The sequence below is a fragment of the Leptosomus discolor genome, chromosome 17 (assembly GCF_034619465.1).
Source record: "Leptosomus discolor isolate bLepDis1 chromosome 17, bLepDis1.hap2, whole genome shotgun sequence".
Classification (NCBI taxonomy): Eukaryota; Metazoa; Chordata; class Aves; order Leptosomiformes; family Leptosomidae; genus Leptosomus; species Leptosomus discolor.
The window spans coordinates 10,201,921-10,346,099 of record NC_141407.1 but is presented as its reverse complement, the minus strand read 5'-3'; the positions used below and the strand labels follow the sequence as shown (position 1 = coordinate 10,346,099).

At 42.1% G+C, this 144,179-nt stretch overlaps 2 protein-coding genes across 2 annotated transcripts; both read left to right on the top strand.

The window, feature by feature from the left end:
• Nucleotides 1-55,278: 55,278 nt before the first annotated feature.
• On the top strand, nucleotides 55,279-68,647 carry SALL4 (spalt like transcription factor 4). Its single transcript, XM_086474882.1, has 4 exons — nucleotides 55,279-55,348; nucleotides 63,633-66,167; nucleotides 66,811-67,118; nucleotides 68,225-68,647. Exons 1-4 carry the CDS (start codon nucleotides 55,279-55,281, stop codon nucleotides 68,645-68,647), a joined length of 3,336 nt encoding a protein of 1,111 aa, XP_086331008.1.
• A 13,722-nt stretch (nucleotides 68,648-82,369) lies between these two features.
• On the top strand, nucleotides 82,370-142,998 carry ATP9A (ATPase phospholipid transporting 9A). Its single transcript, XM_086474613.1, has 28 exons — nucleotides 82,370-82,437; nucleotides 93,470-93,614; nucleotides 93,940-94,053; nucleotides 97,541-97,649; nucleotides 104,470-104,528; nucleotides 105,413-105,464; nucleotides 106,033-106,127; nucleotides 107,363-107,443; nucleotides 108,799-108,874; nucleotides 111,952-112,028; nucleotides 112,619-112,779; nucleotides 113,557-113,699; nucleotides 114,471-114,583; nucleotides 117,408-117,620; nucleotides 123,017-123,178; nucleotides 129,562-129,654; nucleotides 130,492-130,575; nucleotides 131,450-131,620; nucleotides 133,521-133,619; nucleotides 133,904-133,993; nucleotides 134,132-134,276; nucleotides 134,795-134,859; nucleotides 135,645-135,800; nucleotides 137,219-137,283; nucleotides 138,106-138,214; nucleotides 139,529-139,586; nucleotides 141,516-141,719; nucleotides 142,862-142,998. Exons 1-28 carry the CDS (start codon nucleotides 82,370-82,372, stop codon nucleotides 142,996-142,998), a joined length of 3,144 nt encoding a protein of 1,047 aa, XP_086330739.1.
• The last annotated feature ends 1,181 nt before the right edge of the window (nucleotides 142,999-144,179 follow it).

Below are 144,179 nucleotides of genomic sequence, written 5' to 3'. Positions count from 1 at the left end.
TACTACAAAAGGCCGAGAGTTTTGGCAGAGAGTTTTCCCCTTTTCTCTACCCTATAATCGTTTTAAAGAAATGTGAAGATATTTGGGGCTTTTTTTTTTTTTTTTTTTTTTTGTTATTTGCAGTTGTTCTTTTATCATTATCTTCAGGAAGCAGCATTACCATGCTGCAGATAAGAGGCACATCCAGATGTGCATATCAAAGGATGAACAACTACTTATTAAGAAAAACCTCTTTTACGCAGAGGAAGGTTCAAAGGAATAGTAAAGTCTATGGCATAAGCGACAAAACTGTCTGGCAATTCTGTGCATTGTCAACCTAATGCACAGAACTGGGGGAGAAAACACTTTCATCAAAAAGAAATGGTAGTGAAATGCATGTAGAAAGACGAAAAAGCAGTTGGCTTAAAGGGCAAACACTCTTCTAAACAGTGACAATATCACCCATTCCTTTAATTCTTCTGCAATTAAAAAAAAATATTTTAAGTTGTTGAAATATGATATTTATTTTTTTTAGTAACCTATTTTTAGCAGAAAGTTCCCAAAGTATGTGAAGTGTTTCACGGCTATGTAAAAAGATTTGTGTTGCACCCACTTTGCCTATTCAGAATATGTATGTTGGGATGGAAAGCAGATTAAAACAGACTAATGTGTTCCCATTTGTATAACTCTGGGAAATGTATGAGCTTGCAATAAATGTATAGCAATATAGTCATGTATTACCTGTTGCCTTTACAACTAATTCTGCTCTCTCTTTAAAATTAAAGGAAAAGTGTGTTTAGCTGTCTGTATAACTGTGCAGCTCTGTAATCACAGCATAATTCAGGGTTTGGATCTGGACTTGGAGTAATCTTAAGCAGGGTGATTCCTTCTCATCTATGATGAATACGAGCAATGCCTCGGATGTCCCCAACTCTTGCTGAACAAGTACAGCAGAGAGATGAGCTGATGTCAAATAGTTTTACTGCTAAAATGGCTACAAACACAATTTTTCCCTATTTTGCCTTTTCATCTAAAGCCACAGACAGCGCAACCTCCTTTCTTTGTGGTTGCCTATCACAGAACATTAGGGGGCCAGAAGGAGATTTAACGCCATAAATGCTGTTTCTTCTGATTCAGTTCCAGGATTTTACCACTAACATGGTGCTTTATTTAGCACACTCCAAGCTAACCTGGAGCAAAAGTACTAACTTCATCTCTATTGCGTGTTCAGTGGTAGAGCTTTGGGTTTAGATCTGCTGAAGTGGGAGAAAAACATCTTTTTTTTTTTTTTTTCCTCTCTGTTTCACTGTACTCTCCCACCAGAGGTTGGGAAGATGTCTGCAAGGAGGTGTTGTATTCTCTTATGTGGGATCACTGCTTTTTGATAGTCCTTCTGTGCCTGTGCAACAGCTGGATTATGAATACCTGAAATTATATGCCACTTTTAGGACCTGATGCGTGTAAAAATGCTGCTGAGGTTCAGGACTCCAGGATTTGCTTTTGGGGTGGAAATGTGTGTTGGAGTGAGCAGGATGTAGTCAGGACTCATCTTGCAAAGTGTTGAGTGAAATTCAGTTGCAAGCAGCAATATTTTTCATAGTTATTTGAAATGCCTTTTGACTGATTGTTCATAATCAAACTTTCACTATGAGTAAATTGAAATAAAATCATATTCATGTTCACATCCAAACCACAACACAAAATATGATAGTTTAGCAGCTGGCACAATCATTCCAAGTTTCTGAGCTTTTTTCATTTTTAGCTCTGTAGAAAATATGAGATTGCATAATGCACTATGGTTTATATAACAGCCTCACATGGCTTTACGTTATAATTTCACATCAGTTTTACCTCAGAGTTTCTAACAGGTCAAGTAACCTTCTGATTTCATTTAAAGTTTCCATTATTCTCTCCTGAAAGGGAAAATCTAGCTCTTGTTTGGACAGCTTTGGTAACTCCAAAGGAAAAATTGGGCATTATAGTGAATACAAAAGATTCACTTTCCATGCATTAGGCTTTTCAATTGCTTTCTTAATGCAAAGTTGGACAGGAGAGTATAGGCAAGAAAAAAAGATCATTTTGTGTCCATGGTCAGATGTCAATATTGACAAAAATAAATGGAATGTAACAATAGATCCTTGCAAAGATGAAGGTCATATGACTAAAATGTCTAACTAGACCTTGCACTATAGCTGTACCTTATTGCTGTTCTGATAAATTGTTGGGTTTTTTCCTCCTAGTTTGGAAAATGCAAAAAAAAAAAAGAGTAAGTCTGGAATTTTAAAACTAGCCCATTTTCAGCAATAATATTGAAGGTGAATCAGAAGTGAAGCACTTAGAATTTTTTTTTTAAAAAAAATAAATAAATAAAACCCACTAAAAAAAAAAAAAAAGAAAGCAAGAAAAAAGCCCGAGGAGGTCAAGAGTATTGGTCTCACTGAGGTCTGTGCACATCACTCCCTACTGCATTTTTCAAAATTTCACTCTTCAAAACTTGGATGATGCAACCTACTCCCTCTGCCCAGGGCACTGGGCTGAATTCCAGTTTGTAAATTGGGTTAATTAGTGATAGTCAGTAAACTCATTGTGTCTTAAACTGAGAGTTTTCTTCACTTCGAATTTTCTTGCCCAAGTCAATCCTTTGATGAAATCAGCCCTTCAGATTCTTCCATTTTTTTCCCAGTTAACATCATTGTTTTAAATGTAAAAAGCAAAGAAATAACTTAGATGCTGTTCAGAATTGAAGCCTTTTCCCGTAGAGGTGTTTCCCAATATACGGCAGCAAAACGCAGCCCTAACGCAGCAAACACACCATCAAGCTGTCTCACATGTATGTCTATGCAGATAACTTCTGACCATACCAGTAGTGCTGCTGAGAGGAGAGATTGAAGACTAAACATCAAGCAAAACCTGTATTGGATCACAGAGGTAATAGAAAACTTCACCTGTATTTGAGACCTTTGGCTCAGAGACTCGAGAATTTTGAAGCGTCATCATTCATACAGCCTCCAAGCACAGTTTCTCTCCTTGCTGTAGCATCTTATGTCATTGGTATTCCTAACTCTTTCTCTCTTATTATATGAAGGTCTATAATACAGTCATTACTGATTATCTGAATGCCTGGAGATCTCTTTTGAGACTAAAATGTGGACTCTTAGATGCCTATTATTCCCTCTTCAGAAATACAGATAGCCACTGTAAGCCAATTTAAAAAAAAAAAAATAAATAAATTAATTTGTCACTGATTTGTAGACCTGATGAAAACTATTTTCTGGATATGAAATAACTTTTTTTTTAACAAATTACTCTCTTTTTTTTTCTTCTTCTTCTTCTTCTTCTTCTTTTTTTTAATTACTACTACAATCTGAAAAGTTCGTTGTGTCTTTTTTTTGGATGTGGAAAAACTGACCATTAACTCCAGAAGACAAAGGAGTAGACAAAGTTTTCCTAACCACAGCATTGTCCTCCCAGAGCACTAAACAGCCCTGCCAAGTTTGTTTCAATTACACTGCCATTTCCTAACTGAATCCAAAATATTTCTTCAAAAGGCTCATCTGGTTTAGGGTCATGATCATAGGTGGAAGGTCAGTTAGTCATTTGCTGAGACAATCACTTCTCACTCAAATAATCTTTCATAAATCTTAAAGGAATGCAATAGTTTATGCCAGAAAAAGCAGGGGAGGCGGATGGCAAGAGAGAGTAAAAGATATTTACAGAAAACGCATTTCTTCGAATTCAATATAAGTATTAGTTTTTCCTCTTTGTACCTGTGAAGAATGAGCCTGTTTCTCCACCTCTGAAGTAGAAGGAGCTACACTGCTCACAAGCACAAGAGGCTTCTGTCCGGCCTCGGTGCAGGATCTGCAGAAGACTTAGGTCAATGTGCCTGTATTCACTGGTGGTACATAGGCACATATGTGTGCATATAATAACACTGGGTTTGGCCACTCATGCCTCTATGTGACAGCCAGCTGTTGTGGGGACATGCAGAAAAAAGACTGGGAAAAATCCACCTGAAATTTCAACAAAAACACATCAAGGTTGTCTTATTTTCTGATTAGCTTAGTTCAGTATGTGGAGGCTGTGCATGGCCCAAGCCACGTGAAGGGACCTCTGGACAAAACCTGAGATCTCCAAATGGCCCTGGCAGACATGGTGTGGCCCTGGCAGATGTGGCACCATGTGCCTGCTTAACTGGTGTTCTTAGTGGCCATGTCCATCTGGCTACAAGGGGATGCTCTGAACTGCCATCTCGTCTCCACCAGCCACTGGACCTCAGATACTACTTTAGCAGCGCTGCCAATAACTCTACTGGGGAGAACAGGCTGCCCGGTCTCATCCCTGATGGGAAACTTTCAAGTACTGCCAATTTTAGTGCAATGCCAACAGGCTTTTGTAGAGATTAGACAGATTCATTTCTCTGACTCTGAATATGAATAGTAACACTATGGGAAATTCTTATTCTAAATGTGATCAGTCTGGCTCCTAGACTGCAGTGAGACTGGGGCTTATCTGATCCTGGTGTGAACACAATGGGCCTGTCCCAGAAAGCCAACAATGCTACCACTCAATGGCAAAAGAAAAGTAAAGTTAAATAAAAGTTAAATAGATAGTAAAATAAACTATTTATCACATGCAAAGAATAGAGGAACAATTCCCAGAGTACTGTTAGTTGTGCTGGAAAATGTACAGAAATTGTCTCAGTGTTTCAGTTTTCTCATGTAGCTAGGTTTAATTATACTTGTTCCACAAGAGTGTTTTTCCTCACTTGCAATAGTTTGTGAAGTTTGTTAGATGAAAGCTGTTAGAAAAGATGTCAAGTATTAGTGCCAATATATCAATATTGGTTTTGTTTCTTAAAAAAAAATACTGACTTCGTAAATCTATACTATAGATTTATCCAGTGCAAGCAGAATTTTTAGTGCCTCTAATAAAAAAATATATGGGCTGATTCTCCCCTCATGATTATTGGTAGAGCACAACAAAAGAGTTCTCCACAGCATTTCTGAACATGGGTTTGATGATGAGGTGTGAAATGTTTCAGTGATTTGTTTTGTGTTTGTTCCTTTCATTTCTAGATCACTCATGACAAACAGCAATGTATCAGCAGGACGAGACAATTTACCACTGCATGAGCTAAAAGGTGAAAAAAGTTCCATACATTTTATATCCCTTTTGTAGTCACTATGCTGCACTAGAGATGAGGGTGGGTCACAGTGATTGTACTCAGCATAGTTTATGTGTTAATAACTTCTTCGGATGATCTCACCCTATTTATTTTGGGGTCCTTAGATAAGGATGACTGTTGCCTGGGCTTGCTTTCATAACAACCCCTTTCCTCACATGATTCAAATAATTACTTTCTTATTAAAATTAAAAAAAAACCCCACCACCCAAAACTCTCAGCTGAAGCTTTTCCCCCTTCTCAACTGAATGGATTTTTCCTTTGTTTGTGCGTGACAATTTGGAGGGGGAGAATTTCGTGCTTAAACTACTCATGTGACTGAGTCACATGCATATCAGCTACAAAAGGAGCTTTGGCATGTTATGTATAAAACTCCATTAAGAGAGAAAACAGGAAAGTTTTACGTGACTGGTATCTCATTCACAATAATTAACTCATTAGCCATCTCAAACTGCTGTACATGTACGATCAAGGTCAAAACAACTAGGCAAAACAAACATTTTGGTCACATTGTGGTACCTACAGGAATAGTCAGTATTAGTATTCTTAGTCTCTAGTTCTCATGGTATGAAGTAAATCTTTATTAATTTAAAGCCTTTTGTCCTGATTCATGCAGGAAAGGAGACCCATGTGATAACATGGTGTCTGTCTCTTTCTGTAGACATTTCTCCTCAAGAAACTCTAGAATTTGTTGCCTGGTCTGACCTAAATTTGATGGAGAGACAGAAGCCTCAAAGATCGTGATGCATTTCAGGAAAATAGCTGGATATCAGAGAAGGACGATTGTATTTCCAAACTGCAAAAACAGCTGTAATGTGTTCAGTCTTTATTGGACTGTGTACTATCCAGGAATCGTATTCATCTACATCAATTTCATTGCTCATGCAACAGAAAAGACTAGAAAGATAAAAACTGGACTGAAATGTCCCTTTTCAGTTTTGGGCCTGCTAATAAGGCTGCAGCTTGTCTTGGAGGTCCTCTGACGAAACTCACTGCTAATCCATCCTATCCCAATGACATGGCTTGGTGTGAGCTGTAATAACCCCCAGTAACCTGTTTCGTCCTGTGCTCACCTAGCTGCGAGTGCTGATGCGGCATCGCTATTCTTCTTTCTAAAAGGAGAATTTTTCCTACAGAAGCTCATAGTGGGCCTGGGCAAATCATCCCCACGCACGATGAGTGTGTGACCGAGAGCAGCGTGATGCTTGGTGCCTGCAGACTGGGCAAGAACACACAGGCACGGCCCTGGCAGCAACGCCCTGGCCTTTTTTAACTCTCCGGAATATGCAGGGCTGGTTGGATGTTAGCCCTTAGCTGATGGGATCCAGCCCTTAGGGAACCTCTAGTTAGGTGTTATGTCACCTCCTCTAATCCCAGTGCAGAAAGGCCCTCGTGCTGGGTCTTCCTTGACAATATTTTAATTTCCGTGCAGTATAGTGGGTGGCAGGACCTGCGCTGCTGTAAAATCCCAGAGACAGCATTGCTTTACCACCTGGTGAGCAGGTGAGGTCAGCAGCGGTGGCGAGTGGTGATGACCTCACCTCCTTGCCGTAAACACCGAAGCGCCTTGTCTCCACTTACTTATCTCACTGTAAAATCCCCACCGCAGGCTCACTGGTTGGTTGTAAAAAGACACCTTTGTGTCGGTGAAGACAAAGCCTTAAAGGTCCTGGTTCAGAAAAGCTTTGAAACATGCACAGGTCCAGAGACGTGTGAGTGCCACTGTGTCAGAGATGAAGTCTTCTTTCCAAATTAGACCATAATCACATTTCAAATGTAAATTATTAATTTAAATGTTACTTTCCTTAAACATTCTCTTTTATATCAACAGCTGCTCTTTCTGTAAGATTTCCACCACCAAGCAAACCTCTTACAGGGGGCAAAAACACAAGGACATGGGGACAACCAAGTAAAATTACTATGTTGGGGTTTTTTTTCTTAATTTGAAATAAACATTGACGTTTGCTCCCAGCCTCCATCTGCCAAAGATACACAAGCATTTTCATCTCCCACCACATAAAACCAAAAAGAAGCGAGTTGCCAAAACAGCCTGGCAGTCTTCATTTCATCCATTAGCATTTTATGTTAATTTTGAGTTAAAACTCTCCTGAAGGCAAGTTTCACTCTCTGAGAGAGCGTCTCCACCTCCCTGGCAGTGTACAAGTAACTTCTTTTTTAGAAACCTGGTGTAACTGCTGTAGGACACTGACTACTGGAGCGAGATTCCTGCTTTAATATTATGGGAACCCTCTGAAATGTGCTGTGCTCAGTCAGGGCTGAAGAAGTGCTCTGGTGTTATAGACTTAACAGGTTTGTTCACTTTGTTTCGGCAAGCGTTTACATTGGGGCATGCTCATATCTCAGGGCTTTGGCGGGGGGCGAGAGAGATCTGATGTTACTCTTCCAGATGAAGAGAGAAGAAGGATGGTCTCAGCCAGGTACCCCGATTTGTTTTCCCTTCCCTTTGTGGCAGAGACGCTGGAGCTAAGTGGTTGTTGTCATTAAGCTGTAAAAGCAGCAGTCTGCATGAGAAGGAAATGGACACATAAAGCCATCCCCTACAAAAGGTGACATCCCCGAGATTATTCTGGTTTTAAGAGGCATTTTAATTTGTCAGTCGGTGAAAGGAAACACAGCTTTTGTGCAAAGGTTCTGATAAATCTTTTTATGACAAGTGGCACCGAACATGTGGTGGGGGCAGGTTCTCTGCAGGTGTGAAAATGGTCTGTGGCCAACCAGACCACACTGATTTGTGTCAGCTGAGGATACAATCTCCACTGGAGAGACGAGGAAAGCATAGCTTAGCCTCCAAATAGCTTTGACAAAACAGGGGTTTTTTTTCAATATCACAGCCTGTCTGAGAAATACACTTCTCTTTTCGTGACATGTTAATAATGTTGGAACAAAGTGGAATCAGGAGGTGAAGGTGAAAAATAACGGGTAGGTGTAATCCCAAGAAGCCTGTGTCAGTGTCTGCACAATTTCCACTTGCAATGAGTTTGCTCCAACACTTAACGGCTGTAATTCATTGCCAGTGGTATGACACAGGCTGGTTGTGCGTCATCCCCACTGGCAACTGTAGGAGACAGCACACCCTTTGGGAACTGTAATGTTCCCTAAAACTTTGGGGGACCATGTCCACCCTACTAGTCTTTGAAAGTGGAGTTAAAGCATGCTCCTTTGGGGAGCGGGGGGAAGAGAATCCAACGGGCAGTACAGGCTGTGCAAAACCACCCTGGCATTCCCACGCATTGCCAAGCACCAGCCAGCCTTGAATTTACAAGGTCAGTCTGAGTTGCAAATTGATCTAGACCTGCTTATGCATCTTTTGAATCTCCTGGCTTCACAGTTTTGGTCTTTAGGCTTCATTGCATGGAATCCTTTCTTTGGGGACAGTATGGAGCTCCTGCTTACATTTAATGCATCAGCAAGAATCAGCTTGACTTTGTGTTCTGGGCAGTTTATAAAGGAAATCTCACTGAAATTGTTGTTTACAGTCATAACCAAAAGGCACTTCCTTTCGTGCTCCATTTTAAATGCAGCTCTGATGCTTGCTAATCATAAAATACAAACTGGTCCCTGCACTTGAAAAAGCTAGTAAAGCACGTAAGCAACTCTGGGATTTTCTTGTTTCCATTAAAAATGTCCAATGCCCTCTGTTTGCACGGTTGCTAACACGATTTAGGTCTGACCTGCTAAGCTCTTTTCAGCATACTGTAGGTCTAATTGTATGATTTTTCCAAAGAGGAACACCAGCTTTTTCCCTTTCTATGACACAGAAACGCTCCTGCTGTGAACCTGCAGCCAGGCTCAGTGTCCCAGCAGGGCATAGGGGGGGCACTTCCAGCCCCACTTCCTTTGCCAAGCGGGGAGTTGGGGTCCCCAGGGCTTCCCCGGCTCACCTCGGGGCACTGCCTCTTTGCCGTTTGCCAGCTTGCAGCCACACCTGCTCAAGGCCACTAAACTCTTTTATGAGAAAAACGCCTTAATACCTTCCAGTAAAAAATCATTGCCAAGGTTCCCACCCCCTGCACCTCCCTTTCCATTCCCCTCTGCATCTCCGCTCTGAACCCCATTCCCCGCTAGCGTGAACGATCTCATCTCTGGCTTTTATACATTTGGTATAAACATTTCCTGAAGCTCATAAACACCTTTGTCATTTATCAGTGCAGTGAAAGATGTTTATTGCCTAAACACGAAAACTCTGATGGGATTAGTGCTTTGGGGGGCTGGCTGCCTGGTCCCGCGTAGTGACGTTCCCCGAAGGAGGGCCAAATTTGAGGCCAGGTTTTCATTTGGAATACACAGGCCTCTGCTTTTTAATTACCCCTAGTGATGATTGCAACTTCCAGCATTAAACAGTGAGCACTGTCTGACCAAAGCTCATTTTACAGCAGTTCTGGTATGTACCAAATTGAAGGAGGTAAAAGAAAAGGGCTGGGGTGGTGGGGGAGGAAGAGGAGATCTATAACTGGCATGTTAATAAAACTCCAGTTTGTCACTTCAGCAGCACACCCTGAGTGTAATAACTAAGCTTCCTTTCTATACCCCCTATGAGTTCCTTTGTATTGACAGATGCCATTTGTTCATTTACGACGTGATAATAAAAACCTTCAGTTTTACTGAATGTTGTTCTTTTCCTCCCCTGACACTGGGGCACCAAATGGTTTGTACTGCACTCAGCAGGCACTTTTCATTAAAGATCATGGCATGAAAATGAACTGTATTTGAAAACCATTTAGTAGCAAAAGTTCTGGTATTGAATAGGCTGTATACAAACCTTCCCTGGCTAGGAAGCGGCTTCCAGGGTGCCTCCACACACCCTAGCACACAATTGCACATGCGTGTTGAAACAAGGAGTGTCTATATGTTCAGGCAGCGCATTTGGGAGTCTTAAGTGCTCAGATTCCTGTAGCAATGATTGCATGTTGGTATCAGTTTCTTGTGATTTTTTTTTTTTTTTTTAATCTCTATCTGGTTTCAAATGGCTCAAAAATCTTTCTTTTGGCGTATCTATAATTCTTTAAACTTGTGATTTAAATTGTTTCCAGAAGTTTATACACACACACAAATTAAGCCAAAACTGTAAATTCAGATGGCTGAAAACTAGCATTTGAATTGATAATTAAGCCTTTATTCGGGAATGCTTGTAAACGTCATCTCAAACTATATTTTTCAGTACTAGTCAAAATTCAGGCTTACAGCACCTAAAAATGTGACTTGATTTGCAAAGATATTGAATGCTTAGAATTCCCAGTGACCTGATAAAAATGTAAATGCATAGTTTTGGGTTAAACTCGCTTTTGAAAATTATGCCTGTGAGTTTGCAATGCTTTGTCCAAAATGCTACACTATAAAATGAGTAAAAAATACAACAGATAAGCAAAGGAATGAACATCATTTGTTCAACACTGTTTGTTGTTTTTTTTTTTTTATCCTGAGGGATAAATAGTGTTTCTCTCCCTCACTCTGTAGAGGCACCAGTTATAAGCTCTATAGCTAGCTATATGTTTTGCTGCAAGCAGTAAAATGAAGTTTGTTATAACTAGTAATACATAGCAAAAATCTGTATTAATTATTCATAATTAAGACAAAATAGTGATTATTAAAGCAAAAATAATTTGGCCAAACTGGAACGCGGCCACATACCATACTCTTTAAGTACTAACAGAGTGCTCTCAGCGTTCTTACCAAGGTGCAGCTCTAGCAACACATCACAAGCTTCTTCAATGTTGCAGTATGACAATGTTAGTCTCTTTTTTTATTATTACTTATTTTAATCCTTTATATTTCATTGTATTTGGCAAAATATCTGTAAAAGAAGTGTTTACTAACCACAAAAAAAAAAAAAAAGAAAAAAAGAAAAAAAAAAGGTAATAATAACTGTTATCATCCTTCCCTGATCATCCAGGAGAGACTTTTATCACTAACATTATCACTTGTTGCCAAACAAGTACAGAGATGTTAGCCCGGAGGATGAAATAGTTTAATCATGGGGAAACAATTTGCAGTGCACAGATCTCAGCTGGTTCCCCTTTCATCTGCTCTCAGTTACTAAGCGACTTCTGAAAATCTGTTTTGTAGCTGTAATAAAATTCATTCTATGGTCTCGCACGCACACACCAAATGGTTTGCCTAATTCAGAAGTGTTACAATCATCTGGAACAAAGAGAGAATTCATAAGTTTGGAGGGGGGGGGTTATTTTGGTTTTTTAAATCACGTAAACATAATATTTGTCTTCTAAAAAGAAAAAAAAAAAAAAGGCTTCTTGCTTCTGATTCCTTCTGGGGAAAAAAAAAAAAAAAAAAGCCAAACCAAAACAAACAAAACCAAAAAAACCCGACATTGTGGTCAAGTTAGACAAATTGTTGCAAGCAGAAATCAACTTCAAATGTAAAGTGGCATTAAAATCTCAATAGTCAAATTAGTCTCTTCAACTGTCATAGTAACACAAAATTTTTAAGTGTGTATCCACACATGGCCCCCGAGTGTATTCTCCATATTAAATAAATACAATTTTTAATCTACAGAAATAAGAAATAGTCACATGCGTAGAACTCCAGGAAGAGAAGGAATTTCTAGCATTAGAGGTAAAAGCCCCTGTGAAATCTCCTCCCAATCTGAAGTTTGTGGGATTCTTTACAATTATTGTGAGTCTGTATTTTTGTCCTTGTGTTCTTGGAGCATATTTAGTGCCAAGACATCTTCTGACTCAAAGGGACAATATATTCTGTTATAACATTTGGACTTCAGGTTAAAGTTCTTTGAAGCATGTAAGTAACTTCCTTGCTTAAGCGCCTTGCTGAATCGGTAATAACTCAAGAACATCACACTGACTTCAGATGACCAGAAACTGTTTCTGCTACATTAGAAACAAAGCTTCCCTTGGACTTCATGTGTTTGCAGCCCTGAAGTTACATAGTTATACCCATTTAACACGTAGTGTTGAACTCTATTTCTCTGTCTTCTCACATGCTATTTAGATAAAAATGCCACAAAACTGTTTTTATTGACTTTTTCTTCCATGTTATGCATCATTCAGGTCTCATCTCGTAACTCAACAGTCTGTGCATGAACTTCAGGCTTGGTACACAGCTTGCAACCCATGGAGTTTTGCTAAGTACATTGGAAGCGTAGATAAAAGTGCAGATAACGTGAGGAAATGGAGGATGGGCTCACGGATTGTGTATCAGCAGGTAGATTTGGGTTCAGTTTCATTGTTTCTTAATAGTCTTTACTGAAAGCCACCAACCCTGGTTAGCTGCATCGAAACAGCTGCATGGTGGGTTCTGATTCCTTTACTCACATTGAATACAACTTCATGTTCAGAAGCAACCTTGTTGAACTAAAAGCCTTTTTTGTTTGTCTATTTACAGAGGGTGTAAATTTGGATTAGTTATCTTTTCATTTTTTATGACAGCTTATGAAACCTGTGTTTTACTGAATCAGCTTCCAAACTCAAATCAGAGGATTATAGGGGTCCAGATTTACCTCTAGATTTACAAAAGCCTTGTGATCATATAACCCGTATTACATGTGTTCTCACTTTCTGTGTAGTTATGGTTTTGACTGTTAGAAGATGATGGGTGTATTTATTCAATAGCCCCTTTTTCTTAGTATGTCCACAAACAATTACTTACTGGCATGTTTTTGCTAGAACATAAATAATTTAGGCTTAGTTGGAAGTGGCTATCAACTTCTAATTTGCTGCCTGATCATGCCTGTTTCTTAGACTTTGATTAGACTAGCAATATATAAACCCGTCTTTTGTAATACATCTTAAGAAGGTACTCTATAACGGTCTTTAAGCCCTTATACGTTCGAATATAAGAAACGGAAATAAATGTCTAATGTTTTTCATATTATCTTATCTCTTCCTCTTGCACGAAAATGACTTTTGCTGAGCGACAGATAGCATCTCTCTCTAAGCACAAAGCGCTGGTGTTAATTCAAAGTGTTCCTCACTCTTCTCAGGCTCAACTGCTTGTCAGTGTAAGGTAGGCCGTTATTGTGGTCATGCACTAACCAAAAAGAGAAAGTGCTTGGTTTACCCTGAAAAAGAAACTAGTAGAAACCTATCTACAACAAATCACAAACACAGCAGTACAGGTAGGGCTGATGTACAAAGGGAAGCAAAGGGAACCTTCCAATTCTTGTGAGCCAAAGCAAGGAAGTTCAGCTAGGTCAGGATGTCTCTCCATCGCCAGCATGTCAGATTGTGTCTGTCAGTTACAACAGTCCCTACGAGAGATTTATTGTTTACCTCTTTACAAAGGAGACACATAAAATTCAAATGCTCAACTTCCAGCCAGTGAGCAATGGCTAAAAGAAGTTAGCCCCAACGTATGGTGTGAGTTAAGAGAGGACAGAAGGTAAGAGTTTAGACTGGTGATGGTCAACCACTGGTTGGTTTCTAAGAACATTCTTTTCTATCACCTAAAGCTGTATGGCTGCTTTCACCCCCCACCCCATGCCTCTTGTGTCTTTACTCCCTCTACTCAAACTTTTGAAATCCCAAACTGTGAACCTCCCAGTGTCATGATTCGGACAGATTACAGCATGGCACAGGGCAGCTCCAGATCATGATTCGCTCTCACAGCTGTATTAACAAGAAACAGCCAAGTATTGACAGCTGAGCAAGAAGTTATAATCTAGCTACCAGTCTACATAAGCTGCCATTAAAATCCATGATTTGCTGTGAGTCAGCACAGGTTCTGTACGAGGCATGAAAGGGGTGTGTATGGCAAGATGGGGGCCTCTTGCAGACATCTGACAACAGTTCATCCATCAGATATAATATCTCCGTGTAGTTTACACAGCTCACTAGAAACCATTGTTAATGAAACTCTCACAAATACTAATTTAGGCAAGAAGAGATGTGCAGAGGGTAGTGTGTTGGCTGAGGACCCTGAGCCCATGTTCATGTCCTCCCTTGACTGCAAACTTCCTGGGCAACCCCGAGCAACTTAGCTGCTTTCTCTTTGCCACAGTTTCACCCTTTATACAGGGAAATGGGCAGATTAAAATGTTTCCCAATGTCAGTGTGATGTTGTGACATATCATATTCAGATATGCTGTAATGGGGACCATATAAATTCCATAGCTACTTTATCTGATCCAGCAGTCATGGGTCTGCCTGTCTGAAAATTGCCGCTCTTGATAAGAAAGCATTCCTGCTCTTGAAATTCTTTTTTGAGAAAAGAGTAAGGAAGGTCTCAGTCATGTTCTGGTGAGCAGGTGTCTGGGTCGTAGCGGAATAATGGTCACATGGTGTCCTGGCCCAGTGCTGGCACCTTGTTGGGTGAGAGTCTCTGTAAATGCACATCATGGATCTGGGAGAAGGGGGCAGTCATTTGGCAGGCACTTTCTGCCACCTTTCTGCGATGCTAAAGTAGCCCTGGTAGCCCAAACTGCTGTGTCGTCTCTTTTCAACTAACTATGCAGGAAGTTTAAGTTACTGTTCTCACGGGTTTGGTTTGTTGTATTTTTTTAAACAGCAAAATAATGGAAATTAATTATTATCATGCCATTTGAAAAGTAAACCTTTAAATTTTTTAATTTTAACAGTGATTTTTCCCCACTTATGAATGAAGCCAGTCTGAGTAAATTTTATTTATCTGTAGCAGTTTTGCACCAAGTTTTAGCCTGTTGCAATACCCTCTGGATATCTTTGTTTGTTACGGGGTGACAGCTGACTCTTAACTCTAATATGGTGTTGTATTATTTATCTTCTGCTGTCAAACTAGCCAAAAGAACTCCAGAACACACACATATATTACTCCATGTGCAAACAAAAAGAGGTTTCTAGGTTACAAATACCAATGGCAACACTGGAAGCGTCTCAGCTAGGCAGACATCATGACAGTGTCCATGCAAATCCTTGGAGAAACGACATTAGTGCTACTTCCACGAGCTCAAAGACTCAGCAGCTCTAATACTGTCTGTACATGTGAACTTCTGATCCCATGGCAGCAAAGTGAGAGACTTTGTGTGTTTGTTACCAAATTCTCACCTTTCCTCTCTGCCTTTTAATTTAATTTCGTTTCGTCTTCATACAGTCATTCCTACAGGGTTAATTTAAATAACACACTTATTACTTCAGCAGTTCACAAGAAACATGACTTGTCTAGTTTTGTTTATAGAGCATGTAATCATTAGAATAAAATAACAACAAAGATCAGAACAGTTAAATCGCCATCTGTATTTAAAACTGACCTCACGTCTTTCCTGTAACAGAAATACCACTGTGAACACTTCTAAAGTTTTTGGAACCTAAACTAAAGTATTTTCCATTTTTAACAAGATACATTATTATCTTTTGTTATGGTGGGTTTTGCTGTGTACATTTATTTATATTTTGTTGCTATGGTAGTTGCTTCTGGTTTTGAAAGGTAGGGATGTTTTATCAGTCAACTGAAATCAGATTAATTGACCTCCTTCTGATATAAAGATCTCAAATCAATAGTGTTCACCTTGTAAAACGCACATTTTGTGGGGTTTTTTCATGCCTTCTGAGATCAGATGCATTACAATCCACGTGGAACCAACTTTTCTTTCTTTCTCTTCTCACCCCCACACTTCCCCATATGTGGTTCTGATTTTCCCCTCAGGGTACCTATGGGAGGTCTGGAAAACTCTTGGGAGCTTTCAAAGAATGTTAATATGTATAACACTGCATTTTTAGTTTTAAATAAAACATGTAAAGATTTTTCTTTTTGAGGATAAACAGGTAAAGCTGCTAGTTAAAAACTATTTGTAAGAAAATGTTCCTTCTTACCATAAAAAAGCTTAATAACATTTAGTTATATTTCATAGCATTTGGCACCCATAGTATTAAGCACTTACAGTTCCTTGTAAAATGTCTGACTTTTAATTCTCCTGAGGTTTTTTTTTTCCCCTGCTTGATAAGAAATTTCTACCTAATGGTCTAGTACAGCATTTGCTGTTCAATCCTTAAGCATTTTTTTTTGCCTAAGAGCAGAATCTGGTCCCTGGTATCTATGCTGATCTTTACAAACCTGATCTCTCTGCTGTGGTACTTACTGCGAGTACTGTGATTGCAGTCACAACTGGGAGCAGAGCCTTCTGGTATAAGTAATTCTAGAGATAACAAGAATAAGCATTTATAAGATCAAACTCTCCAGATCAAGCACACATGCTGGCACATAGACACAAGCACCTTTGGATAGATGGCAATTCTGTGGTGACAATCAACATGCATTAAGTTATTGGTTATAGCTGCGCTCCCTCATTTTATCCTCACATGAAAAGTTAGCTAGTCAGTGCTTCAGATAAAGACTGTGAAATTTGATCACTGGAACTAAAATGGATGGCTTAGCTGCCTAATCTCCTCCATCCCGTTATCATCAGCTCCCAATCCCCTCCCCACACCATCTTCAAAACTGGGAAATAGCCCCAGACTTATGGGAATATGCTGCTGAGTTAAAGTAAACAGTTCTCCAAGACTGTGTGGCTTCATCCGCAGGCCACTGGTGGACTTGATGATGAGACCCAAACGGGGAAAATAAACTTTTGGAGAGATTATAGCGTGTTTGTATGTCAGATCAGCTTGTTAAAGTTGATAACTGATTGTCTTGATAGTAATAGTATCTGAAAATATCTGATAATATATTACTAACTTGTATAATCTCTCGTTATTCCAGAAAATTACCTCTGAAGACTAAATCCTCATAGACGAGGTTTGCCTTTTACAGCAAGAAGTTTAGCATGTGCTAGGAGAATTAGATCTCTCTCGGCAGCGCAGTGCACCCATCAGTGCAGCATACAGACAAGGTACAAAGATGCATTTAAAGCAGCCCTTTGAATGAACTTCTGCAATGGAGATCAGGGGATTTTTTTGTTTGGGTTTATTTTTCCCCAAAAGAGACTATTTCTCCATGAACAAATTAAGTTGATTTTTCTGCACTATGTTGCAGGATTGGTTATGACTCCCTTCCCTGTGGATACACAGGGAAGCCAGACTGGGGGTGAAGAAACAATCCCAGCCATGTGTCTTGTGCTGGGTTTCTGATCTTCACCGGGAGTGGTTGTGTGCTGGGTCCCATAACCTGGGACACTCATGCTTCTTCCAAAGCAAACTCTTCCCCGCTTTGTTAATGCACACAGGCTTGCTATCTTGCCAGTGCATATGTTTCATTAATGGAACTTCCCGAACGAGAAGAAAAAACAGTGAGATTACTACTGACATCACATGTCACTTTGACATCCATAGACCTTACTGAGCTTCACAAAGGGCAAAAACAGTTATCTACACTTTCTTGATAGCAATTGTAAAGTACAACTAAAATCCTAGTTCAGTGAGGTGTTTACTCCACGCTGCAGGAGCATATAGGCACTCTCATTATATCCCAGATTTCAACTGTATTAGTGCTGGAAATATTTCTAACAAAAAAAAAAAAGGTTCTTACTTTTCCAAATTGCTACAATCTCAATGTGAGAAAAGATAATAAAGTGGAATAGACTTGGAAAGTTTCATCAATATATGTTTGTTATTAGGTTTTAACTGGACACCTTATTGGGCATGTTGATAAAGTAACCCACTCTACATTCTGTACTAATGCACTTCCAAAAGATATGAGCTGCTGCTAATTAAGCCAGTTGTGTTTATTTGAAGTGTTATACAGGAAGGCCATTTTTGCCGGTTTGCCACTGGTCTGTCAGATCTGGGCTCCTGCTTCCGCCTGGGAGCAATGTCTGTGCTCTGAGCAATAGTGAAACTCTCCCAGGTAAAGGTGTAATGTTGTAAGTGGGACTGGGGACTTGGCTTTAAGCTTCACAATGTGGCATAAGGATTGCTGTCAGGGTAAGTAAATGGTGGTTTATTTTTATCTATTACTATTATTATACATTGTATGTTTCTTCTATTTAATTTCAACTCGAAAGTCCTCTGTCCAAAAAGAGAAGTATTTCCAACCCTGCACTCCCCATCCCCCTTACACAACCAAGGACATATGTAAAACTTAAGGGCAAATGTTCCATAAAACACTGCCCAACCCTTTGCAAATTCCCTGCATAGCTCTCACATGCATCCTCTCACTTTAGTCCATCCCTACTCCAAAGTTGTAATTTGCCCTCCAGTCTTTTTTTTTTTCTCTCTCCATTTTTACAATCTTTGAGATGGCAATTAGCTCAAGAGATGCACTTAGAGCTTTGCTTCAATTACAGATCCCTCCATCTCAAGCTATATGCTCTGCTGTTTTATGCTAATTTTCCTTTTGCATGAAACATCAGTCCGAATTCTCTGATTGTTCCCTCCTTATCTGAGATTTGTCTCATGCTTTCTAGCTGTGGGTGTGGTGATCTACATCCCACATAGTCCCAAAGGCTAACTCTTTTGCCTGGGCCCGAGGTTTTGTTAAAGAAAATCCCTCAAGGCAGAATCACTAAAGCTAAAAAAAAACCCCAAAAAACAGTATCAGGGCTGACCAGTAATACAGTCTTTTTCTCTCTGTAGATCCCATAAAGCTTCACAAAGAGGAATAAACGTTTCCATTGCATTTTACAGGTCCATCAACTGAGGCAAAGAGCAGAAAGTTATATCTGGTAGATGTGGACAAAGACAGATGTGATATGGAGCCATAGAGGTTTGGAGTGTTCGATGCATTATATCCTATTTTTCCTTAAAAGGTGATATAAAAGGGTGATATAGCTGAGCTACAAGGGTTATCATGATCTTCCTTTCTCCTGCATATCCTTCAGTTTTTGTGGATTTTGTCTCAAATACATGCAGATGATATCTCAAAGTAAATACTACTCCTGCTGTGGACCTCAACACTTCTGTGTTCAGTTTAACTTTACCAATGCTTCCCATCCCAGCCTCCTTCTTTCTTTCCATGACAACAGTTTGGTGCAGAACAGAGTTAAGTAGTGTGCTGGGGGAGAAATATCAGGTTGATGTGCCAGATATTGGGGTACCAAATGCTCTGAAGCAGCCACTGGAAGAAGCAGCATGAGATGCCCTTGAGAATTTCAAGGAAGCAAAGAGTGCCTGTCTTCGTGCCAGCAGTCCTGGCTGGAAAATTATGCTGGACTTAAGGGCTGCAACAACACAAAATTGTATATTACACTTTCTTTCTTGGTCTTACTGCTCACCCCTCAAACTTCTGCTGCTGTATATTAAGCATCCCCCTTGTGAAGTTAAAGTAGCTCATAAAAGTGTTAAGTAAAAAGTCAAAACTTACATGGGAACTGTTACATTTTCTCTGTGTGGCCATAATGAGGTTATTTATGGTACATGTAGGAAAGATTAAAGGTTTTCATAATAAAGGAAAGCAAGAGCTCAAGAATTGGGTGCCTCCTAACAGCACTGACTCTCTACAAGATGGGATAAATCACCCAAGCAACCATTAAAACTTCAAGAAGATTGCTTGTAAACCTCCAAGCAATGCCAATAAAGCATATTCCTTGCCATATAGCAGTCCATATGGTGGAGCTCAGCAGTTTTTCAAAACTGAGGGCTGTTCACAATTTAACCCTACTGTCTTTTTCCTTGGAGGGCAGGGCGCCAATGAACCACTATCAAATCAATGCAATCTTTAAATGCGGGAGGGTGGGGAACCCAAGAGAAGTGAACTTACCAGGCGGCGAGCTTCTCAAGAGTGTGGAGATGGGTTGGATGCCTGTGCTTAAGAACTCAATGCCATTTTTCATTATGCTGCTTCTTGGGGGTCTCCCATCATAATACAATGTCAGAGACACATTTTTATGGGCTCTCAGGAAGTTAGGAAAATATTTCAAGGCCCCTCAAGTTCTGGTTCATTTGCATTTTAAAAAGTCAAGTCTGCCCATCCCTTCCATTCTGAAAGGCCAAGGCAGTGAAAACTGCAATAAATCACAATGTAAGCTTGTGTGTGGCATAACATCAGCAACTGTATGGGACACAGCCAGAAATCCCTGCTTGAGTTTTACACCAGATAAAAGCCCAAAACCAAAGATATTGTTTCTTTTCTTCTTTTTCTTTTAGTATTTTTTCTGGTTTTTTTCTTCCCCATTTCTTTTTCAGGAAAATCAAACCGAGGTGTAGAGATGTGACCCTACTGGCTCAGGCTGTACAAAGGTAAACACTGAGGCAAGCGATGTAGGAGTTCATACGGGCCAGCACTGGCCCAAGAGTTATTTGCAGAGATGGACCCTGTCTGGGCCAATTTCTGCAGCCTTATCCAGTGGAATCTTCTTTTGTTTCATTTTCTTTTTCAAGCCTTACTCATGAGAAGTTACTAAGTCCGTTCTTCATTTCTATTCTTAAGCTTGATTTAAGAGACTGGCACAAACTCATGAAGATTCCTAATTCTGCAGACTGCGAGCTCCCCATGGTGATATTCCGTGAGCTTCTGGGGAATTCTAGTAATGGACTCATTTCCCACAATGACAGCTTGATTCTCACCGGGGAATTTCTAGTGTTATTACTTAATAAATAACAATTATTATAATAAAGATAAGGAAACCTACCAATATTCAAATAATTCAGATTTAAGCAAAAGTTCAGGTTTTGGAAAATATTTTTCTTTTCTCAGCCAATATTATAAGAAAATATTTCTGCGAGGGAAAGGACATAAATCTAGATCTCTTATAAATACATTAACATTACTCACTTGTGTGAATCAATTGGACTAGTACATCAGCTGATATAAATTGCCTTCTATTACTTTTCATAGAGTTACTCTAAAGTCGTGCTGGAGTAATTGTCTGAGTTGAAATCACTGGACATCTTTATCCAAAGACTTTGGTGCTCATATGGACTGGGATATAACAATAGAGGGAGATGGATCCAAAGTGTCTCTCTGTACAAGCTAGACTATCACAGTCTCCAATGCAATCTTCAGATATCTTAGTGATTGTTACCACAGGCTACCTGCAGACCTAACTTTAAAAAGTAATGAGCATTCAAGTCCTCTGGTAAAATCAAGGAAAGTTTGAAAATTAGGTGTTACCATCATAGGCTGATCAAGCCAGAATCCTGCATGTTCCTGGGGAGGAAAAGAGATACCAGTGCCAAAACATATTTCTCTCACAGGCAACTTGGGTACCAGCACCAGTACTCAGACGAGAGCGGAGATTGTGTCTGACCCAGCAATGCTGAAGGCCGTGGAGGGTTACCTGGGAATGAGCCCCCTAAGCAATAGGAGTGGAGCAGGAGCATGGAGATAGCGAGGCAGGAGGCTGGAGGGGGCAATAGCCGTGAAACTCCAGCAAATGCTCAGACGTGGTGCTCCTGCTATTGCTTGCTCTAATCTAGGAAATTCTAGTCCAACACTTAGCATATAAATGGGGAGAGAGTTTCCTGTCTGGGGACACCAAACTGTGTTTCATGCATAGCCAAATTGTATTTTCTTTGTCTGTGGGAAGGTCAAAAGCACTGAAGAGTCAGACCTACAGTCAGACCAAAGCAGGGGAAGTGAACTGGGAACTAATATTAAAAAGTTGTGACAAATGTGATGCGAGTCCACCAGAACCTCATTCCTATTTTTTTCTGCTTCCTTACTCCTCAGAAATGTGTATGTTGCCAGCACAATGTTTGCATCTGATTATTTTTTTGAAGTGCCCTTCTGAACCATCGAATTTGCAGAGCAGAATCATTCAGCAATCCACCCAGAAATGCCCATAAGATTTGAAGTTAGCCTGGAAATCTTTCAAAGGACACCAAAGATAACTACACTGGGTCCTCTATTGCATTTCCATTTTATGGCATCTTTTTATATTCTGTAGTAGGCTTTTCTGAATAAAAATGAGACAGCCTCTTAAGAGGCCTTTTTATTATTTGCATTTGGCAAAAACAGCCTTAATGAGCTGTTAAGAGTCATTCCCCAGTCCTATTGTTGGCGATGCATGGGAGCCTGTAAAGTGCTGAAAAGCCAAAAGACAATTTATGATCCCTGATGTTATCCCTTCCTGACACAATTCTTCAGAAAGGAAGATATCTGGGGAGTAGGAAGTCCCATTATTTAAATGCCTGAGTAACTTTTACTGGAGTCATAACTGTGGAATTTGCTATTTTCATTTCAGAACTGTTTACACACTCTGTGTTCCCCTTAAAAGCAGCAATGTCATGCCTGCACTGCATGGTCATTCCAGTCTGCAGCACCAGAGAATAGGAAGATGACTCAAGGAAAATTCCCCATTCATTCCCGGGATTAAATAAATAGCACCAAATTCCAAGCAGACTCTAATCAATTTACAAAACTCTTGATTTTTTTCCAAGCAGCACTCATGCTTAATATCTGGAGGCAGTGGTCCTTTTGTCAGCACTAGTCGCATTAGCCTGATCCACACAGATCTGGAAAGTGTAAAGGAACTCAAATTTACTGACATATGGGACAAGACGGTTATCAGCACAGTGGAAAAAAATGAAACAAAGAGTTTCACAAGTTTCTGCAGTAGAGGGATGTGTGGTTCTTGGCATTGTTTTCACTTTGAAAATGGGCAGCAGCCAGTAAATGTCGGAGGTGTTTGTCAGTGATGGAGGGTGCTGAAGAGACAATCAAATATTTGTGACAAAGGCAAAGACCTTGGATGTTATCGTTGACACCCAGACGTCTCAAGAAAAGAGCAAATATTGCATTCATTGTATTGTCTCTTACTGTAAATGACAAAATGACATCTTTTACCAGGCTCAAGTATTGATTGCCTTCAGCCCTTACTAACTTAAATACTGTAAATGGATGAGGGATAGGTTTGTCCGTTCGACAGTAATTAAGTGATACTCTCACTGTCTGAACAAAGAGGTGACCCAATGAGCCCTTACCAGCGCGATTGTTCCTATTTTGAGAGAGCTGTGATCACTTCTACTATTAATAAAAACAAGGAAAGCGTTAAAATAGTGAAGATCAAAAACCGTCTTTAAGAAGCCAGGTTTTAATAAAATATATTCTCTTTTAATGAAACTTTTAATGAAAAAGTATTTTCCACTGCGCTATTCCCATTGCATGCCTGGTCATATAGTCTCAGTGCAACTCAGGTGAACGATGAGCAACCTGTACAGTGACCCAGCACCCAGAATTGAAGCGTATTTAAGAGAGAAAAGTGATTCAAACAGTTAATTAAAGCACCTGGTGAAGCTTGATAGAGTGACTGCCCCAAAAATATTCCCCACAACCCAACCAACTAACGGCTCCAAACGTTGTTGTGCCTCTGATAAGAAACTCTCTGCTACAATCCATCCTTCCAGGATACCTATGTGTCACCCCAAACGTGTTGAGTGTGTGCAGTTAAAAAAAGAGCAGAAGAAACCCAAGGCTGGTACAAATTAGGATTTGTAGCCAGCTCCAGGCTCCCTAATCTGAACAGGAGGTGGCTCATCGCCTGATTTTGGTGTGTGGCTCTGCGCTTACTGGGACAATTATATAGGGCGCATGATGGGAACAGTCTCGGTGAGTGGGACCCCCACGGGAGGCACCACCGCACCCCAGCCTGGCGCGGGGGACTTGTGCCCTCCCTTCCTTTGGTCCTTTGAGAGTGGTGGAAATCTCCAATGGGGATGGAGGGAGCAACCTCTGATTTTGGGTACGACGCTGGCACAAATAGACCCGGGCAGTGAGAATTCAGGCCATTGTTGTATTGAGCTTTTCATCTGCTTTCTAAGGGCACACGGTGTGCTTTCTTTGGATTTAGATGTATAATGCAAAAGCAATTTTTTACTAAATAATCAAACATATGTAATTTGATTGCCTTCCTTTAACTGATGCATGTAATAGTCACTTACGTTCTACTGTAACAGAACAGTACCCAAAAATAAATCAACTTGGTCTTTCTAAAAATGCCAGCACAGGTACTCTTTTTAGCACTATTTCCTAGGAAGCACAACAAAGTATCAGATCCTGCAGTGATTTTTCCAGATTAAATTTCCATTGATTCTGGCCTGTACCTGATCTCTAACTTTTTTTGGCACAATCATGTTTTTCTATTTGAGTTTGATTTTTGAAATCCCCTGAAATGTCAGGGTCTGATTCTGACCTCACATCCTGAAACAAGTAGAGTGACTTTAAGACTTACTCCTTCCATTAATGGCAATATAACTGCTGTATAATTTCGTCTTCCATCGGGGAAATATTGCCTTGCTGCTTTGTTCAAGCCAGAGCCCTTTGTCTGAAATGTAATCATCAGCAATTACCCATGTGCAGAGCATTTTGTCACAGTTACTTACTGCTCACAAGCCAGCCATACATAGTAAACAGTCAGATGTGGGGCCAGCTTCTCGCTGGTGTAAGCAGCTGTGAGAAGTGTGACAATAAAGCGATGGAAATCCACAACAGCTGGATCCTTGGCTCTTCACCCGGCTTCTGATTATTTAAAAATGTTCTTTCCTTCTGTAATTTTATTTGCATAAAAACACAACACAATAATTTGACGACTGCTCACCCTCATACTGCGCATAGAAGCAAAACAGCTTAATACTGAACTCAGCAATCAATTATTTTTTTTCTGAAATCACATGTCTTTCACTTTCTTTCCTATGCTGTGACTTACAAAAGTGCCTTACAGTGCAGCTGGGTTATGCGGTAAAATGAGTAATTCACAGTTGCTAAAAGAAAAGGATTATTCTTCTGTTAACTCGTGGAACAAAGCTTCCCAATAAATGTCGTATTCTGCTATGCACTGAGTGCTTTTGTCCAGTTCATAGCACAAATCATACTGTTCCCCAGTGCTCATCCACAGCAGTATTCTTTAATGCTTAACTCAGTGACCTCACAAAAATAATTGGTGTGAAGCAAATTTACTTAGCCCTCCGCCTTTATTTGCAGTCTGAATGGCTCAGAGAATTGTGCATATTGTTTATGGAAATGAAGAAGGAGAAAAGAAAACAGAACGTTACTCTCTAGATAAAGATGGGCCCATGCACAGAAGAAACACAGGGGCTTAGCATGGTGTCCCTGCCTGCATTATAGACACCTAATGAGAGATGCTGATTGACTAATACAACTGCAAATCAGTTCAGTGACTGTGAAAATCCATTCCAGCTGCTGCTCTTTAAAAGAGTTAACATTTTTGACGTTATTCTTAAGTTAAAATTTCAGGTTTAACTGTGAACTTTGACTAATAATTATCCCCCAGATGCAAATAGTAATGATTTATGAGCAGATTTCTGTGATTTGCAAGTAAAAGAACGAGCCTGACTCTCATTTCCCTGTATAAGTCTGTATAAAAAGTCCTATTTGAGACTTTGGGGATTTTTGGCATAAACTGGGATCCAAACCCAGGCCCTTGTTTCCAAATCTGTCTTCATTCGGTGGTGTTGGCGCTGATACAGTCAGCGACCCCACGCCTGGCAGCTCCTTTCACACCAGGAGCCTTTAAAGGCAGGCAGAGGGGGGGGGGGGGGGGGAGGAGGGTGCTGAGGAACAGATTAAAAACCTGATTATTTGTCTGCGTATATATTTATATGTATATATATGTAAATCTTCCCCGTGGAAAAAAAAAATCCCTTAGTTTAAAACAGGGTGATAGACATAACAGAATAGTTTTGCTTGATGTGCATGTGATATAACCATACCACAAAAGCAGCTTACCAAACAGCTTGCAGAGATTAGCTAACAAGAACTAAGCTATTCTTTTCAGAAGGTGTTATTAGCATATTTTTCATCAATACTATACTTAACAGCTACTACATAGCAGGAAGTGGTATTTAACCTCTTGTTACAATGTAACGAGATTACTTTGTATGGTTATGTTACATTCCATTCATAAAGGCCCTCCTGTGTCCAGTTAATTAGATTCACTGTTTGGCAGCGTTAACTGGAAGAAAATAAGACAAAATGTATTTGGAATATTGAAATTTTAAGCTTGTTTTGGTTTGATTTGTCTTTCTTTAAGGCTATATTGAGAGCTAAATAAAACTTGGTGTTGAGACATAAATGGTGTTCTTTAGAATATTCTGCCAGGTTCTGATGAATATCGGTTTTAACCACTTAAATCCCCAAAGTTTAAAGGAAAGCTAATTCTCAAAGTTATAGTTCTCTGAAATAGATGAACATCACCTGCTTTTTTTGAGGCAAAGCCAGGTGAAACTATTTTTCCTTGATTCGGCTATAAAACTCTGAGCTAGATAGGACTCTCTTGCCAGAAGATTTTTGCTTTTCAGTGAGTTCAATCTTTAGTTAGGAAAGAGCAGGAGCATTTTGAAGAAATTTATCTGAATTTAGAGTTTGGAATAAAACTATAAAGCAGGTGAGTCTTGTGGGATGTTGTATTTGTTTTGAACAACTTCTGTGGTCCTAACAATTCTAACAATTTGCCTTTTTTTTTTTTTTTTTTTTTTTTCCTAAAGGTTTTTCTGGGTTGCAAGATGGGTGCCAGGAGTGCTATTTGTTAGTTGAAAGACCCAATGTCAATTAACAAAAAATCATATGAAAGAAAAGATAAACTTGCAACAGCTGCATCTAGTTTGGCAGAGAGTTACAGCAGCATCTCCCTCTTGTAGAAGATGTTCTGTGCTCCCACAAAAAAAAAAAAAAAAAAAAAAAAAGTCTTGAAAAAAAATCAGTGAAACAAGCCTGCTTTTCCATCTTCTGTAAAAACACAGGTTTACCTCTGTGTAAAAGAAAAGAAAAAAAAAAAAAAGCTAATGAAATTCAGCAATCTGTCTTAACAGTGCTCTTATTTTGCAGTTTGGCTGTACAATGAGCATGCTTGGCTGTAGTATTACAGGCAGCAGTTTCTGTGCAGCAGCACAAAAGACACATCAGATATCTTTTTTTTTTTTTTTTTTTTTGCCTTCCACCCACCTTTCTAAGACTCGTCAGCACAGACCTTATTCTTTTTTTAAGCCAAAGAAAAATCTACAAGTGAACAGGCAAAATATGTTTTCATGCCCAACATTGAAATTAAAAAAAAACAAATTAGGAAAAACTTGTACTGGGACTCTTTTTCCTGCATGAAAACATGAAAGATGGATTTAAGTTATACCGAACTGCCCTTTAACTATATTCTGAAAGTGCTAACATGCCTTCACGAATTTTACAGGGTGCCTAGCTAGGTTGGGGAGTTAGATGAGCTAAAACCCTGAGGACAGCCAGAGAACAAAGTGGGATTTACGTTTCAGGAGCATGTCGATGTGGATTAAATTCACAAGCGAAATCATACCCTCAAAAAGGAGGGGGATGAGTGGCGAGCTGGCTGCACCTCTGAGTCGTTCCCTGCTTTTGCAGGGCGTGGGCTGGTGCTTGCTGCGGGGGTGGCGGAGGCATCATCCATCTCCCTGCTGACAGCTCCTCCCCGGCAGCCCCCACCCGAGGGGACAGGCCCCTCCTGTACACGCTCCTCATCCTTTCCAGTGCGAAGGCAACTTCCCTGACATCGGTAGCAATTTTCTGGGCTGCCGGACAGATAAATTAGAGCCGTGAGAGGCAACGCGTGGCCGGCTGAGCTGCAGCATCCCACCAGTCTGCCCAGCCGGTGGGCCGGAGGGGACCCACCTCAGCCAGCACAGTGAAATGAGCCTCCTGTTCGTGCTTCACACGCTGCTACTGCTGGCAAATGTCTTCAAGTAAACCGGCTTTCACCCCAGCTTGCCAGCCAGGCCTCTTCTGCCCTCCTCATCCCTAGCCAGGGGATGTGGGTGGGTGCAGAGGGAGCACCAGGGAAGGCCACGTGCCCCTGCAGTGGGTGCACTGAGCCCGCCAGGATTTCACTCTCCAGATCTTGCACCGGAGGAACGATGAAGTAGATCTCAGATTTGCCGCTGCTGCTGCTCCAGATAAATTCTTTAAAACATTTTGTTTGTGTGTTTCCAGGCTGCAAAGTTAATTTAAAGGGACACTGTCAAGGTTAGCAAGCTCAGAATTTGATTTGGCTGGCTGTGCGTATTTCCTAATAACTGTTTGAAAAGTCTGCATAGTTCTACATTATTTTTTTTTCCCTCAAGACAGAGATATTTCTCCAGGGAAAACATATCAAAGCTGCAGGTCTGACTTCACGGGTAACCCTGCTAAATCTGCCTAGTGTTCATACATAACAGAGAAAAAGCAAATTAGAATGAAAGCAAGCTTCCTTTTCAAGTTTTCCAAAGGAATGGGTTTACTTAAAAAAAAAAAAAAAAAAAAAAAAAAAAAAAAAAAAAGCTGAAGCAAGAGGAGGATTTTATAAATGGTGTACAATTCTCCAAGCAAAACTCTTTGAAATTTAAAAACCAAACAAACATAGCAAGTATTTGCCAGTGGATTATGGGGCATTTATTGACTCCTACAGTGGTTCCCACACTTCCCAGGGTCACAATTAAATAGTCTCCCCTCACATCTGCTCCAGCCCCTCCAGATATAACTGACAAATCCTGACATCCAGACTTCTCCACTCTAATTACTGTGTGCTGGACTTACCAATCATTCAATCAATAACCTGTAAGATGCATATCCTCCTATAGCTATTTGCAGAATCTTCCTTTTCCCCCCATTACTATGATGTTGCTCAATGAACAGAAAAAGAACATAGTGAAGCTTTTGGGTTCTTTGCTTCTATTTCTTTTTTTTTTTCAGGAATGAAATGAGGACACCTGCCTGTGTTTCAAGGGCAGCTAAGCCTCCTACTTGTCTACATTTTGAAATTGTAGAGACAAACTATGTAAATACAAACCCTGAAACTTGCTCCTAATTTTAACACAGGACTGTGTTTATTTTTTGCAATTATTCCTAGGAAAGCAAAGGAAGGTGTAATAAAAGCCCTCAAAGAAGTCTTTGCAACACTGGGGTCGCTATCAACAGATGAATGCATAACCGAGGTGGCTGGAGTCCTTAGCATCTGAACACCAAACTTCTATATAGTCTCTCTGCAAGTGCACTAGAACTGGTCACCTTATCACCACTGGCTGAGAGATCAGTAATTTATTTTAAGATGCTGTGGAGTATGGATGTCGCTAACAAATTAAATGCCTTGCAGTACTTCATATAAACTGCGTAGGGCTCAAAAAATAACTTCACAAGTTTCATTGGTTTTTTTATGTCTTTGTATACAACCTGTGACTCTTAAAAATACCACTTGCATGGCTCCTGCTGGTCAGCATGGCACGTGTTTTACATGCTATTTATCAGGATCAGACTGATAGTATTTTCTCTCATATTGAGACAAAATATTTTACCTCCATGTATGCAAAACAGTACTCCAGAATTGTTAGAAAGACTGTGAATGAAAACTGTCAAACACTAAATTCAGTTGAAAAGTTCCATTTCAACTAATTGTTATTTTTCCACTTTCAAGGATAATCAAATTTTACTGCAATTTTGACTTCTCTTTTCTGTATACTTCTGAGGTTTTTCCCCTTCCATTGCCAAAATAGGGAATGAGAGAAGATACTAAAAAAAACTCAACACTTGTTTTTTCTTTGAAGAAGCATTATTATTCAAATAACTTCTGCAAAGCAGCTTCAAATTGAATTTCTTCCTTTTGCTTTTGAGGTCTCACGTACTTAGTCATTGACTTAGAACTGCAGCCAAATCCCGTGGAACGATTTCTGCAAATCAAAGACAGCGCAGCGCCCTCGCTGAATTTTGTCTCTGTCTCTTACAGCCGCCGCTGGACGCCTGTCGGCAGCTCCAAGGTCTGAGCTCACTCCCGCGGGACTTCCCACGTTCTTTCTCCTCGTGTACGTTCGCAGGTGACACGGGTGCCCGGCCCCGCCGCAGCCCCGCTCCCAGCCCCCCAGCCCGCTCCCAGCCCCGCAGCCCCGGTCCCAGCCCCGCAGCCCGGTCCCGGCCCCCCAGCCCGCTCCCAGCCCCGCAGCCCCGGTCCCGGCCCCGCAGCCCGGTCCCGGCCCCGCAGCCCGGTCGCAGCCCCGGTCTCGGCCCCGCAGCCCCGGTCCCGGCCCCGGAGCCCCGGTCCCGGCCCCGCAGCCCCGGTCCCGGCCCCGCAGCCCGGCGGCGGGAGCTGTCCAGCAAGGGCCGAGCAGCGGCCGCGGGGCTGCGCGGCGCCTCCCGGCACGGAGCGGCTTCTGCACCAGCAGGAACAGCCCGGGATGCCCCGACAGCCAACAAAACGCTGCTTTGCTGGTTTATGCCGTCGGGGACCGCTTGTTTTCAGCTCCTGTCAGTTTGACAGAGTTGCCTCAAGCTCCCCAAGCCAGAAGCTGCACCAGGGAAACGACGTGTGATGAGTCAGTCTCTGCTTTATGAGCGTAAACACGCACGCAGGCACGTACATTCGCAGCCCACGACAGCCTCGGTTCAGCCGCGGAGTAGATGCCTCCCGCTCCTCCTGAAAAGGAAGGATTCACCTGTACAGGCCACCACGGGAAATACTGTCCTGTTCACCTTTCTGTAAAACTCTGTGTAGTTATAGTCCAGGTTTTTAAAGGCTTCACGGTATCACCTATGTGAAATGAGTGTCTGAAGAAGCGATCTTAAGCTCTTTCTGCAGGCTTTTCTCAAGCATCTTTTTTCCCCCAGAAGCTGTCCTAGGTTTCAGGACCCCTTCCATCTCACTCACCTCCCACTGGTAAGCCATTGAGCTTAAGACCAAAATACAACACATCCGCTCGACTTATCGTGTAAAAAGATAAGGGATAACTATATCTAAGGGATCAATTATTTGTAATTCAGCAAAGTACAGAGTCATGCATGAAAAATTTAAATGCACACATTTTCCTGGGATCACTTACATGCTTAAAGTTGGGCACACTCGTAAGGAGTTTGTTGAGTCAGGGCCTAAAATGGCATGCTATTGCTCGGTATAAATTATACTTTAAAGCTCATTCTAGAGCACCATGGTAAAATAAATCTTTATCTTAGCTACTTAGTACTAATGAAAAACAATATTATCAGTACTTTTCCTATAGCAGTTCACTTAAAGACAAATGTTGTGCAATTACAGTGAATGGCTAACCATGCTTCTTGATCAACCTGATAATTAATAGGAATAGAGAAAAAGCCCTGTATTTCTGAGTGCTGATCAGGCAGCAAAGGCACTCCAAACATCTGAAGAAAAAACAGTTTGTTAATTGCTGTCTAGACAGTTTATTGCTGCAATAAGATCAAAACACGGAATACTGAGGTTTGTGGTATGAATCATGCAGACTAAACAATTGTTTTATTGCATTTACAGAGTACTTGATTTATAACTCAGTCAGCTTGGTAATAAAATTCCTCCATTGTATATCCTGAATAATTTCACCTCTTTTCGCATCTCTCTGTTTTAATTCTACATCAAGATGTTTTAAAAACGTCTGGATGGAGAGGGGATTACTGTCATGTATATATAAAGTTACTTATCTTGGGTCTCTGTTACATTGTCCCTGAGCATACAGCGTTCAGCCGAGCCTTGATCAGCTGGTAGTATTGTGGATACACTGAAGAACAGATTTATTGGGCTGCAGTCTGCAGTGAGTGCACTAGAGGGAAAGTAAGACTGTCCCACTGCAAGAGGCTTCATTCCACTTCGCATTCAGCCAAAAGGTATCAATCAGGCAAGTGACTTTTTTTAAAAAAAACTTTATTACTCTACAAAACTTTTTCTACTGAGAAGAGAGATTCATCTGTCCACTTCTGTGGGTATCTCTGAGGTTGAAGGGGAGTTCTTCTGGGAACCAAGAAACTTTTGGGATGATGGAAACTCCTCTTGTCTTTACTGAGCGCTGAGCTGAGCTAAGGGAATAGTTGCATGACATCTGAGTCTGTGCAAAGTGCCAGCTTTCCCTGGGAGCATGAAGTGGTGTTGCCTGTGTCTTTGTATAAGACAACTTTGTATTTTTTTATTTTTGTATTTTTAGTTTTGACAAAATATGATCATCCCAATATTCATGAAGAGCAAAGAAGTAATAGATCAGATTGTAGTTCTGGAGCAAAATCAAACCAGAGACCTAAATCTTAAAAACCCTTATTTCATAAATTACAGACTGCAATCCTGGTCCCGTCAAGCACAGTGGAAATGTTGCCACTGACCTCACCAAGTCACCATTGAACCTACAAATTTAGTGAACTGTTTCTTGATAAATCTAACAGTGCTGGGGTAAAGCAGGGTGATATTTCTCACTTTATAAACACCTGTTTATGTAAGATTTTGAAGTAAAATCTGTTTGGGTAAATTTAGATAAGTATCTTTGACTTGATATTGGGAGAAAGAAATCCTTCTGCAGAGTAATCCCCTGATTAAGAAGATCTGTGTTGTCTCATTGCAGTATCTTAACTTGACTACCATCACTGTAGTTGTATTTCAAGCTAAGCTCTTTGAAAGGGCAGGCCTGCCAAGACTGACTGGTAAAATATGCCTGAAGTGGAGGTAACTTTGCATATATCCACACTTGGTTTTACCAGTAAAAGTTGATATTGCTGATGGTCAAATGAAATTACTTCTAAAATAACACTAGGTCTGTATCAAGACTGTTCCACCCACAAAGCTGTTGTATGGACTCTTCATTATCTCCTGGTACAAACTGCACTCTAGAGAAATGACAGAAAATACTCTGGTACAAATTTTAACTCCTGCTGCCCACCTTCATGGTGTGTGGAAATCAGTCCTGGCTCTCTCAAATCTCCCAGTATCACGTTGCCTGTCTGCCTTGCAGTTCCTCTTGCAGATCTGCAGGAAGACCAGAGTGGCTCCATTTCAAGCTGCATTTGGACCTCCAGCTTCCAGCTAGGGCAGAACTAACCTTCCTGAATGTCCTTAGCACAGGAAGAGCTGAATTGTAGGGGACAGATCATCCCCGAGAAGTGCAGAGACAGGATTGCATCGCAGAGGAAGAACACTGAAGGAAGGAGCCAACGTGAGTAAAGGTAGGACTCTGGGTACCAACCCAGACAGTGTCTCGTGACTGATCCTACAGGTTTTGTGTTTCTGGAAAGCAGGAGTCTCCGGAGTACACTCAGATGAGGAGCCTGTTAAAGGCTGGGGCTTTAGCTGGTGCACTTTCAAGAGACCCACAGGTTCTTGGACACACAGACAAAATCAGGCACAACCCAGTGAAGAAGGGAAAGACATTCAGGTAGAGACTGTTCCTCAGAATACCACCTCCACAGATCTCTATACTTTCTTCTTTAAATAGCAGAGGAACAAATACAAGCAGAGAATGAGGAAGAGCCTTTTTAAATAGCTGGTTTATTAAATAAATAAATAAATAAATAAAGTAGTTATAGTCTTAGACAAAAGCAAAAACTAAAAGCCACCATGATAGGGCAGGGCAAGACAGGCAAGCGGGCTTCTAACAGCATAAATCAATGCCTTGTGAACAGAGAGATGCCTGACATGTAAACAGAATTCAGTAATCTTACAAGCAATCCAGGAACTGATCATTTAGACCTAGAGATTTTCATTAATAAAATTGTAAAGTAAATCTATAACATTGATGTCAATAATGCAGAACTGTATTTTTCGAGTTTTGAAAGTCCAGATAAATTATTTGGTTACTTTCTCACAAAAGAGAGAATCTGCTGCTGCCTGAGAGGATTTGGCACTAAATTAGCTCATGGAAATAGCAGCAAAAGCTCTTTTCAGAGTCCAACCTCTACGCAGATGTTTCTTAAAGCTGAATAAATATTTCTAGAAAGGACTCCTCGGTTTTGTGTGTTAGGACACTGGCCCACACCGCTCTAGCTAACAGAGCTTTTTGATACCAATTCAGGCGGTATTCTCCTCTGGATCTCCAACGCTTCCTGTGTAACATGTCAGTCACCAGCACATTAATCAAAATCTGTGGTACCATTCCCACATGTGTTGCCCAAGATGCTTTGGAGTCCATCCTCTACCGCAGGGGACCTATCACGCAGCTCTCACCCACCCCACCACAAATGGCCAAAATGCACTGACAGGAGTCAACTACAGGAGTCATGAAGAATTTCAAGAGAAAACTACGGGAATTTTTTTTGTCTACTTTTCAGCCTAATTTTTGCTTACTGATCCTCTACGGCCTTGACTGTGTTGTTCTAGAGAATGACTTCCCCCACTTGCTTGGAGTGTGAACCCAGACAGGAGAGCAGCACAGATGATGTGTCATCTGGTCCAAAATTGTCCTCGGGACAAAAGAGCAGAGGAATTTATGGTGGGGCAAGGCAGAGTGAGAGAAGGATTATGTCTAGGGAGAGGCACCAAAATGTAGGTACTGTGAGCAACAAATCTAAGAGCTGAAAGGCATTATGGACCAAAGACCCAGGCAGTTACAGCATGACAGCCACTGTGTGACAGCCGGTGCTCCTCTGGTAAAGCACCTTCTCTCCCATCAGTGCAACACAAGCTGTTACAAGCACACGTACTAGGGGGCAATCAGCCCTTCATGCTTTCTTTTACATGGCTTTAAATGCTGTTAGAAGTATTTCTGTCATTTATTGCTACTCAATAAAGTTTTATCTTGTGAAAGTCATGATTTATTTACTCCATCTTGCAGAACAGACATGTGCACTTTCCCACATCAGCAACCCTTTACCAGATTCATAAAATGTGTTAACAATTCATTTAAAATTCATATACAAGCCAAGTACAGTTCCTTCACAAAGCTGCACCGAGTAATATAAAGCAGCACGCGCCCTGACATATGGCACACTGTCAACGTATGCTTTTAAGGTCTCCCTCAGCTGTAAGTACTCCAGTGTGCTTTTATAATTGGTCTTGTGATCAGCCAGTCAAACAGCATCTTTCCATTTTCCAGTTATCACAGAGCTTTTCCTAGTTTTCTTTCTCAGCTACCAGGAAACACAGGTTGTGAGAACAGTTGGTTTAGAGAGGGACTGGTCAAGATTTATCTTCAGTCATTCAGTTTATCAACTGCCTGTTTAACGGGGGCTTTCACCTGCCCGGACAAGATGCAGCTTTTTCCTGATCTATGTGTGAGTTAAGCAAACAAAAAGGTAAGATGAGAATCAAAATGAAGGTTTCTAACCCAGTGTGCCCCTCTGTGAAAATCATTGTTGCCTATAGCTCTTCCAACAGTCAGTCCTTCTTCTGAAAGGTGCAATCATCACGTGGCTTCAGTGACCTTTTACTAATGGCTGTGAAATATCTGTGTTTATTCCCTTTCCCCAGTATATTTGAGTTTACCGCAGCACATGTGCTCCCATCATACCTGCTTGCAGCATATCTGTTCACAGCATTCCTGCCCACAGCACTGATATTTTCATTGTCCAGCAACAAAGGACCTTGCCTCTGAACCTGGCCCAGGAACATCTCACGTTCAGGCTCCTTGTAGCAAGATGCCTCGCTTTCAACCTCAACCAGGCAAAGAAGACTTACGGGAACACAACCTCAGACTTCATTATCCTCCAGTGTCTCACAATATTTGCATAATTCCCAACCCAACAAGACACGAGAGTTCTGTGACACCTCTGCAGCGTTGGTTTTCCCCTTCTATTCCTATTTTAACAGGGCCGTGCACTGGGAAAGACAGCATGATCTTTGTGAATTCCAGAGGGAAAACTATTGGCAATTTTGTGCTGACCTAAACAGCAACAATAAAATTTTGGGGTGTGGACAGGACCCAAAAGTGTGCTTCAGGCCCTAACTGTCCTTCAGAAGAGCACCCAGCTCAGTGGCTCTGTTGTGCGTGAAGTTAGGAAGAGTCTTTGCTGCATTCCTCATGACATTGCTACACGCATTTGTGCAATATTTGGCTTATTTGTGCAACATAATTAATGAAACATGTCTCATTGGCACCAGCATCCCTAGGGACCCTAAAGCAAATGGGAGACTTTGAAGCCTTGAAGTGTCTTAAAAGCAGAAAATATTTACCACAAGTTTATTAAACCAAGCTTTACTGGTAATAAATTATCAGCCTGTAGACATGCCCTTTTCTTGAGGAGCTGACATTAATCTTTTAGAAAAATACAGTAATGATGTTCATAGCACCTTTCAATCTTTCCATTCACAAGCTGCTGGTGCACTTTGCTATGAAAACCTCTAAGTTTGGCAAGGTGTCCCTTCCCAAGGCTGGTCCTCTGCAGAAAATGGTGATGAGTCAAGGGACTCCTGTCCATATGCAATTCCCAGAAAGTCCATGAAAGATATCAAGCCTTATATAGCACTTGCAGGCACATATGAGCAAAACCCTATATATAACACCATCATGTTATTCCTTTTCCCATAGCCATCGATCTGTGACACTGGTATTTTAAAGACATTGACCCAGAGTCTCAGTAATGGAGCTGGGGGTGGCTGATAGGTCCGTTCTGTCCCTACATCTGCAGTTTAGGTTATGTGATCTTACCGTGCTGTTTCAAAACCACAAAACACGGAGGCGGGGTGTTTACGGATTTGCACATCCCTTACAGTGCACCATTGTATGGTAAATTATATTGGAGCCTCTCCTGAGCTCATTAACAAAAGCCCATTGTTTGAGGGTGTTATATGTCCCACGTGCTCTGCCCAGGAGTTATACTTGTATCATGAAAGTGTTGGCGAGTTCACGAGAGCTGTTTTCTAGTATTTCTGTTTGGATTTTTAGTGACATTTGTGCAGGTGCATGCTTTAAAAAGAGCTCCTTTCTCCGTCTGCAGAGGCGTTCCAAAATTCAGCTGAAGCAACAGCCATTCCCAGCAATGCTTGATTTTTAACAATGATCTCAAAATCTTGTGTCGCATCACCCAATACTACTCAGTTTTATTTATTAAGGGTGTGTCTGATTATCTTTCCATTAAATAGGATGTATGAGTGAGGGCCAGCTCATACAGTTCAGTGAGACCTAAATCAAGCCCAGGGCAATATTACTTGAGGATGTGTGCAGAAATTAGTAAGTTCACCTTCTCACTGTACATGTTATCTTAAATTAATAAACAATTAAGTTTTATTGCAGGATCAAGCTTTATGTGCCTCATTGTGTTTGACATAACCTGACAACTACTCAAAAGGTCCAAAACCTGTACACTGAACTGTGGCATTTGTGACTGTGGCTTCATGGTGGAAACAGCTTGGTGACAGAAAGAGCTTAGAGGGTCCTTGTCCCTTTGCACCCTTCCCAGTTCCCACCCCGAGCTGGCTCTCCATCCTTTAGTTTGTGTGTGTGTGTGTTCCTAAGCTGGATCAGTTCCCTGAACTGGATGACAGACTGATTTCACAACGAGATGGGCCAGCACAGGAAGGACTGTGGTGTGTGGAAGAAGCAACATGGAGGGAGTCCTGGATTGCTGGAAACCATAATTGCCTCAAAACTCGCCGTAACATGAATCCACAGATAAGGTTAGTCATAGCCTGTGACGTGCAGCTGATGACTGACCCCATGGGAGAATCGCTTCCCAGCAGCATTGTGCAAGGGGCTGATACTCTGTCTTCCTAAATCCTGGAGGGCTGAAGCTTATTTGTACAACAAACAAGGCCCGGTTGGAGTTTACCATGCAGAATTGTGCCTCCCTAATATAATTCAGCTGTGTACGTATTTCATTGCAAAGAAAATACAGCTATGACTTCTACTTGGTTCTTTCATCAGTGGCCGTTACACTAGTGCTAAATGTTTGTTTGACTTATACACGTAAAAGAAGGGCACTGGGCAGGATTTTGAATAAATGCAAATCAGAAGTAAATCATCTAAAATATTTGGAGTTACAGGCGCAAACGGGATCCAAGTCAAGCCACTTGTCCTAGTTTCTGCCACACAAACACTAACCCTTTATAAATCATTAATTTCCAGACTGTTTATTATCCAGGGGAAGTAACAAAACAGTAGTATCACATAACACATCCTAAGAATGCCTTGTTCATTTTAAGAGCAAATAAAACTAAATAGCACCAAGTTGTTAGTGATGCAGCCTATGAGACCAAGCAGGAACACAAAAAGGGGACCTTAATCAGGCTGAGGCCACAAAATAAACATGGGAACGGGTAAAAAAAAAAGGAAAGAAAAAGTTGGACAAGAGTGGCTTCACATAGACTATCTTCACATAGATATTCTTTGTTTACTGTCACATGGAAATTGCCTCTGCTCGTTACTCTGCTCAAAGTGGTGGGGCTTTCACTGGGGACGCAGCAGTGCCATTAGAGCACCAATGGTTTCCACAGCTGCTGCTGTTACCCTTAGCCACCTTTCTCACAGAAATAATTTAACACCTAGCCACAGGCAGAGAACAGAGCAGGGCCACTGTTTCAAAAAATAATCATCAAAATTAATTACTCCGTCAAGAAAGCAAATTTTTTGTTGTTTTGTTAGCAAGACCCCTCCTCTAATGTGTTCTTCATATGTCGCCTAGGAGCCACTTGCGATGAGGTAACAACATTAATTCCCATCTGAAGACAGATAGAGAAAGTAAGAGTGATGTTTATCTTTGCTATAACTTCACTGAAGTTCACCTTTCCACGCAGCACCAGCTCCAGGGACACAGAACGGATCCTGCCGTCGGGTGAGGATGCTACAACCCACAGACGCTGCCAAGGCACAGAGATGCATTCACGCACCTTGTTCCAAAAGATCACGACAGACTTTCAAGCAGGAAGATGAGAGTTAGATAAAATACATGGAATTTCTAATTTATTTTCTAGCCTTTCAATGGGTAGTGCTGACAGCTGAGAAATGCACGGTTATTTATTCCTCGCAGGTTTGCTAATACAGCAATGCCAGAAAGCGGACTGCTTTGGTACTGTCAAACCTCACCAGCACAAAAAGTATTGGTTTTTTGTCAGTTTAGCACTTTCACTAGTAAGAAGACCTTTTCTGGCCAATATTAGAGAGTTTATATTTAGCTGGCTTTTTTGCTGGCCTTGTTTGTCAGTAAAGTATTGTACTTCTAAAAGTGATGTTAGTAAAACTGTAATCCAGGCCTCACACATTATTTTGGTCCATATGTTATTTATTTGAATCTCTTAAAGTTCCAAAATACTATATATTTACAGATGCCCTTTAAAGTTATTGTTAGTTACAAAATATTAGAAACATAGTTTCATCTATAAAATGCATAATTAAATTAATCTTTACCGTACTTTTTTTACATCACACAGGAAACATTTTAGACTGATGAATACCATGGACATATAATTAGCACTTTATACCATAAACTAGATTACAACTTACACTGTCCACCCTGGCTCCAAAAATCCTTGTAAATTTTAATTCAATTGCTGCACTTTATCTGGATGAAAGCATTTGAATTCTATTATTATTATTAGTCAGTGGGGATATGTGCCTTTATATAGGTTAGGTGTGGTAGTTTTAAACAGAAGTTTAGTGGAAGTCTCAAATTAGGCATTTGCGTCTATATTTAGGTATCTAACAGATTTTAAATTCTGAACATCTTATTTTTCTAGCTAAACTAAGTTAGGGTTTAATGGGAATGAAGACTGGACGATAAAAGTAAAGGGAAATGAATTTTGAGGTATTTCTAAATTTAAAAGGGAATTGGGCACCTGACCTGCTTGGACTCTTTCGAAAGCCCTCTTACATGCCTATCTGTACCTTTCAATGCCTAAATACCTTTCAAAACCTGGCAGGACACTTTGGATAAATGTTTAACAGTAAACCCAATAAAATGTCCTTGTTCTCTTTGATTTGTTCTTTCCACTGACTGAGAAACTTTTAGATTTCTTTGGCACTGAGACATCCCTTGAGGTAGATCTGCCCTTTTTAATTTCAGCTGAAGATAAAAGTTAGATGTGGTTGCAATGTAAAGTCTTTTAAAAATGGGATCCTGGAATTAGGCATGCGCTTCTATATTTAGGCATCTCCTGGATTTAAACACCGAGTGCCTGCTCAGGGGATTGATCTTCTGCGGTTCCTCGCTCCAGCCGAGGGCTCCACCAGGCACGCAGCCTCCGCAGGGGCTGCTGCAGGAAGCAGAGGCAGGCCATTTATTCTCCTATTACAGAGCCATTCCTGTGTTTATACCATCTTGTTTAGCTTACTCCTAATGCACATCCTAAGACGTAGCTCTAATACACATCCTAAGACATGTTTATGAAAATTCTTTATAAGCAAAATATTTTACTTCCATTGAGTAAGTTCAGATACAGAACAGCCTCAGAGCTACGGGCCAGTTCAACTGCACTCTTGCTCTCTCCCTGTGCATTTTTATTTAAAAATTCAGCCTTCAGCCCACCCACATTACCACAGCAAGACCCAATAATGGTAACATATGGATTCTCAGCCAATCTTGTGCTGTTTTTGCTAACATGTTTGCAAGCAGTAATTATTCTTCAGAAGATTAAATACTGCTTAAAGCTGCAGAAGGTAAGTTGTTAGCTGCATAACGAGCAACCAGGGTTTGGACTCGTTTTGGGGTTTAATTAAATGCTTCTTCTTCAGAGCAGTTAATGTATCCCTTTATGAAGCACATACTCCCAAGGTGTGATCCTCCACTGTCTGCTAATTGGGAAATGGGCTTGAATCAATGACATCATTGAACTGCCTAAGCATCAAAACCATGCCTTGATCTTAAAAAGAACTTGAACATTTACAGAGCCCAGTGACTCCATTTGTGGGTGCTCAGCACTTCTGAAAATCAGGCAAGAAGCTTTTAAAGATTAAACAATAGCCCGACTCCAGCAGGAAGTAAAATCATTTAAAATTTGAAGAGAGACACATAAAAAGGGGACATGACATTCAAGAGATATTTTATTATATTAGACAGCAAATTCATAGGAAATGCTTTTTCAGTGAAATGATTTGTTGCACTGTGGGACTCATGGCCACTGAGGCGAGGATTTTAAAAGTTTCGTGCACAGATTGGATGACAGAACTATCTTTGTTTAACTGTTATTGCTAATGGCATTTCTGCAAGGGTTGTTTAACCTCAGACTTCAGGGTCTAATCTGTATCCTGATTTTCAGGTCAAGATGAAACCTATTGTGGTGGCTGATTATCTTGCCTGGTCTTTTATTCCATCTTCCCTGAGAATCAAATGATGTCCAGTGTCAAAAGTGGCTGTTGAATGAGGTAGATAGGCACCTTTTCCTCCCCCTGGTTTAGTCCCACATAGTCGTTTCTGTTGTCCTAAAATCACGTTTTGGTGTTCAGACACTACAGGAAAGGTTCTGTGCAAACGTCCTGCAGAGAGAATCTGTCTCTGGAAGATAGAGATGATGAGCTCTACAAGCACAGCAATAACCAGCTACTTAGATAAAAGTTTTCTTCCCTGGATGCTATGATTTGTCCCTGGAGTCTTACTCCACACAGGTCGAATTACACGTGCCCTAGTCTCAGATTCATCAGGATTCAGGTGGGTGCCACTTTCACACCACCAAACTCAGCCTTCTCCTGCATTATTTATGTTTATTCTTTCCTGAAAAAAAAAAATTAAGAAATTACATGCTTTTTAAACTCATAAATATAATGAATCAAAGGCAATTTGGCAAATCTGTTTTATGGCTAGAGGCCCACTGTGGATATGCCCACTTAGTTAAACTCAATCTTGCTGAGGCATCTTTCTGTCTCTGAAGAATCTGTCACTTGGAGCCGATCGATCACAGTGACGTCCCGTCCTTCCCCAGCCCTAGAATGCGTGTTTCTTTTTTTTTACCCATTCCTTCACTTCCTGCCATCTATCTCCCTCAAGATTTCTTTTCCTTATTTTTAATACCTTTTCCAAGGTGTATCTCCACAATCATTTACCCACTGTGATCATCAGACTAAAACCAGAAAGAGACTGAAGCTCATATTCCCAGCAGGCTGAAATCTGATTTCCTCTGCCTGTGTTATTCAGGGATCATTGATAGTATCTGGAAAACTGAATATACACAGGGTTTGGATGAATAAATTTCACATAAGAGTGAGATAAACACAGCATTATGCCTGGCAGGTATTCAGAGGAAAAAAAAAAAAACCAACAAAACAGATATTATCTTCAATTACGCCAAAAGCTCCAAAATTTCCTTAAAGTTATCTGAGATTTTAATAAATTTACTAATAGATATGTATATATACACACACACAGACACATAGAGCATATATATAAATACTGGAGATGTATACGTGCTGGAAATATGTATATATATACATATATATATATATACTGGAAGTGTTCTGTTTACTTTCTGGGGGTTTGTGACCTTAGTGTGAACCCCGCAGAGACCCCATGTTTTCAAGCTTTTCTTTATTATCACATTTTAAGATTACTTTACAGATCCACAGAAGAATGGCTTCTCTTACAACCGTTCGTTTCTCTAGGAACTTTAGTTCTAAGTGAAACATCAAATATCGTGGGAGTTAGTAACCCGAAACCGAACATTTTGTACCAAGAAACTGCTTGATATGAACATCGACTACTCTGAATAGTAGTCATTCATTTTCAGAAGTCCCATCAGCTGGCCATGTAATAGTAGGTTGCCAAACTCATGGAAGTTTGCATAAATATCTCCTCAAACAGGCACTAGTGAATTAAAATTTTTCCTCTTTTTTATGCACATGCATGGATGGAACTTTCACCATATTTCACAGATAGCATGTAATTACTTGTAAGGCTTGATTAAATTAAGTTTTTCTTGAATAAATTTTGAAAGTAGGGGGTAAGGTAGAAGAGAGGCTGGTGGGCACCAGTGTTACTGGACCAGAGCCTCAGCTGTTACTCATTACACTGCTGCTGTCAGAGCCCCCTTATACCCACCCCACCCCACCAGGGCTTCTGTTTGTGCCTGAGGAACAAGCCAAAGGTTTGGAGGACACATGTGGGAGGAGGTGCTTTTCTCTGGCTATGCAATACTAGCACAAAGAAAGAGCTGGACATCCCACTCCTTAGGATTTATGAAGACTAAACAGGTGAATTTATGGATTACTTTGTCCTTCCCCTCTTGTATTACAGTAGCATGCTTTGCTAGATGGGGTGCTGGTGAACCAGCACCCTTAGGATTTGTCACTGGTAAAATTCGTTGCAGGGCCATGGCAGAAATTGGAGGGGAGGCTGCAACACCCACCTAGGACAAGCAAACCTGGTGTTTGTGCTGTGACATTATCAATCCTTTCATTGTTTCATGAAACTTCAAGTCCTTCTTAAGTCTTTATCTACGTGAAGCCTTATTTTGGAATCACTGTTCCTGATTAACTCTCTGTAGATACCTAAATATTTGAAAAGCTGCTTAACCTTGAGGAACACCCCCAGTGCTTCACTGCAAAGGGGGTGGGGGGGTGAGGGGGCATGGTATTTTGGAAAGAAAGTTATGCCCATACTACACAACTCCAGGACTTGAGGTAAATCCACTCTAGCCCAGGAAACAGTATCCTGGGTTACTCATTCAGAGTATTTCTTCGGAGAGGCTGTTTGTTTGTGTATGGCTGCCCCAGGCTATTGCAGCAAAATTCCTTGTGCTGAAGCAACTCCATTCATAAAGGCAGGGCCTGAAATAATGCGCAGTGAGGCAACGCACAGCTCATCAGTATTAGCCAGTGGCTGCACATGTAGACCCTAACCGATCTGAATTCAGTCCTCTTCACACACCACCCTAGTAATGCAATTAAAAATATAGAGAAACAAAGCTGGAGGGAGAAATTCCCACAATTTATACTTACACAATGCATCCAACAGACCTCCCCTTTTTCTGGAAGAGTTACAGAATGCATTAATTGAGCTTCAGGGTGGCTGATAATTACATAATTGCAGACTAATTTCCCCTTTCCTAGAGGTGAAGTTACATTGGTGGCAAAAAAAAAAATACAAAACCAACAACCCGCACAGCCTTCTCAAAAGCAGAAGTGCTCCTGCATATGTGAGAATTGATCCTGCCCTATCCAGGGCTATATTGGTGAGAACCTAATAAAGGGGAGAGACCTGGGTGGTGCAGTATTATGGATGGCAGAGGGCTTCAGCCCACAGCCAGCATGGTCCAGCTCCACACTCCTCCCCTCCTTGCTGGATATATCCACAAGCGTTTTTGTCTGTGGTCTGAGGAAATGATCCAGCTAACTAGCAACTTTTTTTTTTTTTTACTGGGTTATTTTTCAGCTAGTGCAGCATAAAAAGAACAAAAGACAGGTGGGAACAGAGGCTGGTTTAGCCATGATGCTGTTTAGTGTCAGTACTCAAATGTCATAGAACTAAACTGGAAGGCTTTGGCTCTGTGAACATGAAAACCCCATCTAAAGACTTGCTGTCACCGTGCTTCCTCTTCCCATTGCTGGCTGCAAACAGGGATGGCAGCAAGCATGTATTTTGGCTCATTCCAAACTGTAACTTCACCCTGACAGAAAACGCCAGGTCTCCTGACTGTAAGCCACTTGGGCTCGGTCGTCTTCTGTGCTTAAACAGCCCTGCACACACTGACAGCCCAAAATAGCTGCTGAGGATGAGGGTGATGGACTGCTCCCTGATTGCTGTGGTTGGTGATACCATTTCTGGGAGTGGCATTAGCATTCAAAATTCAAGCTGTTCAGCCTTGATTTCACCATTACTCACACTGAGTTCAGACAACCGCTCTCTTATAATGCCTGTCTGGGAGAACCAGCGTTCAGTATTTTGTATACAGTGGGAGTTCTTTCCTTGTGTCACACGGAGGTAACACCCTGCACCATGATGACACATGATCAGATCTTTCAGCCTTCAAGCAATAACTTTATATCTTCTTTGACATGGCTGTAGGGATGATAAATATCTGTGTTTCTTAAGACTACTCAGGTCTCTGAAGGCCCGAGTTCTTCCTGATCTTTTGCTTTCCCCAAAACAATAAAAAAGGTTTTAAGATGGTTAAGAAAACGTATCAGGAGGCCTATATCTTCAGACTCAACCTGCAACTTGAAAAGGTTTGTAGGAAACAAGCCTGCAAATGTATTTAGTGTATGAAAAATGATTTTCTAAAAAAAAAAAAAAATATACAAGATGTTCTGTTTCACCTAATTCTCTGTATTGATTTCTGTGGCATCATCTTCTTCCTTCTTGTTTTCTTCTTTTAATGCATTTCTATTTCTTCCAAACACACAAAAACCTGTTTCTTTTACAAAACAGAACAAAGAAGTTTTCCTTCCCAATCAGTAATTTCGTTTTCTTTTGTAATTGTAAAAAGAAACTCCAGAAAAATCAATATATTGTTGCCAAGTCATACACAATTGGAATGGAGCAAGCTTAGTAAATAAAGGAAATTGCAATTTTTTCCTCTCTTTGGTCACCCTTTAGTACACTCAAGGTGACTGCCAATCTCTTCCGTGCTCTGCTTTGCTTCCCCTACCCCATCTATCCCTCCTCTTCCCCGAAAATTTAAAAGTTAATCTCAGAGATGAAAAGAGAAGTTTGAAAAGAATTGTTCTTGGAGTCAAAATTCCTGATGTCCTAAATTACAGCAACCCCCACCCCAAAGTGATTGGCTTCTTGAAGTAATCTGACCCTTCTTAATTAACTAGCACAGAGATAAAGATTGCTCATGCTAAAGTTGTCACATAACACCAGGCTTAGAAATTGGAAAATCTCAAATAAAAGAAAGATACCTGTTTGGCTGTATCAATAGTTTCAACATATATCAATATTTGGATACGATTTACTCTCTTGATGTGCAAAATTGAGTGAATTTATGCACCTAAACCTAACGAGAAGGGCTTCTTGTCGAATAACCACTTTAATTAAAATGTATAAGAGACCATTTACTAGCTGAGGCTTTGAGAGCGCTAGGATCTGCGTTGCTTTTTTTTTTTCAAACAAAAACTGTCATTTGCAAAATATACACCCAGAGTTTTGGAGCTCAGATGTGAGCTGCTTGCAAATCCAAGGGGGGCAGAAAAAGATGTTTTACCAACTTGATTTGCACCTGCAATTACACAGACACACAGGCTAGGCTAATTTACGCTGAAACTTAATTGCAAGCATAAATCTTGTGTATACAAATGACATATAAATAAAACCTCTCCTAGATATCCATGATCTGTTACACAGAGGAGCCAAGAGTCCCATATCTCCTTTTTTCATGTTTATAGGTCTCACTTTGGGACACAGAATTACTTTAATGCATTTGTCTTCTCCTCTGAAAATACCTGTGGGATGTCAAAAAAAATAAATCAGGGTCCAATTTGTCCTAGAGTACCTTTAAACAGAGATGCTATTAACAATTAATCAGCAAAAAGAATGTGTGGAAACACAAGCATATGGATCACAATTTGTTAACTGTAATTCCAGCTTGTTTGAGTGTCCTGTATAGGTGCTCTGCTGCTCTTGAGTTTTTGTGGAGGGAGCCAGGACTGACTGTTATAAGGAATGGGTCAAGGGATTATAGATTTGCTGAGGCCATTTTTATCTTCTAAACAGTATTTCATGTGTGGAGGACGCGTTGAGACTCCAGGGGTGGGCAGTGTACAACTGGACCAGAGTTCTTTATGCGAGTGGGAAGTTTTTGATGAAGCCCAAAGGAGAAGGCAAAAAAAGAAGACATCTGAAAAAGAACAAAAAGTAACCCAGGCTGGTGTTTCCCCTGAAAATACCTCTCACATAGCAACTTAGTTCCGTATGAACTTGAATGTTTGAGGGCTTTTGAGGAGCCTGGGTAAGGAGATCAAATGAGGATGAGATGTAGAAGGTTCAAGAGACCTAAAGTCATTTTGTGCCTGGACCAGAATGGAGCACCCTCTCAATAACGTTGATATCTTTATGGAGGCTTATATTGAAGTAGGACTAGATATTTTAAAGGTTCAGTTTTAATTTTGCTTTGTCACATGGCTCGTCATTTAAGAGACTGCTAGATTTTTGTTTCTCTTCCACAAAATTAATTCTCTAGGTTTTTCCTACTTGAGTTATGAGCCTGCTGTTATTCTGATAAGCCTGTTTATGGTGTGACCTACTTAACTAGAGCTCTGGTGGCTGGGGGCTCACAGTAGTGCAAAGACTAAAGGCCGCAAACAGGAAAAGATATCATAAGGAAAAAAAAAAAGTTTTCAGGCTTTTGTTCTTTACATGCTGCAAGGTGTCAAGCACTGAACCAGTGCCGAGACCATTGTTCAACCAACTGCTCTTTTCAAATGGAAATGTCTGCAAAAGCCATGTCAGCAAAAGGAATTCTTTGCTTAAACTGTGGCTCCTAGCTTATATCCTACAATAAAACCTGAGGCCTATTAGTCCATGCTTAGGACTTGTTACTAGGTTTTAAAGCTCCTTTCAGGCACAGTTTTAGCCTAATCTGGCTGTATCACTAGCACGGGTAAGATTATGAAGCTGCAAGGTTATGTTGCCTTTGACCTGTGAATGTATGTTAAAAGTCTGCTTTATAGTTTCCACTAGTGCAATTGTCTTTTAAAAAAATATCTTTCTGCAGAAGCCATTGGAGCAACACAGGACTAGTTATGTCCACACAGGAAACAGGATCAAGGGTTTCCAAAGGTCTGTTGATTTTTCAGCTTTCATGTTCTGAAGATGTATTTCCTTTGAAGTGTCTTAAATAGGGTAGTATCCAATTATATTTGTAATCCCAATCTAATTCAATCAGGGACTCCAATTATAGTTGATCTGTCTCTTAATCTAGTTAAAGTCTGTAGAGTAGACTGCACCCTAGCTAACATAACTAAATTAAAATTCAAGGTGATGAACACTTGTAATCAGTGATAACCAAGTTACAGACAGAATTACCTGAAAAGTGGGAGGTTTGCAAGGGAAATGGGCTGATCTTCCTTTAATGTCCAAACCCCGCATCAGTTCTTGCAACTAACTCTCTGCCAAGCTTCTAATTGTAAAGGGCCTTAACGAGTACTTTTGGGCTGAGCCAAATACAACAACCGTTTTAGCTTTATCTAGTTGTTTCCTTCCTCTAGAACACTTCAACCCAGCTCCCCCAGCAGTGGTGTCGGGGGCATTAATGCAGTACCACTTGCACAAGTGTATTGCCTTGCAACTCTTCGGAGCAAGTGTCCTAGCAGCTGCTTGGTGTCCTGCCCGCTCACGGTGTGTCTTGCACAAATCCACCCTCACCCGTGCACTTCTACCCAAAAGCCTTACCCGAAGAGCTTCCATGCAGTGCATGTTGAGGGACAGCAGGTAGATGACCTGACACACATCAGCGATGCACCATAGTTATGGTGCATCATTTACACTATTCCAGGGAATAATTAGACAGCGTTAGGGGTCTTGCAGGTATAAGAGCAGACAGATTGTAAAAGAGCTGCCAGGGGAACTTCACAGATAGCGACAGCCCTGCTAGCCAGTTGTGCTGCATCAATGCGACTATAGAAAACGCATCACTCTAGTTAACTAACCAATGTTAAAACCAGCAGGTCCTAAAATAGTTTGATCAGCCGGTCTGGATAGGGTTACAATGAAACAACTGAACTTCACAGGTGCGAACGCTTTAGGGCTTTAGGGTTGCGGGGTTTTGTTTTGGTTGTTTGGGGTTATTTTAATTTATATCAGAATTGGCTGGCTGAAGTGACCTTGGCCAACAAAACAGAAAAGGCGTTCTATTGTGTTTAATCATACTTGGGGGCAGCTATTAAATTTAATTAGTTCTGTCCCAACTGCCAGTTGCTCAGTTTCAATGCATTTATGCACCAATTCCAGGCTCCCCCCTTTCAGTTTTAAAGGCTGGCTTGATGAAGACTAAAGTCTTTTTCAGCCGTTTTGGGAGACAACTTATGAACTAACACTCAACAATCATTTCCTCTGTTTGAAGAGAAAATTGGGTAGCAATACTGTCTCTTGCTGAAAATGGTGTCTGACTAAACACTCTGGGATTTATAGCATCATACCTGTAGCTTGAATTTTTGGTGATGAGTCTTCTTGTGTAATTAAATTTGAATGTAATTTTTTTAGTTGTCCAACCTAAGTAGAGACATTGAATAATATCAAATGCATAGTCTTAACTTAAGTGGGCTCATTCCACTGTGGCACTTCAGCATCTCTATGAAAAGCCAGAGAAAATCCTCTTAATCATTCATTTAAAATAATGGTATTGGAAAGTTCATCAAAACTGGAGATATGCTTTTAAATCAGGTTCTTGAAATAATATTACTTATGGCAGACAGAACATACTACCATCTTTGAGTCTTGGTCAAGCATCGGTCTATAGGAAAGTTGGAATGAGAAGGAAGGGATGACTTTCTTCCCAACTTTACTCTCAGTGCAAGATCTATAAACTGTGAAAACAAGATACCACTCACAGTAAATTGTGAGATGTTCAAGAGCGATCATATTACTATATCCCTTCTGCTTTTCCCCTCATTCCTTGCATAAAGAGTAGAGTACTAAGCTTGATCATTTTAGATACTTAATCTAACACTTCACACAAAAAAGGTGCAATTCAGATTTTTGTCCTTTTATATTTCAGGTTATCATTTGAATAACTTCGTGTTGACTTTGGTTTTAAGTGTTTTGGGGTTTTTTTCCCTATTGCCTTCCAACCATAACAGTTGAAGACGGGGCTTGGGGATTTTTCTGTTGTTGTTAATTTCTGTTATTTTTTTTTAGCTAAAAGCTGAGCTATCAAAGACAAGGGCACCTCCAAAACCTGCTGACGCTCTCTGAATCTCCACTAACAGTTGGTTGTTGGTCCTTCGTTAGATATGGTATGAATCAAATTCACCCACATGGAAACTAGTCAAATTTAAGACTGGGATATAACTGATAAAAGTAACTGAAAAAACTGCTGTAGCAAAAGAAATGGATTAGATCTGCAATGAAAAAAAAAATTCTTATTAATCATAGTCATAAAAGCAGAAAATGAGAGTTAATTTTACTAAGTAAAAGACCCCTGCTAAGTGGTATTTTGACATCTGAAAATAATTCAGTTTCGATCTTGGTGCTTCACTGACATGAAGAAGGAAATTCATAACTCTCCCTCTGAGCTGCTGTTTCAAGCTGTCTCTCCGCAGACGATCGCAAACTGCTCAAGTCCAGACAGCAGATTTTCTCTGCAGCCACCAGGAACACAGACCTGGGAAAACACCTTCTGGAACCAAGCTCAGTCCTTTGCTAGGATAGGTAAAGTCTTCCACGTGCCTTTCATGAGCTGCTTTTTTAGGATAAAATAATGGCACAAGGCATCAAGAAATGGATTAAGAAGCAATACCACATGCACTTCAGTCACGGTTGTCTGAGATGACAAGGATACGGGGCGGGGGTGTCCTAACCTGTTACCTACTAAGTTGTATTTATCATTGCCATCTGATTAAACATTTCCCATCACATTTACATATGCTTTGGTATTCACTGTAAAAAATATGCCTCGTAATCAAAATCCATTAGCCTGATTCCTAATCATGAAGGGGATTTACCATAGGCAAATGGCAGCCCTGGTGCACTGGAGGCAGTGGCTGCTGGCTCACAGCGGTTATTCCCAGACCCTTACACTGCTGCTGACCCTGTATCTCCCCTGTGAAAAGGGATAATAATTAGACATCTCCAAAGGCTGCATTACAGCTTAGTGCTAAAAAAAGGGTTGTGTGCCTTGTTGAAGGAAATGATCTCGCAGGATTCCTGTTACTATCTATGATGTATCATTGGGTCACGAAATCAGTGAAGATGGCACCACAAAGACAAGTCACACTTACCTCTGATCTTACGTTCATTCAGAAGCAAGTAAGTGTTTGAAAACTAAGAAATATTGCAGAGTGGAGGGATTGCTGTTCGCTTAACAGACATTCCTTAAAATACTTGGTTTGTATTCTTGGGCAAAGCTGGATCTCTCATTCTCCAGATTGCATCTGCCATCTAACACAAGACCTTACATGAGGACACTTTTACGCTGTGAGAAATAGAGCTGATAATGTTTACTCTCCGTAGATGAAATGCTTGGGCATTTTAACAAACATTCAGAGATTTGTTTGTTTACCTGCCTAGCCCACATGCCTCTCATTCCTCCTGGCCGGGGAGCCAGTTGGTGGTTCTTTCAAAAAGTTACAATTCCTATGTCATCCCTTCCCTTGCTTGGGAGAGGTAAGGTTTGAAATGAAGTTGCTTCCTGCATTTTTGGTCAGATGCATTTTTGGTAAAATGCATTTCAGACGTAACAGCCCAGAACCCATGGGAATCAAGCAGTCCATTAAGAATACCATAACGAAGGTAGTATTTCTGTAGTGTTTAGAAAAATCTTAGAATTGGCAGCATTATCAGCCTGAGTACAAAAGACTCTGTTTACATGAGGGAGGGTAACTACATTTTTTTTACTTGTTATACTCCCATGTTGTCTCTTTCTCCTTCACTTTTCCACACTGTAATGGAGGTGTGAAAATCTTGCCACCTCAGAACTCCTCCCCTCTTCAGTCTCATCATCAATGCCTAAATATTATTCCTAAAACATAATAATTTAAAAAAACATAATCTTTTCACAGTAATTCCAGCTAACGGAGCTGGAACAAACAGTGGGCTGGGGCGATCAGATGACTATGCAGAGTCACAACCACTGAAGCAAGAGAGCAAGATTCAAAAAAGGAAGATGGATGGATGGATGGACCAAGGAAAAATGTAACCCTTATTTTCTTATAAAGTAGGAAAAAAAAAAATATCCCTTCATTACCATAGTTATAATGGTAGAAAAACTGTTTAGAGAGTCTCCTGAATTTGGATTCAGTTAGTCTAGTCTGTAGGAGTCCTAAGTGCTTACCAACGTGCAATTTAACATACTTACTAACCACTTCTGAATTTGAATGTCTGGGTCTCTGCATTCAATCTTGATTAACTGGCCCAACAATGAACGTTAATTACCCTGATTTACATTGCCTACAGAGCTATGGTCAACTTCATATCAGCAAACTTGAGGCTTCCTAAACATGTTCCAACAGGGCAACATTTGAGTCATCTTCCCCGTAGTGGAGATAAGCCCTGAGAGCCTATACTGGGAGATTTATCTTGCAGGGAGCTGCAGTAAGAAACAGGGGGAAGAATACAGGAGGAAAGTGAACTGGTGTGCCTCAAACTATACTAAGACTTTTTTTTTTTTTTCCCCTTCTCCAAGCTCCAAGATGTAGGTAATACATAGTGCAACTTAGGAAAAGGCATTTTTATTTACATGTAGATCCTGAATGTATAAAAAAAGTTAAACTAAGTTTTAAATCTGTGTGTTCTTCCAAGCAATAAACTGAGCTGATCAGAGTAGGATAGCACAGGATTTAAGAGTGTTCTTTACCTTGGTGGGAGTTAGTGTGCATATGAAGATGTATACACACACATACATGCATGTATTTATAATATATATACACATTTCCCAAAAAACCATACTTATTAGATTTTTCCATAGTTGTCGTCATTTTGCAGAGACATTCCTGAAGACAGGAATTTCCCAGGCTGGGCAGAACTGTGGTTCCTGCCGATGGCAAGTTTCTTGTGGCAATGAGTTCCACGTGCTCATAACGCACGGTGTTAAAAAAACTTCCTTTTATCAGCTTTGAGAGTGAGGCTGGGCTGCTGTTGGACGTATGCCTATCAAGAATGATGCCTCAGCTCTGTTGGTGGTAGAAGATTGTTCCTCTGGACTTTTCCTAAAAAAATAAATAAATGTCAAGCCAGAAAAGGAAGCCTGCTATTTTTCAAATCCAGGAGCTGTAATCATGCTAATCCATATGATCGTGCTAAAGCCAAGAAACATGCCTTTTGCATATGATGTAATCATTCAGTGTAGTCTATTTTATTTTATTTCCACTGGCTAGGAACACCTTCCCAGAAAAATATAAGCAGGAGAGCTTTTCCTTAGTCATATTCCACCCCTTCCTTGATTTTTCAGACAGCTGTGCTCTTTCTCCTACTTTTGCTGTCTTCCCAGCTTTAAATACAGCTCTTATTTTTCATTTTAAACACATCTTCTATTCTTTCAGTATGTTAAAGCCATACTGAGTGAAATCCCAGTCCTCTGAAATCAATACCAAAACTTCCATTGATTTCATATAATATATTCTTTTAAATTCAGTACAAATGCTCCACATGAGTCATCTATTTTAAATATGGATATACTGTACAGGGCTGTCTGTGTCTCAGCTTGATACATAAAACAGCATGTTTAATAAATTCACTTGTGTGGGTTGGCAGAATTATGTGTAATAAATGAAAATCTGTTGGTTATACCGAGCGTATCAAGTGTAAAAGGAGAAAAATCATCAATGTAAATATCTATCTGTGGATCAATTGGTATCAATCTTGTTTAACAGTCTATTTCCTCAGGACACACTTTGGAAACAAAGAGCATTTCAAACTGCTGGTTAAACAAACAAGTATGTAGAAGCTCTTTGGGCAACATGGGGGTAGAGTAATCACCAGGTAAAAATGGTCAGTGATTTTAAATACGTGTTAATCTCTTCTATTTTATATTAGTAAATAGAGTTTCTCTTGATGTAACGTGTCCATCAAAGTGCATCAAGAGTGGGGTTTGTAAAACCATTATTTGCTTGCAGAGGAAAGGGCAAGGAAAGCGGCCTGAAAAACAAAATTTGTCCCATGACCTCCATGTTCAATAATTGTCCAAGGAGGAGGATGATACCTTCTGCTCAGTAAGATTTTTTTCTAAGGTTTGTATTATCCTTAGCTAAATAAAACCCCTTACAAGACGCTATAAAAACAAAACAAAACCCCAAGAGGATATATAACTAATTAGATCATGATGTGCTGTTTACCTTGGTCTACATTAAGGTCTTTTCATGCCTGTCCCATGCAAACTACAGCTCCCCCCTCAACAAGCATTGCAAAAAAAAAGAGATAATCCTGACCAGTACCATGGAATCTTGGCATGACTGTATGCACAAGCACAAACTTTAGAATAGAATAAATGTTGTACAAAGCCCAGGGGTTTTGCAAGGTAAAAATGCCGGTAAAGTAACCAGTAAAATGAGATTGTGGTGTTGTGCAACGTTCTGTGGCCTCTTTAGGTACCATTGCTTCCTCCCTACACCTTCTTGCTCTCTGATTTGGGTTTTCCAGTCTACATCACCCTTCTGGACCCCTCATAATTTTGGATGATGTTTAACCTCACAGCAGCTTTGCAGCTAGGGAAATGGTGTCCTCAGTGCACATGTGAGAAACTGAGGCACAGACCATGGTAAATTGTTTGCTGATGAATTCAATGGCAAGTGAGCGTTGAGTTCAACTTCAGCTGATCCCTTACCCAATGCCCTGCTCCTTCAACTTAACAAAATCATCTCCTCACCAAACGAAACCCTCTCTCCAACACCTTCTAGCAAACCATTATAATTTTTCATAGATAGACCTGGGAGGGGAGATGTTGAGATACATGAAAACAAAAAGCAATCATGTCTTCCCACAGATTTTGCAATCTCCGTCTCTGTATATTTAAGGATCCTCGCATTTTTGCTTATGCAAGGTACAGCTGGCTTCAGTAGGGATTGGAGGGGTAGAGGTGACTCTGCTGTACAAAACTTGGGGGCTTTACAGCAAAGCAAATCCAAACTTTAGCTGAGCTGGGTCCTGCAACCACATCTAGCCACACAGACACTACCTCCAGTGTGCCACAAAATGCCAGGGGCCACCCAGCTGGGGCTTGTGGAGGAGGATTTAGATGTCGTGCATTTTCACATGGAACCAAACAGCTGAAGCAAGGAGTAAAAAATGAAAATGATTCCACTGTGTACTTACACAGTCAACTTCGTATAGGAAAATACTTTCAAAGTGTTGTTTCTTTACTTGCTTCAAGTTTTTCACATGAACCTTTTACAAGTCTAAATTTTGTATTTGCTGTTGAAAATACTATTGGCTCAATTCTGTCGGCTTTGCAGAAAGTGAGACTTAAAAGAAGCCTTTAAACAAATGAACCAACGCCAAGCATAATTACGCGCCGTCTGGATCCGCTTTTAAAGCCCCTTAACTTGCCCACACCACCAGGAGACCCCGGGCTCGTCCGTTCAAGCAATCAGTGCTCTTTCCTTCTCCACCTTATCTAACGACAAAGGGAAGAATTAGCATTGTCCCGAGCTTCTGCTTGATTTAAGGAGGGGGAAAAAAAAAAAAAAAAGTCTTTAAAGCACAATATAAAAAGCGCAGGTGAGATAACAAAGGTATTGTCCCTCGCCAGCCTGGAAAGCCGGGCTGCCGGCTTGTTTGTTTACTCTCGGGGCGGGATCCTGCCCCCCCCGCTGCCCGGGGGGGGCTGCCCGGGGGCGGCCCCGGCCCCCGGCGGGGCTCACGCCTTTGTCGCCCGCCCGGGACTACATCGCCCAGCGTGCCCCGCTGCGCCCTGATCAATGGACCTTATTTGAATAATCTGTGAGCCCTTGGACTCAGGCCAATCAGCTGTCAGGGACCCATGATAAATCGCAATGCATTATTGATAATCATAATTACTCTGACATGCGCATTCCGCCCAATGGGGGTAATTTCCCAACTCTAGGAATTTGTTGTGAAGAGGAAAATAATTGCTACTATTTTGCTCCCGATGCTGGTGCACCATGTCGCGACGGAAGCAGGCGAAGCCCCAGCACATCAACTCCGAGGAGCAGCCCCCAGATGCTGCAAGTGGTAAGGCGCAGGGGAGGGCGCGGAGCCGCGGCGGGTCCCAACTTTTCTGATGCGCGGAGGAGGCGGCCGGGGCGGCGAGGGGCGCTTGCCGGGGGGCTTTTTCCACCCTCGTGCTTCACCCCCCGCTCTCTTCCCCCCACGGGCTCTGCCAGGAGCCTGCCCCCCAGCTCCCCACAGGTTTTTGGGGGCATTTAAATCCCCCCGCCCCTGCGGAGCCCCAGCGCGCTGTTGTTCCGCGGGGCTGAGCGCGGCACCGGCCCCTCGGTATTTCCCGGGGGGGTGCTCGGTTTTGGGCCGTCCCGAGGCGCAGCCCTGCGCGGTGCTGCCCGAGGGATCCCTCGCCCTGCCCGGCTGGCGGCCCCCCAATGCCCCGCACCCCCCGATGCCCCGCACCCCCCCCCCGCCCCAGTCCCGCGGAGCTTGCGCCAGCCCCCGCGTGGGGGGCGCGGGGCTGCGCCGGCCCCGCTGCGCTCGGGGTGCAGCCTCATGGGAGGTGAACCCCAAAACCTCCCTAAGGCGGAGAGGGCTGGGGGGGGGGGCAAGGGGGGGGGGATTTCGAACAGTCTTCGCAAGGGTAGGAAATGGTTCGAGTTTGGTTCCCCGACCTATTTAACACTTTCTGGGTAGTTACATGAGGATTTTTGTGGGGCTTGGGGGGGAAAAAAAAAAAAAAAAAGAAAAAAAAAAAAAACGCTCGGACTATTTTTGTTGGAGATCACAATCGCCCTGGACCTTTTGTAGCTTGACCTCCAGCCATCTTTGATTTCCGACTTCCTAAAATAACTCCGGTGAGCTAATGTGGGGTGTGCGTGAGCGCTTTGTATTTGGGCGGTGGGGGGGATCTCGCTACCGCAAATCGCTGTCCCTGCTTTTAGGGGAGCTCGCAGCCCTGTGCCTTGCTAAGGAAAGAGGAAAGTAGAAATTTGCGCTCGAATTAGCCCAGAGTTCTCGGTGGGGGTGGGCGTGCAGGGGAAGGGGTGGAGGGAGCATTCGCTTGCCGGTGCCCCCCACGGGAGCGGGGAAGGGTCGGGGCTGCCGCAGCGTGCCCAGCTTTCCTCCACGGAGCAGCATCTTCCCGCAGGGGCTGCCCGTGGCCGGGCTGCGGGGGGGCCGGCGGCTCCCTGGGCCCCGGTGCGGGCTTTCCCCCCGCTATTCACGCCCTTGGTGCCGCGGAGCGGGGGAGGCTCCCGCGGTGCCCGTCCTGCTCCGAAACGAGAGTGGAGCCGGGAGGGCAACGTCCCGGGCGGGGAAGGGGAGGCTGGCCGTGAGCTGACCTGGACTGCGTTTGTTAGAGTTGTTGCGGTCGTTGTGCCCGAACACTTACACATGTTCCCTCAAGAACTTTCTTCGGATTCTCTGCTTTCCTAAGGGACGGGTTTTGTGGGGTTTTTTCCATCTCTAGAACTGATCAATACCAATGCAAGTTACAGGAGCTGCTTATTCCCAGCCCGCAGGAGGTTCGGGCTCTTAATTTTTTCCTCCTCCCCCCTCTCTTCATTGAGTCGAAATGTGCAATTGTTGGGTCCGGTTAATGGTGACTTAAGAAACAGCAAGCTGGCCAGAAGGCAATAAATCCCATGTTTAATGCATGACTGTTTTCCTTTGTGCATATGGTTAGGTTGGGGGATGGAGGTGATGTTTCCACATGTAAATCTCTGCCCACTGCTGGAAAGCCACCTCCGGGTCTGCGCTGAAACAAAAGGGTTAATAACTCCTGATGCGGCCCGCTTGGGGCGGGGGAGGTGTGCAGGGAGGGGAGGATCGCTACACACCGTGCTCTCCGGGGCAATGGCCAGCTGCTTTTTTGTTGTTGTGGTTGGGGCTTTTTTTTTTTTATTTATTTTTTTATTTTAACCCCCTCCTTTAACACCAGAACCCCGGCTGGAAATCCCTCCGGGAGCCGGGGCAGCGAGCGCACAGGGCGGGGGCAACCTGGTGGAGCTCTCGCCCCGCCGGGGGGGGGGGGCTTCTCCTGCCGCCTCGGATGCGGCCGTCTTTTGTGGCCGTGGGGCTCCGGCGGGACCGGCCGCGGCCGAGGGGAGCCGGGGGGGCCGGTGCTGCCGTGCGCCGCCCCGCGGCCGCGCTCCGCCGGGACCCTCCGCTGCGGCCTGGGGGCAACGGTGGGGCCGCCCGGAGGCGGCGGCCGGTGCAGGTCCCCGCACTGCGTGATCTCTGTTTCTGCTTTCAGAAATAAAAATCGCGGTTGCGGCCCCGAAGCCCTTTATCGTCCACAAATCTCCAAAATAGGCTTGATGCTCCCCGCTCCAGGTGTGCCCATCAGTAACAAGTGATGGAGCCGCCTAACAAGGTCGAAATATCGCAGGGGTTTGTCTGGGACATCATCGAGTATGTACATAATCATAATAATAAAATTAAGCCCTTATCTCCTTTTTTGTAAGTGTTCCTTTTTTTTACAAAGCGATTTGGGACCCACCTCTGTGAACAATGCAGCGTGTTAAGAAGCGGCTCTGCCAACCTGGTGATCAATTAACAGGTCAAAAAATCAGCAGGTGATCACTGGAGAATAATACTCCGTACTGAAAATTAGCATTTTCACAAAGAGGTTGAAAATGCCCATTGTGCTGGTTTGCTGCCATTAAAAATCTGATTCATTCTTAAAAATACAGTAACAAACTGCAACTTTTTCTCAGGGCGAAATTGGGAGATTTCCTTTATTTAAAGCCCCGGTTCGTGCTTTGAGCTCTGCGGAAGTGGGGGGTTGTTTAACGAGAAAAGCCAAGTTTTGTGGTGGTTTTCTTTATTTTTATTTTAGGTTGCCCGAAGCTTCTGTCGGTGGGGAAGGCTGGCCCGGCAGGCCGGGAGCAGCGGGGTGGGGTGGCATCCCCCGGCCATGCCCTGGGCTGCGCAGCCGGGGTGCTTTGTCGCTCTGAAGGGTGAGAGGGTGCCGGGGGGGGGGGCGGGCGATGCCCGGCTTGTTTTTCCTTTTACGTAAGTGAAACATTATATTGGTTGTAGTGATGAAGCCCTTTTGCCGGGCTCGGCGGCATGTGACGTTTTGACAGAGCTGCTGCTCTAACCTTTGCCTCCTCCTGCTTGCTGTGGGTGGTAAGTTGATGTCAGGCTTACAATTAGGACTCTCATGCAATTGACCTTGGCAGCGGGGTTTGTGCCGTTTAGCTCGGTCTTAAACACTGTACTAGTGTTAAGTGTGGTCCGGGGCCGCCGCCTTTACAGCTGCGGGAGCGGGAGGACCGGCCGCCGCGGAGGCACCGCCGCCGAGCAGGTAGGGCCGAGGGCGGGTGGCCTCGCCGCTGGGGGAACCTCGGCTTTTTTGTTGTTCCTGCTGCTTTGTCGCGAAAACACCCTTCGCTTAAAGAAACAACAACAACAAAAAAAGCCATTCTAATGGGTAACGCCGGGGCTGCTGTTTAGCTCGGGTGGATGCTGGCGGGCAGAGCGGGGCCAGCGCCGACCGTGCTCCCCGGGGTGGCCCCGCCTGGCAGCACCGCCCGGGGGCGGCCGGTGCCCGGGGCAGAGCGGTGGGGCCGGGCGGCGGCGCGGGGCGTGAGTGCCCCCCACCGACCGCGCGGCGCCGGGGCGCCTCTGCGCGCCGCGGCAGGTACCGCCGGACATTTTGGGCAGGGGCACCCAGAACCCCGGGGGGGGGGTGGGCTGGGGGTGTGGGTGTGGGTGTTAAAGCCCTTTCAGATGGGGTCAGGAGATGGGGAGCGGGGCTGCGGGGGCCTGCTCTGACGGCTGCAGCCAGCGCCACTGAGCTTAACTTTTCCTGCGTGTTTTAACGTGGTGGGTTTTTTGTGGTTTTTTTGTTTTTTTTTTTTTTCTCCTCAGAAGCCTTTAGTCGCAATAGTTTATTCTGTCCTTGGCCGAATATTTCTCTTGAATAGGTGGAGAATCAAAAGGGTGACTCAGTAGGTAGATAATAAAAATAAAGCCTTGAGAGAGAACCTGAAAGCACGTGGAATCCTAATCGTTAGGTGTAAGACGTTTCTGGCTTATCTTTGGGTTAGAAAAACGCTGCTAAGTTAAGTCTAGAAAACATAAGGCCTCTGGAATATTTAAGTAGTCAGTCGTGTGTTTTGCTTACTTCGGGAAGCGATTTTGTCGTAGTTACAGGTAAAATGTTTTAAATGGTGTTCTATAGTGGGAGAAGAAGGGAAATTTTGGACAGTTTAAAGTTCTTGGCAGTCTTAGATTTTCAGCGGGGAACAGGAGAAAAAAAAAATCGTGGAAGCACGCTGCCCAAGAGCAACAGGGAGCTGATGGCAGAGGTTTTCACATCTAGGACTGGAGTGGTACTTGCTAATCCTTCATGAGTTAATTTTGACTGGGGAAGTGTATGGTTATGTTAAAGTAAAAATAGTTGATCAAATGCAATCTGTGGAAAAAGTAAGCTCACCAAAGGTAGGGGGGAAGCTTGAGCTCTGACCATTTAACCCCAATTCAAGTGAAATACAATTTTATCACAGTTGAAAAAAAAAAAAAAGTCATTAATTGCTTAGATGAGTGGTAGACCAGCAACACCCGTTTTGAAATTACATCAAACCAGACAAGACTTACTTCACTCCTCTTTTATTGGTTCCCTTAAAAAAAAAAAAAAAAAAAAATAATTTGAGCTGTGTGGATTTTATCAGCCTTCCTTGTCGATGACTGCCTTGTCCTACACAATGGTGGATTTTTTCCATCCATTTGCCAGTGATTCAATCTAACCCCCCTGCTGGGTTTACTGCATTCTTCTAACTTATTGGATAACTAGATGCTGAGAGATAACATTCCTGAAATTCGGGGGTGGGGAGATAAAAAAACCCACCAACAGTAGAAGTCCTATCCCTGGGAAGTCTTTGGAGAGGGTTAAGTGAAGTGCACGAGCAATTGTTGTGGCAGGGCTCTCTGCTCCTTGGTAAATCCTTGTACAGTATGTGGACAGAGCTGGCTGCACAGGGAGGTTTCTTTGCAGAAAAACCCTACGATTTCAGACCGTTAAGTTCATGTCAGTGATAACTGCTCCGGAGGGGGAGGGCGGGCAGGGCAGCGCAGGGGTTTGGGTAAATGAGGTGCTCTGATTGCAGGCGCTGGTGGTCCTTCGAGGTTGGGGAGAGGATGTGTAGAAATCAAGATGAAGAGTTTCAGAGAAGCTGTTGGGGGGGTTTTTTGTGGGTTTTTTTGTTGGTTTTTTTTTTTTTAAGAAACAGTAAATTGCTCTTTGTTATTCCACCTTCTACACAAAACCAAGCGTCCTGCTTCTACTGACTGTATCTTAAACCCTTTTTGAGATGGGGGAAGCTATTATACTCACTTTTTCTAGGGTAGAAGGGAAAATAAGGCATAACTGTTCCCTATATGTCACACAGGAAGTCAGTACAAGCTGGGAATTGATTTTTTGGGGGGGGGAGGGGGAGTCCTGAGCTAGTGCCTTACTGTCAGACAGGAGAACTGGAAACTAAAGTGTGTGACAGGCAGCAAGCGCGGGCAGGGGCAGGGCTGCTAACCGCCCATTGCTGCCGAACACAGGTGCCTTCCGTTTACTGGAGTTTATTTCTCTGAGCTGGCAACTTGTGCTTAGGATGAGAAAAGTTACCCCTGGAGCTCCTCAGAATTACAAAAGTAAGGAGTATGGGCTGTGCTGGGGATTGGAAAAGAGAGCTTTGAATTTAGTGTGGTTTTATCAGTGGAAAAGTGGAAAATAAGAAAATACTATCGAGGGAAGGGAGATAAATGATCGGATGCTTTGAAGCAGTTAAAGTTTGAGAACTTGTCTAGACGTAGTTATCCTGGAATATCTCCTTGGGGGTGGGCAACAGTCTGTCATGCAGACATTTCTACTCCACTGGAAAAGTTTTGCGGGGCCACTGGGCAAGTGCAAACTGCAGTGTGAAATGCATGTGCAGCTCATGGAGGAGAGACTGGAAGGAAGAGCCTTGTGCTTTCTAGAGTGAAACAGAAGGTTATTTTGCAACAGAGGAAACTGTATAGTTGGGCCTGGGAGATTGGACTGATAAAGCTTTACATGCTAAAGGGTTTGTTAAAGAGGTTTTGACGTTTTAACCTATTCTGTGAAATACCTGTTGGATGGATGGATGGATATAGTTAGGAAAGTGAAGACCTCTCAAGTCAGTGTAGAGGGTAGCTATGGAAGCTTCTTGTCTTTTTTTCAACACCAGTGCTTTCTTTCCTATTATATTCAGACTCTTGCAAAGATGAGTTTAAAAACATCCATTCTTGACCTCAGTTGACCCTATTTATTGACCAAGTTCTGAATCGTGTACTGCTTGTACTTGTCTGCAGAGTAGATTTCTCTGTATGTTTTCCCATAGAGTTAAGTCAACTTCAGAGGCATCAATTTCATGATATTTGGGGTGGGAAATGTATGCTAAAACTGTGCTTTTACTCGTTTCCTTCACTTGTGGAAGTTGTTTGGGCTGAAGAAAGGGGAGGAGTATTTAATTCTCCCTGCTTAGATGTGAGGGATCCAAACGGTTTTGGTGATAGCTGTGCTGAGAATACCTTTCCTCCCTGTTCAAGGACTTGTAAACCTGAAGCGTACGTGATTAACAGAATTGCATACAGGTAGAATGGGATTTATTGCTCTGCAGGGTATAGCATAACAGGCCTCTGATATTTGTGGGTTTTTAATTGATCAAGTTTGTTTTCTAAGAAAAGACTTTTCATGTGCGCTTTCTGTGACTCACCATTAAACAGTTGAAGTTTGGTTTGTTGGATGTACATATAATATCCTGTTAACCTAACAAATGTCAAGATTTGCAATGTTGTCCCTTACAGAGCTTTTACATTACCCCGAAACAGTAAGTTGCTGTGCTTGAGTTGTTGCTTGGACATCCTTCCCCTCCACCCTGCCATGTACAGGATATACACATGTCAGATGTGTGGTTCAGTTACACCTTTAAAATGAAAGCCGCAAATAGCTACTGTGCTTGCAGAGTCTTCAGTTCCCCTTGTAAAATGGTGTGGGCTAGTAACGTGGAACCGGCGCTGAGCCCTGAGATGAATTACTGGAGATGCAAGACCTGAATAGAAGAAAGCTCATAATACAAATTCTCAGTTGTGGCTGAGGTCTGCAGTGTGCCCCGCTGGCTGTGTGGGAGGCGAAGTACTTGGTTTCTGCACTCTTGGCACCCATCAAAATTGGACCAATTAATACAAGTTACAGGACATTTCACCTGATTTGGGCTATAATGTGTCTGCAGGCCTTCCCGCTTCCCCCGCAGCTGTGTGAGCCTCAAGTTGTACCTCCTGAACACTCCTGCCTCCCGTGCCCCAAATGCTTGTCCGCCCTGAGCTGGGTGTGAGTTTGTTGTTTGAAGGATGGCTAGACTGAGCAAAAACATCCTGTTTTGGTTTAGAATTTCTCTTAACCTCTCTTCCCGTTCTGATTTTCCCTGAATGATTTTTTTTTTTGTCCGCGTGCAAATTACGCTCGGTCAAATCGGTGGTACGCTGGTGGAGGAAGGGCAGGAGTGAATTTGCAGACCAGCTTTGCTTTACCTCCTCCTCCCTAAAAACGGGTGAGTTGCAGATGCAGCTGAACAGGGGTGTCCTGAGCAGGTCTGAAACGACTTCGTGGGTTTTGCAAGCAGGACTTGTTGCATCGCTCTCTAATAATCATGAGTATCAATGTAGACTCGTATCTACGTGTGGGGTTCTGTAAGTTAGTAATCTTTCCTTTAATGCTGTGGGGTTTTAGAGGTTGCTTTTTACGTTGACGTGCTTTTGAAGTATTTAAAAGCTAATACTGGACTTACTTTTGCTTTTTTCAGCCCTCTTCAGTAGTAGCTACTTCCATAATGGCAGAGTGAAAGTAATTTAATAGATCAGTTTCTGTGTTAACAATGTTACAGGAATTTCTGAGAGATGGTTAACAAAGAATTATAAACTGAAGTACAAACACTAAATAAGCTTCTGTAATGTCTTTGTCATGGTTACAGTGCTTTCTCTCCCTTCCTTGGGTAGTCTTCCTTTTCAGCTGTTCTGGAGGTGCTAGCTGCCTTGCTGCACTGTTCCCTTCTTACCTGTGTAAAGGGATTTGCAATAAACCTCTTTCCATTGAGCCATGTGAGACTTGCTTTATATTACTGTTTTTATTGACAACGGAATTGAGATGCAGATTTCTTTGGGGCTGCAAGTGAATTGGCAGCAAAGCAAAGAGCAGGACTTCAGATTGATCTGCAAACTTGATCCAATGTCTTGTAACTTTAACATGCAATTCAAGTGAAGTCAGTGATCTTAAGGATAGGAAATACTCAGTCTAAATCTAGCTATTAACAATATGACTTTCTTTTATTTTAAGGGAGTCCACAAGGCGTCCCAGGTGACGGAGATGGCGAAATGAGTTCCAAAAGGTGTCGCACGGAGGAAACTAAAATCTGTGAGAAATGCTGTGCAGAATTCTTTGATCTCTCTGAATTCCTTGAGCATAAGAAAAATTGCACTAAAAATCCACCTGTTCTAATCATGAATGACAGTGAGGGAACAGTACCCCCTGAAAGCTTCTCTGAAGCTTCTCTAGGGAGCTTTCCAAGTGATCGAATGGATAGCAGGACACGCAAGGACATTCAGGCAAAGGGCTGCACTGGTTCTATGGAAAAGAGAGAAGGAAAAATGGATGCTGAATCGGTAGGAGGAATGTACCTTAAAATAGAACCCCCCGTCACGCCTGCGGCTCCTGGGCTAAGCTATCTACCAAAATCCAAAGTACCAAACACTAATGTGACTTTGCAGACGATACGTGGCACTAAAGTGGCTGTGAACCAGCGGACCTCCGATGCCATCTCTTCTTCAGCAGCCAGTTTTAATGCTATCCCTATGATCCTGGAGCAGCTTGTGTGTTTGCAGCAGCAGCAACTCCAGCAAATTCAGTTGACGGAGCAAATTCGTATTCAGATTGCCATGATGGCTCCCCATGCCCTGCATCCTTCTATAGCAGCTGCTACTGATCCACTAAAAGCTCTGGGTGCTCACATGTCTCAGCAGCTGTCGGCTGCTGTTGCTTTAATCGGACAAAAAGCTGGAAGCCAGAGCCTATCACTGGAATCCTTGAAGCAAGGAAAACTACCTCATTCTAACACTGGCGTTTCAGCCGCCAGCTCGCTGGCTGCTGGGCTTTCCTCCTCCTTCCCCTTGAAGCCAGAGGCAAGCAGAAGCCTCCCTGGCTCCATTTCTCGGTTCCCAAATCCTTTGCTACCTCAATCCTCCAACTCGGTCATCTTCCAAAATCCGCTTTCGGCTGTTTCTTCTGTAATAGATTCCTCAAAGAAGGGGAAGGGAAAACCCCCCAACATTAGCGTGTCTGAAAGCAAACCGAATGCAGAAGAGCCGTTTTTCAAACACAAGTGTAAATTCTGTGGCAAGGTCTTTGGCAATGACAGTGCCCTGCAGATCCATCTCCGTTCCCACACCGGTGAAAGACCCTACAAGTGTAACATTTGTGGTAACCGCTTTACAACCAAAGGAAACCTTAAAGTGCATTTTCAGCGTCATAAAGACAAATACCCCCACATAAAGATGAATCCTTACCCAGTTCCTGAGCACCTGGACAATGTTCCCACTAGCACTGGAATCCCTTATGGGATGTCTGTGCCACTGGATGAGTCTAACCTAATTGTGGATAGCAAACCTCTCCTAACAACTCTGCCTACCTCTGCGGCCACCAGTGCACCTCAGACCATCTCCAACCTAGCGGGCATTAAGGAGTCTCTGCCTGGTACGTTCTCAAGTGACCTGCAGTCAAGACCTTCTCCAGAAAGTGAGGGTGGCTCTTCTTCATCAGGGGCAGTCGGTCATGAGTCAGGAACAGAGCAGAGCTTGAGTTCACCACAAGCTACCTGCAGCGTGAGCATCTTCCATGTAAGTGGGTCAAATGAACAAGGCTCAGAAACATCGAAGCTTCAGCAATTGGTTGAAAATATTGACAAATCCACTGCTGACCCCAACGAGTGCCTGATCTGTCACAGAGTGCTGAGCTGCCAGAGTTCACTCAAAATGCATTATCGTACTCACACTGGAGAGAGGCCATTCAAGTGTAAAATCTGTGGCCGTGCCTTCTCCACTAAAGGGAACCTTAAAACTCATTATGGTGTCCACCGGGCCAATACTCCTTTGAAGATGCAACATTCGTGTCCTATTTGCCAGAAGAAGTTTACAAATGCAGTTGTGTTGCAGCAGCATATCCGCATGCATATGGGGGGACAAATACCCAATACACCAATGCCGGAAAGCACCTGTGACAATACTGATGTGGATCCTACTGTGGCTGAGAAGAACGGAGACATAAGTCGCCCAGACGAGACCGTGGAAAGCATAGAGATGGAAGAGGACCTGGACTCTCAGGATGGCCCTAGGAGTTCTTCAAAACCTCCTACTCCTTACGATGCACAATCGGAATCGCCAGCCACGGCAGCCACCTTCTCTGGTATTGCAGCACTGGAGAATCAAATGAAGATTGTCAACTCTGCTTTGAACTTGCAGCGGCAAAGCAGCTTGAAGTCTAGTGACAATGGCTCAGCAGAAAGTGACGGCATGACAAATGATTCATCTTCTGTGGCAGGAGATCCAGATTATCAGAATGGCAGGAGTCCTGCTGCCTCCGAATCTGCATCGCTCCAGGCTCTGTCCCCAGCCAACAGCCAAGCTGAGAGTGTAAGGTCAAAGTCACCTAGCTTCAACAATCAAGAAGATACAGGCACGGGAAATAAATCGGAGGGTCCTGAGAACACTTCTGCAGAAATGGAAGGGGTCGTCAGTGCTTTGGATTTAACTTACGGCAATATTGGTCGAAAGGTCATTAAAGAAGAACCTGGGTTACACTTTGCAAATGGAGAGTATGGTGAGTAATATGAAATGCTGTCAATAACTTGGGGTGGGGTAGTAAGACTGAAGGAAATATGTCTCTAAAAGGACCAACAGGACCTCAGCTTTCCCCTCTTCCTTCTTCTCTATTAGGATAGGGGCATATGCCCGGTAAAGTTTTCCTGACTCAGTTAGACTCAAAATTCAAAGACTTAAGTGCTGTCATCTCCTGCAAGGGTAGGCTAGAGGTCCTTAAAACAAATAGAGGCTGTGCGCTTACTGTCTTTCATGGGCTCACCTGATACCTCCCTATAGCTCTATAAAGATGAATGTTTGTGTTTTGTGGAAAACTGCTTAACCCAAGAATGAGGCATTAGAACTCTGGAATCTTTTGTGGGGTTTTTGAGCTTTTTAATATTGAGGCTAATGTTGATGTAATTTGACCAGAAAATGAGCCTTTCTAACTCCTAAGCCTACCAACAAAAATAGGAATGAACTGATTTCCTTCAGAGCATCCTAGCAAGCATAATAGCAGCCCTGCCATGTGCCTTTGTCAGGCTTTGCAGGCATGCTCTTCAGGCACATGCAACTCCAAAGGCAAGGCCTCTGGTATCTCACCCAAATTTAAGCTTGGAAGCGGGAGGAGGCTGGAATAAATATTATCTTTGCTTTCTTTCCAGGTCGAAGTAGTATTCCAGCTGCTTTTGTTAGAGCCCCACCAGCCCTCATAAAAATGGAGATGCCCAGTGAGCGTCCCATTAGCACTAGCCATTTCATTGGCCCACCAGCTCTCTCCCCTGGTGTTGCCCCTCTCCTTGTGCCACGACCGAAATTCTGCCGTCCTGCCAAACAGCACATCTGCACTACGTGTGGAAAGAACTTCTCCTCTGCCAGTGCCCTTCAGATTCATGAACGGACCCATACTGGTGAAAAACCATTTGCCTGCACCATCTGTGGGAGAGCCTTTACGACAAAAGGAAACCTGAAGGTAAGTCTTCTCTTACGTTGTGATCCCCTTTGTTGGAGAAGGTCATACCAGAGAGGAAAAGACTGTTGGTAATATTTACCCTGACTTTGGGGACAACTTTGATTTTCTTTCAGTTCCTTAAATGGTTATCTTCGACTTTTGTCTCTCCTTCCTGATTTCTTCAACCAACTTGCTAAACAGTGTGCTGAGATCACCTGTAGAAGTCTTTGCTACTGTCCTTCACTTTCCTTTTTGGATGGTAGGGAAGGCTTAGACTTACTAAGCAGATTGCTGTATTTTCATTTGGATTTGGATGTGTCAAGACATAAACATTTCATAGACTGAATGCTACAAAATTATGCCTCCAGAATACATGCATTACTCTGCGCTGTTTAAAACACCGTGCAGGATGAGGAGGGATAAAACTGAGAGGATAATCCTGAGATGGCACGGAGTGCTTGGGGGTTGTGTATAAGCACTTGCTGAAGAAGTGCTGCAAGTCTGTCCTTATTGTCAGATTAATCCATTTGCCCTATAAGGGACTTGCAGCTCCCTCACTCACACAGAGGCTTCTCACTTCCCATGGGAACCTCTTCAGTCCTCTTGCATAAATGCTGGTGGAGGGGGAAAATACTCTGCAGTTTGTGAACAGTCGCTGGAAGCACTAGCAGTATGATTGCAGTGTGGAAGATCTTATCTTAGGTGTAACCTCTCACCAAGGAATTTGGAAGAGGGTTTTTTTGCATTAGCTGATATTTTTTTTCAATGTAGTCTGTTCACAGCAAAATAATACAGCTTTTATTTTGGGGGGAGCGAGGGCATCTTTGCCAACACCACTTACAATAAGCATAAAAACACAGTCCTGCAAGCGCTTCAACAGTAAACTGTAGAGAGCCATGGTGATGTCAGGCAATGGAATGACTGTATCTTACACATGCCAGGAAGAGAACACAGATAAGAACTAGCCAGCTTAAATACTTACCTGAATGCAAATGGAGCATACATGACTTCTTTTGAGCATCTTGGCTGTAGGCAAAGTAGAACTTGGGTTACCATAAACTGCATTATTAATGATTCATTAATTTAATTAACTTAATTTAATTAACCTTCTTTTCCCCCTCTGGAAGGTCCATGTAGGAACTCACATGTGGAATAACTCTGCCAGGAGGGGAAGAAGGCTTTCGATTGATAACCCCATGGCTCTGCTGGGGAATGATCCCAAGAAGGTGTCTGAAATGTTTCCAAAGGATATAATGCCTCCTTCAGTGAGCATTGACCCCACAGTATGGAATCAGTATGCAGCGGTACTCAGCAATGGCATAGCAATGAAGACTAACGAGATCTCAGTGATCCAGAGCGGTGGCTTACCTACCCTTCCAGTCACCATTGGGGGTGGTTCAGCAATAAATACTGCTACAGTCTCCAAAATAGATGGGACCCAGTCTGGGACTGGTTCTGATACGGAGAAGGCCAGTGGTGCTGCTGCAGACAATGTGCCAAAACACCAGTTCCCTCACTTCATGGAGGAGAACAAAATTGCTGTTAGTTAAAAACTCTAGTGAAGTTGACGTACAAAAAGAACAGATTATATATATACACAAACATATATTTTTAAGAGATTCCACTTCAGCCTCCTATTTTCCTATTGACGTGCAAATGATTTTATGGTTGTCTTTGTAAGAGTTGCCCAGAGTACAATCATGATATTGCTTTGCAAATAGTAAATAATAAAGAATAGGATTTCCTTCTATTTGGAAAGATGCGGGTCTTGCAAAGTAGTTCTTGCGTGTGACTTTAATGTGTACAGCCTTACAGAAGTTTCTACAACTTGAAATTCCAAAGGTTAGAATATTTACCTCTTTGTTTAGAGTGAAATACTTGGAGGTTTTGAATAGAGTGGAAACAACCTACTGTTGATGGAAAAGCTTCTATTTACTGATGAGAAATAAAAACTATTAATGCGGGTAAATATCCTAGAATGTCTGCCACCCTCTTAGAAATAGTTTTTTCTGTTTGGATTTTTGGCTCTGTGTGGTTTCTGAATGTACTTTTTACTGTAATAGCTATAAAAACTACCAAAAAAAATTTAATTCCTTTTTTTTTTTTGCCTCAGAAGTTCTATGAAAAGAAAGTTGCTGTTTTTCTTTAATCACTGCTCCTAAGGAACTAATTCTCTGTATTGTTGACTGCTGCTTATTTAATATTACTACTAGGACAGTCCTTCAATTCTAGTGCCAAAACTCCTACTTCCAAAGATGTGCAGTTTTTCCTAGATGTTTTCAATACCAAGAGCCCCAAACAAGCATGGGTGGGTATGTATATACTTTTTTTTTTTCTCTCTTGAAAGGGAAGACTTGCCTGGGGAAGTCAGGTCTGAAAGCTCTGCAAGGAATCTCAGGTGACTGTTGCAATTAGGCATGGGAACTGGTTTCCTTAGCAAGAGACTTATTTTTATTTTTATTTTTTTTTCATTTGGGTAATTTAGAAGATCAGTCTGTGTAAACCTGTATTTAAATATGAAGTATTCATGCTTAGGTTAAATGTTTTGTGGGTTTTTGGATGGCATTCCTACTCTGGTCATTAAGTTTCTTGGTGGTCTGTGTACTGGCATTCTACCAAAATGGTGATTAATGATCCATGTGTATTGTATGAAGGTTGCTGGGATAGTCATCTGGATTCTAAGTTATCTACCTCATTTTTCCTTTTGTAGTTGTAGCGTCTATTTTTCTATTAATGACCACTGTAATGAACTGAGATTCAAGCAGATGTTTCCATGCACTATCTGAAACCAAAACCTGATGTATTAGTGGAAGCACCTGAAGACTTACTGGACTGACCTTTCACTACTATTCCTCTAACGTCTGCTGGAACTGTGTGTGATCTAAATCAGACTGGAAAGTGAGCATTTGGTATGGAAGGACTCAACAATGGAAAGAAGTCTAGTTGTTGACTGCAGGAAATCTTCAAGTCCAGTCTCCGTTGTGGAAGGCCCCAAAAATGCAGATTACCAAAAGTTTGTGTAATGTTGTTGCACCTGATTATTGCTTATGATCTCTGTATGCCGAGTTGTGCCTTTCCTGCTGGACTTGTAAGAAAGAACATACCAGTACCTGTTTACACTGTAAAATGGATATTGTTACATAGACCATGCAAAAGGCATCCCAATTGTCAAGTTTCTGCGTTGTGAATGTATGACTCTTAAGAACTCTGTAGTTTTGAGTATCTACTGATGCGTTTCTGTTGACATTTTGAGAATAAATTTTGGGATGGCTTTTTCACACTTACTGCTTAAATTTTTCTGGCAAGACATTTGTCTCCTGAAGGCCAAGTTCAATAGGCAGCATGCTCTCTCACTCCAATGACTTTTAAAATCCATGATCTAGTGTTATGCTTTAGTTCGTTACTTAAAACAACAGAAACTAGGTAGCAGTGGAGGAGTCTCTAGATCAGTTTCTTGAGAACAGTTGGGGTTTGGTATAGGGATTGGTACTTGCCAGGGATGTTGGCTCCCACACTAAAACAGAATGACAGTAATACGTGTAGTAATTCCTATACTGTGATCACCCCAGAAAGGGAAAGGAATACTGACTTAGCAAATTGCCAGTGTCTGAAGATTCTGGCTGCATAGAAAAATAAGTACTTTCCCCTAGGAAGGGGAAACAGAGGAAAGGAAAACAGTTCCGGAAACAGCCCTGACATAATGGAAAACTTTTGAGATTCTGATACAACATAAACTAGCAAATGTATTTTGTGCTTGGGAGGTAACAGCAGAGGTAAATGGTGCAGAATCAGTGTACCGTTAAGGTGCACCCTTCCACCATTGGTGCTGCCTGCTCATGGTGCCCCTTGTACAGGGCTTATACTTGGTAGTGGAAAAGGAAACATTTGCTCTCTAAGCTCTACCACAAGCTCTGGAGGAATGAAAAAGGAAGGGAGGGGGAGGGCAGGACCACATGTGAGGTGGTCCAGGAAGGTGGGCAAAATAAACATAGAAGCAGGAGGAAAAGTAACAACACATGATAGATGGGCAGGAAGGTAGAAAGCATGCAGCACTTAACTGGTCTATACAGAGCATACAGTTGTTTAAGAGCACCACTGTAGTTCCAGGAGGCAAAATATTTGGTGCAAGAGAAGACCCTTCTGTGCTCAGGGAAACCAAGGGGTTATAATCTGAGTCACAACAGATGAGGAGTATAGCAAGTGGCCTCTCAGTGGTGCTAAGTAAAAATAAACTATATGCTTATGCTAGTGTGGATACTGTTCTCAACCACTGAGCTTTATAACCTGCTTTGAGAGCAGTGTAGCTCTGAGTGCCTAGATGGGCTTGCTGCGAGAGCTGCTCCTCTGTCCCTTCACGCTTCAGGCTGGATTTCTGGCAAGTTCCTTACACTGATGGTGCTGGGCAACCCATGCAGGACATGCTGCCTGTGCAGGACTACCTGCAGCAGCACTAGGAGCAATGTGGTATGAAAGAAGAGGTGTTAGGTTTACAGGGGAGGTGGATCACATCTGAAGACTTGTCCTAACCAGAAATCTGTTCTCCAGAATGGGCTTCTTCAGAATGGGCCAACCATGAGTATTGTGAAAAAGTGGCCTGGCTTCAAAACAACAGGCCTGTTCTCCACGTATAGCTTGATACCAAATGGTATCATGAGACCAGGAAAACATGTCAGTAGCAGGAAGCTGACAAAACCTGCTGTCCTGGGGCTTTGCACTTTGGTAGTATGTGTTGATGTCTCCTCACGCAAACAGCTCCTCAGGTTTTTCTCCTAAATGTAGACTCTGAGCATGGCCCATGAGGGCTGAGCTCACATTACAGCTTTACCTCAAAAGGTGCCAAGCTGTGGGGCTCTGACTGCCTTTTCATGACTGTCTATAAGAATGTAATTGTGTATTTAGACCTCTGCCTTCTGTAACTGTATTGGTCAACAAGTTGGAAATTAAGGGGAGATGAGGAGGGAGGAGGAGTTTGATAAAGCATGAGCTCTGGTCTAGAAATAAAATGTCAAGAAACTACTGGGAAACCAGGAGAACGAGGTTTTGGCAAATAGTTGTACAATATCCTACAGCATAGGGTTGCTCAGGGGAATCAGGTGGATGCAGCTAGGGCCTGCCTTGGCCGGGCAGACAGCAGTGAAAGTGAAACTTGTGTTGCTCGATGTGACTTGGCACAGAATTGCTGCAAGGCTTTACTCTTCAGGCCACAGTGTCAAGCTCTCACTGTGCCCAAAGCTGTATCTCACAGCTCAGTGACAAGGCAGCTCCTGGCTGGAGCGTAGTGGGATCCCTAGCTAAGCCGCTGTGGGCAAGTTATGGATCTTATCACAAAACTTGAAGAACGGGTAGGACCTCTCTGACCACTGTCCTCACAGCAGAAAGCTATTTCTGGTGGAGGTAGCCGGGGGCAGGGAGACTGCGTTTCCGAAGCAAGCAGGACTGGGAATTAGCTGCTCTCCCATGCACAAGAGCTGAACCAACACCACCTGAAACTCAGCGTAGTGGAACTCACTGCAGTGGCAAGTGTTTACAGTAATGTTGCATCTTAACAATTAAAAGAGGCAGCTGTTTCTCTCCTTCCCTATGCTGATGTAAATTAGGAACAAGTTTACCAAAGCTAACATAGCTACATTGGTGTGAAAGCAAAGTGAGCACGGTATGTGTGCTGTCTCTGCTCATTAGCCTCTCTTCTTGCCTAAAGGACTCTCCTGTTCTTATTTGTTATTGCTTACCTTGCTCATCGCATAGAGGATTTGCTCAGACTGTTGCTTTTGTGTAAGTAACTTTATATTTACTTGTATGAGCTAAGGTAAAGGCTGGCTTACTTAAAATGTTAAATTTGAACTTAAAAGTTGCATTGCTTTAAAAAAAAAAAAAAAAAAAAAAAAAGTGCAGTAGGTTTACCTTGATGTATTAGCTCTAGTAGTTTAAAGAAACATTTCTCTTGACCTACTCTTTCTGTTCAAAACTTTCCAAAAAGTCAACAGGAACTTTGAGGAGTGAGTTTGTCTGAAAATCATGTAGATAATCATCTCTCTGTGCTGAGCTCAGTGAGGCTGATTGCCTTTCCAACAGCCGACAGTGAGGAGGTAGAAGCCTTCCTGGGGCTACTGATGAATATAACGTGGAGCACGATGTGAATGACCATTGAGCTGGGATCTGCAAAGGGGAAAGGACCTGGCTGAGGTGCTTGAGCCGATGCGATGGCAGAGAGAGGCTGAAACAAAGGAAAAGGGATGAGTATTGCATTAGTTTTTTATTCTTGCTTTTGAAAGCCCTTGTGATTACTGCAGGGTTTGCAGTACCTTTGGAATCAGGAAAGATGATGGCTTCTGTTTGCAAAATAATAGCTTAGGCAAAAAGCCTTTTTAGTGTCTGTGCGATCCCATGAGGTTACTGCTACAGTGCTGAGGCTTTCTTTGTGTCGTGTGCCCAGATAAGAGGGCTCTTCTCTGTGTGCACTTCCCATAGCCTCCCCACTCAGCTCACCGGTGAGTGCTCTGCATTAGTGTTGTGTGGGTGAGCTCTGGACTCATGCATGTTTGACTTCAGCTCACATTCATCACTGACCTAGAAAAGCATCTGTCATTGCACAGCCACAGCAGGACAGGAAACATAACTCAGAAGCAGAGAAAAGAACTGGCAATTACATGCTCCTGCCTATTATTTGTTTCATTATCATATCTTAATATTTTCTGGACTTTCAGGTAATTGCTTATTAAGGGCAGTGTTTCTTGCAACAATTTGATTGCTGTTAATAGCACTGATACTCGAAGCTGTCTGATTTATTGGAAAGCATGCTTTTTAATGCTATTATAACTGAATCATGTGCCGGACATCCCAGCCAACCTAAAGCAGCATCCCTCTCCTTTCAAACTTGTTCATTAGCCTTTCTGGTTGTCACACTTTGCAGTCCAAAGATTAATTTCTCTGGTTCAATTACTTCATGCAGAAAATATCTCAATTCAGAACGAGAACAGGTGGATCTCATTGTGTGCCTTATTTTCCAATATTTGGTTTAGTTTAGGCAAAATCCAGACATTACTAAAGGTTTGTGTAAAACTGTCTCTGCAAAGAAACTAAAAAAACAAATCAAGTAAAATTCACAGTGCCTAGCGCTATTTTATGTATCTATATCTATATTTTTTTAGTCAACATGGAGGAAAATCAGAGGTACGGTCCATAATGTCAACACAATACCTAGAAGTACAACAGCAAAAGGGAAGAACAGGGTGAAATATAAAGACCACAACCTTGAGTAGCAATGGGCATCAGTGCAGGGTCAGGAATACAAATCCACTCATGCAGTGTTTGAGTCTCTTTAATGGTGGAGTGTGGTCACAGCTTCTGTAGCTTTGGAGGCATGAAAGACGTCTCTGCCTAAAATATGCTGTCAAACTGATGGTCGTCAAGGGACTGCAGGAGCAGGAGGGAAAGCTGGAGAAGCTGAAGCCTGTCTGCCTGCGGGGAGGTGTTCCCCAGCTGCTCCCTGATGCCACGGGCTGGCTTTGGTGGGCAGATACTGCACCTGAGCATTCATGGTGAGTCAGGATGCCTCTGTGTTCCTTCTCAGTCTGGTTAAGCAGGACACATTGAACAGCACAAACAAAGCCTTTTTAGAAACACTTTGATAATTGTTGTATTGAGATGTTCCTATGCTTTTGCTTACATAGGTTTAGAGGTTTAGGGGCAAATATGATTCAAAGCATAAATAATATACTTTTTTATGAATAATGATCTTGCCTGTACTTCAATCAGCTAATTTAAACTTTCATAAAAAAAAAAATCAACAAAACCCCAAACAAAACAAAAACAAACAAAAAACCAAACTGTAAGCTGATCAAAAGTCAAAGCACCTGGTTTATGAAACCATGAGAATGTGAGGACCAGGTGCACAAAACATGATGTGTTGTGAACAGAAGGGTGATGTAGGAGCAATATATGGGTTAAACAACTATTTGGTAAATAACCTATATTCTTAGTGTGGTAATATAGAATCTGTCCTGAAACCTTTTACGCATACTATCTTCCTAAATCCTCCATGGCTTTGCAGTCCTATATACATGATGACAAAGGATGTTTTTAAATCAAGTTAACTGAGATGGCTTAACAGCCCTTTACAGACCTGTAGATCCACTTTGTGAGGTTTGTTTTAGAAAAGTTTGTCTCCGTGCAGTCTAGATGTTCAGAATACCAAATATATATATGTTGGTTTTTTTTTTTACACACTGGTTGTTTTCATGAAACCAGTTTGATTGCTTAGGTCCTTAAAGTTCAGCACACATTCAGGTGATTTCTGTATATGTTAAAAGTACTCCACCCCTCTCAACTCATAATGCCCAGATTTGGAAAAAATCTAATTTCCTCACTATATATTCTTCTGTTCCCCCATCAATTCTTTCAGTCTTAACTGACAAAATAACCACTTTTTGTAGGTTGGTTTTTTTTTTTTTGGATAAAATTTGCAAATATAAAACGTGTAACAAACACCAATTTATTCTCAGTTTGTAGCTTTACATTTTTTATCACACCCACAGGATGTGTAACACAAAAATCAGTACGATGAGAATTCACAAAACAGCTACAGCTAATAGCAAAATCATTTCAAGAGCTAACATAATAAAAATGTGAGCTTATTTGTCTAGAAAGCTATACCTTTTCCTTTCTAAATTTCTTATATGTGACAGCGGTCCTAGATGAACGACAGTTTTGACTATTACCGTTTTGAAAATTAGGTGCTGAAGTGTTTTCTTCTTAATCTGCAACATACAACTGTGCGAGGAAGAAAAAGATCCTATACAAATACTGCACTTCCTCAGATCAGCATGAGAAGTATCTGCTCTGAAACTTCATTATGAGAATGCCAAATGTTCTCTCAATAACAGAGCCTATGGCAGTATGAGCTTTATTGTAGTTTCCCTTAGCAAGTGTTGATGGATTTATGGAGGGCTTCATTAAATATAGGCTTAAAGGATATCCGCTATCGCCCACTTGTCGAAAGAAAAAATAATATCAAAGCCATCCGTGCAGATCAGAGATGCAGGTGTTAACAGTGCATTATAATCTGGTAGTGTTTAACTTGCCAATTAATTGCAGTAGTCTTGTCTGAGTCCAGACGTTTAAAAGATAAATTTAAAAGATGAATGCATCTCGTGTAGGCTTAGGGCACATGTACAATGATACCATGTTGCTAATGATCCTTGCTTCGGCATCCCGGTTCATGTTTGCATTTCTCCTACTAAAGTGCTCCTTCCTGGCAATGACTCTGCGGGCATGTGGCCGCTGAGCCCTGGGAATGGGCAGCTTTTGCACTTTTGCTCTGATTTTGAGGGACTGAATGTCATAGTCCGAGCCTGTTTCAGTACTGCATTGAGAAAGAGTGATGTTTCGTTGCACTAAACCTGCCTCTTCCCTTGTGTTTGTGACAGTGCTTCAGTAGCATGGTGAAATACTGCGGCGTACGAGGCTGCCTGCTGCACAGTTACTGCATGACTGCAAGTTTTCAAGCCCTTAGCAACCAAATCCCTGCTCCCGCCTGCTGTCTTCCTCACAAATGGTGCAGCTGCAAACACAGCTCTGAAACAAAGCTCAAAATACCATTTGCAATGGGCTACATTTTCAGATGAAGGCGGCGCACCCTGATATTTGTAAAACATGCACTTATGAAATCAGATAACAACCGGTACAAAGAATAATGTCAGAACTTGAACTGCCTGTGGAACCATAAATATTTTGTGCAACCAGTTACACACCTATAGTCCAAGCCATCTCCTTAGATTTATCTATAATTTGTTACTCATATTTAAGGAAAAAATAAATAAACAAAGCAAGCAAAACCAACTGTAGTTCCAAAATTGAATCAATCTTCCAGCATATAAAAAGTAAAACAGAATAGTATTATTCTGACCTTCTACAGAGGTCATCAGGCAAAAACACTGGAGTCTTATGCATAAAAAACTCAATTATTTATTTAGTAGCACAACTAAAATGGAAGAAAATTTATAGTGTATTGTGCTAAATAGGTAATAAGTACAATTTGCAAGTGCATTGTCAAAACCACCATCCATTGTTTGAGTGGGAAACTGGCACTAGGACTTGCTCCTTGGAGTAATATAGTCACACCCCCAAAGTAGGGTTTATTTACATGTTCTTTAATCAGTGGAGCTTGGAGACCTGGATGCATTTGAGGATCAGTGAAACTCATTGGAAGGAATCACCTGTGGGTGAGAAGGTGTCACAGGCAGCAAGGAGGAGGCAAAGCCATGGGGACAAGGAGGTGGCAGTGCTCTGTAACCCAGAGGTGCGCTGGAAAAGTGAGGGAGAAAGGCAAAAAGGATCAAGCAGGAAGACTCACTTCTGAACACTGGCAACCACCACAGTAAAGGCTCATGGACACAGAAACTTCTGGTTTGATTTAGGCACGCCCTGCCAGCCAGTCATGTCCATAGGCTGTGCTTCGCCAGATTGAACTTCCACTTGTTGTTGCAAACTTGAATGGCAGACCACGAAAGACTTGTGACTCTTCAGTGCATAAAACATGAACCTACTTGCAAAACAAGTGTGCCTGTGCTGCCCGCTCTGGGAAAAGATATTAAATCATTCTAATCAACAACCCAGTAGTTTTGTACAATCCTTCACATTAAAAATGGGGGCTCAGCCTTGGACTTGCCAATAGACAATTTCTGGTTTTGAAATGGGATCTATAACATCCAGCGAAAACACTGACAGCATTTGATAAACCCTCCCTACAGGACAGCCTCAGAGGAGGCCAAGTGGTCCAGAATTGGTTCTATGACAAATCTTTTTTTTTTTTTTTTTTTTTTTTTTGTGTGTGTGTTGGGAGGAGGAGAGCAGGGAGGGGACTAAAACTCTGTTTGCTGTGGTGTTATTTTGATCATCTGGGCAAAAAGTCCTGGGAGAAAAAGCATAGATAATGATTTAAAATTATGGAAAATAAATCAGCTCCTTTTAATTAGCAGTTGTGCAGTATGAATTCTGCAGCTTGCAGGGCTCCTTTGTAAGCCTCAAGTTCTGTGCTTACAAAAACTGAGCATCAGAAGAACCAGCCAGTGGCATTAGAAAAACCAAAATAGATTTTATTTCACTTAATTTAACAAATCCAACTTCTCAGTCCGAGGCTGGAGGTTTTCCTTTGGGCATTCCATCTCAACAGGCAAATGAAAATCAAAGGCTTGGAAATCAGGAGAGCGCATACCTGCTGTGAATCATGAGTTCATACGTAAAATCTTTATAGCAAAGCTAATGTTATGTAAGAAATACGTCAAGGAGAGGTTTAGCCCATTGGGCTACAGCCTAATCTAGATCTTTCGCAGTGATTTTCTAACTAAAAATCAAGTGTTACAATACAAGGCAGAAAACTGGAGTGCCCATAAGGGAGACTTTGAATGTTTGTTGGAATACTCAGATGTTGCAGGCGTAAGTCTGCAGTATCACTGTTGCTTGATTTCTGTTACTGTTTGCCAAATTCGTTATCTCTAATTATACAGATACAGATACATGTAAACCTGGCTGTGCATCCCTTTGCTCCTTTTTTAGGATTACTGCAATTGAGAGTCAGTTGGTTTTTCTCCTCCCATGTTCTTGGATGGCAGAGTTGGGCAATGGGCAGAACTGATGTGGAGTAAGTTTAGCTGCTCCACATAAAGGAGGGACGTCATTCATTTCTGTCTGAAACACAAAGATATCAAGGGCCAAAATGTGGTGCTTAAAAGAATGTTGGCTGGTCTAAAATCCAGTGCCACTTCCACCTCAAAGCAGATAACACTGACATTTGATAAGTTTTGTTTTAGTTACATATTGAGCCTCAAGGCTGGAGGCTAGGATTATCATTTCAGCCGGTTACAGCATTAGGCCAGTGGTTTTGTGGCAATGGTGTTATCACTTATGACAGTTTTGGTCAACATCCTGTTTAGGTTCTTCAGTTGCTCCTTTTATTAAATTATCATTTCAAGTGAATTCTATCATCATATCTTTTCTCTCATTTAAAAAAAAAATTCTGTAGTTGAATATGAGAAAAAAATGGAGCGAATACGTTTCATGAGCTGAGATGTTTGTGGGAGGAGAAGGAATTTCTATTTCTACATTTAATTGTCCCTATGAGTGGCTAAGAACAGTAGATTGAGAAGTAAGAAATTAAAACATGGTATTACTAAATTGAAATACAGTCTAAAAGTGAGTTCTGCAAACAGTTTTTGTAATAAGACTGCCCTAGTTAGAATGGCATTGAAAATATCTGCCTAAACATTCCCAGCACTGGTGCCTGAAACTGGTGTAACTATTAACTACGTTGCTGAAATGCCCTCATTACAAAATGTTAGGATGACTCTGCTTCAACTGTAAAGAAAAAAATCAAACAACAATTACATGTTTTGTGCTGGTGTAATCCATAGTGTAACCTGAGCTGGAACAAAGTGAGGGCAGGAAAGAAAGAACTACCCAGAAACTCTGATGTGACTTGCTCTTCTTTGCTCTTCCTTTTTTTTACATATATTGTTTGTTTTTCTTGTTTTAATAGTCTTCATTTTTCACTGGGAAAGTACTAACTATTATATAAGATTACCTTGAGCTTGTTTTAAGATATACACAAACATTTCTCATCTTAAAAAAACGCAGTTTGTTATATGGTACTTTTTAGTATGTTAGAACAAATGGTGAGTTCAAACTTGCGCTTGGGCTTACCCACTCACTCTTTGCTCTTGGTCATTGTGATTGTGGTATTTTAGTTCTGCAGAACCGTAAGCAATTTAGATTGACTGTGCAGGCAGACAAGATCTGGCAGCCCGGGACTGCAGGCAGCTGTAGGGAGTAGCTACAACTACTAAATGAGACACTCATTTTAAGCTGTCTAAATATGGCTGCATGTGTAAGTAGGCAGGGTGAGTCCTTTGCTCAGTGAACATTTCCAAGCAGGTAATTTGTTAAACGAAGGATTTTGCAGACTGTTTGCAAAGGGATGAGAAATAAGCTGGCCATGCACTAGAAAGAGGTTCAGATTTTGTGGTGACTGGGACCGCAGCGTAAGATGCTGTGATGGACATGTAGCTCTGACTATTTCATACGATCTTTATCTGCACTGGGCATTTCCTCCATCTGTATAGGTGCACCGATGTAAATCTTGGTGGTTTCAAACAGGAAGAAGCTACGCTGGCACAAATGACAGCCTACGGCAGGTTTGCTGCCCTCACTGGTGTGGCTATGCAGGTGGTGGGAGCAAACTTAGATGGGACAATGCTCACGGTGGCTAGAGCACTGTTACCGAAACAGTAGCCTTGTCAGCACCCCTGGGCACCTGCCCGCAGCAGCCACAGGCGCAGCTACTGCTCGGTGCTGGCAAGGCTTCGGTTACAGAACACATCTGCCACCCACATTATGATTCCCCCCGAGGCAAATCCGGCTGAAGAAGCCCCCAGTGCAAGCCTGTGCCCTCCCGAGGCTGCGGCACTCTCACTGGTGCTGCTTGGCTGTTCGCAGGCTGCGCTCACCATCCAGCTCCTAATGGGATTTGATTGAAATAAATAAATAAAGGAACCCTCCCAGGCAGATGGTTTTTGTAAAACCAGTCCTTTTGCAGAGCTGATTTAGAGCACAGCCACACAGAGAGGAAAGCGTTAGAAGGGAACAGCTAAGCAGGAGGAAGTGATTTGAAAGGGGTGGGGGCTGGATCGCCATCGACCAGCTGTGACACTGTGACACAGGGCCATCGCCTAACTAGTTACACAACCTGAAGCAATTTTTTATTTGTTACTGTTACTGACATTTCTCCGCTGACCTTAACCAAGCTTCCACTGGCTGACCAGATACCATCAACCGTGTTAGACTCCCCTATTTGTGGTCTTCTAGACATAATTTAACATTTCACATTTTAAGAACCATGCGTTAATCAATATTTGTCTTGACCAATTTTTTCACGATAGTATCACTAAGAAAGTGTGCTTCATTTGAATAGGAGCATTGCAGTACCCGTTTCTAATGCTCCTTCTGAAATACATCTTTGCCACTGTGAATTTTGTTTTTCATGTTTAGATGAAGAATAAGATCAACAGCACAAAAGGTACATGGGCTGGAGGTGAGTAGGGTGTGCAGGTCTTGTAGGATTCCTTTGCTTTCTTGTTTATGGCAAAGAACATGAGGGTATGGAGATGGCAGGAGAAGAATGCCATGGAGGTAGAAGAGTTGGAGTGACGCAAGGTGAGTGGATGGAGAAGACAGAACAGGTGTCAAAGATGTATCAGGCAGAGTTTAGCTGGGACAGGAATATGAAGCAACTGGTGGGAAAGATCGTGGTAGCATCTTGGAACGCTGTCTGAGAAAATAGAAAGTTTGTAAGGCCAAGCACATATCTTAGCTTCTGTAGCCCAGTGCTTTTTTTGAATCTGATTTGTATGCTTAGTTTTAACGAAGATTTAATTACCATGATTATAAAGAGAAGCTTGAAGTCATAAACAGAACAGAAATGCTGGAGCAATTTGTGCCCAAATTTGCAGAGGAAATCTGGATTAGGATCCAGAAACAAGCATTGCCAGGAGTGGGTGAAGGTCACGGAGCAAGAAAGGGTGCAAGCAATGGCACCGTAAAACACAGCCCTGTAACGTGGGTGATGGGGTGGTATAAAGGTAACTTGCACCTCTGCGCTGGCAGCAGAGGACACACGGGATGTGGAGGAGTCCTTTCTTTCACCCAAGGTGAATGAAACACAGGAGGCCCAGGGTGCGGAGTGGTGGGCGTAGAAGGCCAAGGGTGCTGGTATGACAGTGCTGATCCCCCTGGAGCCATCCAGGTGGGAAACCCGGGTGGTGCGTGGGACACCGCGGAGAAGGGACAGGCTGGAGCCGGGGGAGGGCAGCGGGCGTCGGCAGCCCGGCGGGACTCGGTCCGGCGCCCCAGCTGCGGGGTTAAAGGCAGAGCAGGTGCCGGCCAGCGGGCAAAGGGCTGGGCAGGGCTGGGCTGGGCTGGGCTGGGCAGGGCTGGGCTGGCTGGGGCGGAGCGGTCCCCGCAGAGCCGAGCCGAACCGGCCCGGGCGCGCCGGGGCGGGCAGGCGGAGCGGAGAGGTGCGGCCCGGGGCACGAGGCGAGAAGCGAACCGGGCCGGGAGGGCGGAGCGCACCGGGGCGGGCGGAGCGGGCACGGCACCTGCGTGCTGGCAGCCCGGCGGCGCCGAGCCCGGCCCCTTCGGCGGCGCCGCCAGACGGCGGCGGGCCGGGCCGAGGCGCTGCTGGGAAGCGCATCCCGCCCCGCTCCGCCCTGGCGGCCGCGGCCATGACCGACAACATCCCGCTGCAGCCGGTTCGGCAGAAGAAGCGGATGGACAGCAGGCACCGCAGCGGGTGAGCCGCTCCGTGGGGCGGCAGCTCCCGCTGCCCGCGGGCCCGGGGCCCCGCTCCTCGTCTGGCCGCCGCCTGTGTGGCGGGGGCTGCGGGCCGCCCGACCCCCGGCCCCCCTCGCCTCGGGGCGGCGGCGGGGTCCCCGCTCGGGGGCCTTTGCGGGATGCCTGGGGCAGGCGGGGCGCGGAAACGCAGCGGAGGGCGGGCGGGAGCCGCGTCGTCCTGCGCGGCGCGGCCGCGGTCCGAGCCCAGGGGGGGAGGAGAAGGAGGAGGAGGGGGGGGGGGGGGGGGGGGAGGAAGGCAGGCAGGCAGGCGCTGACAGGTTGTTCCTGACGCCATTGCCGTGGCACGCCCGGGCGGAGGGCAGGATCCTGCCGGGCGGTGCTGCGCTGCGGCCGGGGACGCCGGGGCTGGGGAGAGCGGGGCCAGCCGTCAGCTGCCGGTTGGCAGCGCCTTGCGTGGGGAAGAATCACCCCGGCCGGCCCTTGTCCTCATCGCCTCCTCCATTAGAGCCCTCCAGACAAAGCAGTGCCTGGGCAGCAGTATGGTCGCCGAGCCTGGCCCGGCGAAGTGGGGCAGCAAACGCCCGCGGGCGCCGCAGGAACGGCCGGGCGAGAGGCGGTTGTGTCACCGGCTGCCTGCCACCGGCCCTGCCGCCCGTCCTGTTTGTCATCCCCGCCGTGGCGCTTGGCGCAGGGCTGGAGAATGACAGGCTGGTGCTTGGGCGAGCCCTCGGCCTTCGCTGAGGAATAGCGTTGGACCAGAAATGGTGGGTTTAGATCTGTAATAAAGGTCTCTGCCTAAATGCAGAAAGGTCTGTTTAACTGTATCAGTTAAGGCAATAAAATATCCTTGGTGTGGGATGCTGCAGTGTCCCGAGTGTGGGATGTGTTCCTAAAAGAGATGTATGTATATATTTATACAGGTGTTCCCATGCAGGAAGTTAAAGAAGAAAAATGATCCTTTGATACTATGTCATTAGGAAGTTGCACCACTACCCAGACAGGTTGGTTTGTACACAGTGGGGTGTACAGAGTATCCAAGTTACCTGGCTGTCAGCTATTGCAGCGCTGCCTCATTTGTCCCTGGATAACTTGTTTTTTAAAATGTGGTGAGTGCTATTAACAAAATAAACCAAAATATCAAAGGAAATCCTGACTGTTAGAACACGAGGAAGTTGATACTTTTTCCCTTGTTTGTTATGTTTTTGGTTGATAGTTTTGATTCAGATTCCTCTAACTGAAATTGTTCTACATAATTTATTCATCATTAGATTTATTCTTTATTATCAACGTCGTTTCTAGAAATTGATGTAGCAATATCCATGCCAGTTGATACTGAGCTGGGAGGTGTGTGGGATGCAGCAAGTAATTCCCCAGTGCGTCTGTCACATGCATCACTGGGCAAGTTCCACAAGGTGCAGCCACCATGGCATTAAATTCGGTGATGTGATTGAGAGGGATCGGGGAGAGGTGGAGGCCTGAGAAATTTCTCAAAGCTTCTTGAATGATTTCTTTTCCTAAAGTTCTCTAGTCTCCACCAACACCCTCTTGGGTATTATGATGTGGTTAGTAGTGTCTAACAGAAATTGCCCCCCTCTAACCTAAGCTATGGTTCGTTGGTTGTGGACTCTGCCTGATTAGCAGTCACAGAGATGATGTTTCCAGTGTTAGCAAGAAATTCGGGCAGCATGAAGTTGTGAAGGAAGATTGCTTAGGGTTTTTCTCAATAGCGGTCTGAATAACTTGGATTTGGGGGTTCCCTTTGGTGCGTGTGGTAACTCTGTTTGGGCATGGGCTTATCATGTATTAGGGGCTCTTATTTTACTGATAAGTAGCCTGTGATATGTTAGTAATTTGTTCAAATGATAGTGTGGATAGCAAAGCATCAAAGTTGAGCAAATCCGAACCAGTATCATAAACGAAAGAAGAAATCAACCAGCAAGTCAGGGTCACGTCTAGGACAGAGTCCTCGGAATCCTAAGCCATTATCAAGACCTTCTTTTTTCTGTTCCCTCTGAGGAAAAACCCAAACAAAAGCCTTCCAAGTTATGTTCCTTGACACATATGAAAACCCAGGGATAAGCAAGTCTCGAAAGGCTTCAGCTTAGCATAGCCCTGACTGCGATTTCTACTGTGGGAGTTTTCCCCCACCAGCGGGGACAAGTTTTCAGGGATTTTTGTTAATGTGGTCTTCTGGAGTGAGGAGCGAATTTCTGTTCATGTACTGAATGACTTCAAAGAAATCTTAATGTGTGTTAACCAAAAAGTAGGAAATGCCTACTTCTCGTGTAGTGCAGGTGTCATCCTGCCTGCCTCTAGCCTACTTTGAAGAGAAGCCAGGCAGGAACTCACCCAGTAGCCTTGCAGAGATGAATGATCGTGCAGACAGCTGAGATCTTGTGTCAAAAAGAAACCATGTGCTGCTTAAACCAGTGGGAGCAGTGATTATCCATACCTGAGCATAACTTTAATGCGAATGTTCCTTCCTGCAATCAAAGGCTAAGCTCTAAATTCTGCAGCTGTATGCCTTGAATTCAGCCATGTTCTTCCAAATGCTTTGCAGGACTTTGGAAACCACTATGAGATATGTGCCATTTAGGAGGGAAGGATAGCATTAACTGCAGCAGGATTGTTGGTGGGATGGTGAGTCTGAGCTTCCCAGGGGCTGAGCTCTGCCGGGAAGGGAGCTGCAAGTTCCTGAAGCACCCCAGATGCTCTGTTCAGTGCATGACATAAGGTTTTTTTCCCTAAATAGCTGCTGGTCTCAGTCCACAATCCTGCAAGGCATTTTTTGAAACCAGCAAACTGCTGTTCTCATGCTGCCTCTGCAATGTAAAAACGTCTCGGTCCAGAAATGTGGGGGGAAGAATGGGGAAGGAGGAGCTTTACAGCAACATTTCACACGGCCGTTCCATTGTACGTGCCTGTGTGCTCTGGCTCTATTTAAAATGGCAAATTCCATTTCAAAGTCAACAGAGAGAGATGGGAGCTCCTGCCCTCCATCTGCCTGCGTGTGGGTGTGCCTCGGCGCGTGCAGAGCTGGGCTGGTTTCCCACAGACGAGCTGTTTTGCACCGCGCGACACGATGGATGGGCAGGGGTGGGCTACAGAAATAGCTGTGCTCCTGGCCCCCTTGTGAGCAATCCCAGCTGCGTTGTCGCGTGGTCTGAAACAGGGGAATGTTTGAATTGTGTGGAGGTGCATGAAAAGGCTAGGTGCTTGTGCATGGCTCTGGGTTTTTTTTTATCAATGGAAAATTCTTCACATGCTTTTCAAATAATGAAATGTGGAAGGTTGGTTTGTGTATTAAAGGTGCCAAGGACTTAGTGGCAAAGCCTGCGAGAAACGTAGAAACATCATCCGAGAAATGTGCTCGTCGTAGAAGTGATTAAATATGTTGATGAACTTCAGCACTACTTTGACAAATACCACCCCAGTATTAGACAAATGTGGCACTTTTTCCAATTAGGTTTGCTTTACATGAAAAATGCTTATGAAAGCATTTTTCATTTGCTCTCTCAAATGCTTCTCCGTCAAACATACTGCATTTATAAATAAAACCTGCTTCTTGGTAATGGCTGTTAATCTGGCATCTGACAGTCATTCTGTCATATTACTGCTTCTTACCTCCTCACTAAGAATGCGTTTTTGTAAACAAATATAATCCCAAGTGAAGTATGCTGTAGACCTGTTCTTCAACATCTTCCGTTCATTTAGATCTTTGTGCAGGTTAAGAGCCCCATCTTTTACAGGATTGAAAGTTTTGGGTACAGTTCACATAGAAAGAGATGCTTTTGAGTGGCTGTGATTTTATTTGGGGATTTGTGATTTTGGTTTTTATTATTGTTTTTGCCAAGTTGTGATTTAAAATGTGAATAACACAATGCTTTATAAGCTTCCCCAAATAAGCTGTCTTCATATATTTTTCATGTTCTTGGTTTACAGTGACTTGCTAGTTTACTATACTTCAGGGGCTATTGCAATACTGTTCTTCAGTGCCTCAGTTGCAAAATGGGGAAGGAGAAATGTTTAGGAGTACGTATTTCTAAACTTTTATAGAAAACTGCCCACATTTATTTCTGTAACTTTGTGATTCCCATTCCTGGAAAGTGCATGCTAATTTTAGCAGCATCTCTAAGCAGCTATGTAAACTTTCAGCTGTTTTTCTAGACAACCTTTCAAGGTTGTCTTTCCCTTTCAAGGACATAGTCTTCTGATTTCCTGATGGAAAGCATTATATTTCTCCTAATAATACCAATACAGCCAGCTTCCTCCAGTGACACTGACCTTGCCCTGAGCAGAAAACTTTGGAGTAACATGATGGCCTGAACAGCTCCTTCCCTCATCATCCAGGTCTCTAAGCTTGATACCCAAAAATAGAGATGGTATCCAAAGAAACAGTAGGTCACAGAACTATGTAATGCCCGTGAAATTCTTTCAGGGAGGAAAAAGTCAGTTAACTGGAAAAAGCTGATAGCCCCAGTCAAAAGGACTTTTTGTTTAATGAGCACCAAGATAATCTGAAAACACGTTTGTGTACTTGTTTGTATGTGCTCAGAGTACTTTGTTGTTGGTACGCAACCGTGTGGATTTGTCAGAATGGTTTTTTTGAGGTTATGATTATTCAGTTTCCGGAAGAGAAAGAGAAAAGGAGACGGTCTGAAATGTTCGTTGTGAGGTTCACCCCCCCATCCTTCTGCGTCTTCTTTCCCTTTTGCTCTCGGTATGAGTTGTGTTTTGTCATCCCAGCACGTGGGCATCCCAAGTTGACTATTTAGCAGCATGGCCCAGGACTTTTGCACCCTGAGTGTGGCCATCTCTCGCCGCAGTACAAGTCCTCGGCAGCTTTGGGGGCTTTTGCTTTGGCTCCTGTGAGTACGCAGCAGCCGTGCAGTGCTGGCGAGCGGCAGGCTTTCGCTGTGTCACGCCATGTGTTGTGCCAACGCAACCTGGTGCGGTAATGAAAGTGGCTGTGGAGACCTGTGTTTGCTCACATTGCAACATCGGCCCATGTGAGACAGAAAGGGTTCAGGCAGTGAAGTTGTCCTGTCCTGTCTGCACGTGACCTATTAAAACATGGTCTGCCATTGCAGCCACTCCTGTTTGTGTGAAGTGCTTTGTAAGGATCACAGATGTCATATAGAGGATTCTAAAGCAGAACTAAAGAACTTAGTGATGTATTCTTCCTTGATGAAGTTTTAAGATATCACTGAAAAGCTCACTTTTTTTTTTTTTTTTTTAAAAAAAAAAGTCAGTGGAATATCTTTGGGAGGAGTGATAATCATCTGCCTGTGAGAATGAGCACATGGTTTTGAGCTTGAGAATGTCCATGTTCTTCCCAAAAGCTCCTTTTCTAACTTATTTCCACAAGCCATGGGCTGGCACTGGTGCAATTACTGTGCAGAGATAACCATCACCACTTAACATTCCCTGCTAACATGGAGTTTGGATTGTGGGTTTCTGCTCTGGGCCCGCCTGGGTGGTTTGTGGGACAAGAGGAAAAAACAAGGTCACAGAATAGCTAAGAGTTAAATGCCAGCACTGGGCTTGACTAGATGTCTTCAGAGCAAAAACTCTTTGAATGTATGAATGTAAATCCCATGATAAAGATCAGCGTTTGCTGATTTTTTGGGGATTTTCAGCAAGGGTGCATGAGTTCCTTGCACAGCACTACAGCTCTGGAGGAGGCTACAAGATAATGATGTAATTGGATTCCTGAGCGCTGATAAACCTCCCCAGTTAAAGTGTTGCAACCCAGTTAAAGTGTGCGACTGTGTTACTGCTCGTTGTAGTATTGTGATCCTTGGTTGGGATTTTTTTTTTTAATAATTTCCTTTATGTTTCATAGAAACTTTGCACTAAAAGGCAGTGTAGGAGGCTTCTTGGTAGAAATGCTGGATGTTCTTTACTTGAGCATTGATACAACTGATAATCACCTTCAAAAACTCACTAGGCAGGAAGTTTTTCTTTTGTTTGTCTAATTAGGTTTTCAGTTTGCTTTCCCTGCAATTCACGGGGTTGTGAAAACTGTGACTCTAGCCAAGCAGGAATTTCACTAAACTGTTATTTTTACACAGCAGATTCACCCGTGCCCTTTCTTGCCTATACATGGAACTGCAGTATTTTTAGATTGATTCTCAAACCTTATAGTAACACAGCGTTTGTAAATTAAAATTCTTACAGCAAACAAGTATCTTTGTCGTGGGAACCTATGAGAGGTCATGACTTTGATTGCAGAGCGTGTGCTAAATTTTGGGTAATTTTACTTTTGTGCAATTGCCTTCTACTTGCCTGCCTTTGTAGGTGCTGTCAGTATTGGGGGCTGCTATCTTATTTAGAAAAACACAAGTGTAAGCAGTTCTGCAGTACTAGTGTTAGCATTCAGAGTAGTGACTTCATAGTAGTTAGGAAAAGACTAAAAGCAATATGATTGTATGTAAACAGTTAGGCAGAGCACACTGTTCTTAAGGCAAAATGTTCTGATTAGTTTGTGGAGTTCATTTGCCATTTTTTAGACGCTCTTGAAAAAATGCTGATAAGTCATTGAACTTATTAAAATGTCTGGAAGTTTGCTTTGGAGATTTAGGTATGGGTTTGAAGATCTGCCCAGATATTTGGAAAGTTCTTAGGAGCATATCAGTGAATTTTACTTTGTAAAAAATAAAAAAAAATTAACAGCACAAGTAAAAAATTTATTAAACTATAGTAGTACTGTCTCTGAGCCTTATTCTGTTGTAAATATTATGATATAGGTGCTTTTGCTCTTGAGTACAATCCCTGGAAGAGGCCCAGCCTAAAAAATAAACAAAGGTAACTGGTTTCATATGTCTGATTACAAGGACTGACTGACTCTCTGTAACTGGGAAGCATGTTGTGATGAAACAGGGTGTGTGGACACCAGGTTTGCTCCCTTGGGCAAAGCCTCTTATTTGGTGTGTTATCATAGGGGTCATTCTGAATTCACAGTCATTAAAACATGGAATCAAGGCTAATCTTGTGTGGTTTTCTCCATCATGAAAGAAGGAAAAACACTTCCCCCCCCTAGAGCATATCTATACCACTATTTTTGCTATTTTCCATTAAAATACATTTGGGGTACAAGTGACTGCCTTTGGTCTTCATCTGCAAACACATCAGAAAACTGCAATTAAAAGGCATCAAGCTAATAAAATATACTTCCAAAGTAGAGTTTATGAATTTGAGTGTTTAACACCAACTTTACTGTTTGTCTCATGTTGGTGACTGCCTTTCAGATGTGGGTATTGTACACAACCATGTGAGAAAGAAAACACTATTGGTTAGTTTTTTCTTAACAAGAAAAAAGTTTTTAGGTTAGACAAAACCTGATAGTTTCAGGGGCAAGTGTAACTTTTTGAAGTGGGTTACATGTAGAGTATTTATGTTAATTATGGTTTTATGGTACTACCTGGGGAATAGTCAAAAATGGAAGTCCATTGTCTTAGAAGTGTTACAAATGCAGAATAACAGGCAATCCCCCTGTCTAATGTTTAAAGATAAGCAGAGATGGCAGTAATGGTGCTGTAAGTCTGTAGGAAGTCAGATACCTCTTGTATATGCTTGAACAGGAAAGCATCTCCAATTATTTTATTCCAGTAATTTGATCTAGGTGTTCATTGCTATAAAGGTTTTGAACTGTTTGCATTATCCACTGTGTTTATTTCTGTCAGTTTCCTGCATTCTCCTAATTTTCTCTCTTTCAGTAAATTTAACAGTTTGCAAGTCAGCGTTGACAACTACAGAGGCTTTGATAAAGCTGACCTCTACGTGGTCAGTGATAAATGTGTGTAGGTGAAAGCAGTGGGGTTATTACTGAAACTGGGGGACCTTACAAGTACTCTGGTTTTGGAATTGCAGTTTTGACTTAGACGGAGCTGGTAAGACATTTGACACCATCTAAAACTTGTGTTTTCATGTTCCTTCAGCACTGACGTGTGGGTGCTATGTAGCGCTCTGCTGTCTTGTCAGCATTTCAGTCTGAAAGCTGCTTTGAGTGAGAAGACCTCTCCTGTGTCTGGGTGGCACCCGTACGCTTATGGCTTAGGTTGCTCTTGAGTACAGACTAGAGAATATATCCACCTTTTCAGGGCTCATCTTCATGAAATATAGTAACATCACAGTAATTTGATTATGCAAAAATCCTTTTGTCTAGTTTTAAAAGCTTGTGAGAATTTACGTTGCAAGTCAGCCATATGAGTTAATGTCTATACTTGCTCATGGAGCACTGAATCACATGGTGACACCTTTTCTTTATTTCTGAAGCAAAGCTGATTTTTATTATTCTTATATACTAGAGGAACTGACTTAACTGATAACACTTCTTTCTGTTTATTTGCATTCAGCAGAGCATAAAGCATAAACTATGGTATCTTTGTGGAAAACCACCTTCTGTGTGGCAAGTTGTAAACTCTGTTCATGCTGCGTGCATCTTCTGGCAAGACTGTGACTTCAAGGGCCAAGTGCTTTGTGTACTTCCTTAAATAGTTAGTTATTTCGGTTAGGTGTGTATTTAAGTGAACTTATGCAGCAGAATGCCGTGATTCAGAAGCAGATCTTAGCAGTGTTTTCTGGAAAGATGTTTGTAAGCACTCTGAAGCTTTTGGTTATCAATCTGGCTAATGCTGCCTTTCCCAAATGTCAATGAAATTCAATAGGGCTGTTTTTAAAGGAACAAGGGGGATTGGGAAGAGATTGGCTTTCAGTAAGAAGCAGTGACAACAGAAAAATGACCCTTTTCGGGTTTGGGAGGTACAATGCTGCAATTTTGAACAGAGAGGCTTTTTCAAGGTACAAGAGGGATCGCTGATAAGTCCTTGCATCTCCCACAAAGTAACCGATGCTCTGTTTGATTCATGGCCTCAAGTAAGGATTTGTTACATCAAGCAATGCATGGTTTTATTCACTAAAATCTGAGAGCTGAGTTTTCGCTGGCTGCAGCAGCCATGTTGAAGGCCCCACGAGGCGCCTCGAGTTGATGGCGGCTGGGCTGAGGCAGCCTGAGGGCTGTGGCAGGCAGGCTCCGGCCTGTGGAAAGAAAGTCACGGTTCTCTGGTGTTACCATTACTTAACAAATTGCATGCTGATCCTCCATGTTCTTCTAAAGAATTAGTGTTTCCGGTTGCCTCATCCCTGAGTCTTTTAATTGAGAAAAGCAGCATCTAGCCTGACGTCTGTAGGCCGTGCAGTGGTTTCCAAAACAGGGAATATGGTTTTGTTACCTATGATGCCAGACTGTGTGCTGGGGGAGATTTTAACTTGGGTGATTTCAAATATAGGCACCACTTGCCATCGCTGGGATTTACTTACTGACTATGGTGAGCCCCGAGCTCCCTGACAGCGGTGGGGAGAGGTTGGGGCACGTCCCGGGCAGGCGCTGCCGAGGGGACCCTCGGCGAGGCGTTGTATCCTGGTGCTCAGAGCGCCAGCTTAGCTCACATCTCGTAGCCTGGATTTTAAATATCTCCCCCAGAGAGAAGAGGGCATCCTTTAGTGACTGTGTCAGTTTTAGTGAAGTTGGTGTGGCTTTCCTGAGTTCCCATGTAACTTTTAGCAGAAATGATGTTAAATAAATGGCTTTAATGTAAGCCTAAGTTGAAAAAGTAAAAAATCAGCATGTTGACGTGTTCATATTTTATTTTGAATGATTTTTGGAAAACTGGCATTACAAGAAATAAAAAGTAATTGTTTTGCTGGATGATTGAAACATGACAATATTTAATGGAACAAGAACAGGTACTGCTGACAAAGTAGACAAAAATACAGGAAAAAAAATATATTAGAGGTTATATTGGACTAATCTGATTGCAAATAAGATGAACTTAAATCCCTGCAGCCATTTCTCTGTCAGCTGGGTTTGTGGTGCTGGGCCCAGGCGTTGGTCTGGGCTGCCCAAACTCACAGCCTCTGCAGTGGTGCTGCAGCAGGACAGTCACCCAAAGAGCTGAAAATACGAATTACTACAGCTAAAGTAACAAACTGAGACTGTGTAGCTGGATCTACAGTGTGTGTTTGCAATCAATGAGAATGTGTATTATTCATTAGTAGTTAATGTACAATTTGCCATTAACATAAACAAAGCTAATGTAAAAATAAAATCAGTAATCTCTAGTATTTATTTTCGGATTCCTCTTAAGGTTTCGTTTGTAGAGGATTATAGAGTATTATTCTGAGGCAAGACTGATTTAAAGTGCAAAAATTCAAACATGCAAATATTAAACCCTTCTGTTAAAAAGGTATAAATTTCTATAAAGTAGGGGTTGCAGGGAAGGAGCAGAATCTCTGTCTGCCTCCATTTCTTCTTTAGGATCTATGAGATCACTTTACACACATGCATTCCTGTTTAAGTTCAGTTTGTAAATGGGAAGGAAAGCCCCCTTTTGTTTGAGGGAGTTTCCATACACCAACAAGAAGAAATAATAGAAAGCACCTGTTACTATTTTTTTTCATGGGAGCTTTCTGGCATAAGACCTGCAGCCCAGGATGAGTGCAAGGGAACCTTTTCCCAACACCTCCTTGCTTCCTAAAGCCTTTCATTCACAGGGGATGCATGCTCTCTACCAGCAGCTGGCACTGAGTGTAGTGATGAGCTCTGTCCACGCTTCTGCATGCATCAGTTTCTTGAAAGCAAAACAAGGAGCCTCCCCAGCCCTTGTTGCTGCAGATACATTTCTAGGATTGCCGCAGGCCTGCCCAGCTTTGAACACGTGGTTGTGTGATGGTTTAGTAACAGCTCCAACGTTGCACGAGATGTTTGCTTATAGCTCAGTGGACTGTCAGGCTGGTCGGCAATGGTTCTAGCAGGTGGAGTGTCTGTATTTGGTAGAAAGTCAAGCTCTGGGTTTTAAGATGCTCATAATTCAGTGGATAATTGACAGATGAGAGGTGGTGAGTGACAGGTGAAAAAGTGATGCTCAACTGTTCTGATGGGCTGGTGGAGAGGATCTGGGGTGCATATGTGTGAGTCAGAGAAACATGTTAAAAATTAACTCATTAACTAATTAGTGTTCCTTCTATAGGTGTTGTGAGTGCTTAAGATGTTGTGGCAGGAGAGACCCAAGGCCTCGTACTGTTTGGCTTGGGCATCCAGAGAAGAGAGACCAGAGATACCCTCGCAATGTGATCAACAATCAGAAATACAACTTTTTTACATTTCTCCCTGGGGTAAGTATGAAGAAAGCAGCTTTTTATCATCCCACTTCAATGCTTTCCCCAATTTCAGTGGTTTTACAGCAGACAGGTGCAGAACCTGGAGCCAGAGCAAATAATTAAACTTTGGGTTGCGTTTGGTGGCTGCCTCCAAACAGCAGCAAACCAGACATGGATCTGTCCTGAGCGTTCAGGACTATTTTAACACTGCCCTAAGTTAGCATTTAGACACTAGAGAAGCATACAAAAATGTTTCTGGTGGTTAGTTCGAAGTGTGTAACTTCTGAACTCCATTAATCTCCTCCATCCTCTTTTTTTTTTTTTTTTTTTTTTTTTTTAGGTGTTGTTCAACCAGTTCAAATACTTCTTCAACCTTTATTTCTTGCTTTTGGCTTGCTCTCAGTTTGTCGTTGAAATGAGACTTGGCGCGCTTTACACATACTGGGTTCCTCTGGTAGGTAGTTTCGCGTTTGTTTATTCAAGAAAGTTTCATTTTGATAAAATCTCTTTTAATGCCTTTTCTCTAGGGCATAAGTTTGCACCTTAAATCATTTTGTTAGCTTACTTCAGGCCAACTCTGTACATGTCGTAACATAGATGCCTGTTCTGGCCTTAAGCTTTATTTTGTAGGGGTTTGACAGGGATGTGAGAGAGGACTCTGCCCCCAACTTGTTCATCTGTAGAGTGTTAACAGTCACAGGGCTCTCGCCAGTGGCCACGGTGACTGCAAGGGCAGCAGGGCTTTGTGAAGAATGTGAGAAAGCGAATGGAGACTGGAGCAATGTGTGTGTTGTTCACAGCTGCATCTGAAAGTAGGGTGTGCTTATGGAGGGTCTGCGCGGGGTGTTGTGTCCTCCCGGGGTGATCGCACCAGGGATCACCAAGCAGGAGCCCAGACCAGCCTGACGACTGCAGTGAAGGACCGAAGGGCACCTTTCAAAAGTGACCTTAATGAATGGCCATATGCGCAGTGATGGCAAATTATACTCCCCTCTCAAACAGTTTGACCTGTGGCCTTGGAATAGGTCAACAGGCTGTTTCATAGTTTAACCACATTGTAAAAAACAAATGAAAAAACTGAGAAACACCCCTCCACAAACCTTCCACATGTAAAAATAAATAGAGACATATTCACACTTGCTCAAGGTGTAGATAGTCTTTCCTCACTGCAAATTATTTGTCCCTTTCTTTTGATAGCCATGCATTTTACCTGTGATCAAAGGAAATTGATAATAATCAGGTTTGAAGCAGAAACTCCAGTGCTTCAAAAGACAGAAAGAGGAATAGTTGCATAGAATGGGCTTCTTAAATCTCTAAAATGTGCTGCATAAGCCAGTTACAACTGCTTAAATATAGGTACCTATAGATTTTTTTCTTTTATCCCAGTAAAACTGTTATTTCTTTCTCTGTGTGAATAATTTCTCTGGCACACTTCAGCTCATAGTGCTGTAGAATGATTTTGTTTCAGAGGGATATCTGGCCCAACTGTTCAAAGCAAGGCTGTCTTTAAACTTCGGTTGGTTTAACTCATCTGCCTGAGTTTTGAAAATCTCCAAGGATATGCATCCTTTTTACTGTAAAGAAATGACACAAAACTCACTGAAAATTGATTTTAAAAAGCACAGAACCCTTTCTAAGGCACTACTTGTGCACTGATTTGAGAAACAGTGGTGGTAAATTCATGGCTCTGTTGAGGGAGCTGAGGAGGGGCAAAGGAAATTTTTCCTGGATTTTAGACTTTCATTGCAGTGAAATCCCTTGTAAAAGTCAGAAAGAAGTGAAGGGGGCAGCTTCAGGACATTGCTTCAAAAATTCTGTTTGTATTAAAGCCTGGCTGTCACTGAATTTTCACTCGAGTGCGTGCTGTATTGCATTTGCTGTATGAATCTAGTGCTAGTTTCATAAGATCCTGTCCTTTAAGTCAAGTATACGTGCACACAGAGGATTTCTCTCTCTGGGGTTTGTATAGGCGGTTGTGACTTGTCTGTGCCAGGTGAGCAATTAGAATTTGGCCTATGAGCTGTCAGAAGGCAGGATAAGAAAGGTCTTTGTTCATTACTGGCCGCTAATAAGAGTGTTGGGGATGGAATGACATATGAGATGACACAGTGAGTCGACACATGTGGGAATATTTTGGGGCAATTATTTGAAGACTCTTCAAACAGCTGAAACATAAGTTGAAAAAACTGATGCTTTTTTATTTTATTTTGGAAAGCAGATAGGAATTTCTAGCTCAACACACAAATGCAACTTGTAAATGGAAGAGAAATGATCATTCTTTTCTTGCTTTGTTGGTTACGGGAAAGAGATCTTCCATGGCGGTGCAAAACAGATGGTCGTGGTCTTGAACACTGGGGTGTGAAACACTTTTCTGAAAATACTGTCGTCTTACTTTCAATGTTTGTAAATACAGGATTGAATACAAGCATTTTTTAAAAAAAGTAATTGCCCATCCTTGGGTCTCTTTGCGCGTCTGCATTTTTAAATACTGCAGAAACATATTACATTGCATTTCAAGACTGGTATTAATTACCTAGATCATGCATTTAAACACATATTTGCATACCAGAATTAGGGACTATTTATTTTTATTGTAGGATTGTGAGAGCCGACAGGTGACATGTACCTCAGTATTTTAATAAATAAAGAAAATGCTGTCCTTCAGTCTTACTAGTTCTTAGGCCACTCTTCATCATTTTTGGTTGTTTAAACAAAAAATGTGAGATTTTGAATTATTACTGTGTAGCATAATATTTGCAATGCTCCACAGCGAGACTTTCCAAAGTTGGTTGTGGAGTTCAGGGTCACAAGTTTTTGTGCCCAGCTTAGCAACTCGTACACGCAGTTTTTGGAGGTGTGTGCACAGCTGTTCTTCCTAAAAGTGAAGCTACTTAAAGTTGGAAATTGCAACCCACTGGCAAAATCTCCTGTTTGGGTGGGTAGGTAGGTATTTACAGACATTTTCATGTGTTTTTCATGTAACCCTCAGTTTCTAACGTCACCTTGCCCCATTTTAAAATAAAAAAGTTTCTTATTGACAGAGATAATCAGTGCATGGTTGCAATTTTCAAGGATTCAGGTTGTAAAAAGTTCGTTTTTTCTTCTGTAGTGAATGAGGAGTGTTTTAATGGTTCAGTTCAGTAGGAGCTGAATAGGGCCTAATAAAAAAATGACTTTGTGGTACTAGTGCCGTAAAAAATTGTTTTGCATTAATTTAGTTAATTTTTTATATAGTGAAGGATGTGATGTGGGCATTTTCCTCCTGCCATGAGGAAATTAAGGACTGCTCATATCCACAGAAAAGTAGGACTGAAACCCTAATCAGATAAATGTGTAATTACACTGTGAGTAGTTCACATTAGTATGTTTAGGGTGCTTATTTGTGTAGGCTGAGTGTGAGTATACATACATGTGAATATACACTCATTATATAAGTGTATCTATATATCTGTATATATAAAAAAGGGATTATATAAAATTTCTATGTAGATTTCTACATAAAGAAGTTTCCCAGATGAGGTGGGCTAGCTTTGGCTCTGTGGTAGAGGGAGTAGTGAGAGCTGAGGAATCCTGTCTTACAGCAGACTTTTGTGTAATGCCTCTCAGTCTTGGTTACTCACCTGTGAGATAAAATATGTTATTTACACTCTTCAGATGAACTTTACAAAGATTTGCTTGGGGAGGTCCTGGCAGAGCATCAAGGTAAAGCTGAGAAACAGCCATATTTTCTTAAGCAACAAGTCTGTTGTCAGTTTGTTATTGGGAGTTCCGCACAGCAGTGCATAATATCACTATAATGACTATAAGATAGAATAAGGAAATGCAGATTGTTGGCATTGGTACTGATAAATAGTGCTCTTATTAGAGGCAGATGTGATTTTTTTTTTTTTTTCTTGACCTTTTCATCCATTTTGTTTTCCCCCCCTCCATGCTCCTTTTAGGGATTTGTGCTTGCTGTTACCGTCATCCGCGAGGCCGCAGAGGAGATCAGATGTTACATGCGCGACAAGGAAGTGAACTCGCAGATCTACAGCAAGCTCACAGCGAGAGGTCGGCTCGGTGGCTCCAGCGTGCCCGCTGCATCCTGGCGTGGCTGCAGCAGCACCGGGGGTTGCAACTCAATCACACGCTGCTGACAGTCAGAGAAGCAGAGTTCAAGGAGTGGGGAGGGGGTTATGGGCTTGTAGGCACGTGGCTTCACAGCCACGCCACTGCTCCTGCCGCTGCGGAGGCCTCGGGGGTCCGGGTGGCTTCTTGTGGATGGCTCCTGTGGTGGATGCAGGGCTTTGCTGAGGGTTTCCCAGGGAGATGCACAGCTAGTGCCAGAGGGGTGTGTGTTAATTGCTTCAGATAACTTCAGAGCATCATCTTGGCGACTCGAGGCAGGGGGAGCGGGCAGCCAGTGCGTTTACACGCACAGGAGCCTGCTTGGTGGGCTGGGAGTTCACTGCAGCCAGCACCAGGCACGGGTGAACTTCCAAGCAGCTGGTATGATACTTTTAAACTCTGCTTGCTCCTAACTCCAGTGTAGGCCCAAACTTCTTTCTCAATCACTGTCCCTTCTTGGAGGACTGGAATCAACTTAGAGAATGGAACTGGATCTGAATTGCTGTAGATTGTGGAGGTGGATGTTTCCAGAAGGGAAATATGTTTTCCTTCCTGCAAAACTGTGATGCGAGAGAAGCACTCTGTTATGTGGCATGGGTGAAGGGAGGCAGAGGCAAATACAGCAAACAGCATAGTAGGAAGAAAACAAGCATGGAGCTATAGTAGATGTGATTATGTTGTTTGGGGGTTCTTTCGTTTGTTTTTCTTCCAAAGTTGGTAATAGTGCATCTGTCTTCCCCCTGCATGTGTTTTTTGCTTGCTCACCCTGTCAGTAAGAGAAAGAAGGATTCCTATAAGCTACCAGTTCATATTCTTTAATGGAAACAACAAATGTGTGCTTAAAAAAGGGAGGAGGATCCACATAGGCAGATAATTTGCAAAAGCACTTTACTAGAAGAATTAAATCTAGGTCTGTGAAATTGTCGGAAGATGGCTATGCAGACCTAGATTCCACTAATGAAGGTGAAGGTAGGCTGTGTTCCAGTGTTTAGGACTGGGGACCCTTTCAGCACAAGTACCACAAATCTTAGTTAAGTACAAGTACTCTGTGTACTGAGGGAGCTTGTGAGTGCGTGTGTTAAATTTAAGGTGACTTGCTTGACATACTGACATGTTCCATCACTTATCGAACATGCAATACTGGTTGAGTTTCTAGTTTTCTCTGGGTTGTACCAGACAGGGACTTAAATCATACAAGTCTTTTAGCAAAGGAGACTGTGTGCTGTGTTATCCCATCTTTTGCGTATTTCTGTTAGCAGCAGCTGATGTGGTTCCTCAATATTGGCAATATCTTCACTTGTATTTTTTTTTTGTATGCATCATCTTTAGCCCCTTCCTCCAACTGTGAGGAGTTTGGAGACCTCATCTGTAAGTGAGCCCACGCTGCAGCTCAGCTGTGTCTGATCCCTGGCTCTGCCCATTGTTTACAGCTGTGCCGTACCTAACAAAGACATTTAAGTTTTCGTTTGAAAAATCAAATGCTGCCTCGCTGTGGAGTTACTCCTAATACCATGACAATGATGGTGAGGCCAGGGTTTTGTTTTTAAAGGGAATGAACTGAATTTAAGCAACTTCTTTTTTTTTTTTTTTTTTTTTCATTTCCAGTTTCTTACTTATGAAAGTTTATACCCCTGAATTAAGATGCGATGAAGTAGGTATAGTGAAAATATGCTGCTTTCAACACTTGCACTTTTTAAGAATAAGGCTGCTTTTTAAATGTAGTTGCTTAAGGCTGTATATATCTCACATGCTGGGAATTATGAGGCAACTCCAAACTAGGGAGTTTGAGTTTCTGAATATTAAATCCCCTTTTAATAACGTGTTCTTACTACAACACTTAAAATGCTTGGCAACCGACAAAAGCCTCATCCAAGAGGGGTGTACTACATCTATTTAAAGATATAAAAGAGTTGCCTTCTGGATTCTATTCAATGATCTGTAAGGGGCCTGACCTCTCCTTTAGTTCTTTTCATATTGCTATTACGTTTCCCATGAATGATTTCCCTCCCCCCTGTCCTTTAACTTTTCTAATTTTGTGAAAGAAACCAAAGAGGATTGGCAGCTGGACACTAGCCGAAAGTCTTAAGCCACTTTATTTAACACAAATTTGGTGCAGAAATGGGAATAAGACACTCTAGCAGTGTAGTTTAGAATAGGAAAACCAGGAAATTATTTATGATTGTCTCGTGGTTTGGGGAGAAAAGTAATTTTCTGCCTCTCACAGAATCTCAGTACTCAACCTTTTCAGGAGACCTGAATATCTTCTTTTCCACTGATTAAAACCTTAGCACCTCTGAGAATCACTTAGGAGCAGAGAAGTACCTCGTGAGGCCACCATGGCTGGGGGATAGAAGAGTGTTGGGTTTGGTTTATTGTATCTGTTAGTACAGTTAGAAAGAACAGGCAAGCTTTCAAGGAAGCCCTTCATCAGTTCAGAAGTAGAAGCAGCAAATGTCAAAATAAGTTAAGAACAGCTGATCTTCACCATTAATTTTCGGTGTAGCTGACAAAACTCTGGGTAGGACTTGCCTTGGACTGTTTACAGGCTGTTTCTTTTCTTTTTGTTCTTGAATAGCACTGTTCCTGCTTCAGGATATTTGCATAGCCCAGTACTGAAAAGGGGCAGTGCAGAAGGGTACTGATGCACAAAAGCCCTCTGAAATGTTGCTATATAATTTGTTTGAAAATTCACAATGGTTTCACCTCTAAAGCCAGTGTTTTGGGGGAGGGGAGTTGGGTGAGGCTTGACACTGAGCACTGCTGTCCTGAAGATTTGCCATAATGGAGCACTGTAGCTTTTTCCAAGCTATTTTTATTTCTCCTGAGTATTTGCACTAAGCTGCAGTGAAGGTGGCCGGAGAATAGGTTTTCCCATCTCCAACCTTGCCCTCCCAGTGCAACCCCATGGATGTAAATACATGCTTAAGTCTGAATGAAGTCAGGGAGACTTAAGCACATGCTTATGTGCAGTTTTGAATAGGGGTAGAAGTAAGCACAGATTGAAGTGCTTTCCCGAATTGGGATCCTCTTGTCCTCTTTGTCCGTGTTCCTTGCACCCCGTGCAGCGCGGCTGGGCCCAGCTCCTGCTGCTGGCCGGGAGCTCGCCAGCTCTGGCACACCCACCAGCCTGGCCCCCAACCCCAGCAGGGTATTTTGGACTTGCAGCTTTGCTCCTGTACGTGAAACTGTTCATGCACTTTTCTTATTAAGCTTTTTAGGATTTGCTAAGCTGCTTGCTTTGTAGAGAAAAAGGAAGAATCCTTTTCCCATCACATTTTATTTTGAATATAGTTGCTGAATTCTAGGGACTAGTCTTTTTGGAGGGCGGCAGGAGGCAAGAGTAGACAGTGGTGTATTTTCTGTGTTCCTTTATTTTACATAACATTGAAAAAACTCCACCCTGAACCTCTTTTCTCTTTCTACCGATATGATCCATTTAGGTTCCAAAACGATGAAACCAGTAGACTTCTGGAAAGCATTTTTTTTTAATAGAAAGTTTTCCTTTTAAAGGACGGTTGTTTGGATTGTAATAAAAAAATAATCCAATTTCAATCACCTATTCATAAACCTACAAGTCTACTTGTGTTCAGAAGTCGGTGTGCTGACTTTCTGCTTGATAGAAAGCTCGAACTGTGCTTGCAAATTCTTGGTTTGTTTTTCTTCTCTCGCACCCCCCCTCCCTGGGTAACACTGCATAATAGAGAGAAACTCCATAGAAAGCAAAGGGAAGAGACCTCCTACTGAGGGGTGCTACTTAAGATACAGATCATTGGCATTTACCAGCCATATAAAAACAATATTTTGCCAAACCCTCTGAGTCCTGCTCTACAGTTTATACAGCATAAGGCTGCAAAAGCCAAAAGCACATCAAAACAACCCTTTTTTTTTCCAGATGCATATAACTTGTTTTCATAAACCTCTGACTTCATCTTTAATTCCAAATTACATGTTTTGATCTGAACCTTGGTGAAGCTTTGCAGATCTATTGTGAAATCTTGGCTTAAGTGCTCACATTGTAGGAAAAGGCGTCTCTTCTGGCTAATATATTTAATACTTTAAATAATCTGCTTAATGGTACATCCGTCACGCTGCAGATTTGGTGATAATTTCCAAGACCATAGTTTTAAATTGGAATGAACTGTTTGCATTTTATTTTGTTTACTTTTTTTATTTTAAAAAAATAAATCAGGATACATCAGAGAATGAAACAAATACCAAATCTTAAGAACAGGGGTTTGTCTTTAAAATAGATCAAATTAGTTGCTTATTAAAATTGTGTTAATCACGGACTTGTATTCTGATTAACTTCAGAAAATATAAACTGAAAGCATTGTAAATGCTAAATAAACCTGTGTGTATTTAGAGGAAGCACTGCATTGATAAAAGCAGTAATTTTTTATTACAAAAATACTTTAATAGCAGAGCAATACTGGGAAATGAAGCAGTTGTGCAATTAACTAGTTTCTTAAACATGCGTGAGAAAACCTCTAATGTTTAGGAGGTAGTTTCCCCACAAAAAGAAAGAATTACAGAATTCCCAAGATCAAAATAAAACTAATTCAAGTAAGTTGCTTTATGGGAGTCCTGAGTCAAAGGAAACATCTGGTCCCGCGCCTTCTTAGCAGGACATGTGGTACATACTGCAGAGATGTCATCCATGAGAGGCCCGGAGTATGGCTGGAAAAGTAGAATTAGCTTTGCTGCCTGAAAAGGGCAACTAATTTATACAGGAGTTATAAAAATGTGTATTGGTTAGAAAGGTCCTACTTTTTTTTTTTTTTTTTTTTTACTTGAAACAGCTGAGGTTGGGAGGGTTATTGACAAGACAAATCTGCTCCAGCTGCTTTGATTTTTCCTCATATTGGAAAAATTTTAAAGCAGATGATATTGTTTTCAGAATAATGATCCAGAAAGCCTTTTATGTGCATAATGATAGGAAATCATCACATTGTAGCTTTGTGCAGGCATTAATTTTTCTTTTCCAGCATGAATTTACATCATTAAGGAAAGCGCTACAAAAGTAAGTTTCCATTCCTGACCCTGCACGTAGTGCTTCCTATGCTGACAGTCACCAAATAAATCCTTGTGATCTTTAAGAGAAATACGTAAAATATGGTTAAACAAAGCCACCTCTCCTTCCAAGAGCTTTTTTGCACAGTGGTTTAGGAATTGCCATGCCTGTGTGGGGAGAGCACACGCCTTTTTTTTTCCTCCTTTGCACAGGAGAATATTCAAAAGCACTTTTTGTTGTTTTGTGAATAACCATATTAAAAGGAGAGGAAGAGATGTTATCTGTCAGACCCTTTTAGTGTCATAGTACCTAACTTTGTATAGCCCATACAGAAGACTGCCAGGGATGCTTTTTTGGATCCTCTTGGAGTGCGGCTTTTCTTTTCAAGCCTCTGCGTAATGGACTCTTAATCCCTGGTATGCTTCCTGCCCCGGCAGAGATGTCTTTAGCCCAGCATTCATTTTGTTTACCCTTTTTTTTTTTAAACTAAAAATCTCGCAAGGCAAAACCCAGAATCCACGAAAGACACATTTGTGAAATGGGCCATGACTGCTTATAATTTGTAGGAATAATTACAGCATGTAAGGAAGTCTGCATTTATTAGCAGCAGTGATGAAGCATGTTGTTAAGCACACAGTGTGTCACCAAAGCAGCAGGCTGCCGGGAGCCCAGAATGGCTTTCATTGTTAATTTGGAGCAGAAACACTGAAGCATATCCTGAGAAGGATGCTAATGAAGGGACTGCCAGTAGTAAAATCCTAGTGACCTTTGTGCTTTGTGCTAATTTCTATTCCCCCTCCCTTCCCCCTTCTCCTTTCCCCTGAGCTGCTATCTGGCCAGTTAGCCCATGAATTTCGAGGTACAGTAGGAGTGTTGTCCGTGCTGGGGTGAGCTCCACGTGCCTCCCCCACTTCCACTCAAATCACAGCAGATTAAAGAGGCTTTTGTTGAAATATAACAGACAGACACATAGAGGCAGGGTTCAAATTAACTGATTATAAATCACTAGTTAGTCTGAGAAGCCAAATCTACAGCTGGCTAATGATTTGAAATTACTATCCAATTGTTAAATTAATCCCCTGTTTTAAAGCAACTGGGGAATGTTTGACAGCTGCAAAGAAATAAATATTTACATGTTTTCTGTAGGACCCTACTCTGCAGGGCTTGTTCAGGTTGTGTCCATCGAGAGGCAAAGGAGAGGTGGTGGAGCTGAGCCAGATACAAGAGCTGCAGCATGGAAGGAAATGAGCCTGGTTTTTAAGATAGGCCCATTGTACTTATGGCTTCCAGGACTCGGCTTGAGAGTTGAGCTTTAAATTTTCAACCACCTAAGGAAAAGGAGTCAGGAGTTGATGATTCCCTATTATAATTTTCCTATTCTTCCTCTGTTGTCTGCCTGATGCTGAAAGTATTTTGAATTCCTGGGTTAAGCAGTACCAAAAAAAAGCTTAAAGGCTTGTTTCAGAGCTGTCACTAGAGAGTAACCAGGGGGTTTCTGCATCCAGCACTGGGGTCTGGATCTGTTAGATGAGAGGCTTTCACTCCTTTTTTCAGATTGAGACCCACTGCTTTACCTAGTGGGAGCAGTGGGCTTGGTAAGTCTTTACAGTGCAGTGTTGCCTAGTTCTTGCGACAGAAACGTTGCCCATTTTCTCCAGAATAGTGAAGTGGAAGGAAGGGAGGTAAGGGTATACAGCACCCACAAACTGCGTCCTGCTGCTGCTCTAATGCACTGGTATCTTCACTTTGCAGGGACTGTGAAGGTGAAGAGCTCTAATATACAAGTAGGCGACCTCATCATTGTTGAAAAGGTTAGCCTTTATGTGTATCTTTCCTGTGTAAAGTACTTTTTTTGCAAGACTGTAGAAAATGAGATATTTTGAAGTCATGTTTGCTTTACGATAGGCTTAGAATGTCTAGTGTTGAACAGTAGTTACAATATTTAATCACTTTTCAGGGTTCACCCTCCCTTGCCCCACTGAAATAGCATCATCATCTTTACAAATGAGAGCAAATCTGTAGATATGCACCTATAACCTAATTTTTCCACTTACACTATAGCAAGATAAAGAGCCTCCCTGGTCCTGTTGGACTCAGTTTAATACCTGATACATACGCAACATCCAAATGTTGCTTTGGGTGTAAACAACACAAGTATTGGGAGACACAGTGGTCCATTCGTAGGCACTGGTATGTACAGGTGTATTTCCTCCTTTATACAAGTTTATGTGTGGGGTTTTTTATCCACTGTTTATTTTTTTTTTCCCCGCATGCTCTCTGTGCAAGCGGCTGTGACCTAAAACCATTAGTATGAAAATATGCAGTGCAAAACCGAGAAAAATGGTAGCTGTAGATTCCAGATACATGCTTTCTTCTAGCATGGGACTTCTTGAAAGGAAACCAGCATTAATTTAAAATTTCTTCATACTTCTAGAATTACTCACTAGGCCTTTTGTAACCCTCGCTGTTGGTGGGTCTGGTCAGTGGGAGCTGACACCAGTTATTATTCTACACTTGGAATTCTGCAGGGTAGTGAGTTTAGGATTCAAAGTAAAATGAATACCAAGCTTCAGTTTGACAAAGAAATCCTCTTTCTCCTCCATATCCCTTTTGCTTGTCACGGTGGGGCTGTGGAAGGCGGCTGCACACGCGTGCAGGGGTGTATGCACAATAATGGCCTTTCTTCTCCTAACAGAACCAGCGGGTCCCTGCTGACATGATCTTCCTGAGGACATCGGAGAAGAATGGTAAACATCTGGAACCAATTGTCAAAATAGCCATTAACTTTTCACTGGTTGTTTAGAGAAAATTATCTTTTGGAAATGTGAAAGAAATAGATAATAGTAAAATTTTAGAGAGAGAATTCAAATGCTTTTATGGACCACCACTTCTCAGGATTTTATGCTCTGTTTTTGTTTGCTAATCAAAGAACGTAGGAGGTTGAATCCAGGGGAAATGAATCTAGTTGCATAACAGTTTGCATTTTAGATGTAAATCATTTTACTTGCCATTCAGGTTTGTTTTGTTGTATGTGAGCTAAGGAAATGTTTGATCAGAAGGATTAGAAAACGTAAAGACTAATGAGAACATTGCAGATGTCGTAAAGATAGAGTGCAGAGTCTCACTGTATTCTTGACTAGTGAAAGGAAATTAATGTGTAATGCAAGAATATCATTCTTATGTTCTTAATAAGTGTTACTTGAAATCAGATACTGTTTCCAAAGGAAAAAGGTTGCCCTAGATATGAAGCCATTTCATATACATGTACCTAAGACAGATCTGGAAAGAGCTCTGACTGGTGCTGAAAATCCACAGGGTCTTGCTTCCTTCGCACTGACCAGTTGGATGGTGAGACAGACTGGAAATTGCGGCTGCCTGTTACCTGTACTCAGAGACTGCCAACTGCTTCCGTAAGTTACCTTTGTACTAAATACTGTACTTGAAAAACTTGTATCTGTTTTACCTGAAAAATGTTCAGGTGCTTCAGTTAATGGCCTGTTTTGAGAAACAGGTTAATGCAGCATTGTTCTGCACAGGGCTCAGTGCATGCTACAGATTAGCTTTGGCAACAAAGAATGTAAAAGTAAACTAGCTCTTCCCGAGCTCCAGGCAAGATTTCAGGTAAGGTGAAGCTAGGTGTCTCTGTTCCCCATGGCTGTCATCGTAAAACTGTGCAGATGGGCACTGGAGCGGCAGCTAGAGAATGACCTTGCAGCAGGACGTGGCTAATGGTAGGGTGCTCCGATTTTCTTTGTCCTCTCCAGAGACCACTGCAGTAACTTACTGCAGGATAGTCTTGTTGCAGGATAGGTAGCCTTGGTGGTGGTACTTCTCAAGTTCTTTTGTTCCTTGCACTGCAGTATGTTCAGAGGCAAAATTAATGCATTTTCATGAAATGGCTTCAGAGGCCATTAAGTTTTCATTGCTTGCCTTTATGAAAGGAGGCATGTCACCATGGAAGCTCTACTGTATGATCTGAAATAAGCAGATAGCTTCCATCAAATGTGCTGTTTCTCAAAACCTTTAGCTAAAGTAGTTCATGCATTGTTTTTCTTTTCCTTCTGTTTTTTTTTTTTTTTAAAAAAAGAGAACAAGAAAAAGAAAGAGGGATCAGAGTACCTGCTTTATTGATGTTCTATCTGTAAAAAAGTGCAAGAAGTTTATTTTATACAAAGGCTTTGAAGCAAGGAGTTCTCTCCATGGAGTGAATAGTTCGTGCATGTGTAGGAGTCAGCACTGTGCAGAATTGGCGTATCTTGTCACCACAGAACTGTTCCTAGTGATGCTGGCACCTTGAACTAAATACTGAATGATAGGGTGTTCCTTGGTTGCCTTGGAAGACTAGTCCAAACCTTCTTTCCTACAAAGTAATGAGTGTCTTATGCTGTCTTGATTATTCAGGCTGAAGTTTCTTTTATGGGGCACCGACATCTAAGTAACTCCCAGGAGTATCTCAGGTATCCATTCAAGAAATACTCTTTGGAGAAGCTGGTACACCAGTTGTATTTCCTTTAGACAGTTGGGTTCCAGTAAATAACACCATTTAGTAATTATCTTAACTTGCTCAAAGTATTTTGGTAGAAACATTTGTGCATTACTGAAATGTGGTTGTCTGACTGTCTGCCAAAACATCTCTGTTTTATAGGACCTACTGCAAATCCGAGCCTATGTATATGCAGAAGAACCCAATATCGATATACATAACTTCGTGGGGACCTTCACAAGGGTGAGTCTTGCTGACATATGCTTGAAATCATGTATGTCGTGTTTGCTGTGCAAACCTGCTGAATGCTACCAGGATGCCAGAGTTTTTTAGGAGAAATGGTGAAGTCTGTCTTGCCATTCCTTGTCTCTTCTTTCTTTCTGTCTTTTATTTATTTTCCTTCATAAAATCTGTGAAATAAATCTGAAACAAAAATATAGTTATTGAAGCTTTGACTTGGAGACTGTGTCATAGGCTGTCTGGGATTAAGGAACTCACTCTGAAGGTATTTGATCTGAAAATTCAGACTGAGATGGGTAGTTACATATTCATGGTGTCTGTTCAGAAGACAATCTGGACCACCGTGGACTCTGTAGGATTAAAATCCTTTAATTGTGAAAAGACAGGGGATGTTAGCTACGTCAGGCAATAGCAGTCTTAATTCTGTGTCAGTTGTGGTTTTGCCTTCAATTGCATGCAACCTATGTGAACTCAGTTATATCTGCCCCCAATTTCAGAGGGCAGCAGCCCAGAGCCACTGTGAAATATCACCATTAGAAAATACATATCTTTTGACTTGCTGGGAAGATGTGTTGTGTATTTGGGGCAAAAGGTTGGGGTTTTTTCCTCTCAGTGGGATTATGAAAATTTTGAGAGATTCATCTAATACCCTTGGGGAGCTTTCAGAGGACAAATGGTTTTGTAACAAATAGGAGACAGTTACAGTTTTTTAGAAGTTGTCTGCTGATGTTTTAGTTCAAAATTGTAGGTTTTGCTCTTTGTTTGTGTGGCATGGTTTAATCTGGTTTAGCAGTGCTGGCATGGAAGAGGAGTGGCTTGGGGAGGCCGTTCTTGTGTAAACCTGCACAGACATAATTTACTTTCTCATGCAAAGGTACAATCATGTAGAATTAATCTTTTGGTGCCTGAGAGTAATCATGCTTTCTTGTAACTGTTCTCTGGTGTGTATCAGACAACTTTCTAGGCATCACTGAGCAGTCCAAACAGGTCCTCAGTGAGATCTTACAGTAGCAGAAGTGCTATTAATCTGCATGACCCAAGTGAGGGAACATTGTCCTGTAATCCCTGGAGGTCTGCTGACAAATCCCGTTCTCATTTATGCTTTCTGGGGGACTTCAGCAGGCAGAGGTATCTTAATAGATTTTTTTTTTTTTTCCCCCAACCCATCTGCTCTACTGAAACAAAGTGCTCATGTTCTTAACCCAACAAGAGATTAACCTGGGTTTATGAAAAATCCTCCATTTTATCAAGAAGCCCTGCACCGATACTCCCGGTGTGCCTCTCCAAACACCTCTATGTAACTCTGACATCCACTGGCTTTTTACGTTACTGACGAGTTTGGTTTTATCCTGTTGTAGGAGGACAGTGACCCTCTAGTAAATGAAAGTTTAAGCATAGAAAACACCCTGTGGGCCAGCACTGTGATTGCATCAGGTAAGATGAAGGCGTGTGTAATTTTTTTTTTTTAAGGGAATATGTTAACAATTTTTAAAGGTCTTTTTGTAATGGAATAATAATCTCTGTCAGTTGGAGAAATTAGCAGTTGGAATGAGGTTTCCCACTTGTTCTAACACCTCTGGGGAGCTGAGCTGACGTCTAATTGCCACTTGGACATTCCTAGATGAGAAAGAATTGGAGTGGCCTTTGGGCACTTCTGTAGCATCTAGACCAGAATAGCACTTAATTGCTCTCCACATTGACATCCTAATCTGTAACAGAAACGGTGTCAAATAGATTCTGGTAACAGAAGCTAAGATGAAAGATTTCCAGGTAAGTGCTTCCATTGAGTTTGTCTTATATACTTTCAAAAAGGAAAAAAAAAATAATTCTTTGACAGATATTGGTTTATATATACGATAAGCTCCCAAGGCCTGAGATTAATCAATGCCCTCTTTATAGAGGTTTGTCAAAGTAAAAGCCTTGTTCCTCTCCTGCCCAGCACACTTGCAAGGTTTGCAGGGCAGTAGCTGGAAGAGAGTGAAATTCTGTTCTGGAATTAAAGTTGTTGAATGGAGAGACTTCACAATGCAGTACCTGGGTGTACATGAAATTAATAATAACGGGAAGGAACATGAACTTCAAAATACTTTTTTTGAAGCACTGGAAAGATTTTTGATTTGCTCTTTTAAAAGCAGAAAAAAAGTGAATAAATTTTATTCCTGTATGTTTTTATCTAATCCTCCTCTGACTCTTCTTTGAAATGTATTACAGTGTTGTCACAGTGCTGTGACCAAGGGATTGTAAAAAACTAGTTGTTCAAATACAACTTAATCAAGTAGATTATGTTTATAGATTAGTAATTGCCATGCAGTAGGTAACCTGCCTGCCTTCCCTGTAAGTGTAGACACATGTAGTCAGCCTGGCAGCTTCAAGTACCCGTCAGGCTGCTTAATGCATGAATCTCAGCTCATCCTGCATTTGAACAAAATGGATGGAGAAATGGAAAGCCACTTCTTGTGATTCTGTCCTGTATGGTTTCTCTCCCCTCAGGACCCTTTCCCAGAGGGGCTTTCTTGCCTCATGTATTGAAGCTTTAATTTGTACCAGCTCTTGAAGCGTTGCAGATCTCATACTGCTATGGCTGAGCCTAACACGGGGGTGTGTTACAGTGAAGAGTCCTACTGAAGTCAGAGCGAAATGCTCTCCTGCCCTCAGCACATTCACAGCCAGTGCCTGCTGAGGGTAGAAACTCTTCCTCCGCTGTATGCTCAGCTGTGTGTAATATACATGTGGGTGCAGACATTTTTCCCAAAAGGAGGGCACAGCGCACACTCTGCTCCACCTGGTCACTACTTCAGCGCTGTCTAGAAGTCCTGGGTGGTCTTAGTGTCTGTATCCAGACATGCAACGACCTCCTCTCTGCCCAGGTGAACTTACTGTTTGAATCTAATCCTCCTTTCTGAATAAGCTATTTGTAGACAGACATCTTCGTGAGTTCAGTTAATAGGAATGACATTTGCAAATATTTTCATCGTTTCAGAGTATTTATGCAATGGAGTCTATTTTGAATGGCCATAAAACAACTAGAAACATTCTTTTTATACGTACCAGTGTGCTTTCAAGCTGTTTTCTAGCCCTGACAGGTTTTCCCTCTCATTTTGACTGACTTGATCAATACTAAGTTTTGTTTCTCCTATGGCAATAATAAATAGCATGTTGTAGGTTATTTCTGTTAATAAAAATGGGGATATTATTTTTCTTCCTCTGTAAGTGAAAGCTGTCAAGTTGTGGTGATGCCATTGCTTGTAAGACGAAGCAGAGCTATGTGGCTTTCTCCATCTGCTGTAGTAGGAATGGGTCTGACTCTTGACTGTTTGCAGTTGATTTGGAGTAGCTGTGCCATCTGCTGATTTGAATTGTGATGATCTTACTACCACCTGCCATCTGGCTCCAGTAATTCGTTGGGTTTTTTTGGTTTTGTTTGGGTTTTTTTTAGGAATGTTTCCAGCATGTTTTTAGAAACCGCCTCTTTTGAATCAGTCTTATTTAAAAATAATTCACTTGCAGCTTGTTAAAACTTTGATCGTTAATGGAAGCAGGGGAATAGCACAGTATAAAATGGCAATGTATTTCTTCATTCTTACAGACCTCTAAAATTTTCTAGTAAAAAATTAGACTTTGGCAATAGCAGCTTTTAAACTCTTGATGGTATATAGCTTATTCTTTATGTCTTTTTGCAAAGTCTTTAAGAGAAAACTGTAGAAACCCAGTAATTTATGGTGCTAAACCCTATTATGTTTCTGCGAGAAGAAAAGGGAGAGCTTTGTTGCTCTCAGCTCTTTAGCAACTGCGGGACATAGCATTAAAATACACCGATAGGCTCCCAGCAGCTCCATCTGTTACAGTAAGGTAGGAGTTGGTATGATTCACCTTTCACTGGGAACAGCGATTGCACAAATAATTAATTGTACATTCTAAACTAAGGTAATTCTCTCTTTGAAAGCTGTTGGAATTCATTTGGTTTATTCTGATTGTGGCAACCTTCACCAATAAAGAACGACTGTAGCCCAGAGCGCTGATTTAATTTTGATGCACAATGAAGGACCACTATCTAATGCAAGACAAACTGACCCACAGCTAAGTGAGATTCAAAGTGGGAGGAAGACTAAGAAATTCTCTGTCCTTAGCAACTTTTATTTATGGTTGGGAGAGATAACTGACATCAAAAGGGGGTCGGGGAAAGGGTTTGCTCTCAAGAGAGCAAAGCAGTTGACTTCTGTTTCCATGCACATTAGTTGATGCAGTCTGTGTTGCTGTACTAAGTCCAACCATATGGGCAGTGTGGTTTAAGACATGACTTTTTGTAGGATTTCTTCTGTTCAAAGTCTGTGTTTTCATAGCTTTTGTATTTTAGGTACCAGCTTTTTTAGTTCCTGGTTGCTATTCCTTCTAAAATTAACCTGCTAAAAATCCTTTCTAATGGTCAAGCCTTTGGATTCAACAAGTTTTTCTACAGAGAAAACAAATGAAGGTTGTTTATCTTCGGCTGATGCATGCTCTGTTTTCTTTAGGTACTGTTGTGGGAGTTGTCCTTTACACTGGAAGGGAACTACGCAGTGTGATGAATACTTCAAACCCAAGAAGTAAGGTATGGTGAGGAAATAGTCTTAAATAAAAAGGGGCAGAAATTTACCATTTTTAAAGGAAAATCCTTCCAAATGCTATACGTACACACTCCAGGGACAGCCTCATAGGAATAATGATTCATATATTCCAGCCTATGATTTAAGATAGTTACCATAGCAGAGCCTATTTCTCCTTATTTTTTTGATCCTATTATACCTGTGTCTTCTCACTTTAAGATTGCTAAAACTGTTGTTTTATATGATTATAATGAGATAGTCCCAGTTAGAATAGGAAAGCTTATTTTGCTGCATTCTTCTATTATATTGAAGCTAAGACAAGGTGCAGGGATGTTTTATATAGTCTGCAGCTTTTGGCAGCATGAGTCCTTTCACACCGCTTCATGCATTGCTTAGCTTCCAAGGGATGGAAGTCTTACTCAATAAGCTGGCAACATTATTGCTTATAAATTTAAGGATGTTCATAGTGTTTTAAAAGAGAAGAAGTTGACTAGTGGAGAACAGCTCTTTGGATATGGCAGTTCATTCGCTTTGCGAATCTTACATTGAGCTAACATCTTCATTTGTGTGCTTGAAATGTCTTTCCTTTCTTTAGATTGGTCTTTTTGATTTGGAAGTGAACTGTCTTACCAAGATCCTATTTGGGGCTCTTGTGGTGGTCTCACTTGTCATGGTGGCCCTTCAGCATTTTGCCGGCCGTTGGTATCTTCAGATCATAAGATTTCTCCTTCTGTTCTCAAACATCATTCCCATTAGGTAAGGCAATTGCTAATTCTTCCCAGCAAAATACTGCTTGTTTTGTGTCATCCTCCATGCTTCTAGTATGAACAAACACGTAAACTTTTATCTATTCCTCATTTGACAACTAAGCGAATCCAGAAATAGAAATCAAATTAGTGTTCAAACACAGGAATTGCTTGTTGTTTCTGCTGTTCGACAAATTCACCCATTCACTGACTCTAACTCGGACTGTGGATTAGTCGTTTAAGGCCCCTCCTCTCAGTCTTTGGGCTACTTGGTTACGTTGATAAGAGCAGAGTGAAAAATGGAAAAGGAGGTTTATTTAGGCAGCATGTCGTGTAATAGGACCCAGTTGCCTTTTAGGGCAGACAAACTTTAATATTTAATAGTACTATATTAATAAGTAGATTGTTACTTTTGGTGTAGGTCTGGGATTCATTTCAGTTCCATTTTTAACCTGTTGTCTGCATATCAATCACACTGTCCTTACTTAGAATCATAGAATGATACTTGTCAGTGTCCATCTTCCCCTCAAATTATATCTGTTCTTCTCAACATAATTCAAAGACAGATGATAAAATTAGAATACCACTGCAGCAGTGCACAGTCTTTCTCCCCATTTGCCACCTGATCACTGACTTTGAATATACTTCTCCTGAAACACTCTCTTTGGCAGCTCAAATTCAGCATGTAAGACGTGTCCTTTCGTTGAAGCGTGGCAGTTCACAGTGGTTTTTTCCGAAGTTTAACTAGTGATACATTTTTTTTCCCCCCCTGCTTCCTCCTGCATAGTTTACGTGTGAATCTGGACATGGGGAAAATTGTCTACAGCTGGGTGATCCGCAGAGATTCCAAAATCCCTGGGACTGTGGTTCGGTCCAGCACTATTCCTGAGCAGCTGGGGAGGATATCCTATTTGCTCACAGACAAAACAGGTATCTGTGCAGAAAATAGTTTTGAGTCATGGTATGTTGTTGTTTGGATTTTTTATACTTTCGTCCAGCCAGAGAGTGTAATGTAAGATTTCTTCGGACTAGAAGAAATAAGCGTTTCCTGTCACTTTGACAATACAATTTAGTTTTTGAAAAAAATTTTTGCTTTTTTTTGTTCTGAACGCACTTAATGAAGTAAGATAGGACAGGAATATTATGCTACTTTAAAGAACACTTAAAATGTGGTATTAAAGCAAAAGCGGAGGGTAAAACTAAAATTAAAGCAATTTCTACGGTTACTTTTCAAAGCCAGATGGAGACAGCTTACGTGTATAGGCAGAAATGTACTATTGGTCTGTCTGTAGCTGTACTTACACTTTTAAAGTTGAGCATGAATTCAGGAGACCTAAGTGGTAATGAAAAGATTGGTCTGACATAAATCCTGGTCCCATTGAAGCTGGTTCCAATTCTCTTTGGTTCCAAACAGGACCAGAATTCCACTTGCAGCTCTTGCTGGCATTGACTTTGGGGTGAATCTCTTTCTTACTTACTGGCACAGTGACGTACACCACTACTTCCCAGGAGAATCAGACCTCAGATTTCTTAATATTGTCTTTTTTGCTGACCTCAGCCTGTGCTGAGAGCCTGGTGTAGTGACTGATTCAGCTTCTGGCCCAGTCTCTCTTGTGTTTGGGGTACAGCAAAAATGAGAACATGTGCTGGGGAGTAGGTGTGTTGTTTCCCCCTCCATGTCTGGTGCTGCTTCTGTTACAGGGACTCTTACGCAGAACGAGATGGTCTTCAAGCGGCTTCACCTGGGAACAGTAGCTTATGGCCTGGACTCCATGGATGAAGTGCAGAGCCACATATTCAGTATATACACGCAGGTAGAATTAAATTGCGTTACTTAACTCTTTGTTCACAGAACAATTTCCCAGGTCACTGGGCTAATGGTGAATTAATATGGCAGGGATCTGCTTGTTAACTGTTACTTTTTGGAAAAGCCTGAAGGTCATTGGGTGCTTAATACGTAAATATTACCATGATTACTTGTTACATTTGTAGATTGTTTCACATCCACTAGTCTTTAACTGCCATAACACATGCACGGATCTGCAAGTGTAAGCAAGTGTATGTGCCTGTGTCTTAGTACTGAGGTCTGGCTATAAAATAGGATACTTTTATTTAGATATTCACCATGTACAGCAACCACAGCATTTGCTTTGTTGAAAAATTGGCACTGGGCAGTGTTTAGTGGATTAAGTTGCTGTTTGAAATACTGTGTACTGGGGCAATAATAAAGGAAGAGGAGCCATCAGTACTTAGTAAGCAGTAACAGAGAACAGTGTACCAGTATCACTGCTTTAGGCCTGATGGTTAAAAAATTAAATGGTAAAAGTGGGATTCTTCCACTAACATACCAGTGATCTTACATGGTGCGTAACTGACATCTGCTTTGAGAACTATCTACACCTAAAAAAGGCAGCAAAGTCAATCTGTAAAGTATAAAACAGGAAAATCCTGGTTTGGGAAGTCTCTGCCTTGCATTCCTCTTTCAGTATCACAGGATGAGCCAGCATCTAAAAAGCCTTCATCTCTGTTCTTAGACTTTTATTTCAGTTTTGTGTGATAGCCAGGTAAGCCATGTGACTTGTCTGAGTCAGAAAACTGCATTCCTTAGCATGTTACAATGGACAAGATGCTTATGAATTGAAACTTCCTTTGTAAAATGAGGGATGAGGTTTTGCTTGAGAACATTACCCTTACAACAAAAACAAACCAGCTGTCAGTGGCTGATGTTCCAGCCACCCCTCTGAGTGGTACTTATAAAAGATTTAAGAATTGTCACTAATTATGTAATCATGGAAGCATTATTTTTCATTTTCTGTTAATAATCATTCTCTCAGCTGCAGCTAGAAATAATTTTTTGTGATTTACAATTAGATTATTTTTTCTTTTGTAAAATGTGATTCCAGAGATACAATCTGCAGACTGATGGGTTACTGATGGGTTACTACTCCTGTGTCATATGTTAAGCATTTTCATTTCTCAGTAGTTGTGGGATTGCTTCATTCCTACAGAAACCACAGAAGTAGTTTTCGAAGTGCCCGTGCTTTTCCTTGAGCGTGCACGCCTAATGGAGTGAACTGGATTTTTCATGTCACATTGATTTTGCTTTCCTCTAGAGATTTTAGACTGAAGTACACTTTCTATACCCCCCCCCAAAGTGAAACATGAAGCCAGCATTCTTGCCTGGAAGAAGGCACCATGTACTGTAAATGGGATTTTTATGTAGGGATTTTGTTCATGGTGGTAAAGATGCTCAGCAGGTTTCCTTGACCTCAGTGATATGTTTGGTGGCACAGTTCTTCCCTGAGCAAACTGTCAGGCTGCAATGTGCTTTTAACTGAGCCTATAATAATTGATAAATACTGGGATTTTGAGTAATTATCTTTTTGACTGGCTTGTGTCTCAGGTAACTTGTAACTCCTATAAGCCATCACTCTCTCTTTCCTTCCTCTGCTTTCACAGCTGCCTTAGTATCTGGGTCTTCTCTAGGTGTTGAGACTCTTAAACAACTGAATTGTACTTAAACAAACAAACAACAAAACAAAACCCAAACAAAAACAAACCCATTCCTCCACCCCCCCCCCCCCCCCCCCGACTTCAGATCTATTTGACCTCGTTTTGTACTCAATCTCCAGAGAACACTTGACTACTGGTTAATTATTTGTCAACGTATTCAATATTTGTCAACAATGCTTGGGTGACTGACTAGTCCAGTATGGGACTAGTGCTTTATGTCAGTCTAAATACACGTCAGCTGAGGGTTTGCTGCTGTTTGATTTGGTTAAAGCCTGTGCAACAGTGCTGATGAGCAGCAATATTAAATTTGAAGATCTTGTGTGTCCTAATCACTAGAGTGTGGAAAATAGCATATGGAATTACACTGGTAAAGGATATGTCTCAAAATGTTTATCATTACCAAGTGAGATTCCTTATAATGAGAAGCATTTGCTGGTGATGATTCATTTTGAACTGTAGTTCTTATTCTTTGCTCTTATTTTTACCATGTTGTGGCCTTTGACCTGGAAGTGAAACTTTTGTCCTTTTGACACTAAAGGTTAACAGAGCAGGAAACTAGATCACTGTGTGTCCCTTCTTCAACCAGGATAATTTAGTAATTGTGCAATTATCTGAAGACTTCCATTCTGATACTAAAAATAGTATTAAAAATTAAATGAATGTAATTAAGATTTTCTAGGTCCATACAAGTCATCTGTTTTCAGTTTTCACCAATTATATTCTCTTGCACATGAAACCAAATTTACTCTAAATTTTCAAAGCCACTGGTCTTTTGTGGAGCAAAAAGTGGTTTCAATGAGTCTTGTCACTTTGGTCTTTCACCAGTCGGTGTTTGGTGGATCTGCAACTAAGGGTCTTTTTCTCAGTATGCTGTTCCAAAATGTTAGGTAAATTTTTTGGGGCACTTTACTCCACCAGTAATGATGATCAAGGAGTTACATTACACTGGAGTATGTTCCCAGTGATGGTCTGTGTTAAGGTGTATGAAGAGTGTGTCTCATTCCTGGGGATGTAAAAGTCTGCACAGCTGCCACAGATACGGTCTTCACTGAAGTAAAAACTTGATTTAAAACTTTTTTTTTTTCCCCTGCAGTAAGACTTTGTTCTGCTTTTGTTTTTTATAAGCAATCTCAGGACCCCCCTGCCCTGAAGGGCCTTACCTTAGCCACCAAGGTGCGTAAAACCATGAGCAGCCGAGTGCACGAGGCGGTGAAGGCAATCGCGCTGTGCCACAACGTGACACCAGTGTACGAGTCCAATGGGGTGACCGACCAGGCTGAAGCAGAGAGACACTACGAGGACTCCTGCAGGGTGTACCAGGCCTCCAGTCCTGATGAGGTCAGTATCTGTTTGGGTGTATAAAAACATAAATATGACCTTGCTTGTTCCTGAAAAAAAAAATTATTTGGTGAAAGTACTCCAGTCTAGTGAAGGGATAATAGTATTTTAATGCATTTGTTGCACTGGGAACCCACAACTAGACCATAAGTGCCCTCTCAGCTGATATACTTCAGCTAAGTCTGCCTCTTTGCCTGAACCTACAGAGCTATATCGTGACTAGTATCTGGCTGTTTTATCAGCCTTGGCATCTGAGAGTGTTGCTCATGTTTCTGCACTTTTTGTTCAGGGTATATTTTGCAGTTCAACACCATGAGTCCCTTTGACCGCATTTGGTAAATCATAGGCAATCTTGTCTTGGTTTTGGGGGGGACGTGATTTGTGGGAGGGGGTTAGAGGACTCCCACAAGTCAGCTTGTCCCTGATCTGCAAGGTGTTTGAACTTGTAAACCAAGTGAAAAGTTGGCACTGCTAACACAGGACGTATCCCTTCCCAAGCGGATGGGACAGACATGGAGCCCGAGTTGATTCTGCAGACTGAGTGCAGTGCACAAGAGTTTGTCTCAGAGCAAAGCTGTGCCCTGCCAGTTCTCTGCTGGCACCCAGTCCAGCCAGGGCTACACAGGGTGGTACAGAAGAGAGAAGCTTTGCAGCTCTCCAGAGACTCGCTGGAGACTTTTACTTAACACTTGAGAGATCGGGTTCAGTATAGAACTTACAACTAAAGTTCTCATTGCCACCCTCTGCAAAATTTGCAAAATCTAGTTAGTGTTGTTTCTTTCTGTGACGAAGACAGGAGGAATAAAATATGGTTTCATATATTGGTTATGCTTCTTGGATAGATCTTCTTTAGTGCAACCAAGGTAAAACAATGTGTTTTCTATGAAGTTGTACAATTACACTTGCTCTGTGCCATTGAAAGACTGGTTTGAAACTTTATACTGATGGTATGAGATTATCACCCATTTGACTACATTTGAAGGGTTCTTCCATTTATTGCACCAAATAAAACAGATTTGCCTCTGATAATAACCTTTTCACCTTTGACATCACAAGAGAAGTTGGCTTTCCTCATTGTTAGAGGTGAGAAATTTTTGGCATAGAAATAAATTTATTTGTTAGAAGCCCAGCTATGTGAGGATTTTGAGATTATTGCATGTATTATTGAAAGACTGACACACAGAGTTAGTTTCCACTTTTCATGTACATTCAAAACATTGCCTATAATGTTTTCCTTCCAAAGTAGGCAATTAATTCATTGCATGTGATGTGTTCTTGTCTGTACTACACACAAGCTGCATCTTTGCTTTTGCCCCCCCGCCCCAGCCTTCTCCATTGATGTACCTGCAGTGACAACAAGCACTTACTCCTCCCTGGCTTTGGAGCTGGTGAGCAGTGTGCATGTGTGTCCTCTCCCCTCACATAATCCAGGTCGGTGTTTTGCCTGCCTGCTTTTCTCCTCTAATGCATTGCTCTCCCCTGTAAAGACAGCTTACAGAAAGCAACTGCTTTTGGATTGAAATGAGTTCTGAATGATTTCCAGATGGTAATTTTTGTGATCTGCATTTAAGTTGGTGGGGTTTTGTTGTTTGTTTTTTTTTCTCTCTCTAAAGCATTTACTGGCTATTTTTGCACAGATCCTCCGTTTATTTGCGTATATACTGTGGTATATAGTGTAGTCAGTGATTTTTGTTTTCATTTTTCGCTTTATACTGTTTTATCTTTAAAATATTTATTCAGCAATTTGTCTCAAATACCCAAGGGATTATTGTTTGTTTGTTTTACTATAGCATGATAACTAATCCTTCCAAGATTATTGTTTAAATTCTCTTTTCCTTTCTTGTGGTGTCTTAAGTAGAGAGTTACAGTGGATTCAGAAATCAGATATGCTTTGCCGCACTGAGGAAATCTTCTCTGTAGGTCTTAGATGTACAAATATTGTTTAGACATGCTCTGTGTATGTCATACTAGATGGTACAAAACGCAGGATCAGCACAAGCCAAGCCCTTGAGAAGACAGTGATGCTGTTAAATAACATTCCCTGTAGGGGAATGGCTTTGGACTCCTGTTAAAGCCAGCCTTTGAAATCCTATATCAATAAAATATTGCCATGGCAGAGAAGGTCAGTTTATGAAATGAGTACAAAAACTTGTATTCTCTTTACTTTAACAGCAAGGGTAATTTCTACCAGTTGGCATAGGATTCATTTCCTGTAACAGAAAGCAGGATTTCCTAAATTTGTTTCCTGTGCACACTGCCATTTAGAAGTCTTGAAGTATCTTTATTCAGATATCAGTTACAGCCTTGGGGCTCTGCAAGCCAGTTGTCAGTTGTAGCCATACAGTAACTAACAGGGGAAATGAAATAGATATAATCTGATCGGAGATAAGAGTGCCTGGGATTCCTGGGCAAACAGTCTTTAACCCTGACAACCCGCTGCAGCTGCCAGGACATGAAAGGGTGCACTGATCAATTGGTTTCTGCCTGTTGTCTGTCTGCCTAGGCAACCCTAAATGGGACATTTGTAGAGCAACTCATGGCACAGAAGGATCAATTTGTCTCTTTAGAATGAAATTTATTAGTCGATACCCACTTCAGTGGTGGCTTGGGTAATTTAATTGTCAGAAAGAGCAAAGTTTGGGGCATAGTGTGCCGAGCTGCTGTAGCTGCTTTGCTTTGTAATGCTCAGATCTGGATCTGACTTGGCCTGGATGGAGCTGCTAACTCCTGGAGTGCAGTCAGGGACTTTATTGATTTCTCCTCATCAGTGAGCATGGGCTCTCCTCTTGAAGGTGTTTGAGGGATTTCAAGCCTGCTTTTAAATCTCCTCAGTTTAAGCTGTAAACATATTTTTGCATCTTGAGTGTTTCTCGTGTTTTCTCTGTGACTCAGAGCACTTCTAGTTACCTGTTTGCATGGCACAGAGTAAACCTCTTCTGTCTGGCACTGAGCTGGGAATGTGCTCCCTTGTCCCAGCGTGCCCAGACCCTGCCAGAAGAGCTGTCAGTGCTTTTGTTGCTGTCTGTGTTGTCTGCTGGTACCACAGCACTTCCCAAAGGCTAGGCCCATTGTGTTGCCCATTGAATGGGGATGGTAATTTCAATGCTTTTAGTACATCTGATAGAAACCCTTCAAAATTATATCACTTTCCCTCTCAGTAATTATTCATTAAGTACTATAGAGGCTGGGAAGTGGCATGTTCAAAGGGGTCAGCCCCACTTCCCCTCCAGTGCTGAATGTGGTTCACCTGGAGAGCCATTAAGGCTGACAGGACCCATGCCTGCTTGGGAGCAGAATGGAAAAGGGGTATTTCTTTCATTATTCTTCCCCTTCCATTGACATACCTTTTTATGGTCTCCGGGCCATATGGAATGACTGGCGTAGCGCAGTGCAATGCAGTTGGTTTGGTGTGTGTCATGTGCATGACGTAGCACCTCTGACGTGCTGCTCATCCATTTGTTCCTCTGCACAAGGCTTTTCTTTTGGGAGGTTTAAATGCTTCCTGACATAAGATTTAAATGAGATGCTGGCAGGAAAGGAGGGAGGAGATGTCTTGTGAAAGTAGCAAAGAAGATGCTTTAACAGGCTGAGCTGCAGGCAGAGAGTTGTATCTCCAGACATTGGCAGCTTATCAACGTGGGCAAATCAACAGCGAGTGCTGTGCGCACTGAACATCACGTAACATCATGCTGTGAAAAATTCTTGGTAATTATTTATTAACCAGAGTATTAGAAACTCAAGCTCCGTCTCTGCTCTGGGAGACTGTTAGGAGGATTATGTAACTGCGTACTTCAATGCACCAAGGATGACTTGAAGAAACTTTTGAAAAAGATAAGCTTGAAAGAGCCTTTGATTTGTTGTAATCTTTGTGAATAAGCCTTCAAAAACTTGCTAATATTAAACCAAATATTGATTCAAATTGATTTAAAGGTCTTTCAAGGCAAAGCCAACTCAATTTTTTTTTTTTTTAATCTGGAGATTTAAGACTACTTTATGAAAGGAAAAGTTTATTTTGTGTTGTCTTTTAAGCATAATTGTGGATGAAAGGAAGCTGAGTTCACAAAAGGTTCTACAATTAGACCCAATTGTATAAATTCATCTAGTAAAGTATTGTATGGAAGTATTTATAGGTTCCATTTTTATCTGTATCTCATGTATGTGATTTCCCAAAATAAATTCCATTTTTGTATATGGTATTCGTGGTCGCTTAAGGCAGTAAAGGCAGAATTTGAAAGGCACAAGGGATAATTAACCTTCAAGTCAGCAGCAACCATGTGCCCAGCATTCTCATGCCTTTGAAAATGTCACTGTAAAATACTCCCAGTATTTTGTGTCTGTTTGGAGAAAGTATCCCTTGATCCTTTCTGGAGGCCAGTGATATATGGGCTCATGTCAGCTGCTGCTCCCATCCGTTACTGCCATGACAGCTTCTAGAGTTAAACCCCCATATCTCAGCAGGCTCAATCTTAGATGGATGCATGAGCCGAGGTGGGGATTTTGGGGGGATTGTCAGGGAAGGAAAATAAAGGCTTTGGTCTTCTCTCATGACTCTCGTTTAATCTAGTGAAAGCCTGTAAAGAATTCAGTGTTGTAGGTCCTTAAATACTAGAAGCTGCAATCACAATGATACCCGTCTAAGTTCAATTAAATGAGTTCGGGTCTGTGCCTTGAAAAATCGGGGGGGTGTTTGGGGTTTTTTGTTTTGTTTTGTTTTTAATGTTTGGGGAGAAGGGGTTCTCTGCTAAGAAGTGCCTGTGAGCCAGCCTTCAGCTGTCTTGCTGATCATTACAGAGGCTGAAAGTTGTTGATGAATTGGTACTACCAAACAGATAGAGTGTAACACAGAGCTCATTTTGTTTGTTTGCTTTTTTAATATGAATTTTTAATATGCTCTGCATTAGTGTTTCTGGCTTTGATACTGTAAATCCAGGATGAGTGCATTGTTTTGAATTCTTGATTTCATAATCAGGAAGCTGGGAAATAGCACGTTGAAGTAAGTGTTTGTAAAGAGATTTGCCTGATGTGCCCAAGCAGAGGTTTGGGCACGGCATGCCTGGGCAGAGGGTACCTGTGCCTGCCCTTGCTGAAGGTTGTCCTTCAGGATGTGGCAGTCAAAGGCAGGGAGCCAGCCACCTCCTGCGGAGAGTCTAGGACAGCCTGGCAGCTGAATCGGGCAGGAGCTCGGCTGCCCAAACCCCAAAAATACTGTTAGTAAGCATCTAACGTCAGAAAGAGCCATACAGGAGCACCGGCATGTATGAACAGATCCATACTGTAGCGCCGTTAATGACTAATGAACTTATTTGCAGCCCCCACCCGCTATTCCTTCCCCCTCTGGTGCTCCTCAGGGGGTATGGTGTGGGCTGGCTGCCCTCACCATGGCCTTCTCCTCTCAGGTGGCCCTGGTACAGTGGACCGAGAGCGTGGGCTTAACGCTGGTCGGCAGAGACCAGTCCTCCGTGCAGCTGAGGACACCGGGTGGCCACATCCTGAACTTCACCATCCTCCAGATCTTCCCCTTCACTTACGAGAGCAAGCGCATGGGGATAATCGTACGGGTAAGTGGCTGCGGGTAAGCTCTCATGTCTTTGCGAATCGCCTTCTAATGCAACGTGAAACGTGTAGAACATTTACTCTCAGCTGTACTGTTCTTCCTGGCCGAGTTTTGCAGTCTCTTCTACCTCAGGCTGTAAGCTGGTTCTCTGTTTTGAGCTAATAGCATCTCATGGCTGGGCTTGTTTAGTGATACACCCTTTTCCTTGGCCATATTTGGTGGTAAGTGCTGTAGTGCCCTGGGGCATCTTTAGTTTATTGATCTTTGGTCCCTTGCTCAAAATAACGAAGGAGCCCAAGCTTCAGGCACTCGGGGCGTGTGTGTCTTCTGCAGCTCCAGCTTCTTCCAGCTGCTGTTTTCAATTTGTTATTGAAATGGGGTGGGTTTCTGCCATACAGCTCCCTGTGTGGTTTTGTGCACACATTATCGGGGGCAGTGTCAGGTCAGGGACGGGTGTCCAGCCAGGCTGTCAGCCAGCACTGCCAGCAACTGGAAGTAACTCCTTGGCGGTGGAACAGGGCCTCCAGGATGGTGCTTGGAAGGAAAAGGGAGCTCGAGTGTTTCCTTCCGACTGTGAAACCAAGGGCCCTGGGGATGCTGCAGAACATTGGGAGAGGATTTTTGCTGCAAGCGTGCGTGGTGGGAGGAGACATAGAAGGGACTTGTGGGACATGAGAGCTAAAATCTCAGTGTTTTCGCTGTGTGTGCTGAACCAAGGCTCAGCAGCTTTGATAATATCAGAGATGCCATGTTATCTCTCGGGTAGGGCTGTTGTTTCAGGAAATTTAGAAGCCAGCACTGCCAAGAAAAGAAATAGTCACAGTTACCCTGTTCCCTTGGACGCAAATTCTGTGTCCCCTCCCACAGTGGCCGACACAGCGAGGAAGAGGAGGAGCTTGGCAGGGGCAGGACTGTTCTCTCCAGGGGAGCAGGCACCAGCAGTGTCTCGGGGAAGTTTGAGCTGACTTTGATGCCTTATTCTGTGTCCCTGGGGTTGTCTTTTCATCAATCCAAAAGCTCCTGCCCTTCCTGTCGTGTCATGTGGCAATCATGCTGGCAGAGCTGGGGGGCTGTACAGTGGACTGGGGCTGTGAGTTGACCCGGGTCACAAGTGCTTTCCCCACCACAGGGTCAGCCAGGAGCATGAACCCAAGCAGGTTCATGGGTCCAGCTAACACTGCATCTCCAAAGCAGCTGGTTGCAGTGGTACAACAGAGTGATGGAAATGGCATCAAGTGGGAAGGAGGGAGGGGATCCTGGTCTGATGCCACAACAAATAGCTTCAGGATATTTTTTGTGGTTTTGTGGAAGTGGTGCCCAGATCTCTGCCAGGCACTGAAAGTCCTCTCACACCCCGTGGAAGTACAGCACTGCAGGAAGAAGCACTTGTTGCTGCAGGCAACTGTCGAAATTTATTTTTTTTTAACTCTGTAACAGAGCCCTCAGCCATGCTGAGAACACAGTGTCATGAGCAGGGCTTGAAAATAGCCGAGTTAAGGTAAAAGGGAGCATTTGTGGACGTACCTTTATCAGCAGCAGCCCAGATGAAATTGTACACATAACTTTGTGGTTTTGTATACAAATACAATAGAAGATCGGACTCGCAGAAAAAAATTACCGTAAAAAGAAAGAAGAAGAAGAAAGTGTGGGTGTTAAAAACAGTTGAGATCAGTTGTCACCATTATCATCATGGTTTTCAAGGTAGTGCTAGAGAATCAACGTTAGCAAGATAAACAAATGCCTATGGTAAGGCACTTCTATTTGCCTGCAAAGCAAACAAGGTGAAGCACTCTGAATATTTCTTTTGGAGATAATTAAAACATCCTTGTTATTTTTTTATTGAGGGTACAGACAGATAATTGGTACCAGGAGTCTAAAATGTGAATATGAATCATAGAATCAGCCTATAATCCAGGGCAAGATATGATTTGTTGTATCATTTTATGGGATCTGCAATGTTGTTGTTTAGGGTGAGGAGAATGGGTAAGATTGGTGGGTTTTTTCTTTTGCTGCTGCTTTTTTTTTCTCTTTTTTCTTCTTTTCCTGCCTCTGTTTACTTTGTGGTAAAACTGGGCTGCTGCATGTTTATTTGGGGTATCTGGAAATAGGGTGTAAAAGTATCGTCTGCCTCATGGGTTTTAAGTTACAACAGTAGGAGGAGTAGCCTTTGTTTTTAGTTAGAAGCAGTCGGGATCAATATTGCATGTGGGCCTCATTGATAGCAGATTTATTTGATCTGCTTTATTGGCTGATGTTTGGTAGCTTCACAAATCTCAACTTCCCTGGACCCCTGGAAGAGCACAGCCGCTGTCAGAAACAGCACCATGAGGGGATGAAGTAAAATGGAGCAATGCAGTGGTTGTATTCAACAACGACAAATATTACAGAGGACTTCGGTATTCCTGTTACTAAGAGATTTGGTGATAAAAATGGAACTGTAACATGTGCATATAATTATTTTCACAAACTCATGAAGGACAACCTGTGTTTAATGCAGATTGAAAATCATTACACCTCATGCAAATGGCTGTATTTGTGTTATCCTACCTGAGTATCATAGAGTCACAGAATGGTTTGGGTTGGAAGGGACCTTAAAGATCATCCGGTTCCAACCCCCCCACCATGGGCAGGGACACCTTCCACCAGACCAGGTTGCTCCCAGCCCCATCCAACCTGGCCTTGAGCACTGCCAGGGAGGGGGCAGCCACAGCTTCTCTGGGCAACCTGAGCCAGGGTCTCACAGGCCTCACCACCCTCACAGTGAAGAACTTCTTCCTAATATCTAATCTAAATTTTTCAGGTTTTTTCAGTTTAAAGCCATTACCCCTTGTCCTATCATTACATGCCCTTGTAAAAAGTCCCTCTCCAGCTTTCTTGTAGGCCCCTTTTGGATACTGGAAGGCTGCTATAAGGTCTGGACCTGGATCTCCTGTTGCTCACGGAACTACTTTGAAGTTCTGGATCACACACCGGAGTATGGTGTAGGGGGGACAAATTTGTATTTCAAGTTATTCCAGGCTTTGGAATATTAAAACATGCCCAAGGGCAGGAATGTTAGTTGAAGTGGGCTGATAGGCTGAGCTTGTACAAGTAATCGGTGTGTTAAATCTGTGAACCTAGAGATCCGACTGAATGCAGTTGAACGTACACAGTTGTCAGTGTTCCCGTGAACGTTTCGTTCTGCATGGGGTAGCTGCGACAAGTATAGGGCACACCCGTTTAAATTCAGCAAGTATAAATTCTTCACATTATTCTTATAGTGAAAATGATGTGGAGACTTCAGGCAACCTTTTCAAGATCTGGAATAAAAATATTAGCAATACAAGAGGGAGGACTAAACAACCTCCCTCGCCATTGCTTACTCTAAGTGCAAATTTTAGATAAGATGCTGTTTTATCAAAGGTATAAGAAGTGGACTAACCGTTGGAAGCCAGGGTACATTTCATTAAATTATGTTTTTAGGCTCAGCAGAGAAGTGGGTGCCCTGAAATTTTCTTATGTGATTGGAAAAGAATCCTTTTTTTTTTTTTTTCCTCTTCGATTTGAGTGATCTACTTTCTCCCCTTTTGGGAAGGAAAAGGTTTCCATTTTGCATTTCTGTACTTAGAATATTACTGCTGCCAAACCCAGCAAAACTCCCACTTGTGGTCGGTGGGAGCAACAACAGGCGCAGATCCTGGCTGTAAATGCTGTTAGTAGAAGCAGTAGCCCCTGTTGTGCTTGTTAATTGAGTGTCTCTACTTTGCAGCCATTGAGCTGCTGCTAAGCCACTAAAATCAGCTCCCTGCAGAAGTAGGGTTTGAGTAGTGGATGCCTGGGTGTTACTTTGCCACATTCCTCTGTACTCCAAAATAATATCTTCAAGCAGGGTTTTCATCTTCATTTTGAAAAAGAAGAGTTTATAAATAGGTAGTTGTCAAGTAATATTTTCTTTTATTAAACGTACATGTATGCACGTGTAGGCACTCCATTTGGTTTTGATCCATGGCTTGCAAGGTGTTTACCTCTTCAGCATATCTTCCAAAACTGTGCTGCTTTTTTTTAAACAAACAAACAAACAAAACCCAAACTGAAACAAAACCCAAACAACAAAAACAAATTAGGGGAGGGAAGGTAGCATGAAGTATCCAGAAGACAGCATACACCGTGAGCAGCCAGGGAGGGAGGGAGAAACTGCAGAATGAAACTTCACTCAGGATTGCAGGGAGTACAATTCAAATGGTAGTATTTTCTGCTCAACTGCACCGATATTGCCCATTCTTCTAAACTGCGTTTTTTTTGGCTAGCGGGAGCCATTGCGATCGTCTTGCCAGGCTTCCTATACAGTCTAGGTATAGAGTTTCAGCAAGTGATTCACGCATCCAGCCCAGTAATGCTGTTACTGAAGTCCTTGGCAGAGACATCCGTCTCCCCTGCTGGTCCTGTCCGCTCTGGCTCCTATAAAAAGATCTCCTTCAACATAACTTTTAGTAAATAAAGTAGTAGTTAATATTGAAAACAAGTAGCAGATGTTGCCTTGTTTGGGATATTTTTGCAATATCTGCTTGTTTACTTGGGATCAACTGTCATTTCTGTAGCTGATTATTTCAGTTCTAAGAAGTCTTGTTCTACCAAAGCAGCCACTCTTCACCGTACTGTTTACTGACTTATCTTCTTCTTGAAAGAAGGCCTGTTTGTTTGACCACAATATTTTCCATTCTTCTTTTTCTTTGCTTTTTTTTCCCCGTTACCCATGTGGAATCATCTTTGTTGTAAAGCAAAGATAGTGCTATTGTCATATCTGGAATTGAAAGAAGCCTTTGAACCGTGGCCAAAGTCAGACCACGGTGGAAAAAGATGCCTCTCCAAAACAATATAACTGGCAAATCTCTGTGTAGATTTATAGTGCGATCTTACCATAATATGAGAACACACTAACCTCCTATTGAACTCGGTGAGAGGAAATGACTAATGCAAGGAGATAGCTGATACAGTATTTATATTGGACAAAAAATCTAAACTATCTTAGGCCAGTTCTGCAGCACGGGAAGTGGAGTCTTTATTTGGTTTCCTACAGAGATGTTGTTAGACACTTTTTAATCAAATAACTTCATAGATAAAGCTTACCTTTGGCTACTGCCAAAAGCGTGTTTTATTTAAGCAGATTTTAGTTGTTTTGGTAGTGTGACACGCATTTTGCTTTGGGGATGTGTGGGTATCGGTATATGAAGGCTGGACATTGAAAACCATGCTTAAGCTTAATTATAAGAATCTTCCTTGTGAATATCTCTGAGCTTGGCAAAAATGCTCATCAAAGGAGCTTTGTTATCCTTGGCTATTTTTAATTTCCCTAGCAAAGACACTTGTGTTCTTAGTATCTGCATCAGGTGCTGCTTTTTTTTTCTTTTTCTTTTTTTTTTTTTCTCCTCTGGATTAAACTCTGTTTTGCCAGTGTCACAGGATATTAGGCTCTTACCTGCTGACCCAAACTCTTCATGTGCGAGAACCTTCACCACTAGTTTCTGTAATGGTGGGGCAGACTGACATGTATGTTTAGTAGTGTGAGAATGAAAGTGTCCACTGTGCTCTTCTTTCATTTCTTTTTTTTTTCGTGAAGTACTTCTCCTCCTTCATTCACAGCTATCTATTTCTAGACCTTCCTGGGCTTTTTGTTTTTGCATGTCAAGTTTATTTTCTTCCTATCCCTGGTGGCTATCTTGGTTTACAGAGCAGTTTGTTCCTTATTCATTGTTTTGTCTCCTTTGAGGAAATTGCCAGGGTTTCCATTAGCTTGTAATACTAATAGCTGTGACCGCCTTAGGTATCTGTCTGGTTAGAAAGGATTTTTTTAATTTGTGGTAATTTGCTTGCAGCCTACAAATTACTTGGATCAGATAAGGCAGGGAGCAATCTAACCTTTCTGCGGCAAGCATCGACTTTAGTTATGCTCATGCCATATAATATAACAGAGGAGGTAAATTAGTGTGGTGGGGGGGTTTTGTTTGTTTTTTGGTTTTTGTTTTTTTTTTTACTCAGTTAAGCTTTGTGCATCTGTTTTACTGTTTCAGGTAAGTATGACATAAATTTTCAGAGTGAGGGCTAGAAGTTGCTCCAAAGGCACATGCAGTAAGGACTGAGAGGTGTCTGCATGGAAACTACATCTTGCCGATTAAAAAGCTGGTCATCCTTGTCTGAAGCATAAATTCCTGCTGTGAGTAACCAAGTTGCAATTGAATAGGTATCTCCTTTTGGCCCTGAAACAAGATGCTGAGCCAGATGGGCCTTCAGCCTCATCGAGTGCAGACATTTTTGTGACTGATGTGCAGAAAACTCATCACTTGGTTTGCTGGGCCACTCCAAATATGCTAGTATTGGCCCCACTTAGACTCTTCTGTTTCATATCTGCAGGATGAATCAACAGGAGAGATCACCTTCTATATGAAGGGGGCTGATGTGGTGATGGCTGGAATTGTGCAGTACAACGACTGGCTAGAAGAAGAGGTATGGAGATGTCTCCCCTTCATACAGAGGGTTTCTCATGCAAGTGCTTTTCTTTTTCCAGGGCAATGCATGATAAAGCTTGTCAGTGTGGCAGTGGACATAACTGCTAAAACCTCTGCGAGCCACAAGGTCATTGATCTTGCAATACATTGGATTAGTCTTCAGCTAAATATATATGCAGTAACTAGGAAGTCAGGAGCAAGTTCAACATAGTGCAGAATAAGTCCTGTAAATAAAATGGATTTTGCTTGAAACTGATTGCCACTCAAGATCACCAAATTTATCCTGGGCTTGATCCTGTGTTTGGATTTATGTTAGACTGAAAGGTCTAATTTTAAAACTACATTTGGCAGCTTTGTACTGGGGTATATTTGTCAGGTTAGTAGTAATGTTGACAAAGACTTCATAGCAGTAGCTTCAGTTACTGATTCTCCCCACTCCCAAACCCTGGTGTTCAAAGAATATAGTACAATAATACATTGGTCTTATTTGAAAGAGTTGATGGCCAAAGATTTGAAGTCTACAAATCAGACTTGTATCTTTTTACTTAAAGACAGAGAAAATTAAATCAGTGGGGTTGGGTTTGCCACACTGGTATAGCAGAGAGGACTTTTTTGTTTCTGATCACTGGGATAGATAACAAACCATCGCAGATCTCCTTTTTTCCTCTCAGGTTTATCATGCACTTTATCAGATGTTACAGACTCACTGGGGTTGCTCAAATGGGACGGTTATTTTCTTAACCTGCTATCTTACATTGCCATCTCTGCCATGCTGTGCATAAACCATCTTACTTGAGATGCAGTTTATGGTTTACAATGTGACGCTTCTTTCCAGTGTGGTAACATGGCTCGGGAAGGCCTGAGGGTTCTTGTCGTAGCCAAGAAGTCTCTGACAGAAGAGCAGTATCAAGACTTTGAAGTAAGTTTTTATTTGGGTTTTTTTCCTTTGTTTTTAAACAAACAATCACTGAAGTGATTCTCACAGACCTCTCATGATAACGCTGCCTCTCATCTCCTTACTCTGTCCACTAGAATTGTCATTCTTCAATGTCTTGCTGTTCTTTTAATCAAAGTTGCTTTTTAAGTGATACGTATGAAAATGGATGCCAGCCAGGACCCTCCAAAACAGTTCCTGAATCCTGCCTTATAATCTTGCAGTTATAAATTCTGCAAATATTGATCACTTATTAAACAAGTTGAGTTTGTGTGGGGACATGTGTTGGCTTTTAATTTTCCTTGTCACATTCTGACATCCAGAGATACTACAAACAACCAGAGTATAACCCAGCTGGGCTTTGTGTGTGAGGTTTTTTTGATGGATCTCTATACACAGCGCTAATCTACTTATGCCAGGCAGCAAAATGTGAAGGAGAACTGTTTAGTTAAATGCAGAGATGAGATGGTGGAAATGCTTAGGATTCTCTATTGCCATCATTTGTAAATGTGTTAGTTGCAGAAACCATGGTTAGACCTGTGGTGCGTGGGAGTCACTTCCAGGCTTTCTGCAGGTGTCACTTCAGCAGCTGCTGTGCATTTGTGTGCGCAGGGACGTGCTGTGCACCGTGCTGCCCAGCTTGAGCAGCACAGGGGAGAAACGACAAAAGCTTCCTGAGATATTTTCTGCCTTATTCTGTAACGAGCACGTTGTGTGCACCAGCCGTTATAAGTGGCATCCCTGAATGACAGTTAATAGAGGGAGATTAACTGGTTAACACTCGTGCTGGTTAGCCCTGTATTCCACAAAAATGCAGGCTGGCTGTGTGAATGACTGGCTGTGTCTGCTCTGTCCTCAGGCACGCTACGTCCAGGCAAAGCTAAGTGTGCACGACCGCTCGCTGAAGGTAGCCACAGTCATCGAGAGCCTGGAAATGGAGATGGAGCTGCTGTGTCTCACCGGCGTGGAGGATCAGCTGCAGACAGATGTCAGACCCACTCTGGAGACGCTGAGAAACGCTGGCATTAAGGTCTGCCTAACCTGGTGTTACTTCTACCAGGAACACCTAGACCCTCTGGAGTATGTGTTACAGTCCTACAAACAGTAAATTGAGGTAGTTTCGGGGCCTTGTCAAGGTAAACGTTTCACCAGGTGCCCTCTGTGAGTGGGAACAGCAGGACCCACGGCTGCATTTTAAACATCACTTTGGGAACAGAAGATGCTGAAAGTAGTAAATGTTAACTAAATATGTGAAAGCATGTCACCTTTTGTGCTTTTCCTCCCCTAACGCACTCTGGCTCCTGCAGAGAAACCGAGTGTGTAGGCAGGAGGGTGGCTACAGGAGGCTTTTGGGCAATTGTTTCTTTCAGATAGTTGCACAAAACGAGACCGCTTTGGATGTGTTTGGTCGCTGGTGCATGAATACCCACCCGTGCGGGGGTTGCAGCTTGAATATAAGTGTTTTCAGTAGCCACTAGAGGGGGTCTGAGCCAAGAGAATCAGGGACTGGGCGGGTGTTTTCCAGCTTACTGGGCTCTGGCGTCTAAGATTGAGACACAGAATGTGCGGCCTGAGCCGTGCTCAGCAGTGAGGGAGCCGGTGTGATGCCTGCTTAGTTTCTCTCTCTGAAAACTTGTCAGTCAGATCCCGAACTTGCAAAAGGAAAAAAAAATAATAGAGTAAGCATTCAGATTTGGGCAAGAAAAGCAGGTAAAAGTTTCTGGTTGTGGTTTCTCTGCTTTAAGTAGCAAAGTGAGCAAAAATCTTAAGCCATGCTGCGAATCCAAAGCAGGGCTGTGTGTTGGGGATTTAGGCAGGAAACAGAATTCAAGGCTTGGGAAAAGCTTCCAAAAGTGCTTTCTGTTTGGAGCTATCCCTGTAAACAGCGGGGACTTCAGCAAAGAAGTGAGATGAGTGGAATCAGAGCTCCCTAGCTGCATTGTGGCTTTCTCCCCCTGCAGCATAGTCCTGGCCAGTTGTTCCAAAGCAGTTTCATTTTTTCTCTTCACCTTGGCTGGAGTTGGTGTCAGGGTGTGGAGCGTGTCATCACACAGCAAGTACGGCACTTCTGAGCAGTCCTTGCTATGGTATGTTCATTAGGGTATTGCATGCAAGAAGTAAATCAAGAGTGAAGGCAGGCTTGTAGTTCATTACAGGGACCATCTTGTTAGGATCAAATCTCTTTCCAATCTCAGATTATTAAACAAATAAGTGAGTCTTTGTGTGTTTTGTTTTCTGGTGGGTTTTTTTTTTAAGTTTTGTTAAATATTCTTGGGTGGTTTCTTGAAAGAATGAAAACACCAGTGGGGGGAAAAAACCCCAAACTCTGATATATTTACACAATTGAGGGAATTCCCTGACAGATTATAACAGGGTATTGCTGCTGACAGTGCTTTCTAATGTCCCCTCACCAGCACAAAATAAAAAGAGCAGTGTATATTTAAAAAAAAAACAACGCACACACACAACCACCAACTTAGTCTGTTCCAGACGCACACATCAGCAGTGAGCTAACCCCAGTTGCATCATCCACATTTCAGGCAGGGCCATGAGGGATCTTTCTGCGGCAAGGCCCACTTATTTCAGCGTACGAGAAATAGCTGGGGTGGGACACATTAACACACGCATACACATTCTTTAGGTGGCGTTTTGTGGGTTTATCAGCAGAATCTTGAAATATTGCAGGTGGGAAAAATGTTGCACATAGTTTGTAACTTCTTTTGCATTTCAGCCTCTTTAAAAGCTCTGCTGTCTTTCATCTGTGAGAATTTTCTTGCGTGTTTTAAAATAGGGCTTTTTTAGAAGAGTAATATGTGTGTGTATTCTAACATCCTTTTATATACCTCAACTGGCAGGTGGTACTTCTGGATGTCCTGCGTACATGGTTGTTAAGTTTCGTATTTTTTAATACATTAATATTTGGATTTTAGGTGTGGATGCTGACAGGGGATAAGTTAGAGACAGCCACGTGTACAGCCAAGAATGCACATTTGGTGACACGGACTCAGGACATCCATATATTCAGACTAGTGAGTAACACACACATATGCCTTTCTCCAGACTTGTTCGGGACTCCAAATTCTGGGACAGGAGGGTTGCTGAAGTCCCAACTGTTTTCCAGCAGTATACCCCAAATATTTTTATTCTTTTGACCCAGCTTTCTATCCCCTGAGTTTTTTTTTTATCTGACTGTGTGCTCTGAATAACTCAGTGTGCTGCCTGTCCGTATTCCTTTTGCTCCCTCTGAGACTTGTTTGTTTGGTTTTTCACCCCGATGAAGCAAACCCTTCCTCAGTTGCCATCTTTTTCCCAGGTGACTAACCGTGGACAAGCCCATCTAGAGCTGAATGCTTTCCGCCGGAAACACGACTGTGCTCTTGTTATTTCTGGTGTCTCACTGGAGGTAGGCTCCAAACACCTCAGGCTGTTCAGGAACAGTCCCAAAATGCTGTGGCTGAATTCAGATTTTTTTTTGGTTTTTTTTTTTAAAGAAACTTCTGTAGCACAAACATAGGTGATGCTTCTGATCTCTCTAAATTAGGTGTGTCTGAAATACTATGAGTATGAGTTCATGGAGCTGGCTTGCCAGTGCCCTGCCGTTGTGTGCTGCAGATGTGCTCCGACACAGAAGGCCCAGATCGTGCGATTGCTCCAGGAAAGAACGGGCAAACTCACCTGTGCAGTAGGTAAGGGACTAGTTAGGGAGGAGGGACCATGTAGGATGGTGTCTTTACTTTTTCTTCTTCTGAGTGAACGTGTCATCTCATAACACCTGGAAATGCTGAGTTAGGGAACTGTGATTTTGTGGGGTGATTGAGAAGAAGAAATCTTGCTTATGGAAATTTCAGTGACAAACTACTCATAAATATTAGGGTGGTGTCTTTGCAAAACAGAGCTTGAACTTGGTCAGGTAAAGTGCCATTGTTAATCTGTGAGCTTTATTTCAGCGTTGTAGGTATAATGGTACACCTACAAGTCAGATAAAGTGATCAGTGACCTGTGGGTCTACTAAAAACAAAACAAAACTTCTTAAGAACTTAAATTCCTGTTTTCTATTTAAAACCTTGCTTTTGTTGATAGGGTGAATGTTTCTTCTAATATTATAATAATAATATTACAGTCTGGTGCAGATGCCTTCAGTGGGGTTGCAAGTTGCCACTGTTGCTTAACTACAACTGTTGTTTGTCTGTGCTCTGACCTGTAGGTGATGGAGGGAATGATGTTAGCATGATTCAGGAGGCTGACTGTGGTGTTGGAGTTGAAGGAAAGGTGAGATTACCTCATGTTTAATAAGATTTCCTATGGCAATTCAAGAGCTAGTTTGCAAGTAACTCTTAAATGAATCCTCAGAAATTTGTGCAAGAAAGCGAGAAGCTTCCACAAGAATAATCATCAGACCAAGAGCCTTATCATGAAAAATAATTTGGCTGTAAAGGAGACTACTGTTTAACAGAGTTCAAGGTCATTATTTGGTTCTTGGCAAATTCCCTGAGTTTGGACCATGGTGGCTAGTTTTGGGGTTTTTAGTCGTGCATAGATGCTCCAAATGCTGGAGTTTTAATTACTCTGATAACATATACCCTACGTGTACAGTTTAAAACTGTTTATATCAGTTTAGAAAGCAAACTCTGGATTAGAGCTCTGGTTCCTGCATGTGGAGCTGCTTGGAGTGACAAGACTGGATTTGGCGGCAGTGGAAAGACTCTGCTTGCAGTGAGCCAGAACATTAAAATTGAGTGAACTTTTGAGACTGAAAATTTGTGTTCAAAACTGACTTGATATGAGTGTCACGTTAACATGCGTGTTGTGAATCATAATCCAGAGGGTTGCTTAGAATTGGAGGCCAGGGTTCGAATGGGAATTCTCCTCATATTTTTGCTCTTTGCTTAAAAGCCACGGTGGAAGGCAGAAGTGCTGAGGTAATACTCTCCTCCACCTAATACGTTGCAAATTTTCTTGGAAATTCTGTCAGTGATAACTAAATAATAATACCATATTTCTTTTTTCCAATAATGAAATGATATCGCTATGCTCTTACTTGCCATTGTACACAGGAAGGAAAACAGGCATCACTTGCGGCTGATTTCTCTATCACTCAGTTTAAACATCTGGGTCGTTTACTGATGGTGCATGGAAGGAACAGCTACAAACGGTCTGCGGCTCTCAGTCAGTTTGTGATCCACAGGAGCCTGTGCATCAGTACAATGCAGGTAAATGGACTGTCATGAGGGTTTTTCCAATGGAGACATGAAGAGGCCAAATCAAAAAGTAAAAGTTCTTTTTTTCATTTTGGGTGCAACTATTTCTTCTCCTGAAAGTTTTCATGGGCTGGAACATGAGGTGGTTACTTTGATATGAAAACACTTAAGAAAGTTACTGGTATTGGACAAATATCAGCAATTTCTCCAAAACTGGACAAACAGTGTTCTACCTTAGGAAATACTGTTTTCATGCAGCATGTTGTTGCTGTCACTTGGTAATGCTGGGAAATACTGAAAATCTGGATCGGGGCAATACTCTCAAGGCGTCTGCTGAGTAAGTGCACTTATTTTCAGTTGTGTTTTAACTTTGGTCTCTCTATTTGAAAGCCTTACGTAAGCAACTGAGGAGGACTTGGCTCAGACCCTGATGAGGTTACCGAAATCTCGGTCTGGCATGCTGTGGAGTGTTCACAGGAGTCATGCTGCGAAGGCTGCTGAAGCACATATTAACCTTCCCAAGTACTCAGCAACTTGCTGCAGCAACGTGGAGGCGGTCTGTTCCTCTCCATTTCAAAGGGAACCTTAGAAGAAGATTGGTATTCACAAAATTTACGGTGCTCGTGTTCAGAGCCTCAGTGTAACAAAAATGCAATTGCCAGTTGGCAGGGAGAGTTGAAAGAGATTTTAAGAGTTCGTGAGCCAAATTCCGTTCTTAACTGTGGTGACTTGAGTGAAAGTTACAGTTAAGGACAGAGGTTACTCTTTGGGAGTTGCATTTCCACGCCATAGTGTACTTACACTTTCCTTAAAAATACTAAGTATTTATTGAATAAAATACTTGATATTTTTGAGAAGACTGGTTATGGCCTCTCTCCTTTTTAGAATGAACACATTGGAGAGTGATGCATAGAGACAAGAGGTTCAAACTCAGGTGACAGGCTAGCTTACTCTTCAGCGGAAAAACAAGAACAGAAAACAAACCTGTCACTTTTGACCAAAAAAAAAAAAAAAAAAAAAAAAGAAAAATTAATCTTGAACTCTTTGGAGTTTGTATTAGTGAGTGTTAACTCTTTTTACATTGTGAAGGCATCATCCAGGCATAAAGAAGTATGCACCTGTCCTTCGCAACATCTGGACAGCTTGGACTAAACCAGCGGGCTTTGGAGGAAACTCTTTATATTCTTTTCTGTGGAATTACATTACAAAAAGTTTCCAAGTCCAGCTCTCTGGTGTTTGCTGTTAAACATAGCTTTCATCCAAGGTTTGTGTAGAAATAAAAAGGGTTGATATTACGTTCTTCTGTCTTCATTTCAGGTATTTGGAGAACCCACTTCAAGTACGTTCCAGTTTGAGCAGAGTATATTTCTAGGCTGTTACTTTTACTGCAGTATCTTAATGCCTGAAAAGCTTTTTTTTTTTTTTTCTAGGCTGTTTTTTCATCAGTGTTTTACTTCGCTTCAGTTCCTCTCTACCAAGGCTTTCTCATCATTGGGTAAGAGCTCACTTTTTACTAACAGTGTGGAAAACCTGTGCATAATTAATAGATTTCGGCTAATTAACACACAAGGCAAGCATATCTCCACTCTGCTTGTTTTCACAACACTGCTTTGGAAGATGGATGTGATCCTTGTCCCCTTTCTGCTCCTCTGCACTGAGAAAAGCCACCAAGGCAGTGCTAACACTTGTAGAAATCTTTCCAAGATGACAGTTTGTCACACTGGGAACATGAGAAGCAAGCCTTCCTACAGGAGCTGTTCCTTTGGTCCTAGTAAAAAGCAGAGGTAGTCGTTATGCTCTGGTGCCTGCGCAGCAGTGAGAGCCTGCCCAGCTCCTGGCAGCGTCAGAAAGGGGGGACAGCCCAACCTCTTCAACAGGAGGAATCCGTTCCTGTCTGAAATATACTGGGATTACACTTGTAAACCCATGACTTTATAGACTTTTGAGTATGTAATTAAAAAACAAACAGCAAATTCATCTCCATTGCCTGCTGATTCAAACAGGATCAAGCCTGAACTGTAGAGCAAACTTTGGGGTGTGGACAGTTCCGTCCTTGGCTCCATTAATAACCCTATAACACCAGTTGCAATACTTGAACGAGTCATCAATGTATGAATGTTTCTAATCAAAAGCCATTCAAAAAGCAAATCCTGCAGGTTTCCCTACTTGCAAAACTCTGGTGTGTTCCATTTGCAAGTTTTTATAATATGTACATCATTTGGCACTTCAAGAATACTGTATTTTCTTTCTAAGACTAGCATTTCTGTTTTCTTATCTACACCTTAGATAACGTACTGGTCTTCTACCTTCTTCCCAGGTACTCCACCATTTACACGATGTTTCCAGTGTTTTCTCTAGTTCTGGACAAGGATGTTAAATCTGAAGTTGCAATGTTGTACCCAGAGCTCTACAAAGATCTTCTTAAGGTGTGGGAGACTCTTTTTTGTCTATTCTGGTTTAAGGCAAGATCACCATCTTGATTTGAAACTCTCTAAATGTGTAAAGTCAAATATATTACCAGTAGATACAGAAATTTATCAAGGTTTTTCAAGCAAAATTGTTTTAAAGGCAAATTTGAATTAACAGATAGAACCAGATTTCCTGGCAGTTTGTTATTGAATCCTACATGAAATACAATTTATTAAAAACGTCTGGGGAAATAGAAGTTCCATTCTGTGGGAAATTCTAAAGATTTAATATTACTGATTTGTTCCAAAATAAAGGGGAAAGAGAAATTGTCAGGGATTTGGTACTATTCTGAAGCCAGAAAAGGGGATGGAGGGAAGGAGTATGCTCGTTTAGTGGAGGGAGGAGGTTATCACATAGTTTCTTGAATAGAAATTTGCCTTGAGGATGACCTAAAGGGACCTAAAGGTTCGGTTCCTGTGCCATTTTTGTAGCTGTAGCATGAAAGTTGGGTCCTTCTCCTTAGACAAAGAAAACTTTTTCTGGTATTTACCATAGGAATATCAGGAAGGTAAATCTTGTCTTAAGTTCCTTTTATTTTCCTGGATTTTTTTTTTTTAATAACTGGGGTATGCAGACTGGGAACATCTTTCTTAATTGAACAAAAGGGTGGGCTGAGTCTTCAACAGATCCTTTCCCTGAAGGATTTCTGTTAAACAGATACTCTGAGAAGCAAAGCCTGTTTTTCCAACAGTCTGAATAAGTCTCCATCTGGTTTCACTTGTATGTTGTCTCTTATGTCATAAACCACTAATTCTCCAACCATCCTTAGGCCTGGTCTAAACATAGGGGGTTTTTGTACTAGTATAGCTCTGTTGGCTGGAGATGCTTTTTTTAAAAACCTATCTGCCTTCAATATGATGGTGATTTGTGTATGTGTGTGTCTAGAAATATAATATTAATATATTCATATATATATGTATACACACATCTTATATTTCACATTATGACTGAACTCATGAGACATCTTTGCATTGAATTAATCATGTGTACAGTAAGGATGAGGCTGTACTGTACTGTGCAAGCAGTGAGCTTCTACAGTCCCAGGCCTCCTTCATGCATTATGAAAAATGAGAATAAAGAGACAGTACCTCAGGGCTGGTTGATTTGTTTTGTTTTCTTTCCAATTCACCATCAAATTCTCTTTTATTAATTGCTGTGTGATCTGCAAGTGAAAGTTCATTTAAAAAAAAAACACAAACAAAAAACCAACAAAAAAAAAACCACAACACAAAAACAATGGAGCTTTGTCTTTTCTTCTCCCCCCCTGCCAGGGACGACCGTTATCATACAAAACGTTTTTAATATGGGTCTTAATAAGCATCTATCAAGGTAAGAAATCAACTTCTGTTTGTGCCTTTAGATGTTTTAATGAGTACAGAATATCTAACATTTTGTATTGCAGGAAGTTAAGTCAGTCATGAAGTGAATTTAGCAATGCATCCTTGGGATAATGAATAATAGAGTTTTTTGTCTCAGAAAATGTTGGTAGTGTTACCAAAGGAAGAAATATTCTAAAACTAAATATGGGCAGCAACTAGCCAACCCTGTTGTAGGCAGCGATGCAGGAGTTCAAAGCATCGTACATCTTCCCGTTGGGACCATCCTTTAGTAGTTTTGTGCAAGTTCCTTTCAGTGCTTTAATTGTTCCATCTGTAGCGTAGATCTTATGACTCTTCCCTTCGTTTGAAAAAGGCTTTCAAACCTGTAGGTTATACAGGTTAAGTCAGCATGCGAAAGACAGAACCTGTAGCTTTGTGTATTTTATCTAAACCCTCTCTATTAGAAGTGGCAATAGTTCTGGTTACTTCATAACCATCTGTAATGAAGGACTAGAGTAGGGCTCAAATTCTTGAACATATCCCATACACTCTAATTAGGCTGCTAAAAGTTAAGCAAATGCCTTAATTACAATGCATCCATTTTCCAAAAGTGAATGTAGTAATCGGGGTATATGTCTAAGAAGGTCTTTTCTTTCATTTTGTCTTTTTTTTAGCAAGTAACCTCAAACTCAAATACTCCCTATAAGTGTTGATCAGGGAATTGTGGTAAACGTAAATAATGTGGAGCTATAAAGCTAAAATGGCAATATGATTCTGTGACAGAATTTCTTGGTTTGCAAAACTCCTTTATCAATGAGAGTCAGAATAAATGTGCCAAAATAAGCAGATAATCCTTACTGATTTAATTGATATTACATCCTCAGTAGGGAGTGAATCCAAGAATATAAAAGCTCTGTTAGCATTATCTTCTGATATCAAATACAGTAGAACCCTGCCACAGGGATAACGGTCTTCTGATGCTGTATAAATACGATGGCAAAGCCAAGGCGTTTATAGAAAACGCAAAGTGGTGGAAAGCTAAAGCCAGAGGGTGATGCATTGAGGGAAAGATTTCTTCCTGAGCTAAGACCACTATCTGGTTACAATATTTGGTTAAAGTGACTTCACTTCTGATGCACTAAATAACTAGAAAACATCAGGCCAAACAATTGGGCTAGTTGCTAGCAGAGATGAGCCTGACCGAAAACTTGAGCAGTCCTAAATTTTGGAAAGTTCACAGCTGGATTTGAACTTTGTGGCTCAAGCTCCAGTCACTTGCAGGTTTTCCCTTCCGAAACTAGCCTAGTGTGATGGATGTTGGTGCGGATTACTCATGCTGCTAACATGAGTTATTTGTGCAGGTGGCCGTGCGGGGCGTTGTGAGCATTCCCTGGCTAGCCAGAGTGGGAGCACAAAACAATGCATCGTTAACAGTGCTTTAGTGTGTTCTCCTTTTAGGGGGAAGTGTAAAGGGGAGAGATCTTGGCTGAAGTAGTGCCAAGAGAGGCTAACTTGTATCCACTGAGCTTTTCAACACCTTGCTTCCATCTGGGCACTGAGGCAATGCAGTAGGTTTTAGGAGTATTTGATATCTCGTAGCTTCTGAGTAGCGACCAATTGCTTTTCTGGGAGGATAGAGTTTCGTGATGTTAGCAATCTCCAGCTGCCAAAGTAGCGTGTATTAATTTCCTATCTCCCTGTGTCTATGAATATGATAGACTGTTATAAAAGTCTGGGCACCTCTGCTGTAACTTTTCCCTGTCTTCTCATCAGTTCTGTTTCCTAAATAGTAACTGATTGATTGTCATTACATTCATCAGGTTTCATGAAAACAGTCTCAAGACATGACTATGTTTCAGCCTTTCCAAGACCTAGCAGTGGGTTTTAGAGCTTAGACTGGCGTTTGAATAAAATACCCAAATGTTCCATTCCCTTGCAGGTAGCATCATCATGTATGGAGCACTCCTCCTCTTTGAATCCGAGTTTGTCCACATTGTTGCCATTTCCTTCACGTCCTTGATTCTCACCGAGTTACTGATGGTGGCATTGACAATCCAGACATGGCACTGGCTCATGATAGTGGCTGAGCTGCTTAGTCTCTCCTGCTACATAGCTTCTCTGGTCTTCTTACATGAGTTTATTGGTAAGGTTAAACGCCTTTTCTCCAATCAGTGAGTTTGTGACCTGAATAGTAACAGGACTGTAAAGAGCTGAACTGAGCTTAAAGGCTGTTGGTGAAGCCAGCAATAATTACAGTGGCGGTGGTTCTGACCAGAATAAGCTCTATTTGGTTTGAAGACACTTGAAAGATACTTTATGGTTCCTTCTCGTGGCAAAATGCTAGAGGAGGTAAAGGTGGTCAGTAGACTGTGTGCTGCCCAGTGAACCTCATCCGTTCTTTCGGAGCTCCACCAAGTATCAGCTGTCACGTGTAACAGTGGTCTTCATTTCCATATGGGAACTGAATTTGAGACTACAGATTGAAGTCTGTTGTTGGTTTGAAAGATTTCATCTTTTAAGTGGGTGAAGGACCTGCATCCTAAAACTTACCTTATTTTATCTGCTTCACTGGGGCCCTTCTTTTCTGGGTTTTTTGGTTGGGTGGGTGGTGGTTTTTTTAGTTGCCTGAAACAGAGCTAATCCTTTTCCCTGACTAAAGCAAAAAGGGTGAGGAATTCAAGATTCCCCCAGTAGCTGTCTGGTTGCAAATATCAGATCTGTAGGGTTTGTTCCAGTGTTTGTTCGGGAACCACAAGATGTCACTACTTCTTTCATAAAGCTCTTTGCTAACTCTGAAGATGATGAGGATAACTTCCTAATGGGCTAGATCTGTATCTCTTGCATATAGGTATACCAGCTCCATTTTGAACGATGCTTCACCTATTTTTGCAAAGATTGAGGTATTGTAACTGAGTCAAGAGATGCATTTGCTGGACTACCAGCAAGTAAACAGAGGGCAGCTCCCAGAGTCAGAAGACAAGTAGTCCATTTAAAGGAAGCTTAGTATTGCCAGGAGATGGACAGCCCTGTGTCAGATGGGCTATGTATGGGCACTTGCCTGTGAGGAGTTGTGTGCCTTACTGAAATGTGCTGTGCAGAAAGCTGTGTCTTTTGTGGAAGAGAAGAGCAGAAGAGCGAGGAACCAGGTATCGTATGAGCTTTGAACTAGAGTGTGGAGAAGGTGAGGCAGTTTGAGAAGTGTTGGTAGATTGAATTGCTTTTCTGCACCTCTTCCCAGAACGTACTTGCCACCTTCATTGACTTTGTGCTCTTTTCTTTATACAGATGTTTACTTCATTGCAACTTTGTCATTCTTGTGGAAGGTCACCGTCATCACTCTGGTGAGCTGCCTTCCCCTCTACGTCCTGAAGTACCTGAGACGAAGGTTTTCTCCCCCAAGCTATTCGAAGCTCACATCCTAGGGCTGCTCTCCTTGCACACCAGAGACAAATACTGCACGTGGCTGAGAGACAAAATCGTGTAGTTATTACTATAATGAATACGTCCGATATTTGCATAAGGATCATGTGGTAGTCTCTATTACATGCTGCTTTATTGAAAAAGACTTCACAACTGCTGTGAATGGAAACTGAACGATAAAAGGGAATTTTTTGAGGGTGGAGGCACTTGTTAGTTCATCCAGTTCTTGTCACTTTTGTTCAACTTAACTGGGGTCTAATGCATGTAACTGTGACGTTAGGTTTCTCATGCACGGTTAAAAGTATCTGAAGGCTGCTAACTGACCTTGGAATTTACATTTGACAAATTTGAGTTATTTTTTAAAGTACCAGTGCTGTTCCTTGCATTGTGTTATGTTGTTTTATATTGTTTATCTTTTTGATCCGAGTAGTTACATTCTTTGTACATCTTGGAAACGCCTTAATGTAGGTGATGCACTATATTGCTGACAGCTGATTCCTGATTTATGGCAAGCTGTTTCCATAATGGGGCTCCGGCATGTCGGACCTAGACACACTTGAGAATCTGAGCATGTTTGAGATTTTCCTTCAGTTGAAATGTGGTCACCCTAGCGATTTTGGAGGTATCCAGTCATTGATAAATACAGAGAAAAGGTAGTCTGAAAAGAAGAAATTCGGTTTTGTTTAGCTTTTGTGCTTCCTGTTAAAAGGAGTTGGTGATACAATAGTTTTAGTCTATATTTATTTGTATAGGAGAAAATTATCTAAACTAAAGCAAATCCTCTTTGGAAAAGAAATTTGCAGTTGATCAGACTCGAAATATTTCGACAACGTGACAAGAGACTCGTACTGTTCTGCAGACAATGTGGCAGACGTGTCTTGAATCCTTGGAGACTGAAAGGAGAGGTCACAGAGCTGCTACTCTTCACAGCTACACAAAATCTGTTTCCTGTTAGGGTGAAACTGTGAAGACGAGCTGCAAATAAGCTGAGGCACTCCTAGGTGGATGTTGTTCATGACATACTCCCTGCAGAGGCAGTTTTTGAGAACCTTGCACTTGCTTTGCTCTAAAAAACAAACTTGAATCGCAGAAGTGGGGTTCATATGAAGGCATTAGGCTTGTGCAGAGAGCAAATTTATGTATTTTTAATTTTCAAAAATTAGAACTTAATGAGTTCTGGTTT

What these genes read in the sequence shown, in the direction of transcription:
- SALL4 (XM_086474882.1), top strand. Translation starts at nt 55,279, where the DNA reads ATGTCGCGACGGAAGCAGGCGAAGCCCCAGCACATCAACTCCGAGGAG. An exon ending in CTTTGCAAATGGAGAGTATG is followed by an intron (nt 66,168 to 66,810) that starts GTGAGTAATATG and finishes CTTTCTTTCCAG; the next exon opens with GTCGAAGTAGTATTCCAGCT. An exon ending in CGACAAAAGGAAACCTGAAG is followed by an intron (nt 67,119 to 68,224) that starts GTAAGTCTTCTC and finishes CCCCTCTGGAAG; the next exon opens with GTCCATGTAGGAACTCACAT.
- ATP9A (XM_086474613.1), top strand. Translation starts at nt 82,370, where the DNA reads ATGACCGACAACATCCCGCTGCAGCCGGTTCGGCAGAAGAAGCGGATG. An exon ending in CTTCAAACCCAAGAAGTAAG is followed by an intron (nt 112,029 to 112,618) that starts GTATGGTGAGGA and finishes TCCTTTCTTTAG; the next exon opens with ATTGGTCTTTTTGATTTGGA. An exon ending in TATTCAGTATATACACGCAG is followed by an intron (nt 114,584 to 117,407) that starts GTAGAATTAAAT and finishes GTTTTTTATAAG; the next exon opens with CAATCTCAGGACCCCCCTGC.